The 139139-nt window shown below is 28.5% G+C and overlaps 5 protein-coding genes across 9 annotated transcripts; 4 read left to right on the top strand and 1 right to left on the bottom strand.

The window, feature by feature from the left end:
- Positions 1-14330: 14330 nt before the first annotated feature.
- On the bottom strand, positions 14331-39942 carry LOC113554853 (spectrin beta chain). Of its 4 annotated transcripts, XM_026958917.1 has the most exons (30): positions 39706-39942; positions 26845-27016; positions 26455-26606; positions 26219-26392; positions 25269-26135; positions 25044-25207; positions 24436-24979; positions 24174-24374; positions 23405-23524; positions 23080-23328; positions 22790-22981; positions 22541-22729; positions 22274-22438; positions 21976-22215; positions 21702-21914; positions 20644-21636; positions 20328-20528; positions 19816-20229; positions 19538-19732; positions 19057-19481; positions 18857-18995; positions 18698-18782; positions 18548-18639; positions 18369-18473; positions 18189-18298; positions 18052-18110; positions 16890-16979; positions 16549-16701; positions 16245-16338; positions 14331-15369 (listed from the first exon to the last, which is right to left on the bottom strand). In XM_026958917.1, the coding sequence occupies exons 2-30, from the start codon at positions 26981-26983 to the stop codon at positions 14997-14999; spliced, it is 7137 nt and encodes a 2378-aa protein (XP_026814718.1). In that variant the 5' UTR covers positions 26984-27016; positions 39706-39942; the 3' UTR covers positions 14331-14996. The 4 variants fall into 4 exon arrangements, with proteins under 4 accessions (XP_026814718.1, XP_026814720.1, XP_026814719.1 ...); XM_026958919.1 differs by lacking the exons at positions 16549-16701; positions 16890-16979 and adding an exon at positions 17222-17287; XM_026958918.1 differs by lacking the exon at positions 16890-16979.
- An 8766-nt stretch (positions 39943-48708) lies between these two features.
- On the top strand, positions 48709-53188 carry LOC113553615 (delta-like protein 1). The gene is made up of 9 exons (XM_026957022.1): positions 48709-48838; positions 50428-50605; positions 50689-50808; positions 50909-50969; positions 51534-51664; positions 51727-51787; positions 51870-52000; positions 52083-52222; positions 52831-53188. The coding sequence occupies exons 1-9, from the start codon at positions 48737-48739 to the stop codon at positions 53020-53022; spliced, it is 1116 nt and encodes a 371-aa protein (XP_026812823.1). The 5' UTR covers positions 48709-48736; the 3' UTR covers positions 53023-53188.
- A 635-nt stretch (positions 53189-53823) lies between these two features.
- LOC113550991 (xanthine dehydrogenase) lies at positions 53824-65582 on the top strand. Of its 2 annotated transcripts, XM_026952973.1 has the most exons (24): positions 53824-53959; positions 54749-54806; positions 56102-56198; positions 56320-56558; positions 56620-56831; positions 56900-57041; positions 57109-57276; positions 57349-57425; positions 57531-57624; positions 57706-57818; positions 57894-58186; positions 58262-58464; positions 58677-58900; positions 58996-59115; positions 59440-59664; positions 60818-60951; positions 61010-61184; positions 61292-61629; positions 62994-63306; positions 63918-64045; positions 64689-64803; positions 64873-65127; positions 65201-65368; positions 65445-65582. In XM_026952973.1, the coding sequence occupies exons 1-24, from the start codon at positions 53912-53914 to the stop codon at positions 65493-65495; spliced, it is 3990 nt and encodes a 1329-aa protein (XP_026808774.1). In that variant the 5' UTR covers positions 53824-53911; the 3' UTR covers positions 65496-65582. The 2 variants fall into 2 exon arrangements, with proteins under 2 accessions (XP_026808774.1, XP_026808775.1); XM_026952974.1 differs by lacking the exons at positions 53824-53959; positions 56102-56198 and having other exon boundaries at positions 54752-54806.
- Positions 65583-67191: 1609 nt separating this feature from the next.
- Positions 67192-74437, top strand: LOC113551983. The gene is made up of 10 exons (XM_026954612.1): positions 67192-67246; positions 70132-70226; positions 70293-70404; positions 70470-70597; positions 70664-70869; positions 71497-71653; positions 72085-72223; positions 72342-72588; positions 72658-72849; positions 74209-74437. Exons 1-10 carry the CDS (start codon positions 67192-67194, stop codon positions 74315-74317), a joined length of 1440 nt encoding a protein of 479 aa, XP_026810413.1. The 3' UTR covers positions 74318-74437.
- A 2798-nt stretch (positions 74438-77235) lies between these two features.
- Positions 77236-138667, top strand: LOC113552485 (probable serine/threonine-protein kinase DDB_G0272282). The gene is made up of 7 exons (XM_026955361.1): positions 77236-77546; positions 79929-80038; positions 86134-86264; positions 134565-135092; positions 135953-136046; positions 136266-136396; positions 136699-138667. Exons 1-7 carry the CDS (start codon positions 77236-77238, stop codon positions 137665-137667), a joined length of 2274 nt encoding a protein of 757 aa, XP_026811162.1. The 3' UTR covers positions 137668-138667.
- Positions 138668-139139: the final 472 nt, after the last annotated feature.

Here is a 139139-nt window from a genome sequence, read left to right as displayed (position 1 = left end):
TGGATTAAGTGAATGTAGTGGATTTAAAATGTAAAATTCTAAGGTTTTTATTTTATCGATATTGACGATATTAGTCCAAAAGAATATTTATTTAATTAAAATTTGAAAGTATAAGAATTGTTTTTTTTTTCAATTTTCAATCGGTAATCATTACAAAATATGACTGTAATAATACAAGTATGCAACTACGCTTTTATTATTATTTAGTAAATATTTACTTCAATTATTATTAGATAATATTTTCAATCTTATTATTAATAGTAAAATTTCTCAGTCAGAGGTATTTATTTATTTTATTTTAATATATTATATTAAGTTAAAAATGATAAAAGTACCGTTTTTAATGTTAATTTTTTTTAACTATTTTTGTGATTTCCAAAACAAAATATAGTTATATTGTTTGAAGTCATCCAGAATTTAATATAACTTGAAACAACCGGTATTCATTTTGTTTACATATCAAGATTTTTTAAAAGGTTTAGGCGTGCGTAAACTTAAATTCTTGGTTGAGTCTGGAATAATTAGTGCCATAATCCTTAGAGAGTGTTCCTATTTATTTTTTAAATACTTTTTCTTATTGTTAATTAAAAACTTTGCAGAATATAAGTATATAATAGTATAGTACATAGTCTATGCTCGTGTTCGCTCCGTGCAAATACCTACTTATGTTTTATATCATCTCATAACTAGAGTTGAGAATGTAATGTTTTAGAAAATATTTTATATTCTTATAGCTCAAAATAAAGTACTTCCATTATTTTTGTTTGTACGTGTTTTGAATCAAGTTTAAAAAAATGTCGTAGGACTGCACAATTTTAAGTTTCGAGAGGTGACGAGGTTGAATTTAAATCTGATAAAATTACCTATTTTTTTAAATTAATTGCCCGCGCAACTCGTACATCATTTCGATTTTTACGACGTATGGATCTGTTCAGCAAAAATTTAAAAATATTAATTAATAATTGTATTATATCTTATAAACCACAGGTACAATGCTCTAAAAATGAAAAATTACCTTAAAATTTAAAATAGTTAAAAAAAAATTAATTCGAATGTGATAAATAAACGAGATTTAAGGATATACAAAAATGTATATAAAAATAGAGTTGTTGATTTATAAAATTTGAGTGTTTGATTATCAAGTATTCAAGTTAAGCTGTTGCCATTCACTATGCACATATATTTAATCATGTTTAAAACTTGAGGTATAATTTGAAGAAATTTGTTAAAGTAATAATAGAAATAGAAGTATCAACGACTTATTTGCGTATTCGTTATCGTGGTCAGGGACAAGCTGGGATTAAAAGAAATTACACCGGGATTTAGGTTTCGAGTGGCCAAGGTTAATATTGTGCAGTATATTTACGACTTTTCGAGTAAACCTCAAGAATATCGTGGGTTCGTAAAGGGCATCTAATTTTATAAGTATGAAAAACATATATAGGTATAACTTTAGTCTCAAATACCTCGACCAAGATTTAGGTATTGTGCATAGGCGCATAGCTCAGTTATGCCAGTAGTATATAACTTAGTATAATTATATAACTATAGCAACTATTATATTATTATTATTGCTTAAAAGTTTTAACTTTTTTCATATTTTCACTGCCAGGCTCAGAGGTTAGTCGTAAGTACAGTGGTGCCGACCTATAGTTTAATTTATGGGGCAAAAAAGGTTGTTGTTAGACCCACCTACTAAAAAAATGTTTAGTTAGTTACGTTCGAATAGTACTATATTTATTTCTAACTATATACAAACAAGATACTGCATAACAAACTATTTTTGATTATCACCCACCCACCCATAAATATTTCTGGGAAATTTTCTCCAGTTCATACCCGTGTTCGGCGCTACTGTCAGTACATACCAAATTTGAATATTAACAAAACTGGATATTTTAACGAAAAATAACGATTTTAGGTATAGTTATCTATTTTGTTCTAAGTTATTACAAAAATATTATTTAAAGACACCAATTCGTGTATTATTATTTAACACTAACGGAGAAGTATTCAAAATATTATGTAGATTAGTTTTAAGCTGTTTATGCCATAAGCTTATTAACATCTGCAGTGGCGGCTCGTCAGGGGTCTTTGAGACGGCGACTCAAAAAAAAAGTAGTCAAGCAATAAAAATGTTTGAAGAAAATTGTAGTATAATTTAATATTTTTATCTATTTTGAAAATAATTATGATGGTTTTCGATATTAATATTGATTATTGATAATATTATAATATTTTGTATTATATTTTTACATTAATAATGAGAAGACGGGTGTCATTCAATAATAATACGCGCGAAAAATATCGATAACAACAACTAATTACTAATTTATGCGATGACAATGGCAGAAACTTCGAATGAGTCTAGTCTCAATGTACTGAACAACATCCATACAATCTACCCCGCCCTCATCCATGTCGGGCATACAAAATTTTTATAAGTACACAATTTAGTCTCTCGAACGGCAGACTCCCGAATAAATTTAAATGTCTGGCTAATAATAATATTACAATATATAATAATACAGTATATGATCTATGGATATGGATCTATCATATTAATCTATCATCTATGGCAGTCATCAATATTCGCTATTCGTCGGAGACGATTGACGGTTGTAATAATTTTAACGAAGAAAAAAAATAGACATACAAATCGTTAAACCGTACTTTAATATACATAATATTTTACACGCATATGCCGTTCTGTTCAGCTTATTTTTATGAAATGTCTCAATATCTTCAATCCGAAACGCGGTAAAGACGGACGAGAAAAGGTGTTCCTGGGTCGGCGATGTGGTTACTGAACGTATGGACATTAAATATGACACAACTAAGTTTCACAAGAAAAAATTGATGTTTACGTGAGTTTGATTTTCTGTACTTTTGGAGTTTTAATTAACTTTTTTAGACATAAAATAAATACGTACTTATTGCACCAGACAATTTTCTACCCACCGGGTGATACATACGTATGCATAAAATACGTGAAACCGAAAATTCATAATCGTCATATTACCAGACCCATTTTATAGAATAATAATTTATACTTATATTAATTGTATAAATTAATATAAGTTTTTTTTATCCCTAACAAATATAAAAAGTTTTCCGAAAAGACACATTAATATTTTATAATTGTCTGAATTTTGAATTTTGATGACATTATTAGATATTCATTTCATATTTCTGTGATAACTATTACTCCTCAACCGATTTTTGTTTTTTGTAGTAATTTAAAAAGAATTACTATAGTTATTTGATAATTTTAACAAATGTTAATGTTTGCATTTCTTATAAATATTATAATTTTCAAAATATTTTGACTATACACTTATAGGATAAAATAAACATAGCATAATACCATAAATAGGTGCATTTATTATATATATATATATTAATGTCGCAAAATATTTGAGCATATCAATTAGAACTTATCGATTAATTTTAAAATCAGTAAAAATAATATGAGTATGTATTATTCCTAAACTGGACGGTACCGAAACGGAAATTAAATGTGACTATATATGTGTATAACGAGTTAAATGTGAATAACTGCTTGTATTAAGAAATCAATTTTATTAATTTTGTAAGTCCATCTTTATTTTATGTTATAGATCATAATCTATTAACTATTTAGTATGTAATATCAGTTTAATGATTAAACTTTTTAATATTTTTAAAATTATTAATCATTTAGTTTAGCCAAACCGTAAAAAATTTTTAATAACCGATATAAAATTATAATTTAAAAAAAATTTAGGATAATATACAATTATTATGATTTTAAGTATGAAATTAATTAGATACCAAAAGTTTCGTATGCAAGACAGCTGGAAGTATAATAATAAATCCTATAAAATCACAAAGAGTTCTGTAAAAAAAACATTATTATTATATTTATCATCCATGTTAAACGACAATCGTTGTCATTAGTAAGAGACGTTTAACAATTCTAATAATTTTATTGAACAGTCGTCAAACAACAGCCTTCAGTACATGACAAGTTCTCTCATTTTCATAAAATATTTCAATAATTTCATTCCAAAGCGTAAAGAAGGCGAATGAAGAAATAAACCAGCTGTTTCTTCGGTGACGGTGCACGTTTGAACATTAATATTGCACAGCCTTATTTCGCCAAAAAGAGTCAAAGGATACTTGCGTAGGTTAATTTTCCTATAATTTTAGGGTAGTAAAAAATTTATACTTTAAATAAATATTTATTGACTTGTACATGCTGCCACTTCGATTACTTAGACCTATATTTTATTTTCAAATTAGTAATTTTATAAACGTTTAAAATCAAAATGTTCACAAATTTTGTCTAAATCTATACAATTTTCAAATTATTTTTTCATCAGATATTCATATAATAATGTCTTTTTATATATAAATTTAATATAGTAATTCTCATTAGTTTTTTTAAATATAACAAATAAAAAAGGTTTACTGGAAAGTCACATTCTTTTTTATGATTAAAGTTCAATATTTTATGACTTATTGAGTACTAATTTTTCATCCCAAAAAAAAAACTAATTCTTGTAAAACGATTTTTATATTGTGTTATAGACTATAATATACTATATAGTTTAAAAACAAATGATCTTATACACCGAGAACTTAAAGTTTTAAATAATTTTTTATGAGAGTATTTCATATTTATGTTATTATTTTAAAAATATTTCAAACTATATATTAAATAAATGTTTTTTATTTTTTTATTATTACAAATTTTTAAAATTTTTAAAATGTTCTATAAGAATTCTCATTAGTTTTTTAATTCAAAAACAAAAATAAAATGCTCATTGGAAACTTATATTATGATTGTTTGAAGTTCAGTATTATATAATTTATATATAAATTAATAAAATATGCGTCTACATCGATTACATCATCCGTGTAGCGGATTTTTCATAAAAATGAATATATTTTATTTTAAGTTTAAAAAGTAAATTGATTCTCCAAAGCATTGACTAGTGATTAGGTACTATTTGTTACAAGAAATCACAATAATCGAAATGTATGAATTTTTTTTTTCTATTATGATAGTTGTCATCAGACACAATATCTTTAGACAGAGGTAATTAGTAATTGCATCTAACGTAATAGGTATGTAAGATTAGGTTAAAACACTGCGCGTGATTAAAAACGAATTACTATAGTTATTTGATAATTTTAAAATTATTAATCATTTAGTTTAGCCAAACCGTATAAAACCGTTAATAACCGTTATGAAATTATAATTTAAAAAAAAATTCAGGATAATATACAATTATTATGATTTTACGTGTGAAATTAATTAGATACCAAAAGTTTCGTATGCAAGACAGCTGAAATATAATAATAAATCCTATAATATCACAAAGAGTTCTATAAAAAAAAAAAAACATTATTATAGTATTTATCATCCATGGCAAACGACAATCGTTGTCATTTGTAGGAGACGATTAACAATTCTAATAATTTTATTGAACAGTCGTCAAACAACAGCCTTAAGTACATGACGAGTACTCTCATTTTCATAAAATATTTCAATAATTCCATTCCGAAGCGTAAAGAAGACGAATGAAGAAATAAACTAGCTGTTTCTTCGGTGAAAGTGCACGTTTGAATATTAATATGGCACAGCTTGATTTCACCGAAAAGCGTCGAAGGATACTTACGTAGGTTAATATTGTCTTATCGTTTTGGGGTAGTAATAAATTTTATTTTTATACTTAAAATAAATATCATTATTAACTTGTACAAGCTGTTACCCCGATGACAGACCTATATTTTATTTCCGATCGTTTAATGCAGTTGGTCGGCAACCGGCTAGTTTTTCTATACGATCCGTTTTAAATTCTTAAACGATGAAATCTTCTTTTTAATATTTTATTATTTTAAAGTTCTAGATAATATTTTTTTTCATAGTAAATAATTTAAGAATATAAAATTTTAATTTTTGTCTGGTCCGCAAACTGTTTTTAATTTGTGAATATGGCATGAGAGTTCTAAAAGGTTAAAATAAAAATAAAGAACAAAATAAATCCGTCAATTATACCTTGGATCTTGGACGTAGAAATGAATGTATATTGATTTTAAAATGATTTAGTTTTTTTTTCTATCTGTTGTGAATTCTTGTAGCAAATATGAAATATTTAGTATTTTGGGTGGTTAATAGTAAAATAAAATAAAAAAGTTCAGATCTTGTCATAATATCGGAAAAACTGGAATTATTACTTATTATTACTCATTATACTTGTATAATTTCGACAAAATTAATTCATTTACTAAGTTTTAATTCAAAAATATTAATCATAGAATGTTGAAAATTTTACCAAATGTCTACATTATGATTTTCTATGCATTGTATAATTATTTTATATTTTATTTACGATTGTCTAGTCCAATGAAGTGGTTGGCAACCGGCGGGTTATTGTATATACGACCTGTTTTAAATTCTAAAACACTTAAATTTTTTATTTATTTATATTTTATTATTTTAAAGTTCTAGACAATATTTTTTTCCATAGTAAATAATTTAAGAATACAAAATTTTTATTTTTATCTGGTCCGCTAACTATTTTTAATTTGTGAATGTGGCCTGTGAGTTCAAAAAGGTTACCGACCATGCATCAATAATGAAATTGCCAAGAATAAAATAAAGTCGTTAAGTACACCTTAGATCCTGGACGTAGTGAAAAATGTATAATGATTTTAATTATGTAGTTTATTTTCTGTTTGTCATGAATTATTGTAGCAAATATGATCTATTTGGTACTTTGGGTAGTAAATAGTAAAATAAAACAAAAAATTTCAGATCTTACCATAATATCGGAAAAACAACAAAACTGAAATAATTACGCTATATCCTTGTATAATTTCAACCCGGAGCAAGATTGGCAGCATCAATAAGAAGCTCATCTTAATATCAACTGTCGAAAGGATTTGTTTGTATTATATTATAATTTTTAGAATCACAGTAAGTAAAGTATACTGTATATAATATTTATTAGTGAAGAAGAATTTGTCACAAAGTTGATGGAAAATGTGTGGACTGTATTTCAACACGGAGGACGATCGGCAGCATCAATAACATCTGAATAACAAGTGTCGCAAGGCTGTGTTTGTTTAATACTATAATTTTTTGAACAGTAGTACAGTATATTATGAATATTTACTTAAATTATATTTAACTTTTATGGGTTTTTTTTTAGATAATATACTGTACTACGGTTTTAGGTGTTCTTTTTATTTTAATAATACGTTGATAAATTACCAATTTTTTTTCTTATCACATAGCTAGTTCATCTTTGTGTATGTTTAAATTTATATATTTTATAGTTATTGTGTTGTTTAACTTTCTTATAAAAGAGAGCGAGGAATTTAAAAGGTGGCCACCGAACAGAAAGTTAAACTACAATATACTATAATCTTCTTAGTTCTTGTTTACATTTTTAACTGATAAATTATAAATATAAAATTTAAAATTAATTTAAATCCAAAAATAAAAGAACACCAACACAGATTTCTGAAATATTAAAATTGTTTTTCTATTGCATTTAATCTGCACATTAGTTTGTAGTTTTATAGGAATCAAACATTTAGCTGGATCATGGACTACTCACCGACGATGAATTTGTCATTGAGCTTATGGAAAATGTGTCGGCATTGGGCTTCATTTCAACACGGAGGACGCCTGGCAGCGGCAAAAAGAAATTCAACTGATAATCAACTGTCGAAAGGAATTGTTTGTATTATTTAATAATTTTTAGAATCATAGTAGGTACAGTATACTGTATATAAATATATAATATTTATATTTATTAGTGAAGAAGAATTTGTCACCAAGCTGATGGGAAATGTGTCGGCACTCTGCTTCGTTTCAACCCGGAGGAAGATTGGCAGCAAAGTTGATTGTTGTATTTCAACACGGAGGACGTTTGGCAGCAGCAAAAAGAAATTCAGCTGATAATCAACTGTCGAAAGGATTTGTTTGTATTATACTATTATATAATAATTTTTAGAATCGTAGTAGGTACAGTATACTGTATATTAATATTTAATATTTATTAGTGAAGAAGAATTTGTCACCAAGCTGATGGGAAATGTGTCGGCACTCTGCTTCGTTTCAACCCGGAGGAAGATTGGCAGCTCATCTCATCTCATCAAGTGTTGCCAGGACGTGTTTGTATTATAGTATAGGTTAAGTTAGGTTATTATATTATTATATTATAATAATTTTTATTTAGTTGTCCCCTTACGCGTCAGCGCTCATCTCTCATCCATTCATCCAACACATTGACTATCGCCGGCCGGCAACACACATATTATACACATTACCCGTTTTTGTAGCATGTACAATAGCGATAATCATATTTTTATTCCTAGGTTTCCTTATAGTATTATTGATATCTACATAGTTTAAGTTATTGTATATTTTTTTTTTTTATTATTTGAATGCATTCATATGATCAGTGGCGTATTTAGGAATTTTAGAATAAGGACAAGACATATATTGCCACCTCTACCCTAGAAAAAAAAACTAAAAAACTTCTACACCGCGCAATGGTGAAATTTTTAATACCATAGAACACCGTGTTATATAAATACTATAGTATTCTATAACTCTATGGCACACATTTGTTGTGACGGTACCCAAAGCCCCTACCTAAATACGCCCCTGCATGTGATGCGTTCTCACTTACGATGTGGATTAGGCCTACTGGGGACACCACAATAAAAAAAACGCGCCTCGTGTAATACCTCACAAAGTTATTAAACAATACGGACAATGTTATTGTGCGTCGTTTAATGATGATAAAGGTGGTGTGGAAAATTACAAATTTCTTATCTTAGTTACCTTGCATACATTTTTTTTTATTAAATACCAATTAAATAGTTATTTATATCAAGAAACGAGAAATATTAACGTTTTATAAAGTATTATAATAAAACAGCTTTGAAAAAAAAATATTCTTTGACTTGTTACAAAAAGACTCCAAGTAGTTATTATATTAGTTCTTATTAAAGACACTAACAAAACCGGGTCAAGTTTAATATTGCCAGAAAGCCAGAAATATTGTATGTATCTATTACTTTACTCAAAACATTGAATTTACACATATTTTTATTTTCTAATTATTGTGTATTTTATTAATGACTTTATTTTATTTCATGTAAATTTGAAACTTCATATTTTACAAATTTTCTGACGCATTGGTTATGTAGGTATTTGTGCTTATAATAAAATACAAATGGTTGCATGTGAATATGTGATTGTATACATTTGGATTTTATTAACTATAGGCTACAATTCTTCTAAAATCATTATGTTCTCAATATTTTACGCTAACCAGTTTTCAAAAAAAAAAGATTTTTTATTCTCTTAAAATTCAAAAACGAATAGCCGTAAAATTTAAAATGATTACTAAGTATTTACATTATCATTTTTTCTATAAATAGTATAATTTTCAAGTAATTGTAATTAATTTTGAGCTCTTTATAGACAATTATATTTGCGTGCTGTATTAGTGTTTTTTAATAGCAAAAATTGATGAATGGGTCAAAATCCTTGAAAATTGAATTAATTAATTAATTAATTTCTTAATAAATTGTTAATTTACGTATACAGTAGCGTAGCTAGAAATTTTAGTTGGGGGGAGGGGCAAAATTTCAAAATTGTTGATAATAATCATAGATCATATAACGTCGAATACACAACTATATAGTCATAAAGGTAGTAATTAGTAATTAATTTCAGTAAATGAAAATAATAAAATAATAAAATAATACAATTACAATATAATATAATATAATGATACAATATAGAACAATACTATATGCAACTTATTATACAACTTAAATATACAGTTTTTTTAAATTACCAAATTTTGTTTAAAAGTTAATTTTCAGGGGTGGTTGGAGGGGCGATTGCTCCCCCCCGTAACTACGCCACTGAACGTATATAATATACCGTCTCCGCTTAGAATAGTTTCCTGTTTAAATCGAATTATATCTTTAAAATTAGATTTAAATTCAAATTCCACACACCTATAAAAGTGACCTACTCGTATAAATATATAGGCGTATAGCAGAACATTACCACTTTATACCTTTTTATTATAATTATTTATTAGGACACCTGTTCTAGAGCTGAATAAAAAAAAAGTTTTAATTAAATTAATATTATTTTAAATAAAATACCTATACAAATATACCTACTTGTATTGCTATATACATATAAAATCTAGTTGTCAATGAAGCTGGCAGTTTATTTTCTGAACTCAGATGAGATTTAATTACTAATTAATCAATATATATATATATATATTATAAATAAATGTACTGTAGTTCAATTATGAGTTAGCTATCAGAGCATTCCACTTATTGTATTCTAACTTCTAACCTAACCTATGTTCAATGCAACAATTCATCAATTATATACAATATACGTACCTATACATTACATTAAATTATTGAGATAAAACCTACCTACATATGTATATACTATGTATAAAATTCAAAAGTATGTTTTAAAACAATAACATCGCCATTGTCGCACATGCGGTCCACGGAGGTGCCAGAGGGTGCTCAGCACCCTCAGCTTATTTTGAGCTAAAAATATTGTTGGAAGTGTAATTTTGCGTTTATAAAAATAAGTTTAATAAGTTTGTATTATTGTATTGGTATTTGGTAATGCACTAATACCATAGACGATGGACGGTACTTTATATGTATAATTTACATATTATATAATATGTACAATATTGGGTATTTGGGTTTGCGATGTTAGTATGTTACCTATTTATAATTGTAACACATTTGGATTTTGGAAACGAGACTTTAACATCATAAGCTATCGGCTTGTCAATATTTAATTTATAGGTAATTTTATTTTACAATTTGGTTTTTACGAATTAAATGTTAAGTACCTAAATAAATCCCACAACAATTTGGTCAATAAAAAAGGTCTTTTAATAGTGATGTACTGATGTCTTATGATGTTTTAGGAGCATAATATAAAAGTTTAATAGCATAGATGTCACAGTGGCGTCATTTCAGTTTTCAGTTTTCAATAGAGGGGGGAAAAGATTTTGACCAGCCCGAATGGGTAAAAAAAAACCGCTCACGCTTCGCTTACAACTAAATAATATCTACTTACATTTTTATTGAATTACCATTCCCACCTCACTTATTCATAATTATACTTAATAAGATTTTTTTTTTTACTCTAATTGTTACAAGGCTTTTTATTAACTAAGTAATAACATCATTTGCAAATATATGATATCAGGTATTTTATAAAAACAATTGTACAATCCTATACCAATTAAAACTCTATTAACTATTAAGTATAACAGTTATTATTAATTAATTAAGAAAAATATAGTTAATTTATTAAAGGATATATTTTTTTTTCAATCTAAAAGATAGGTAGATAAAATCGAATTTAAAAATTAATATTATCTTAAGTTAGGTATATTTATTTTTTATTTTTTATTGTTTGATAACAAGTTCAGGTTTTGTTTGTTTATTTAACATTTCAGTAATTGTTTTTGATTCTTGGACGACTTGCTGTAGTTTTATTTTTTTTTGCACCATGTTTTTAGCCGCATCACCCATTTCTTTTTTTTTAAGAAATGTTTTGTCCATATCAAAAGAATAATGAAAACACGAGTCACGAAAAAAAATTAATATATGTAGAATAAGCGGTTACTGAAACTGAACTAAATTAACGAAAAATAGTTTACTGTGAATTGTGAATTGTGATTTGTGATACACGACTGTCGCAAGTTAACTGAAGTCTGAGGACTGAGATCAAGGATAATTAATAAGAGTGTCAATCGATTGTTGTTTTTAGAATTTGTAAATTTGTAGAATTTATAGATTTTAAAAATAAAACTACGGGATTATGATATTAATTATTATTATTGTTGTGCGTACAACAATATTGTGTTCCTAAATCCTTTTTCTTCATAAAATACATACACACACGCACACATAAAACACACATGCGTCTAAATATAAATTTATTCCAACTATCAATTAATTAAAAATGTATCATTGTGACAATAATTTTTTAGTAGTTATAGACTGTAAAATATTTTCTGAAAATATTATAAAAATAATTATGTTTTTTCACTAATAAAATATAATAATGGTTAAATGGCAAGAACCGGACACCGGCCCCCATTAGGCTGCTTTTAAAATCAGACAGGGGCAAATGCCCACCTTGCCACCATCGAATGACGCCACTGTCGCGCCAGTTAGACGCGAAAGGTTTTATGTTGCGTCGACCATATGCGTACGCAGCGACCACCTGCTGACAATGGAATATATATATATAATCAAATTATGTGTACATATAGGTAATAGTCCATTTGCAGGATCGATAAAGCTATAAACTGCAAATACATTTATATAAATCTTTGTGTACGTTATTCTGGACGGTCTGCAACACACTTTTTTCTATATATGCGATGAAATCCATTAATCGCGACGGTCCAACGGTGGGAGGTAAAGTTGCTTACTTGCCCGTCGTTGCACGTTTAATTCCTATTGAGTGATGGACCATTAACCGTTTTTGATACTTATCAATGTAACAATTTACATACATTTTTTTCAATCCAAAATACACAATTCTTAGTTATATAAGATTGTAGATATATAACTGTCAACAGTGTCTTTTTGGTCGTTACAGTGGCGGATCCAGAGTTGAATTTGGGGGGGCTCCTTAAAAATTTACTTCTGAGCCATGCATACATAATACATTATAATGATATTTATGTTGTTCATTTTATCTGTTTTCATTCCATTAATGGCAATAAAATTCCTAATGGTTTCCAAAATAAATATTGTGTAATCAATTATAGTTATTAAATTATCATATAATTTAAAATATTTGTTGTAAGTAAAGAATTTCGAAGAGGTCTGGGGAGGGGAAGGGCCGAGACCCCTAGGCCTCCCTGGGTCGTTATTCGTTAATCTTAATCGTTGACTTTTCGTTCATCTCACATTATACAAATTGATAAGTAAAATTTATTTTTAAAACCCTTCGATGGTAAAAAAATAATACAATTTACTTTCATTTTATTGGCCATAAGTGACATCTATGAATACTAATTAAATTACTAATCCGTCAATTGTGTTGTCTCGTCTTATATCTAACTAGCATAAAGTAAAATATAGACGTTCACCAGCTCTCATTTTCTAAAAGACCATTTTTACAAAATTTTTTTTTCCCTATAGGCTATAATATTTAAGTACTTATGATATATTACAGTAAACAATTTTTTAAATAACTTGTTATAATCACGTATTCATGTACAATTAATATAAAAACTAACATTTAGTTGGTAGGTATCGCTAATGACGTATAGATAAGTGAGGGTTGTATGTTGTATCCATTAAATTCCGATAGGTAAGGGGTCTAGAATTCTCCCTATAAGGCCGTGAAAACGTCATTAATGGCAGATGGATGATGAGTATTATGTATATACAAGTTACAACATAATTACGAAAATGATTTATGAGTGGCAATTGCGTTCATCGGCACGAAGTCTGTGATGTGTATTGATGTCTGAAGACCGTCGTGAAGAATAAAAAAAAACACTGAATATTTTCGTTGAAGATAGTTTTATTATATCCACTAAACAAATCATTTTATTTTTTTTTAAGCAAAGTTAAATATATAATTTCTTTTAATTACATAAACATTGAGTAGTATCCATAGGTATAATATTTCTACCTAAATACACACGTCATATATATAAATCTATATATATATATATATATATATATAATATTGTAAACTCATCATTTATCTTTTCATTTCCATCTCATAAAAGTTAACAATTTTTTTTTCTCATAGCATAAAATAAAAATAAAAATAGCGTAGAGGAACCAAACGCCGGATATAGTAGAATAATATATATTATATAGATTTTTTTTTTTTTTTTAATATATATTATTTAAAAATAAATATAGCAAAATTGTATTAAAATGTACACTTTAAAGCCTTAGAGGTAACTAAAAATGGAGTGATTTCTATAAGAAAATTTCTTTTTCGGTAATTTTAATAAATAAAGTTATTTTAAAATTTATATTTATATATAAATAAATATAGGCATATATCAATATTTATATATATAAATTAATTAATAAAAATTCTTAAAAATTCTAAAATTGCTCTAAATATATTTTATTAATTAATATATTTAATCGACCAGGCATTACTGTTATTTTAAATTTATAACAAAAATAATACTTTAATATGAACAACATGTCAATTAAATATTATAGCTTAAAAGAGTTGTTTATAAATAAATTAGATATTAAACGGGTGTAAATAGGCGTTAAAAAAAAAAATAAATAAAAATACAGTAAATAAATAAAACATCTCTAGGATCTAAAATAAATAAATAAAAAAAAAACTAAACATTCATTATATATTGTTTTGGTTAATATTGGTATACACATAGAATAGATAGATATATATATATAAAATAATAATAAAACGTTGGAGTGGAGTGAAAAAAACAAAAACCTAACGTTGTTGGGAGCTACCTCTTCGAGTATACACACATATTCATATATATATACTTTTTATTTTCAAAGCGAGTATAAAGGAATAAAATATAATGTATATAGTATAATTCTTCTTATTATTATATAGCTGTCGTCGATGATGATAATACAATGTAAGGCAGTTAAAAAGGTAAACACACACGAACGGCGTTGAAACGAAATAAAAATAAAATAAAAATAAAATACAAGAGACGCGCGCACGGCGCGAGGAAAATACAATATTATTAATATTAAATAATATAATATACGACACGAGTCGGCGGAGGCAGCGTGTATGTGTGTGTGTGTGTGTTTGAAGTGAATGCGTGTTCGGGTCGTGAAATAAAAAATACGATCGCGCAAGCGACACCGATTTTGGATTTGTGTGTTGGGGGGGGGGGTGATGAGGGGGTCTCGCGATGGTACGTCTAGGACGGTCCACCTCACACCTTCTTCAGCGTGAAGAAACTGCGGCGCTTGGGCTCGTCGCGCTTGTCGCCTACCGCGGGCAGTGTTTGCGATCGGGACTGCGTGCCGGCCGCGTCCTGTTCGCACACGTTCTTCAGCGTGCTCACCCATTGGCGCATCTCGGCCTCGTTGCGGGCCTGGAACAGGAACTCGGCCCCACTGGCCAATTTGGCGCGCAACACGAATTTCTTTTTAGTGTAGTCGGTAGCCACGTCGGCTGTGCCGCCATGTAGGTCGATGGGCGCCTCGCCCTTGAAGTACGTCTCAGGCGACGTTTTGGCTGTCTTGGCGTCCTTGTAGAACGCCAAGTTAGTGCCCTGCACGCACACAAACACCTTGTCCCAAGATCTACGGAAAAACGTTGGGTTAATGTAATATTTTTACACGTCATTATAAAGTAAATACAGGAAGGGGCCTATATAATAGCAGTAAGCAATGAGCCAGTAACATACTAATATATTAAAGCAATAAAATAGTTAAAATATGATTCTCTTTGTTCGCTGTACTGTTGTAAATTAAATTATTATTGCCATGTCCACAACTTAATATTATTACAGTGGTGTTTTTTATTTTTAGGAGAATGGAAGGGGTAAATATTATATTTTCAAAGTCAATCGTGTGATACTAAAAATATTTATGCTTTTAATTGATCAATGATTCAAGTTGATGATGGTCGAAGGTAATGAACCCTGCTTCCCACACTTAATACATTCCTGGGAGAGGAGGGCTAAGTATTTCCAATTTAATTTTGCCGGGAAAGTAAATTTTTTTATTATTATTCTTATAATATACAATATACATATATTATTAAATTGTGTTAAAATAAATATTATGTTAGTATATTTATATATTTCAATATTTTATTAGTAAATAAGATAAAACTCGAAAAATATAACGAAAAAAACCATTAAGTCTAAGGTTTTGAATCACTAAGTTGAATTCGCTAACATGTACACCACGAACTATGGTGTTTATCTTTATACACTACACAAATTGTACACAGAATAATATACCAAAATACCTATACGTGAATTAGAAATTAAAATGATATAGTGATTAAGCCATTGTCATTTTTTTTCTTCAATTTTTATGAATGAATTAAAATATTTAAAATGTTATATAACGATAAAATGTATAGAAAAATTATTTATCATCTATATAGGTTAAAAAAGCAAAATTTTTCGCGTATAAATTTTTTTTTAAATAATGTGAGCATCTTTTACCTATTGGACGCTTTTTTCGTGGTAGATTCCCATTCGTGTTTCCTGTTGAGTATTCCTTCAAGAATTTCACCATCAGCTTCGGTGGCTGATTGATCTGTAACAACGATCAACAGAGCACTATTAAAACAAATGTAATGGATGAATACCATACACGGTATATTCCCGTGTATACATAAAACTTCTTCCTCCTATGCCATGCTAATCATTGTATATAATTGTATAGCTTATGACCATGCACAAGACTTACACACAAGCAAGTATACATACGATGGATACCTTCGCATCATGTTTAAGACTACAATACCTGAAGTCGGTTCAACGGTGGCCTCGTCGTCACTAGCTGACACAGCAGACAACGGGGTCTTTTGCGGTGATTTTTTCCACCGGAAACTGCGGAACGGTGATTTTGAGCGCGACCTGTCCTTGTTGCGATCTTTGACTAATTGGCTTCGCGAAGCTACGTTTTAAAATACACACACAAACAGAAATACTTTTACAAAACAAGCAAACTAAAAAATAATCGTCATCGAACATAGTATCATGTCAGAGCATGAGAAAGCACGTTCACATGCTAACGATTAAACTTCAAAAATGAAAAAAATATAATTAAATTAAAAGCAAGCTTGAGATAGCTGAAATACTTACTTGAGGGTAATGTAGATGCGGATCTAGCGACCCCCGCGGGCGCGGCGGGACTGGCAATGCTCTTCCTACTCGATGCAGAGCTCTCATGCACTACAAATGTTAATAACAAACACTTTCAATTCAACTTCATGCCGAAAAAAATAATAAGTTATTGCTATTACTACAATTTGAATTATATTAGCGAGTCATGCAATACCATAGCGCCGTTCTATATAATATACCCATAATATATTTCAACAAAGTTAAGTAAAATACATGCAAAATATTTTATAATAGAATAAAATAAATATGTTCTACAAATATTAGATTTTTTTAAAATTAAATTAACTGACCTGCGGTCGGTTTTTCGATGGGCGATGTCAGTGCGAGGTTAGTGGGTGGAGGTTTACGTATTGACGCTAATGTTAGATTTAGAGAATGCAAGCGTGCAAATAACAGAAAACAATATGTTCATATTATACATGTGTCAATATTGTTTTTTGAATTTTGAGTTCCCTACTTAATATTTTAATTTATTCAATAAAACAACTTAATTTTTTTCATACAGAATACAAATATTAACAATTTAATAACTTATATTGATAAAACATTGCTATACACATAATATTATATATTTATACATTTACACATGGAAAATTATGAAATCAAACAGATGCAAATATATTATATTGTGTATTAATAATTTGCAATAGCTTTAAAACCATTATTGTGTTTATTTACATCACATCATTGGTTTGATCCCATCTCTAATGCATTCAATTACTTGATACAATAAACAATAAATATATTACAATATCAACAACCCTCGAGTGCATGGTTAATTTGTTATTTTATTTATATATACTCATAATACTTTTTTTACAATATTATACATATTTCTCTTTTAATTAATTTTTATCCAACAACAGAATATATAAAATATGTATACTGTTTAATGGGGCACTTAGATTAAAATAAATTATAAACATTTTTATTGGATATTTATAAATTCAATAGTTAATAAATTATATTCTAAAAATAATAATTATTATTATTTAGAAAATAATATTTTTATATGACTAAGCACCACCACATACTTTAACCACATATTTTACACCCATTATTTTGCATGCATTATTATGATTATTGTAATTAAAAACTAAAATTACAAAAGCTAACTTACCAGGACGACCTTCTCCATCTTTAGCTAATTTTCCATCAGCTTCTGATGCTTCTTCCGCACTGTAAAATGCAAGCAAGATGTAGATTTTTAAACAAATATATTTCTAGTGAAAAGTGTATAAATAATTTTTAACATACGCAGCTTTTTCAGCTGCTTCAGCTTCTGCTTGAGCTGCTTGTTTAGCTAACTCTTCTTGACGTTTTCGTTCTTCCTCTTCTTTTCTACGTTGGATTTCTTTCAATTCAAACTAAATGAATCATAACATTTAAAATATTATTAAAATAATTATTTATTTTTTAATTATTATTTATTCTTACAGTCGTCAATCGTTCTAAAGCACAGAACCTCTCTTCTTGTGCTATGGCTGACTTTTCAAATGCTTCATGTTTTTTTATTAAATTTTCCACTTGATCAATAGTCATCTATTACAAAAATGCCCATGGAAAATAGTCTAGTATTATAGATTTTGTTGAAAAAGTTGGTTAAATTAACTTACACCTAATTCCAGACTCATAATGTATGGTTCTTGGGCTAATAACCATGCTTCGGCAACTGCAGCATCTCTGGCAAATTGATATACTTCCAAAACTATAAAATAAATATTTAATATAACAATAATATATATAATGATTTACCATAAACGAACTTAATTGAAGATTTTCCCATCGTTCTTCCCACCTATTCAATAATGAATTTCTCTGGGTATTTAATAACATCAATTTATCTTTTATCTAAAAAAAAATCAAACAGTTTATAAATAAATATTAATAATATATTTATTTATATAAATCAAATAATTATTTACTTCATTAGAAGCATAATGGTTTCTTGAAAGTAATTCTTTTCCTAAGGAAATGCATGCTGTGAAATTATCTTCTCTGGTGTCAATTTCTGCTTTTAAACTCTGGTGATTATTCATTAACAATTCTACTCCACTAACATCCCTAAAAATATTGATAAGAATTATAATGTCATAATAAATTCTAAAAGTCAATATAAAATTACCTTGGTTTTTCTGATGTGTTCATTTGTCTTACAACGTCGTCCATCCATAAGGTTAATGTTCTGACCATATTGAAGAATTTGTGTAAATCACCAGTATCGGCTAATTTTTGTTTGCGCAATTCACATTCCGATTGTAAAGCAGCCCAAGCATTTACAACTTCTGCTTCTCGTCCAGTAATTTCCTTAGCTTTATCACCAGCATATGATGTTTGTAATCGAGCAGAATCCTCGCTAATAGTTTGAACCTGAGTGCTGAGTGTATGTAAATCTTGTAAGAAACTTTGATGTTTACGTTGTAATGTGTGGACAGAACCAGCATCACGACCAAGATCTTCAGACATTTCATGACTTTTCTCTGCAATACGACTAACCATATCCTTGCAATCGTGGAAGAATTTATGTAATTCTCGTGAAGCAACTAACATCTAAAAATATAATATTTATTTAGTAACAAATAAAAAAAAATATGTTAGTTGTTTACTTGTGTTCTAGTTTCGATTAGTTCTAGTAAATCTTGCCATTGTTCATTTAAACTGTCCTTCCATTCAGCAATGGTGGCCGAGTCACTGTGACCAATGTTAATAAGTTGATCAGCAATACCATTAACTGTTGCTACACGTTCACTACCTGTTGCTTCAGTATCATGAGCGAATTCCTTAAATCTTTCCCATAACAACTATAAAAAGATTTGAATAATAACTTTAAAAATATGATACAAGTGTCATACGAAAGAAATTATGAGAAAAATAAATAACTTACAGTGACATGGTCATAATCTTGGCCAAGTTCATGTGAACCAGCAACAATTTCACGTTCAGCAATCCATTGTTCTAAATCATCAACTTCACGATGCAACATAAATAATTTCAAAGCTTCATCTAATTTAGCTCTACGTTCTCCAGCCAAATCCTTTAGCCCAGCATACAATTTATCTACTTGAGATTGTTTTACAGCTATTTGGTCACTTTCAGGATGCATTTCGCTTGTAAGTTGACGAGCAGTTTCACCTAATTGTCTGATTGTATCAGCATAATTATCAACAGCTAATTCTAAGGACTCATGTTTCTTTTTTAAGTTTTGTGCTGAAATCTGATCTTTTCCACGGTCTTCCACCATCATATATAATTCTTGTTCACCCATCCAACTTTCTGCTTCGCTGGCATCGAAGAAGTACTATAAATTAATTTAAAAATATTTTATATTTTAAATATTGTTTAGTTTGAAATGTTTTAAAAATTAATTTTAATATGATTAATAATTATACAACATACTTGTTGGGCCTTTTCAGATTGAAGTAACATTTTTCTACGATGTTCAACAGCTTGTTGAAGTTGTTGCCAGCGTTGAGTTAAGTCATGTATGAGGTCTGTGAATTGTGAAGCATCTTCATGTCCTTCGTCAATTAACTTTTGGCCATTGCCACAGACAAGATTAATGCGGTGTTCATGGTTATCAATTTCATTACCCAAAGACTAAAATATAAATATAAAATTAAAAATAATGATAAATAATTTTATTAATAATAAAAATATACTAATAGTATATCAAATTAGTACAAATATATAAATATTATATAATTTTTCTTACTTGATTTTTCTTTTGTAACATGTTGACATTGAACAAACTATTTCCATACTCAGTAGATGTAGCCATTGGTGTCTTTTCAGCAATCCACAATTTTTCATCTTCAACATCTCGTCTAAATTGGAATGCTTCTTTCTTTTTCTCCAGCTGTCTTTGCCTTACTTTCAATGGCTCCTTAAGTTGTTCAAATCTTTCTTCTACTTTAGTCTTCTTTGGAATAATTGTTTCAACTTTCTCAGGAACGGTTTTTTTTAAATATTCAGCTTGTGTTTCTAATTCAACAACTTGTTTAGCTTTTACAGCCATTTGAGTTTCTATCATCTGTTGTTTCTGCATAAGTATATTGACAGAAGCCAAATCAGTTCCAGTATCAGCAGCTTCAATCTGTTTTTCTAAGTCATCCATCCATGAATCAATATCTTCACAAGTTTGGTGTATAAGAACTTCTCTATTAGTATCAAACAAACGTTCACCCTTTTCTTTTGTAGTTTTTTCAAGATCATCAAATTGACCTAACATTTCAGATATCTTTGGTTGAATTATTTGAGCCAATTCAGGTTTCTCTTTCATTAATTCCTCTCCTGATTGCTGTACTCTATCTAATCTATCTTTATTGGATGCAATTTCTGCTTCAAATGCTTGATGACGAGTCCATTTACTATGTACTGTCTTAGCACTTCGATACGTTTCATCTTGAGCTGTAAATTTCTTTTCTTGGATCCATTGTTGTAATTCATCAGAATCTTGGAGAAATTGGTGAAGTTGTAATTGATCTTTAAGTTGATCCATAAGTTCTTGGGCTTTTTCACGATTTGCATCACGACGTTCATGTATGGAAGCTGCTTTCTTTTTAATTTTATCAGCTTCGAAATGGTCTTCATCAACAAGTTTATTAGCAAATTGAGTGACAGCATTAATTTTGTCTTCATTAGCTTCCATTGTGGTCATGAATGCTTCATTACGTTTAATTAAGTTTTCAGCATGTTCAAGATTTGACTAGAAAAAATTAAAAAAATTAAAAATATCTCTATTTTTTAAGAAGAGAGAATATTTTAACTTACTGGTACTTCATCTTTAGATAGAGCATGTTCTTGTTGAGAAAGTAATACTTCAGCTTGACGAGCGTCACGGTTAAACATTTGCAGATTGAGTGATTTGGAAAGAAGTTGTTGTCTATTCTCCCACATCTTGTGCAATTCTTGCCATCCATCACGCAAAGCCTTGAGCCTCTCTCGCAAGAACATATACTGAGGATCGTCTTGTGTTCCCGGTTCCTAAAAATGAAATTATACATTATATATAATAATAAATTTGATAATAAATAATTGTACTCACAGCTGTAACTTTTTCTCCATACTCCATCATTTGAGTATAATCAGCAGTATAATTATCAATTTCTTCACGGATTGCTTGATGTTGGGAAAGAAGCTTTTCAGCATCTGATAATGAAGAGGGAATATCTTCTGAAGCAACATCAGTTTGAGTTTTGGTCAACCAAACTTGGAAGTGGTCTAAATCACGTAGGAAACGATGAAGGTCACCAGCTTCTTCTAGTTTAGAATCTCGTTCTTTCAACTGAGAAATTATAAAAATTATATTATCTTTAGTTAAAATAAAAAGTTTATTTTCTTACCATTTGTGTTAATTCTTCCCAATCTTTTTGGATTGTTTCAATTCTTTCTCGGATTACAGCAGCTTCTTCAGGATGATCTTTCTCATTCATTTGTGCTTCAGACTCTAATGAGTCTAATTTGGCTTGAATGGCAGCCAAGTCTCTTTCCATACCAGATAAACGACGCTGTAATAAATGATGAAAGTAATTATATTATTTTTTAATTTAATAAAAACAATACATTTTTTAATTTTTTATACAGTAATAAAAAGAATAAACTAATTTTACCTGTAAAGTCATTATACCAGTAAGGTCCATTTCTAGACTGTCTGTAGATTGTAAAATTCTCTTTTTATCTTCAATCCATGAAATAGTTTCTCTACATTCAATATGGAAAGTTTGTACACCATGAGCAGAATTAAGTTGGTCACGTTTGGCTTCAGCTTTATCTCGTAAATCAGCCCATTCATGATTCAACTATAAACAAAAATATTTGAATTTATTTCTGGATGAAAATTGCACAATTTTATGACTTACATTGTTTTGTCTGTTTACGATTTCATCTGAGTTAGGATGTTCAACATGAAGTAATTGCCGTGCTAGTTGATTCACAACTGCAACTCGTGATGCGTTTGAATTCATTTCTTTATCAAAACCATCATAACGATGTTTCATTATTTCGACGTCTTCTATGTCCTTTCCAGGGCTCATGGTTTCCAACATGCGGTTCTTAAGTTTGAAAAAAAAAATTTTAGATATAACATTGTAAGTTTAAGTAAAAAGTTATAAGTGTAATAAATCATTTATTTTTTAGTTTTACTAATTACCTTTTCTCCAATCCATTGTTGTACAGCATCAGCTTCACTGAAAAGCTTGTACAAAGAAAGAGCATCCAAGAGTCTCTGGTGTCGAAGTTTGGCTAATTCGACCAATTCTTTATAGCGCTTGTCAATTGATGACATACGCTCATTTACTTCAGGTCCACTTGTTGGTGCACCTGGTTCAGCACTTAATTGATTGGCTTGAGATCGCAATGCTTCAACAGTTTGTGAATAGGATTTTAGTTCTTCACTAACCTATAAATAGTAAGAAAGAAAATGTATAAACATATACAAATTTAACAATAAAATATATAAAATTAATAACAAATACCTCTTTGTGTTTCTTTAACAATGATTGGACATTAGCTTCATCTCGGCCAACATCTTCTGAAGACACTAATCTTAGAGTATCTAACATCCAAATGTCAACGTCATCAGCATCAGCAAACCACTATTTTAAAATAATATACAATTTAATTGTTGATAAAAAAAAAAGGTTAAGATAACTCTCGAATAAACTCTTAATAATTTGAAATGTGAAAAATTCCAAAAACATTCATAACAATTAATTTAATATTAATGCTAACAATAGATTGTAATAAGTCAAAATTAAAGTTAGAAACTTTTTATAACTAGTTAAAATTAAAGGTAGAAAAAGTAGTCGAAAATGTTATTTACATGAAAGTATACTTTAATAGTTAATATGATATTAATAATTGTTCAAAATACTTAAATTTGTTAAATATGCATTTTTTGTATAAAATAACAAAGTAAGCAAACATTATGCAGTAAAACTTTTAATTTAATTTTAAAATATCATAAAATAAATTGTTTAAATTTAAATATTGAATTTTCAACAACCATCATAGAAAAACATAAAAATGCATTAAATCTTGTATCATAGACATAATTCATTGATTTGACTAGCTCATTTTATTTTAAAAGTAAATACATTTTTTTAGGTAAACATCATACCATTTTTTAGGTATTTTAATATAAAAACAAAGCTTATTGAATCAAAATATGCATTTACTAAATTATCCTATAAATAATATATAAAATATTTAAATAGCTACTGATAAGGAAAAAAATTAAATTACTTGGTGATAATCAACTGCATCTTCCAAACGTTTGCGCCTTTGTTTGGCTAAGCCGATTAAATGTTCCCACATGGAATGCGTACTGGATACTCGTTCCTGTATACGATCGGCACCAAAATGGTTGCTATTAATCAAATCTTCTCCAACCTTTACCACTTCAAGCAATTGACTTTCATGACTCTGTATTTCATTTTCTAGTGCCTATTAAATTATAAACAATAGTAAGTAATGATTGCTAAATATTTACAAGTATTTATATTACTTTATGTTTTGAAAGCAACAAATTAATAGTGGTCAAGTCATGACCAATATCTCCAGCAGAAACAATTTGTTCTTTTTCCTTAATCCAATTTTCTTCATCAGCCATATCCCAATAAAATTGCCATAATTTCCTGCTTTCTTCAAGACGAGCACGTCTTTCAACAGCCAATTTGACCAATTCACTATAAGCGTCCTCAAGTTCCTGAACTCTTTCAATAATAACAGCTGGATCACAGGGTCTATAACCTTCTGTATTTTCTTCATCCAAGAAACGTTGTGAGTGTTGCACAACGCTTTTCACTCTTTCTCCTAAAACATTAATGTCAGCTTCTACGAGACTGTGCTTTTGAAGAAGATCTTCAACTCCCATCAAGTGTTTGCCATAATCATCAGACAAAAGTCTCATTTTCAATTCTTCCATAGAATCCAATATATATAGCATTTCTTGGAAGTTTTGTTGTAATTGTAATGACAACTCTAGACGATGACGACGAGCTTTTAAGAGTTCAAGAAGATAGTTCCATAGACGAAGAACATTGTCTTTTCTGAAATAAAAAAAGTTATACTGAAAGCAATTATTTAAAAATTATATTTAAAATTAAAATTTACCTTGCATTTATACGGACAATATCATGATAGTCCTCTGTTTCTAATTCTTGTGCCACTGTTACAACTGCTTCTACTCGTTCTTCATATGCAAATATATCTGTTTCGATAGCTTCGTGCTTTTTTGCAGCTGCTTCTACAGCCGCCAAATCCAAACCAAAATTATCCTGTAAGCATTATATAACCAATTTATTTTTAAGTAAAATGTTGATTTAGTTAAAAACTAACCTGAGAAACTAGCCGTTGATTTTCACTTAACCATGTCTCTCGCATGCTTGCTTTTCTATTAAATCTTTGAGCTAGCTGTTCAAGTTTTTCTTGTCTTATAATTTCTTCTCTTAAAGCCAACTCTCTTTCATGTTCTGCTTTTTCTAATTGTTCCCAAGCCTTATTAATATCTGAAATCATTTTTCCTTCTTTGGGAGTGTATGGTTTTTGATTATTAGCTCTCATTTTAGATTGCAACGTGAAAAGCAACACTTCCAAATTTCCTTTTTCGACAAATTTTGGGGGTTTTTCAACAGTTCTATAGTTGTTAAATTGTTGTAATTGCTGTTGAACACCATTCAAAGAATTCAAGAATTTTCTCTCAGCTAATGACTCTTTTGTTTGCTTGATCCATTGTAATAAGTCACTAGTTAAACGTTCATATTCTTGGGCTGTACGTTCATTTTCCATAGCTATACCAACGACACGACCAATTCTCTTTCCTTGAACTGTTTCTTGTTTCATTTTACTGAAGTAATGATAGTATGTAACCACATATGTGATAATTGATTTTTCATCCGGTTGTTCAACAAATACATCTTCAGCATCCAATAATTTTACAATTCCTAATTTGTCTTCAGCCGTATTGAACGCGTTATTCAAATTGTACATGGCATTAGTTTTGCTTAGTTTTTCAAATTGTACAAGATCAGGGCGGTGTTTGTGAATGATTGCATTAAATGCAAGACCATCTCGCCAGGAAGTTGTGAAATTGCGAACATTGACATTGTGGTAGCCAGCTGTTTTCATTTGGCACCACAAAAGTAGAGCATCCTTTGCAGATTTTGTTTCTTTATTGTCAGTTTCTTCAATGGTAATGTCTTGAATCTAATATTAAATTTAAATATGACATATAATAAATATATTTTCTATTATTATATTAGATAGTGGAAATTAAAAATAGTACATACTTGGAATCTAAGAATAATTGTCCATATAAGACCCAACGAAAGCCTTGGATTTCCATCAACAATATCATGAGAACCCATGTTTTCCAAATGTACTCTTTGGTCTTTTAAAAATTGCAAAGCTTTATCTACATTTTCTAAACAATGTATTCTCATTTTTCCCTTGGTAGGTTTTGGCTGTATACAAATAATCATGTTAAAAATCGTATAACAAATATTTATTTTAATATAGTTGTTACCAATCTTTCTCCAGAAAGAACTTCTAATAGTTTTATAAGCATTTTTCCGTCTCTGAGGTCTATGTATAAATCTCCAATTCGAGAGTGTACTCGAACCAAGTGCGAATTTACCCATTTTTGAAACGTCTTTTTCTGTACACTTTCTCTTTCGTCTGAAAAGCACAGTTAATCGCGTATATAAATACAGAAACCCTATCAGGTAAGGATAAAATGAATAATAATCTAAATTTGAGAGATGACTGCGCATACACCGAAGGACTATTCTCTACATTCTAGTCTCTACAGACTACAATCATATTCAATAAAGCATCGTTCGATAAAAAGATATAACTGTTCCTTTCGTTTTTATTTTTTTACTGTTTTTGGGTTAATAAAAAAAGCAGAACTTACCAGCCAAAGCTTTAATTCTGGATCTTTCAAATAATCTGGAAGAAGAGTTTCCACCGTCATATTCATAATCTTCAACAATACCGGTTCCGTCTTGTTGTATGGCCGGGTCCCACCGGACCACCGAGATATCTGTCGTCATGACAGCCAGATACCTCTATATAGTTTGTTATATCTGTAACATGAAAAATGTAAATCGTAATCCACTTACATAGTTAAAGCAAACTTCTAAATAATACATAATATTATGTTTGTATTTCGTAATTATTAACGTATTTCGAATGTTTTTGAAAAAAGTTGAAATTATTTTTTAACATCGTTTCATATCATTTTCCAAGTTCTTACTTTTTACTTTTCTTAAAACAATATATTATTTTTGATTTCATATTCAAAGGCAAAACATTTTTCGGAGTGTTTCGATGTACAAATATAGAATTTTAAATGGATAGTTAATTATAACTTTAAATACTCATTAGTAACAACTAATTATATATTTAATTATAATTATTTAAAAAAATAATTACTTGAATAGTACTTAATAGGTAAAACTCATATTATGATATAATAATGATTTAAAGATAATTTATCAGATTATATCATATAGAAATACAGAAAATTATACAGTGGAAAATAATAGTATTTTCTATAATCTAGAAGTTAAATCAATCACGTATTATTGTTACCGGATATCCTATACAATTATGGCCTGCACATACGTTTATAACTGCATGTCTACGTACATGAGCATAAGCACGCATGCAAAATTCTAGAACATGAACTGAATTTCACGCGTGCATTAAATTCAAACATATTATATACTTTAACCTAACTAACTATCATCATACATAATAATATGACGTGGGATACGCATGTATATTATATTTATGCAGTTAAAATAATATAAAAATGAACGTTTTGCCTTATTATTTTTAATCACCTCTGTTAACCTCTTCAAAACACACGGTTCAATTTAATTTTAATATTTACGTGCAATTGAAAGCATAGATCTTTAGACTTCAGACATCACACAAAGACAGAGGAGTTGCTAGTATTAAAAATTAAACAGTCATTTGAAGTAGCCAATAGGATCATTATACTTTTTGTTTTTGACATTACAATTTTGTCTTCCTATTAATGTGTTATTACGTTTGCTTGCCCCGTCCGTATAATATACGAAATCCGACTAAAATCGACTTAACGAACAATACCACGTGAGTGTACATAAAATATCGTATATAAGAATTGGTCGAAAAAAATTCGTGGTAGGAGTAGTACATAACATGAGAGCAGTTACAAGGCAATGCACGAACAAAAATAGAATTCAGTAACCGCTTTTCAAAGCTGTTGAGAATATTTTTAAAATTGAAACATTCGTTTCACACGGGATACGTACGCTACTAAACGGATGCGTATAGGAGACGTTATGTAATGCGAAGGAAGGGGCAAAAGGGTTTATTTTTTACAAATAAATTTAAATAAATAATATATTGAAGTAACACTATATACTTCATTAAACTTAATTTTGAAAGTACTGTTAATATATATTTTTTATCTAATAAAAAAACATGATATAATATCATATTATAATGATACAATTTAATATAATATTTTGGTAATTAAATACAAAGTACAATGAAAAAATACATGTCTATTTATTTTCACCGTGTGACTAAAAGTCATTAAGAGTAAAAAAAAACTCAGAATGTTGTATAATATAGTTCATGCATTTCCAAAATAAATATTGAAAAAAATGGTCCTAGAAAAAATGCAACGTAGGCGTTTTATCCACCAGCTGCGGTTAAATTGAAATAGATTAATTTTAAAACAGTCATACTAACACAATGGGGCCTGTGCCCTTCCAGTATACAATTTACACATTATATTATGAACATGGCTAGTTTTAAATCGGTACAGTTTGCGTGCTACTAGTCATCAGTCACTGGCATAGCAGCGCATTTGGCCTGTAAAGTTGTTAATGATAATAATAATAATAATAAAATTGTCGTATTTTATTTTGCTCTCTCTCAAAATGGACGTCATTGGGAAAATAATATACAACAAGAACAGTGAAAAATTTCCTTTGGTGGTATCAGCTACAGCCATAATACTTATACAGAGCAATTGGCCCAGATTTTTTTTATAATAACATAATTTTCTTTTCCTTCTTCTCGTTCATTCGTCATCGTTCGGATTGAATCCAATAAAAAACACGTTCGTATTTCACAATGTACTAATTTCACACATAGATATAATAAGCGAAGATAAAATAGCTACTTGATCTTTGTAGTAAAAAACTATACCGCAAGCAGTTAGAAGTGTTCAGCCAAGAAGAAAATTATATTACTGTATATTATAATATATTTTAGGCAAATAAATATGGGTAATCTAAATTATAACTCAATAATTATACACTATTAAAATATGATATAAAAAATAGTTAGGAGTCTTTATTTCATCATGCAACAAAAGATTCGTTGCCCGCACAATGTACATGCACGTAAATCCATTTTGCATAGATATTTAGAACGATACAAATATAATGATTATATAATATACGTCATTATTTAGAAACTATAGTTGTGTGTAAATTGATTGAGCTAGTTGTAAAATATTGTGTACTTGGTACATCTGGCGTTTTGTTTATCGTTAATTATGCACTCTCGTAGTCCCGTTGATGTTTTAGAACTTATATTATAACCATCATTAAACCACGTTGTCATTACGATTATCATTATAGTACTATTACGGTCAGAATATATACAATTTTATAATATGTTCAATAACAATGTACGATTTGACATTGGTAAATATAATATATATACATATTATATAATATATAGTATACCTGTATAAAAAATGAAATTGTGTAAACCGTAGTTTAATCGGAAACGCACGAAGTCCAACTACGGTGAATAAGTTAATTATATCGAAACCATAGTAAATGGATATAAAATATAAATAACACAATAATAATGATACGCAAACAAAAGTTAAAAAATAAAATATAAAATATGTTTCTAATATAAATCGTTTACCAACACTTTTGTAACGGAGTTATGATAATATTGAACTAGCTATTTCTTATATAAGATGCACATCACACGGTTGTACTGCATTGTATAATATTGGCGCTTACTCATCAAGAGAGAATAATAATTCGGCACTTCGGCAGTATACGTATGTGTTCAGTAATGGGTCAGATACCGTGCGTAAATTTACAATTTATTTATCCAGGGCAAGACCCGATGGTTGCCTGTCAAGGAAAACGCCGTTCTTCATTTGGGTGCCACACCCAACGAACGCGCAGCCGTAAAACAATCCATTTAATGCATAAAATATATATTAGATTGTTGGTGTTTATATACATAACTATATAAGTATAGGTATATAACGACGAACTCCACCTTCTAAGAAAATACTTTAAGTTTTTAAACAAAAAACCAATATCAAAAATAGAAACTGAAAGTTTAATCAGAATGCATTACAGACATAATGTCTATATTCTTATCACATTGTCAAATATTAGACACCCATAAAATACGATAATGCGAGAGCTGCAAAAAAAACACAGTTATATTATGATTTTATTACACAGACAAAGTAAAGGGAAAAATTCGGTCTTCGGGTTAATTGCCGCATGTTGTAATAAATTCCAGAGCGAGTAATAAAAATAATAATGAAAACAAAACAATTCGTGTTTCAGAATGCGTTGATAATGTTACGATTATTAAAAAAAAAACCAAATTTCCTAATTCCAAATAATCTTGAGATATAATATTTTTGTAATAAGTATGATGTGTATAAACATATGCCTACTCACTACAGTCTACAGAAAGTGAAATAATTGTAATTTGTGATAAACACACTAGGCTTTGTTATAAATTTTCTTCTACATTGTTCTGCTAAAAAAAAAAGTTTTCGTTGGTGAAAAATCGGTTGTAATAGACACAATATACACCATATGATATTGAATAAGAGCCCTCGTTCCTCTCTAAACAAACAAAATTACGTGCGTCTAATTACTGTGCTGTCGTCATCACCGTTGCTGTCGTGATCCTTTTACCGCCCGACCATCGCGAACCATGCGTACACAGCGTCCGTAACGGTACCCGTCAGCAGAACAATGTGTCGCGCGTAAAATAAAGCAACGCAACGCGAACACAGGTCGTTCAACTAAAACACACTGTATGTATGAACACGTTCTTACCACAGTGACCAGCAGAAGTGACCCTCCTCTCACTCTTTCACTAAAACATGCGTTATATACACGCGGTAGTTGTCATCGGATATTGTTAAAATAATATTATCGTTATAACTTATAACAGGAGTACCTAATGATGATAATAATAATTATAAATTATATTATTGTTTATCTGCCAACACTATTTTCTATAGCGCAAACCATAATAATATATACACAATATACCAAATCGGCCTCCAAGTTCAACCACCGTGACATATTTTTCGTTTTTTATTTTTTTCGTTTCATTTTTTAACGTCAACGACGCGGACCGAACAAAAGCAGCGGTTTTTCGTTTCCGTTTTGGAAACCACTGGCCTCGGAGAGACGGCGGCGTTACTTATCGATTTTATACACGCTCAGAATTCCGTGCAAGCGGTTAATGGCGGCCCAACTCTGTGGCGGTACGTATACATTATACATAATATACGGTGGCGGTAACGGTTTGTATATAATATCCTAAAAATGAGCACCAACGTTTCTAATGTGCGGAGGCACGGAGTTTATTACAATAATAATATTTCCCTGTTCACACGAAAAATCCGACAACGTTGGTCCCCAACGAATAAAAAAAACTTAGAGCGCCTTTATACGGGGGAGGAATGCACCGAGAATAACATTAGGTTCTACTTCTACCATGTTTGGCAAAGCGACAACTCCGGTCAACTCAGTTATAAGACCTACTACCGGACTACACGTCTACATTTATCACAGAGACTATAATTTTAACTAATTTTTGCCAAACATTTCAACGATTTTTCCTATTTTTAAGAAGGGCATATATATATATATATATATATACTGATGCATTGGTACGAAATGTAATAACTAATAATAAATAATTTAAAAAATTATATTATACATAATACGTAGTAAACACATTACATTAAAAATTAATTTCATCGCTTAAAATTGTATGGTATCGCATTAGGTTTAATACTAGTTACTAGAATTAGTAAAATAATTATCGCTAAAGGAATATATTATTCGTTGAACGGCTTCGTATTGAGAAGACAAGAACCTGGTAAAGAAGTAAAATCAAAACCGGTTGCGCCGAGTTATAACTGAAGACTTCTATACAAAAAGCAGTTCGGCGAAATCCATCGTAAACGGTAATGTATCAATGGATAAAATGTTTAATTGACAAATTGTACTTACATTTTTATTTAAATAAGATAATTAAATTATCAACTCAGCTGATTATGTATGTTTAAAATATTACTGTTGGAGCGGTATCTACAAAATATTGAAACTTGTAAAGGTCAAAGAAACAAAAAGTGATATTATAATTATTATTATTGATCTAACATATGGCATGATCCATTAAAAAAAATAATAAAAAAAATTTCGTTTTAATTTTATCATTATTATTATTATTATAGTTAGTACTACTAACTCGGTAGTCATTAATAAAACACACCTATCGGCTATCATATTTATGTTATGTTAAATTTCCTAATATAAATAATTTATAATGAACTATTGATTTCTCGAACCCAGTTAAAGTGTTAATTTTGTAACTGTTACAAACTGTTTGATATGTTATTTATATAGTATAGTAATATAATCATTATAAACAAATCTAGCTATATTCTTATGAGTTATAACTTAACATACGTCAATTATCTACAATCTATAGGAACAGTGCTCAATTTGGGGGAAGGACGGAGTATCCCAACTAATTTTTCAGAAATTTTAGCATACCCCTACTTTTATTTTTAAGGAGAACGCAGGGGATACTGCATCGTCTGCATTATTCTTATTTTTTATCAAAATGCACGTGATAACATCATAATAATTTTTCTTACCATAGATTTAATAATTATTAAGATATTTATTATTATTATTTAACTAATTATCTTAAATCATCACTACAAATTGTGCCACAAAATATTTGTTCTACATTATATTAGTTCTACTTACTATTGCATCCTAGAATATACGTCTTATGATAAATTGTTTTTTATTTAGTTAGTTTAGAGTTTGTTATAATATTAGTTATAACAAAAATATACAATATTATATTTACAGTAATTTTTTTTTAGTTTGATTATTTAGAAATATTTTTCATATGATTTAAAGAGGGGTATAGGGGGTGTGGGGGCGTAGCCTCCATGGCTTAGTAACATTTAACAAGTGATAGGAACGCTCTTTTTTAAAAAGTTAACAGAGTCCCCCTACTTTAATTTTGCGAAGTCGAGTACTGTAAAGGAATATTTTAGGTATATCTATGTTTCAGACGTACATTTTTATACTTTTCAAAATTAGAAAAAAATATGACATATTTACATGAAAGCGGATACATCATATTTTTTTTAAGTGTATAGTTATGACGTAATCAATAAAACTAATTTGCATCTAAGCAGACTACCTATATACATCAGAACGCCGAACAAGATGAAATACTTTTTAGGACTTTCAGATCAAAAACTATCACAAAAGAATAATTTAAATAACATTTATTATTGATTTATGTCGAATAACTAATAAGTATAATAGTAAAATTAAAAACTATCTCGATGATATAACAACTATAAGCGACAACAGGCACTCAATTTGAACTCTTGGCAATTTAACCGGTTAACGGAAATATTAATGTATTTATAATTATCCTACTATTATTAATTTATTATATATAAATTACACAATTGTATTGTAAAAAAATATTAATAAACTATTTAAGTAAGTAGGTACAAACTTTATTAACAAAATACGTGTACATAACATTTAAAATTATTATACAGGTATATAATAAAAACCATTTTTGGAACGATAAAATATACTAAATAAAAATATATTATAAATATTTTAGTTTTGGTGTTTTAATTGAATTATTTATGAAAGAAATATAAATAATGAGGAAGTATTATCTGTTTTGACCTCTTATGTAAATGAAATAAAGATAAAAATTCCGAAATTTTCCGAAATTGTAATCGTTAAAGGTTAACTTTGTTACAATTTGTAAAGTGTAAACATACATATAACAATGATATAATGTATGCTTAAAAATTATTGGATAAAATATGTACCTATATAAAAATAGATAAGTAAAAGTCAATAAATCATAATATAAAAACGCAAATCTAATATTTTTACTTTTTTTTTTGATAAAACAATAATAAATAACAATAATAATTTGAAATATGGAGTATATTATATATTTTCTGAAGCGTTTTTACTTTATTAATTTATTCCTTGTAAGGTAATTATTTTATTAGTAATTAAATGTTGAACTTAGAGCTAATAAATAGTAATTGTTAAACTATGAACTTTTCATAATGATTTAACTAATTGTAATTGTTTATTAGATTTATTTATAAACTGAATTATACATAAGTAACCGATATATTTAAATATATCAAATGCAATAGAGTAAATTATATTCCAGAAATAATAATTGAGAACACAAAAAGTGCGCTGAAATTAGCTTTAGTACTATACTCTGCGGATAAAATAATAATAAATAAAGAGTAAATCTTAGGTTAAAAAAACATAATTATAAATTCGAACATAAGATTATAAGATTATTATAACTACTGAGGGAATTTAATAAAATAACTACCTAGGTAGGTATATTTTGTTCATAATTTACGGCAAATAATAAGGTAATATAGATAGATAGTATAATGTAGTATGATTGTGTATTGAGTGTTTCGACGAACCTATATTATACATTAATACTTAAATAATACATACACGACAATAAACAGTACTTTAGATATTCTAGGGGATACTATAATAAATTATAAATATATAATAATATAATATCTATTCTAATGATTGAATTTTAATCGATCGAGTTTAAAAACGTATTAATTATAATTACGAGTTTAATTTGGTTTTTATTCTAAATAGTAAATATCTTATACAAAAAATAATTTTTATAAGCTACCTATTATTTGTAAATACATGTTGTAATTAGCACTGAATATTTATATTAAATAATTAGATAATAATTTAATTTTTAATTTATAATAAAAGTACATCCACTGATTATTTTGACTCAAATCGAATATTTTTTAACTTAATTAACAGTTTTCATTTTCCAACAATTCTAGCACATTTAGTATGTAGGTAAGGTAAGCTACACTACACCTACATCAAAAATAAAACTGAAGAATAAGCCGATTATTGTAATGTCTAAACATTTATTCTAACAAAGATTTATTATCTTAAGCTTATTGCCTAAGCTTATCGGAATTGTTGGTGATATTCAGAAATAAAATTAGTCAAGATGATCGTTTTAAAATACTAGAATCATTGGTTAGACAAATTAGATAAATATTATATTATAACGTTTTTTATTAGTATTTAGTATATTTAGTTATTGATACATTTATTTCCTTAACTTATAAATATAAGTATAAACGTAAGTAGGTACTAATAATTATAGTAATAATTATTAAAGAATCTAGCAATATTATGTATCATATAATAACATTAATTAATTAGACATCTACTCAATTTAATTAAAATAACATAATTTAAAATGTTCTAAGGTTTTTAATTACTTAGGTATATTTTATTGAGTATTTAATTTTCAACAAAATTAAGTAAGTAATAATCATGTGTTAGTTTATATAAATAATAATGAAAAATTAGGCAACAGACAGAATTCGATCTTTCAGTCAGAATCAGCTGGTCGAATAGGGTTAATTCACACAGACGCTTTAAGCTACAATGACGCGACAACTGCTGTAGTGGTTCGAGATACTGCAGACCTTCACCCTTAGCGTTATACCGTAGTCGCATTGATTGATATCGGGTGGTTTTATAGCCCAAGTGGCGCCTGTTACGATTATGATGAGGCATTGTTGTGTACGTTAAACAAAATATATTATACACTTGGTATTTTAAAAAAAAATAAGTACTTTAATAAAATTTGTTTTCAATGTTAAACGTAATTTGGTAAACGTTTGTCGTAAAAATAGTAAAATACGAAAAATATTTTGTTTATTGATTAAAACTTGTATTTTTAAAATCGAGTGATACTTAGTAAAAATGTTTAGTTGACAGTAGGTATCAACAAAATAATTGATTACAATTTGTATATCAAAATATGGTAACAAAATATAGATACATTGATTAAAGGTAACAATTTAAATCATTGAAGTACAATTTAACATTTATTAAATTTAATAATAATAATAAAAAAAATAAAATTAAAATTATCAATTGATCACTATTTAGAATGGTATTTCACGTAATAAAATATAAATATGTAATGATAATGAGTTCGAAGATTAACACAAAATAAAATCTTCATTTTAGTTTAAAATTTAAAAACGTCTTAGTTAACTTATTTACTAATATAAGTAATAATTAATAACTAATAAGGGAATTAAACCATTAGACAAACACTTATATTTATTAACTACTAGTATTTTTGTATTTCAATATCTAGAACACGTTCAAATCAAAACTAATTAGAGATTGTTCTTAATTATTTTAAATATTTTAAATTTTAATACCTATCGATAAACAAATAAGATAACAGTGTTTGGTGAAATATAAATTTAAATTAGCAATGTTGATTTGCATAATAAAACAAATAGATGGCTTATGTATTTTTAAATTTGAATAGTGTATAATATGTATTTGTGTCGTTGAATTATGAGATGATAGTGATGGCTACAACTAGTCGCCAGAGATTCATAAAATATTAAATGCATAGAAAAGTCGAGTGGGCTTAACACATTAATGGCGACATATACTCGAGACATGTACATTTCGTTATCGTTTATTTACAAAAAAGAATTAATTAATGATATTACTTTAAGTATAAATATTTGAAAGGCTATACCTGTCTGTTCTTTTTTTATTTTGTCTGTTTTATGACTATAACTACTGATATAAATTTTTCATTTTTTATATTAAAATTTCAGAAAATTCCCAAAACTTTGGCGTATAGCCAGAATGTGGTTTGTCAACACCACTATACCGTATAAATATGTCAAATGTAATTAAACTCAGAAAAATGTCAAAGCTTAATATACTATGTTGTTTTTAAATTCAATTAATAATAAATTATTATTGTTAAGTAAGGCACGTTCTAAAATCAATGGTATAAAATTACTGTATGGGGAACAGTAAATACCATATAAATATTTGAATACGTAGGTTTATGTTTTTGGCGTACTGTAATAGTATCAAGGAAGTATTCAGTTGGCGGAGGCGGAATCTCGTCAAGACTACATTAACCGATGACCCACCAGTAAGTATGATGTCATGATCTCGAATAATAATTTCCCAAATGGTTATAACAATTTTTTTAACGTGAATAAAATACAACTAAGCAGATTTAATATGTTAAAACTTATTATTTTACATTTTTTTCCTAGGTGTTTATACTTATTGCTGCAGTTTGAATCGAAGAGTATTTTTACTAATCGTAATTAATAAAATTAAGTTTTTTTTATGTATATTTATTAATTTAATTGTGTCAATACACCAAGTATTTTTACAATGTTAAAATAAAGTTGAATCCATGTTACGTAGACTAAGACACACCCAATTTTAAAGTTAATTTATTTCGTATTTTTTTAAAAACATATAGTAGGTAAATTACAGTAGATTATTATATTCTGAAAATAATGTTATTTTGAAAATCTAAAGTACCTATCTATCTGTTTGTTTGATTTTATGTACCTACTTACATTACAATAAGTATTGAAAGACACTGTTAACTTCTTTTTAATTTTTATATTTCTTTTTAAACACGTTTGAACAATAGTTTATATAGCTCCATTGTTTGTTAGCCAAAACAAATTCAATAAGTAACATACCTATATACTCCTTTATTATATTTACTAAATACTTTATCCATTATTATTACAATAGGATAAATTCGGGTTTACATAACTGATAAATTTCTGACTGATTACTAATTATTTATTATATATAAGTTGTTTTAACGTAGTCTTTATATTAATATCGAAAATATTAAATATTTAATACCTTCAAGACTTTATAAAATATCAACAATTTTGATTAATATATTACTATTTATTTTTGTTTTCTTACATTTAAAAAAAAAAATGTTTAGTCGATTACAAATTTATGAATATTGCTTTTTTTTAATGTTACCAAGGTATAAATATAAATCAAAAATAATTACACAATAATTGATTGCAAATAATTTGGCATTACTTATTTTTTGTAATTTGGCAAAAAGTAGTGATTTCCGCTTATATAATACGTACTTACGTCTTTCATTTAAACATTTGGGTATATTTATTAGGTATTTATACTATCATTAATTCGAAAAATATTTGGTATGTTATTATACCTAGTAGAAATTAATTATCTGTTAGGTTTAGGTACCTACATATTTTTGAGTTGAAATCATTTGAATGTAAACACTGTAAAGCATTTACGATTAAATATTTAATGATTAACTGATAGCGAATAAAATGAATGGGTTTTTAAAGATTTTATGAATGAGAACAATTTATAATTAAATGAAATATTCTTTATCTATTTAGTTTTCACATTCATTAGCATTTATTTACATAATATTTTTTAATTGTACATGATAACCATACATTTAGAAAAAGCTCATAATGAAAATAAAACCTACTGACGTTTAACCTTGCAAAACTTGAAAGCGTACAATTAACAGTAATCGGTAACACATACAATTTCAAGCGGAAACGCCTGTTTTATTACCTACTTAATAAATGTTAAACAAACGGAATTCATTCATGGACGGAATGCACGAGCACAGACATCGGAGAACACTGTGGGACGATTTAAATTGAACACGGAGAACCGGCCCGAAGACGATTGACGCCCATTGAAGGGGGCGACTTTCGCGAAACCATCAAACGCGTATTGTGTAACACAATCCTAAAATAGTATCGGTACACGAGTCTAGTTCGATCTATTATCGTAAGGTAGTGTGGGTCCTAATACAAATTATAATTTACGAGTGAAAAGTTTCCACTGAACAATATATTCGTATTTCAGTTGCCCTTGTATTCCCCGAAAAGACGTAATCTTTATCATAATATTGTCTTCGGTTTCGCGATAACAATGAACGACTTTAAGTCGGAATGACAGAGGCTTAATGTGTACAGTGAACACTAACGTCACAAACACTTTCAACATAGGTACAAAAATTCATAGTTTCGAAAATTGTACTCGAAACAATAAAAGTAAGCAAAAGTTATTTTAAATATAAAAAAATAGAGATAAAATAAAAACAACCGACCCATGGTAGCATGGATCTACCCTCTTCTCCAAGCTTTAGCAAACGGAAATGTTGCCATTCCCCCATCGAAGTCATCCCTTGCATGACGGGCGGAAACGAGTTTTAATGTGCAAATTCGACTGTGTCGAATCAGTGCGACTACGAGTGGTAAATACTACATAAACTACTGTTTTGCTTTCGTCGGACTGACGAACTGATTATATTATTAAACGTTAAAATTAAATAGTACATCGTTATGTTGGTCAAGGCTAACGACGAGGCGGCGAGTTCACAAATAATTATAACCGCCGTTTTGTCAAGAGCGTATGCACGAATATTTCACATCAAATAACACTTGGTGACTTGGCGTTAACGACCGGCATAAAACGGTTGCGATGAAAACTTAGATGCATAACAATAAACGATTGCTTACCTGGTGCCGAACCGCGGACGATCAAATGTTATTCCGTGTTTGGGGCGGTGTATAAAAGTATACTTCTAGAGATCGCACAAACAGTATCCTATAGTCGAATAATAATATTACAATATCCGGGCGTTGCCGTTCGCCTGTTTTATTATTATCAGAGCATCATCACTGGTGTAAAAAAAAAATAAAAACAACACAACACAGCACACACAAAAACCTTTACGTAGCGTCCGCAGCCGGCCGACAAACTCAACTAATGGAGGGCGTCGGGCAGCCGCGGCGGGGCTTACGCGCAGACTCGCGATTGTCGTCACGAACCGTCGACGCGTCAGTGTCGCCAACCCGACACCCGGGTCATGCCCGATAAGACCGTGTCACCTCGTCAAAAAAAGGAAATGTATATTATAGCTTTATAGCACTTAACTAATTCATTTGTATCACGTTATATAATCTAATATTAATATTTCATTATTAGTTATAATTATTCATTTTAACTGTCACTTTAAATCTACAACAATATACCTTGTACATATTTGTAAAATTGTTTTCATTGCACGCAATCAATCATACAAAAGCACAGTCCGATAAACGCGACGCCAGAACTTTACACCTAAGAGGGTTAATTTGGAGCTATAACAATTTTTAACAACAAAACTATCGCAACACGTCTTAACAGACATAAATCCACGAGTAATGAAAAAACACTAGTATTGTATAATAAATATGTATAATGTATTATTATTCACTAAAAAATAAATACGATTAAATAGTAATAAATAAAAAATAATAATCGGCTGTTGTGGACGTTGTGGTAGTGTAGTCAGGTAGTTGGCCCAATATCGGGGGTACACTCGTGGGCTCTGGCCCCTGGGCCTCGTGTTCAAAATAAAAAATAAAAATTTATTTTTATGTATATATAATGACATAAAATAAATATTCAACAAACATAAGATAGTAATAAGCGTATACGTATGCATAAAGTACTATAAAATTGGTTTAAAAAATTATAATTTTTCATAGATAGCATTTTAACCAATTTATGTTTTATAAAGAATAACGAAAAATTCATTAGAAATAAAGTAGTAATATACTTAGTTTATGGTCAAACAAACACAAGACTATAGGAGGTAAGGAGTGTAGTAATACTTTGAAAAAAACCTATAGAGCTTTTTATTTGTTTCATAAACTACATCAATTTTTTTTTTTTGAGTATCAGGTATGGTATTTTATACTATTGTTCATATCGGTTGCTATATGATTTATGTTGTGTAATTTATAGACAGTTTACACTATATTCTCTGTTTTTACCAAGAGATGAGCATTTCTTCGTTAATGTTGAATAAATTAATATGAACGATATTAAAAAAAAAATAAATAGGTATTTTTAAGACACTTATATTGTAGGTAATTACACATTTTTATTATAGGTTTCATAATTATTTTCGCTCTAGGCCTTGCAATCCTAAGGCTGGTCTTGAGTGTGGTCAAGTAATGAGTAGAAATTCCAAAATCGTGTTAAAGAATGAATATTATTGTATTTAATATTCATACACAATTCAAAGATAAAAACGTAATAATATAACATATAATTTATAATTGTATAGTTTTTCAAAAGGTTACTCAATCAGAGATTCTATTGTTCTATTATTTACATTATTACGTTTTATAAATAATTCAAATAATTTTAAGATACTTTTATATTTCTATTTTATAATTTTCATTTATATGCATTAATATGGCAATGCAGGTAAATTATTGTTGGTCCTAAGCTCTAAGCATTCAAGGATTTAAGGTGAGACGGCCGGATCGACCCTTGCATGCCATCACTACACCACAATTATTAATAAATTATCGATTATAGCTATAAGAAGAGGGGGAAATGTTCACAATTCTAAATCTAATTCTAAAAATCTAAAAAATGAATCGGAGTGGAATTTATAATCATGTTTATAAGATTGTTTAACAATATTATAGCTATTCTTTAAAACGAAAAATAATTAACGATTATAAAGTCTTTATTAAAAACATCCAATCTATAATATAGTAGGAATATTAAAATAAATATGCGAATGGCCTTGAATCAAAATGTCAAGTCTTAATACCTAACCAAAGCTATTATGAAAATAAAAAAAATAATAATTATTAAATAGTTTGCTGTTAAGCAGTTAAGCTATTAAACTATCTATAAAAATACTTTTTATGATTGTTGACATTTTTAGCGTATATATAATATGTATGATGTATTATTTTTTTAATATGTAGCTTGATCTATTTCAGTGTTTTTCAAAGGACAAAAAAACAATTTTGAAAGTTTATGGTTATAAGATTTCTATTTCCTATAAAAAGTAATGTAACAGACAAATATATACATATGTATAATAGTAAATCAATATATTATTTTTTAATTCGTTCAAAACTTAAAAGTAAACCTTACGTTTTTGTTTCTGAACGGAATAATAAATGTAGGTAATAGTTCTTCAAAATTTTGTGAATAGAGTTAGAGATTTCTATCATTTGAATATTTATTTTAGATAACTAAATTAGCCCTAAAGCAGAGTAAAAAAAAAAACAGATTTAGAATATAAAGAATTTAATATTTATTTTAAAGAGTTTGCTTATTAGAGTACATTTACACGTCATGTATTTTTATATTGATTTTTTTTTTAAATATTCTAAAAAAATGCGATTTAAAAATAAAATTCCAACATTGTGTACTTTCTATACGACATACAGCTCTACGATTCTTGGCATCAATTACAATCTATATATATATATATTTTTTTTTTTTAATTATTGAATAATTTGGATATGGAAGTGAAATAATTAAACAAAAAGAGGAGAATAAAAGCATTAATATATTAGAAATTAATAAAAAAAATATTTTATTCAAAAATTTAATACAATTTGGTTTTTTATGCATATTATCTAAGTATATTCATGTATTTTTTGAGCTTATAAATTTTCAGACACCAAGCTTAATGATGTGTGTTTTTTTATAGTGTAAACAATAAAAATGTTTCAATGTTCATTATTGAGGATGGTATTTCTACTAGAAAAATTATATCTAATTTGAACATTAAATAAATTACAAATTCTTTTTACTTTTAAAAATAATTGGAAAAAAACTAAAAAAAAAAAAATGTGGAAAAACTGGAATATTTACGCATTATGCAACATCAATCATTTTTATTTTTAGTTGTAATTCAAAAATGATTAATCGTAGAGACTGGAAATATTTTCCCTACTTTTGTGATATTTATAAACATTAGATATTTTACAATATGTTAACCTTTAAGTATTTTAGGCTATAGCTAAAACACTTCAAAATGTAATTCAAAGTTCATCATATGTTTTGCTTACAGTGGTTCAAACATATCAATAATATAATATGTAAGTATTCGTTATTTTTTTTTTTTATACATATTCGAATTCCGTTGTATATAAAAATAATAAAAACATTAATATACGAAATATCAAACAGTTTCAAGTCATTACAATCAAAATTAAAAATATAAATATTTATTATACAGACTTGAAATTATTAGCTATTTTGTTTATTATTATTATTTTTTATAAATCATTGAAGCTATTTATACCTTAAACTTTATAGTATAGGTTTTTAGTTTTTTCACCGTTATTTTGTATCGACTTATAATCATAATTCATATGCAATGTTTTTGACAAAAATAAGATCTAAATTATTAATTAGTAATACCTATCATAAATAAAATATAACATATCATTATTCATTATAGAAATTATCGAAATTGATATAATGTCATCCTCGTTCATAATTGTTTTTCGCATGGATTGTTATTGCTTATTTCTATGCATTGAATTTAAATTTAACACATCCATTAGAGTATTAGACTATATAACATTAATCATTATTACAATTTACAGTAATACTTATAATGATAAGAATGATGAGATATCTACTTCACTAAACCTATACAGGTACTATTCAATAGACTACAGTAATATCCCCTTTTTTTTTAAATAGGTTTTAAGGGAAAATTATCTTACAAAATATTGATTAATAAACCAATTAAAGTTTTGTTTTATATTATGTAAAAATAGATTTTTTAAATGTATTTTAAATCTATAAATTTCAAAAATAATGATTAATTATGATATAATATGCTATATTGAATTATGTATCTATTTTTACTTCATAACCGTTTTAATTTTTTGTTTATTACAATGTTAGTTTATAAAATATAACCAAATAATTTAAAATAATAATATGTATTAAATCTCACGGTCATGAGATGTCATTATGACTTATGATTACTACATATTTAACTTCATATAGTTACGGTTTATATGTCTTCCAAAGTTCCAACTCCTTTTAATCATGACAATATACTCATACGTTTGAGTTATGTACATACGTTAATATTTATTTATTTAATTCGTGTAGAAAAAGTAATTAAGTAATTTCTAAAGATGATACTAACCCTTTACATTGAATTATTAAGTGTGATTTAGGGTTTACATGATCTGGTATTATCTATGATTTTACCATTTATATTTACTTATTAAAGACTTGACTCTTTATAAGAAATAAGGGGCAAATGTAAACCCTTAAAAAGTGAAATGGTAAATTCTCATATTGTAAATTCCTTTAAATAATTTTGTTACCGCTCATGTTAATTCCCCTAAAAGCACTCGGTGAAAAAAAATTAGAACCATTTTACGTAACTCAGAGGATCTTTTTAATTTATTATTATAATTTAAAGCAATTATTAAACTATTTGATTTATGTATAAATAATCTTTAATGTATCTATTCTATAAATATAAAAATATTTGGATGGCTATGGTTACAATTTACGTTAAAATAAGCATGGAATAATTCACAAGCATTTTTGGATTTTGTTAATTCGGAAGAAAATTCTATCCAGACTTTAGATGAGAAAATTGCTCGTTGATAAATATAAGTGTTTTTTAAATAATTATACAATTTAGTCAGGTGATCAATATTTGGTTTAGTGTTGTACAATTCAATACTAAAACAGTTTTCAAATTCATGATCAAGTAACGACAATGGTATGTGATTGATTGAGAAGGGAAAATAGTCAGATCCAGTTATCTTTATTACTACTTATTATTAGTATTAAGAGGCAAATTAAAATATTTGTTCGAATAACAGTGGTGTGGTATAATAAACAACAAAAGGTTTAAATATACGATTAGATTAGATAGAAATAATATTAAATTACTTTCAATTGCTATTTGATAAAAGAAAATTATATTATTATATAAGGATAAAAAAAAATTAATAAAAAATATATTATTTTATTGAATATAATTATATTATTATTATATTATTTTTTTTTTTTATCTTAAATTATTAAAGTAAAATAAGTATAAACACTTACGTCCTACGCTAAATAATAAAAGTAGATTAACTTTTTTGAACTGAGTTAAATTAATATTTTTTCCCATAAGTATTTATTTTTAAGTTATTAAGTTAAATTTATGTTTTGTTAACTGTTAACGTCCAACTTATCGCTACTTAGATACGGTATCAAAATGTTTTTAGAGTAATTTACAAAATGTTGATGGAATTTAAATTTGCCCAAATTATGGTTATGCCCGTATACATTTAAATTTTCTTTTAGAGATTTAAGATAATATTATTTAATAATAACATTATTATTCTGAATGTCTAAATCGTTATATAAGTTTTAGTATAGGTTTATGGTGTATGTGTATTTAAAATATATAATTATTACCTATAACAATATAATTTTTGAAAGTTAAAGGTCAGTAGAATTAACTGATAGTTTTTTATTTGACAATGTATTCTTTTTTATTATGATTTCTTATACATTATAATTATTCAATGATATATATACTCTATAGAGATAATTAAATAATTTTGATTTAATAAATGTGTTTATTCAACGTTGCCAAATTATACTTATTTAATTATTTTAGATTGATTGTAGAGTTATGCATTATGAAGTATTCTTAAATCATGATAAATTTTAAATTAATAATTCTACAACGTTCTATATTGTTCAGAAGATGATTTTAATATGTTATAATAAAACAAATACATACAACATACATCTAAATAGGTAAAAAATAGAAACCAACTAACTATTTTAACGCCTAAGTAAATTTTAACTAGATAACTTATACTACACCAAATGCTGTTATATTACCTCTTTGGTAAATATTATATTGTACGTCATATTGAGCTTGTCACATTTCATATAAATATTATACTATTATACTACTTCAGTAATCCTGAATCCCAATTCGGCCAACTCTGTTATAATATTGTGATTCGTTTTACGTAAGTATTGCGTGCGTTTAAGTTATTATTATTTGTTATTGTGTAAATATAGCACAAAGCCACAAACGCCGTTTATAAAATGTATATAGAAAAAATGTGTAATGTACAATTATGTGTATTGTGTATATATTACCGACCAGCGCATATTAGTGCACAAATTAAAGGAGTAAACTTAATACTAAACTACACTATTACGGTCACATAGAAATTTAAGTCAATGGCCTCGAGGAGTGGGTCGTTATTCACCGGCCGGCTCGTCTAGTGTTGCCAATATTGGTTATTTTTACTTACAATTTATTATTATGGAGATAAACCAATTATATTTATTTAAAATATTATGTTTTAAGCTAAAAAAATATCTATAGAATATAAAATATTTTGTTTATATTCTCGAATTCATTTAAGAAATAAAACTTCCTAATTCCTATGAATAAATATTTTCAATTATTAGTTTTATTGACTTATTGCAATCTAAACTTTAACAATAAGGACAAGCTTATACATTATATTAGATTTGTCCTAAAATTTAAGAAAATCTGTAATCTTAATATCATATTATCATTAATAGTATTAATAAATGATTTTATATACTTTTTAAATGCATTTATATTTATTATTAAAATGAGTAAATAAGGTAAATAATATATGTGAACATATTGTATAGACTATAGAATATAGATTATTCATTTATATTTTATCTTTCAAAATATTTTTTACACCTATTTCAGATTGTTTATTTCAAGATATACTATCTCGTTTGTAAAAGCTTGATCAGGTATTCAGGTCCTAAGAATGTAGTAAGATATAGTAAGATCAATTGGTAAAATCCCGAAATTCCAGGTTTTACTAATAAACCAAGCATTTCAAAGAATGACATTTAATATAATAATTCACATCCATAATCCTTGGATTAATTTTTTTTATTGATTTACTGTTGTATAAAATACTATCTAATAAAGGTATTTTATTAAAATAATTTGTTTTTGAAATTCAATAATCACAATCGTAACAATTATTTATTTTTTAAATGTGTTGTATAAATATAATATAGAAATGATTAGTATTTCTAGTTTTAGGTTTCTCTTGTTGTCTACTATAGGCTACTAGGTGTGATCGTGTGGAATATCTAAAATTACATCGGAGTTGTTCAACGCTTATTAATTACAACTTTCGATTCTATGGGACATTGTTTTTATACATTGCAGTCAATTGTTAATATGGAAATACTACTATTGATTTTATACAATTCGAAAATAAAGTACTAAAATAAATACTTGTATATTTCATTCATAGGATTAACCAGCCATTTTATTCAAAGGTGCAAATATTTCTGGAAATCTTAACTCCCCCCTACGCAATGAAAAAGTGATTATTACGTATAATATAATATACTGAACTATGATTGTTATTGCATTTAGTAGCATTAGCCACAAAATAAAATTATTAAAATACTACAAATTATCAGGTTACCTGTACAATATATTATAAACAATGGCCAATGACTTGCTCCTTTCAGAATCTAAAAGCATCATATTTAAAGAATTTTATTTTTGTTTAGAAGATGCCACCGCATACCCTGCACATCACCTGGCTGCGCCTATGATTTTATTGAAAGCCTGAAAAATTCCACCTATAAAACTCTGTAGCATTGTTCAGACACTAAAACTATATACTATAAATCTAAGTCTAAAATAAATACACATATAATAAAAATATAAGGTAATTTAATTTATACTATGAATTACAATCTAATTTAAATATGCTCAACTTTGGAATACTGATAATTTTAAAGGAATCAAATAATATATGATTTTTATTTTTAATACTTATTTACTATCTACAAATATTATAAGAACATTTGTGAGAAATAGTAATAATTTTAATAAAGAATTGAATATTTAAGTGGGGAAACTGTTCATTAATAGCACATCAGTTTGATTTTGAATTTACCTTATATTATAAGTACCTATATAACAAGGGTGGCCAAATTGTGGCTCTCTTTATCGACGTATGTGGCTAGTGGTCTTATTTACAAAAACCAAAATTTTAATTTTTTTTACATACATTTATAAAAAAAAAAATTGTTTTTATTATTATTATTTTATAATTTTATGTTTCGTAATTTGATATGTTTATCAGATGTTAACTATCTTTATTATTTTTGTGGTATAAAGGTTCAGATTAGATAATTTGGCTCTTGATATAATTGCATTAATATATGTGGATCGCGTACATAGTCATGTTGGCCACCCCTACTATATAATATATTAATATATATTCTAATTAATAGTTTTATATATATATATATATATTTATAAATAAGACCACAATTTTTATTTTTATTAAAAAAAAAGATTTTAATATATATTTAATTAATATTTGTGCGAATAAATTATAGTATAATAATATGTTGTATTTTGTTGTAATATTAGAAATCTACACACAATTTATAATATTCTATAATACATAAGATTCATAACACGTTCTACATAAGATATTTACAGGTTTTAATTTATTAACTATTTTGGTAATAATAAATAATTTTTTTTTTAATTATTGAAGTATTTTTTGTCTCCCCGCTATTGTGGCAATATCAGAGAGCACCTAAGAATCTAACGCTCACGTTTTTATGCTAATTACAAAAAGAAATGGGAAGTGGTTGCTTCGGATGTTCGGATGAGTCAGTTTAGTTCTGGTGAAAGCATTGATACGACGTCGTTTGGTCAACATGACCGATAGACGTACCCTAGCCGTACTTTTTACTTTGTGTACTTTTGGAGTTCCAAGGATTTTAGCCGCATCCAAAAATATCCCAAAATGGAAAAAACAGGTAAAAAATATTATTATTACTTAAAAGTATTATAAAAATGCTAACCTTTTTATAATTTCAATAAATTATTAAATCAAATTGTATTGTTTTGTGTTTTTTACTCCAAATTAAAAATGTAAATCGTGGACTAGTGAGTACTGAGTAGTGTTATTGTTTTTTTTTTTTTAAGAGTTCGTTTGCTTGTTTGTTTAATTATATTAGTATTAACAAAGTGATAATTTCAATATTTTTGTAAAATTAAATTTAACGAAAAACAATTACGTTTTAAATGAAACAATAAGGGTTCACACTGACTTTCTAATTATGATTATCATCGGTCACGTTGACTATATACTTATATAGTTAAGTCCGTGATCAGATCTGTTAGCCTAGTGACCCACTATATAAACAAGGATGTGTTAACCGAAGTGTCGATTTGTGTATCATACAAGTTATACTCGTACATATGTATGTTCTAAAACGCTCAGGTTTTGTGCAACGGTAAACTGATAGCCTACATACTATAGCTATACAAATGTATTATAAATGTGCAGATTTAATAGTAAAACATTTATTTCATTAATTATAACCATTACGACAAAATGTTTATACGATAAAATTTCTGTATATTACTTGTATTATAATGGGTCGTGGATGTCGTTTATATTCTATATATTATTTAAAAAAACTAAAAAAATCCTATAAATATTTTTGTCTCAATTACTGATAAGTTATAACTTATAAGTTATAAGAAATAATAACTGAATAGCTTATATTGTGTTTGGTAGAAACTTGATAGACAACTCTTTTTAAACATTAATTGATAATTGAAACCAGTAGTGTGTGGAAAATTAATAATATTTAACAGTACACTTATTTATTAGATGTGTATATACTTATGATTGCAGGGCACCTATGAGTGATTATATTACAGTTATATCTACTTTGCATAGGAATCATTTATTTACCGTCGATTTAAAATGTTTTTGAACTGTTTTTTGAAACAGTTTGGCCTTAATAAAATATTTATAAAATAAAGAATTTTATTTGCAGTTCCTTAAAAATATTATTCAATATATTTTTTTAAATATTTAATTGATTACGAAAATACAAAATTGAAAATATTGTTAAATATATATCTTTTATTATAGGTACTCAATTTATATTGACTACCTACCTATAAGACTATAACAATCATTTAAAGTGACTAATGAGCTCTATCATTGTATTCAGAGAGGAATTAAACAATTCATTCATATTGTATTTTCCTATTATTACCTGATCTATGTCATTTATTACGAACGATATTAAATAATAAATAATTATAATACAGTGTAGGATGAGATAACTCATAATTATTGATATAGTCTGTACTCGGTAGCGATATATTTTATAATAATAATTAATAATGAATAAGAAAGTTTAATTGAAATAAAATATATGTGTATTTAATTAGTTATTAATAGGCATATTCATTTTTAGCATTTGATACTTTAACAACTTTGATGAATATAACTATAACTATACGTCCGTTCGGAATAATGAGTTTCGATATATTTCATCAGAGTTGTATTATTATAAATGACATGTACCTAACTTTCCCAATTTAGGCTTGCGAGGCACCAGCAACACAAAATGAATCGAGTCATTACGTTTGCGACGACAATGGCGATATGAAATGTCTACCCGGGTGGATAGGTGACCTTTGCGATGTGCCAATTTGCAAGAAAGGTTGTGACCCAATTCAAGGTTACTGCAAACGGCCATCAGAATGCCGTTGCAAGTTAGGTGAGTAATACCTGATAACTGAAATCTAGGTGTTACATTGGAATAGTGTATAATGATCAATCGCATTAATATTATTATTTTAGGTTTTTACGGTGAAATGTGCAACAAGTGTATAGCACTGCCCGGCTGCCAACACGGTTACTGCAACAATAGTTTCGAATGCAAGTGCTTAGAAGGCTGGGACGGCATATTCTGTTCAGAACGTAATGATGATTTTTTATTGAAAGTTAAGAAGCGTGTGGATGGTGCATTAAAATTATCTAAATAATTTACATGTTTTATTTATGCGTAACGTACTAATAGCGGTATGCCACGAAGACTGTCATCCGAGTAAGGGGTATTGTGACTGGCCGGGAGAATGCAGGTAAGCTTAATAAATTGACTTTGCATAATTATTTTCACCTATTTATGTTATAGCTAAACCGTTAATTAAAATTTTGAGAAATTATAACTTATTTATCTAAGTTATATTACTTAATTATATATATATGTATATTAATATTTTAATTTTAAATATATTTTTTATGTAAAAATCGACAAAAATTAAAAAAAAAATGTTTAATGAAAAATTATTTTCTGTAACTGAAATATATTAATAAATAAAAAAAAAAAAATATATGATACACCAGCAGGTGCTTTTTATGGTAATTAATATTTAATTAATATGTTAATTTATAAAAATTATTCAAATTGTAAAATTATAAACGTTTTCAAGTTATATCTATAACCATAACTATTTTAAATCATAATAATATGAAGTTATATATTAGAAATAATATGTAACTTGCAAGTTTATATTGTTCAAATTGTTATGTATAAAATGTTCGAAAATTCTATTATAAAGGTTAGTTTTTAATTTATTTAAATAAGCACAAGATGCATTTGTATATGTTTTTCTTGTATAATCGTGTCTATTGAAATAATGTAGGTGTCGTTTAGGCTGGACTGGTGATCTTTGCAAAGAATGTCAACCATTACCAGGATGTATGCATGGGACATGCTCTAAACCATTAGAATGTAAATGTGAAAAGGGATGGCAAGGAATTTTGTGTCAGATACGTAAGTAAAATGTGTTTAATATATAAACAGTTTTTTTCTAAATTAAATATATTATTTTACAGCTGTGTGCTCTGAAGGTTGTCATCGAGATCGAGGATATTGTCGTAAACCAAATGAATGCAGGTATGTATTTAATGAACATTATTAATTACCAGTGCTGGTGTATACACTAAAAAATAAAACATTTATTCATTAATGATTATAGGTGCAAAGTAGGCTGGTGGGGTAAGAACTGTACTCAATGTTTCGCATACCCAGGCTGTGTTCATGGTACGTGTAACCGTCCGTGGGAATGTAATTGTAAGCCCGGCTGGGGTGGAATGCTCTGCGATCAAGGTACTTGTGTTAAACACAAATAAAAGCTAAATTAACTTCATTATCAGGATTATTAAGAGTAATTGTTATTTATGTTTTTTAGAACTGAAATATTGTGAAACTAACAATGTGACATGCCAAAATGGAGCTACATGTGTAAGTCTTCCAGAAGAAGATGGAAATTATAGATGTCTTTGTGCTGATGGATACATTGGACGAAATTGTGAAGTAGATAAAAAAAAGGTAACTTTTTTAGTAAACTTTTATAATTTAGGTATAAAGTAACATTAAATAGACATATATTAATAGATGTATCATGTATGTAAACATGGGTAACTAATTTAGGAGGGGGAGAACAAAACACAAAAAATCTCAAAATGGAAACTAAGTAAAGTTTCAATGCTATTTCAACATAAAAATGTAAATATGCTATTATGCTAGGTATTAATAATTGATATTTGTATTGTTGTTTATTTAATTTAATGTATTTAATAAATAGGTACACTAATAAAAATAGTTAATCAATTAATATACATAATTTATTATTCGTTATTATCAATAAAGAAGAATTGCAAATTTTTTCGTTTCATTTCAAACTTAATAAATTGGATATGTGAATAATATTTACATCCTTGAAGATAATAAAACTATGTTTGTGAAAGAACTTCTTTTTACGATAACTAATCATTAAATTATAAAAGTTGATGTTTTTTTCAAAGAGGAAATTACAAGATAATTTCTTTTTAATGTACTGAAAAATTTAATTTAATCCTATGTAATTAAAAATGTTATACGTTTTAAATTATTTCATCATGTTAAACCTTATAATATATTCTTTTATACTTTTATAGGTTGAGATTGTCGGATTAGTACCTCCTAAGCCTAGCTTAATGCTTCTTAAATCAACAACAACTACACCTTCGACGGTGTCTGAAGACTTATTATTAGAGGGCGATGATGAATATGAAGAAGAAACTACAAAACCTAATTCTTCCATAGTTTCGTTGGTGAATGAAAATGAATCCCTTAATGAAACAATTTAATATTGTCAAGACATTTATTAAAGCATTATGTCAAATAATAATTTATTCATCTTAAAATTAGTTTTATAATTGTTTTTATTTATTTATTTAATTATTTATTTATTTATTACATTGATTTTGTACTGATATAACTAGTTTAAACAATATAATATTTTATAGCATATAACGTGTCTTATTAATTTTGAAAAACAGTTTCTAATGGTTTTATAAGATTTGTGTTCAAATCACTGTCTTAGGTGGAAACACGCGTATGACGTGTTAATATTTTTTCAAATAATGTCACATTTTAATTTCACAAGTAAATAGAAATTGTAGTTTTATTATTATTGAATTATATCTATAATAACTAAAACATAAAATAATAAAATAAATCACAATAGGTAAAAAAAAACATATATCTATATTCTATACTTAGTAAATCGTATCCCAGACTTTCTAAAACGTTTGGTAACAGTTAATTCTGTATTTCGATGCATCGTTGACATACTGTTAACCTTACTAAATATAAAAAAAACCCTTTTACTACTTTTGATATGCACAAAAACAAGTTCTTAAAAATATGTTGTACGCACACAGGATATATTCCATTGACGTATAATGTTAAAACAATGCAGGTTTGAAATCGATATTGTGAAATATATCTTTTAGTTTAAAAAAATACCCATAAAAAATTATGGTTTCTGAAGCCTTATTAGTTATTAAATATATATTTTTTAAACCATTATAAATTATAGCTCTCAGTAAGATGATGTGTGTTTATGAAATTATCGTACAAGTGAATTATTATTAATTAAGATTATTTTTAAATATTACAACAATTTTTTGAATTTAGTTTATCCAATTTAAGAAATTGTACATTAGTATAGAATTTTTATACAAAAGCTGCATAATGGAAAATATTAATTCCACCTTAATATTTTTTGTCAACGGTAAAAAGGTAAGAAAAACAATTATGTTTTTAATCGTAGAAAAATGGTAATTAATGTGAAAATAATAAAATCAAATAAATATGAATTTGGAATTTCCAGCTACTAAAGAATACATTTACTGCTAGTATAATCACAAAATATTTAATCCTATTAATTATCATATTATTTAGGATTAACATCCTATCGTCTATCACTATTTATAAATAAATAAAAATTATATTTGATACTTAAGTAATTTTATACTTGTATTTATATTATTTGTGTTTATCAGACGGATTTATTCAAAATTTTTCATTTGTCTAAAACGCATAAAATACCTATATTATTTATATTTTTTGTAATTATATACTATATAAAAATATTCTTACTTTTAAAATAAAATTTGACTATATTTTATGTTGTGACACCATTATGGATGTTGTTTTTATTGAAAATGAATTCATTAAATGGTCTGCTAGTATTTAATATAATATGCAGCATTACAGCTAGTAGCTAGTGCAGTATATTGTGGGTTCTTTATTGGTAGTCATGTATTGGATTTATACTTTTAACTGTTATGTAGAAGTAGAATGCTCATATTATATATTGTGATTTCCATAGTTTGTTTGGGAGTCTTGTATATTGTTTTTTAGTATATAAATATGAAACCCTGTAATTATTATATTTTTTTTTTTACAAATGGTTAATTAATTTTTACCACATTAGTCACTCGTATTAGTCCATCTCTTTGTTAAATACATCTACATTAGCTAAACTATACTTTGTAAAATAAAAACTTATTAAACTTTATTAAACAGGTTGTCGAAGACAAAGCTGACCCACATTGGACTTTACTTTATTATCTAAGAAATAAATGTATCCTTTTTATTGGCAAATGGTATCGAGTGTGTCACTAATATATGGTTGTGTTAAATTTGTATTCAATGATACATCATTATTATACAAAAATTGACTCTGAGGGGAACGGTATATGAGCTTATATTACTAAGTATGTTTTATAATATTTTTTTATTTTTGTTGATACTTAAGGCTATTGAAGTAATTTATTATTTTATTAGTATTTAATTATTTTAATACAATTGACGTTGAATTCTATCACTGGATGGCCTCCCTCGTCATGTATAACATTGTTGTGTATTCTTTTAATTTTCTTTTTTTTTCGTTTATTATTAATAAAATGTTTCAACACAATGAGTGCTATAACAAGTACAATTTAATTTTCTAAATTACATATTATGCATTAAATAAAAAAATATATATTATAATTTATAATAATATATATTTACCACGATTTATCAACCTATATAACTAAAAAACACAATATCTTAAATGAATAAAAATCATTGTGTGTAATAAATTTCATAATTATATTAAAACATACGTAAAAGTTTTAAATTACCATAAAAAATATTTTTAAATTATAAAAAAATAATTAAAATCGTCTTTTATCGTTAAAATAAGAAATTTTGTCCAAATTTGAACTAGTCTATAAAAAATAATTGTGTTTATATATTTTCAGTATGAAATACTTATGACTTTATATAAATTATCTTTTATTATATTTTCTAAACATAGATATAAAAAGAAAAACTTTAACGAATTTTTAACTACTAAATAATTTGTAACTTTTTGTGACTGACAAAATTTGTCAACATTTTAACTCTAAATATATATAAAAAAATTGTACCTATTCACTTTTTATATTTTTAAACAGATAATTTTATGAATCTTGTATTAAATATTCAAGAATTTTGACACTGCGAATAATTTTTTATCTACATTTATGGAAAAAAACAAAATAAAAAGTTTAAAATAACACAAAAAGAGTTAACATTTTTTTTTTAAAAATGTTGAACGAAATTGATGGTTTAAACATTTCGTAAACATTTTAAGTATCTATTTTTATTTTTTTTTTTTTTGAAATACAATAGAATATCAAAAACTGTGTGAGAGAAATAATTATTTTACGGGTGAATATCAAAATCGAAGCATTTTATTGAAAATTGATTGTAACTCATAAAAAAAAAACACGTTATTGAAAAAATTAATATATTCATCACTTCGTTCAGAGTCTAAAAGGAAACGCGACACCATTATGCATACATCAATAAATTATGCTAATTAAAAATTCCTTAAATTTATCACTACAGTAAATTTATGTGGAACTAAATTGGGATGTGCTGAAGGAGGATGTGGAGCTTGTACTGTAATGGTATCAAAATATGATCACATTAAGAAGTCTCCATTGTATCCTTTGATCTACTAAAGTCTAAAATATGAACATGCATTTTAAATAAATATGTATAATGTGTACACTTATTATATATCATTCATAAAGATAAAAGCTCTTTAATTAACTAAACTTTAGACATATGTCTGTCAATGCCTGTTTGTGCCCTGTAGTCAGCTTACATGGATGTGCTATAATAACTGTTGAAGGCATTGGTAACACAAAAACAAGATTGCATCCTATTCAAGAACGAATAGCGAAAAATCATGGATCACAATGCGGTTTTTGTACACCTGGTATTGTAATGTCTGTATATGCCATGCTCAGATCATTAGAAAAAACACCTGATGAAAATGACCTAGAAATTGCTTTGCAAGGTAGATTTAATCATTTTTTAAATTTAAACGTTCAGACTACTTGTTAACTATTATATTTCAGGCAACTTGTGTAGATGTACAGGTTATAGACCTATTTTAGAGGGGTTGATGACATTAACTAATTGTGATAAAATTTCTAATGGATGTACCATGGGAAAAAAATGTTGCATGAAGACTAAGAAAATTGAAAATGGCGATGAAGATATATGCAATTCATCTGAATTCTTACCGTATGATCCTTCTCAAGAACCAATTTTTCCACCTGAACTTATGGTGAGAAATAAAAAAAATATATTTAATTATTTACTATATAAGTATTTACATTTAGTATATTTGCGTAGCTTACAAATGAGTTCGATAAAGAATATTTGATATTTAGAGGTAAAAAGACTACGTGGTATAGACCAACATCACTTTTGGAACTATTGGAACTTAAATATAAATATCCCAATGCTCGTATAGTTGTCGGGAATACCGAAATTGGTAAAGTAAAAAATATGAAATGCATTTAACTGTAAAATTAATATTTTAATATCATTTAAATAAATAGGAGTTGAAATAAAATTCAAAAATTGTCAATATCCTGTAATGATACAGCCAAATAAGGTGTCTGAGTTAAATATCATTAAAAAATGTGTTAAAGGATTAATTGTTGGTGCTGCGGTAACTATTAACCAATTAGAAAATGAATTAAAGAAACTTATTGATATTATACCAGGTAAGATTTTTAAACCATTTAGAGAACATTATTAATATGACAGACTTTAATCAAATAATTATCAATTATTAGATCATAAAAATAAAATAATAAAATCTATATTAGAGATGATACCTTGGTTTGCAAGTAAACAAATTCGTAATGTTGCAGTAAGTTCACCCATCAGTTTTAAAATTATTATTTGTAATTAAGTATGACAGTATGGACTATGGATATTAAATTATAATTTTATATTTCTTTTATCATTTTTCTAGTGCATAGCCGGAAATATTATAACGGGAAGTCCTATATCGGATTTAAATCCAATATTTTTAGCGGCTCGTTGTCAGTTAAAAGTACAGAGTAAACGTAATAATTTATTTTATAATTGCAAATGTAGAAATTCTATAAATAAATGTATTAATCTCACAATTTATATTTTATTCCTAGAAAATGGAATAAAATTTTTGAAGATGGACCATACGTTTTTTACGGGTTATCGACAAAATGCTTTAAATCCAGATGAGGTTGTAATAGATTTGTTTATTCCATTTACACAGAAAGTAAGCGTTTGGTGTAATTGTTTAATTCGATAAAGTGCTAAATTTAATCATTAAAAATTAAAAAAATTGTTTTAGAATATATTTTTTAAATCGATTAAACAATCAAGAAGAAAAGAAGATGACATAGCCTTGGTAAATGCTGCATTTTATGTAGAAATATCAAATAATATAGTAAAAGATGCAGAGCTAGTTTTTGGTGGAATGTCAGCTACTGCAGTTATTGCTCAAAGAACTAAATCATTAATAATCAACAGAGAATGGTCTGAGTCTTTGTTAGATGATGTATATTTAGAGTTACTTAAAGACTTACCTTTGGCATCAAATGCCCCCGGAGGAATGGTGACTTATCGTAAAAGTCTTGTTCTAAGGTGATTATAATGATTAAATTATTACAATAATTTTTTGTTATAATGTACGTCTAAATGAAATGTTATATTTTTTAGCCTATTTTTTAAATTTTACCTTTACGTGTGCAATCAATTAAATTTGACAATAATAGATGCACACAATTTAATTAATGGCAACAATGTTATTACACACAATTCTAAATACGCTCAATACTATAATATAACTTCAAATTCTTCAAGCCCAAATGATGCTGTTGGTAAACCATTAGTTCACAAATCAGCTATACAGCAAACTACAGGTATCACGTTGTTTATAAATAAGTATATAACTAGTTAATAACATTCATTATTAGTACCCCTATTTTTTTTACCAATAAAATTATATTTACTACTTTTATACAATATAATATTAGTACCAGAAATCAAATGATAAAAAACTTTTTTTTTATGAAAAAAATTTAATATTTTTAAGTTGTTTACATATACAATTATATAATATGTATTATCATAGGCGAAGCAGTATATTGCGACGATATACCTCGTCGTTCCGATGAACTTTATTTAGCTGTTAAAACATCTATATATGCCCATGCTAAAATTATAAGTGTAGACTATACCGAGGCTTTATCACAACCTGGCGTGGTGACCATAGTCGATGAAAAAGATCTACCAGGAAGCCGCAATATGGTCGGTGTAATGCCGATTAAAGATGACTATGTATTTGCTAGAGAAAAGGTATTATAATGTATTGTTTTTTGTTATATACTTGTTCAAAATTTAAAGTATTACAATTCAAAATTCGAACATCAAAAATTAAAACTATTTTTCAGGTGGTCAATTTTGGGCAAATAATTTGCGGATTAGTCGCTGTAGATTCAATCACTGCACAGGATGCAGTTAAATTAATTTATGTTCAGTATGAAGAATTAAAACCGATAATAACCATTGAGGTATGTAGAGTAATATAAAGCATAATATGCTTATGGATAATTTGAACAATTAAAAAATTTAATGTGTGTAATAAACTAATAAATATAATTATGATTGTTTACTTGTATCATATGTATGAAAAGCCATTGCAATTGTATTGCATTTGCATTGTATTATAAGCGAACAAGTTAATACATACTTATCCAGTATAGATACAAACTTATAGACTTTTTGAAAGAATATAATAAGTAATAATTTACACACAAAATAATATGTCTGATGTTCAACAGAATGAATGAATTTAAATTGTTTACAATATTTTTGGTTACTGTAAATGTTTATAGGAAGCTATTGAAAATGAATCGTATTATGATGGCCGGTGTGCCTATTTTGAAAAAGGGTGCATAGATCAAGGATTTAAAGAATCAAACCATAGTCTAAACGGTACCTTAAGAACTGGCGGGCAAGATCATTTTTATTTAGAAACTCAGTGTTGTATAGCAATACCAATGAATGAAAATAATGAGATGGAAATAATAAGTTCAACACAATCGCTAAATGAATTGCAGGTATAAATTATACAAACATTATACATCATAATATTATTTATGTTTTTCTATTTTAAAATTGCACTCAATTCAAAACAAAAATAATATGTTTAAATTTTAAAATAAATTCAAAATGCTTTCTATTTTAAATAATAATTTAATATTTATAAAAATAATAGCTAAAAGTATAATTAATAATATGTTCTAAAAATATAATAAAGAAAAAATCATGTATAGGTTCTATTATTGAATATTTTTAATAAACAACAACTTAATTTAATTACCTAATATCTATATCCTGAAATTTAAAACTTACAATAATAAAAATAGATTAAACTATAATGTTAATTACGTATTTTTGGTACATTAATTATATATTTATAAATTTAATAAAAAAAAAAATTAATTAATTAAAATGTATAATAGGTGGTATAAGAATCTATGTTTGTATTATCTATTTATTTATCAATAATACTTATTTTAAGCTCATACAATGGTAAAAAAACCAAAAAATGCAAACACGCACCACCGATTTAATATTATCGCTCGATAAGAAAATACTCCGATAAAAGTTGTTAAGTTGTATGCAATTAAATCATCTAATTGGATGGTAAGATATAAAGATAAATTTGAGTATTGTCTAATTTAAAACCGGATTACTTGATGTTAAGTTCAAAATGAAAATAATTTATAATACGTAGTACTATGTAGTACTTATATTTCAACGAAGTCGATTTTTTTAGTCATAATACAAGAATTTAAATTAATTAAGTCAATAATGTCCTAAAAATTTTTAAAAAATGCATTAAAAACATCAAAAAATACCCTAAAAAGTACAAAATCCGTTGAAATGCAATATATATCCTAAAAAATTTTGTGGTTAGAATACGGAGTATTTGAAACACATTTGTAGCTTGAAAAGCATCGTGTAAGACTGTAAAACATTCAACAAAAAAAAAAAGATACAAATGCATTGAAATTCGAGCCCTAGTAATAAGTTGTAAAAACTAGACTTAGGTAATCAATAAATCTCTTTCCAAATTCTTTATATATACACTAATGTCATATGCTAAAAAATCTCTTATTTTTTTGTTTAGTTAAAATTCAATACATAATATTTAGATAAAAATTTAAATTAATGTAAATACTTTTTATAAACATCTTGTTTGATCAGGAAAGTATATCACATTGCTTAGACATACCGGTAAATCGTATAGTTTGCAAAACAAAACGTATTGGTGGTGGCTTTGGTGGTAAAGAAACTAAAGCATTTATTATAGCGGCGCCATGTGCAGTAGCTGCTGTAAAGTAAGACTGCAGGGATGGAAGGGTTGATATTAGAAAATATATTTTATTTTTTTTCTAGAACTGGAAAATCAGTTAGATGTATGCTGGATCGACACGAAGACATGTTGATCACTGGTGGAAGAAATCCATTTTTATGCCACTATCGAGTAGGATTTAATGAATATGGACAAATTCAGGCTTTGGACATTTCTGTGTATAATAATAGTGGAAGTTCTAGAGATCTGTCAGCGGGAGTGAGTATACTTACATATTTCTTAAGTAATTTGTATTGAGTATATAGGTACATATTATTATTATTTATTAAATCCTAGTATTGTACATTTATGTTTATATTTTACAGACAATTGAAAGATGCGTTACTCATTTAAGGAATACGTATTATGTCCCTCATGTTAGAATATCGGGATATATTTGTGCTACAAATTTACCATCAAATACGGCTTTTAGAGGGTTTGGTGCACCCCAAGGAATGTTTTTCGCGGAATCAATTATTGATCACATATCTAGAGAACTAAACATCGATTCAAATGCAGTGAGAGCAAAGAATTTCTTCGTAAACGGACAGATAACTTATTATAATCAATTGATATCTAATTTTACCGCTAAAAATTGTTGGGACGAGGTATTGGAAAGATCAAAGTATACCTTGAAGTCTAACGAAATCGAAAAGTTCAATAGGTATATCTTATACGTAGTTACGCATATTATGACTGTTACGTCTATTATAATAATATATAGTATATGTTTATTAATTGGAAAGTTAGTAAAAACAATTGTCAATCTTGGTAAAAGGGAGGCCATTAGTCATACACGAGTATATTACTTTAACAACCTGCATTTAAATATTAGTGCTACATCATGAACTTTACTAACTTTCTAATTAATTGAAAAACTGTACAATCTGGACTCTAGACGTATACACATAGAACAGCTGTATAAAAACCTTGCATGAATTTGTGTAGTTAAGATTAGAAATTAATATTGTATCCCTACGAACCTCCACCACTGACACATGTAATGCGGACGAAACCTCATGTCGACATAATAGGTATATAAAGTGATTCTTTTATCAAACAACACTCATTATTTCAAAATCTATTTACGTTTTTTAAAATATTTGTCTTACATAATTTTTATAATAATTAATAATTGTCAAAATAAAACAACATTTTTTAAATATATTTTTTTAATTTTTTGAATAATATAAATGTTTTATTTTATATTCTAGAGCAAAATATTTTTAATATTTTTTGAAGTATATCGATACATAAAAATCGAAATTCAGATGATTTATTTATGAGTTATAATTATTTTAAGTTTTTTTTTAGTGGTACGATTCTGTAATTCGGCTATTCTGTAAAATATTGGTCTACTACTCCAGCCAATCAAACTTTAAATACTTATAACTCATAAACTACTCACTCGATTTTTATACATCAAAATACTCTGAAAAATATTCTGCTTTATGAAATTAAAAATATATGTTGTCATTTAGAAAAATAAAAAACTTTTAAAAAAAATACAACAATAAAAAATATTAAAAATAATAGTTTTAAAAAAAATTTTGATTGGAATTGGAAATCACGTAAAAAAATATTTTAAAAACATTAATTAATTTGAAATAATGTATTTTGTACTTAATATTTTATTATATAGATGATTTTCGATACTTACATTTCAAACTTATGCACTATTGAGTCATATAACCACATGACCTTATACGAGGTCTATGCATACCTATAACTGAAATGTGTTTATGTCGATCGTATCCAAGCTCAAGTCAGAGTTGAAATTCGCAGGGATTGTTTTTTAAAATGTTGATAACACCATTATTATAAATTAAAATAATACCTATTATTATACGTAATGTAATAATTAGAGCTTAGAAATAATAAATCGAAATTATCTGTATTGCTGATGGTAGTTGCTTTAATTATTTTTGCATTTGTTTTTTGTAAATTGTCGTCTTCATAGTTTTTCCATTTTATATTTTTACAATTCGTTCACTAATCACAAACCATACATAAACAATATGGTTTTAGAATGAACCGTTGGAAGAAACGTGGCATTGCAGGCGTACCCACGATGTACGGTATCGGGTTCTCAGATGGCTCGAAGTTTTTGAACCAAGCTGGTGCACTGTTGCTCGTCTACATTGACGGATCCGTACTGCTGGCGCACGGCGGCGTCGAAATGGGCCAAGGACTACACACGAAAATGATCCAAGTGGCTAGTAGGGCCTTGGACATACCCACCGAGTCGATACATATCAAAGAGACCAGTACAGACAAAGTAGCAAACGCGTCTCCGACCGCTGCTAGTTTAGGCTCTGACCTCAACGGGATGGCCGTTATCGTAAGTATACGTACACGTAAGTCAGTTACGAAGCCGAGACTTTTCTTTGGGGGAAATTTTGTAATTTGGAAGAGATTTAATAACTAAGATCTCTCGTAAGTTTGGTATGTGGCAGATACCATGGGTAAAATATAACATTTTAGATGCGATTCATTCACCACCAAATTCAGTTTTAAATTGTATTCTAATAATATAGTAATATAACGTGCTAATTAGAGGAGGGCTACAGGCACTAAAGCCCTATTATGGTCTTATCCATCCCTGCTGGCTTCGCCGTTGACCGTTGTCGCAAATATTTGTACAGCTTATTTTTTCGTTTACATCGTGACAAGATTGATAGATAGGTAACATCACAGCTAATGCAGTATGCTAATTTCCTTCACACCATTACACCCACATATAACATGTATATAATAATAGTTAAATAATAAAAATATGAAAAACAAATAGAAGTAAAGAACTACGATACATAGGAGAAGTGAAAAATATTATTATTCAATCAAAAAACTGTAATGATGAATATTATATCTATTTTGTCATGGTTTACATGTTATAACTTATACATCATAAATTTATTGTGTTCTATTATCGCTGTGACAATCGTGTTGCAGAACGCTTGTGAGATCATTAAAGCCAGATTAGAACCAATCAAGAAGAGGAATCCCGGAGGCTCATGGGCTGAATTGGTAAAGACTGCGTATTTTGAAAAAGTTAACTTGTGTGCTTCTGGATTTTACGCGTAAGTTTAATGACGCCTTTACTGTTATTTTTGAGTAAGACACATAACATCGGTTTTTCTTAAACTATATGTAGTCATTAATAAAAGTATGATTCAATAGACAAAATATATTTGTTCAACATAACATAGATTTGTAACTTTGCAAGTTATTTTCTCGGTATACCACAGTAATATCGCCATTATATATTTAAATGTATGTGTTGTATTATAGGTATTAATATAAAATTATGTTAGTTGGACCTTAGAATAAAAAATACAAAAATAGTATTGTTATAAGTTTAATGAATATTATTATACACTTCTTACATACATATCGAGTTTAAATGAAGGTCATACTCAGAAGTTAATGAAAATCAGTACCTACAAACTTTTAATATCTAAAAAAATTCGTATTATATTATATAAAAATATTGAAAATATATATATGTACAATGCAAATTGATATGTATGTATATACTGTACAATTGCTTACTATATAAGATACAGCAACAAAAAAAAACTTGGATTTTTAATACTCATTAATCGCGTATTAATTATTTTTTTTTACATAACCTTTTGATTTTTGATAATTAACTTAAAGGAATAATACTAATAAAAGTGATGTTTGGTAACCATGAAAATTAATTACTTATGTTGTTCGTAGAAATCACATTATAGGAACAACAACAGATCAAGGCACAGACAACTATGTTTTGTATTATACTAGTGGGGCAGCTGTTTCGGTGGTCGAAGTGGACTGTTTAACTGGTGACCATGAAGTATACAGGGTTCATGTTTTCTACATTAAACAAGTTATTATTTTCGTTTTTTCTTTCTCTCTTAATTAGGTTTTAAGCACAGACATAGTAATGGACGTGGGACAGAGTCTGAATCCAGCAATTGATGTGGGACAAATTGAAGGAGCATTTATGCAAGGTTATGGATTATTTACATTAGAAGAACTTGTTTATAGTCCAAAAGGAATGTTATATACGAGAGGACCTGGTACATATAAAATACCTGGTTTTTCGGATATACCGAAACAGTTTACAGTTTCATTACTGAAAGGTTCAGAAAATCCAAGAGCTGTTTATTCATCAAAAGTAAAAATAATTTTTTAACGTTCCGTTACAGGATATCTTCGTACTGTATAGTATAATAATATGTATTATTTAGGCTATTGGAGAACCACCGTTGTTTTTATCAGCTTCGATATTTTTCGCAATTAAAAATGCCATATATTCGGCTAGAGAAGATGCTGGTGTCACAGGATATTTTAGATTGGATGCTCCAGCAACTGTGGAAAAAATTCGGATGTCTTGCAAAGACAATATTACCGAAAAGGTACATTTATCCTTAAAAAGTCTAAATTACTAGTGTAGAAATCGAATATATTTTAAACATGTTTTCTTTACTGCAGCTTGAAAAATATGAAACCAAGGTAGCTGATTCATGGAATATTATCGTTTAAGAAAATGATAAAAATAAATCAAACATAAATAATTTTTTTAATGTTTAGGTAGTTAGTCAAATTATTAAAACAAAAAATAAGGCTTATATAATTTAAATACTAATACATTTTTTAATTATTGACATATTAAATTAATCAAACTGTATTAATAATAAGTTGGTTAAAATAGTTACGATATATTATTATAGTTAACGTATTATTAGAATTTTAATATTACAGAGATAAATAATATTTTAAATTTAAAGTTATTATAATTAATTTTTAACTGGCCAAATGTTAAGGAATTTTTACATAAATTTGATGTATGAATATAATAATGCATAATAAATAAAATATTTAAATAAATACTTGATAATACTTATAATAATTAATAAGCTCTAAATATTGTACATTTTAGACGTACCAAAATTAAAATAACATTAATAATCAATAGATTATGTTGTGTGTTGAAGTATTTAGACTGTCTACATGTCTATAATCGTAATATTTAGTTATACGTATGTTATTAACATTAGTCAGACTAAAAAAGAGAACAAATAGTTAAGTTAACGATGGTAGGTATTTTGTTTTTAAGTCTTTCTCATTATAAGGAATCTATTTATCGAAATAGCAATCTTAATGCTTTTTCATTAAATTCTGGTAGTTAATTGACCACATAACGACATATCTTAACATTCTATTGTCAAGTTTTTTCAGTTGATTCGAAAAAAAATTTAAAAGAAAGTAATAAATCTTGAACTTCTGGTTTCGAAAATCAATGATGAATATATCTAACTGATAGTTTGTTTTAGAGAAAGTGCGAACAAAATGTCACGTGTCTTTTTTCATAATATAATTACTTAACCAAACTTTATTTAACTTTTTTCCTAATTTGTAATAGCAGTTCGAATAATTTATCTTATATATATTATGTATTATTGCTTAGCATTGTTTTTGCATTTGAAAGTGTAAATTAAATAGTTATAAAAACAATATTTATACACAGTGCACAGATTAATATACGTATAACTAAACTATATCTATATTCTTAAAATTATACTAACAACTATAAAATGTATTATCAACGTATTTTTCTAGCCCTCTATTCAAATGGTATATTATAAGGTATGTTTCAAATCGATTTTCACGTATTTAGATTTTATTTTTTTTAAACGAAGTTACATAATACATACCTACCTAATTACAACTATTTCATCACTTGCGTACCTACATATTATAACCATATGAAATATATCTATTAATGTCGAATAAAGAAATAAATAAGTCTCTTATTATACGTTATTCAATGGAATAAAGAATAAACCATTACGAATTATTTGTCTGTCTACGTTGATCCGTCTTGTCCTTGACTTTGTATGCAACAAATACGACCACGCTATAATATATCGTATTATATTATATTATATACACACATAATACGAACGATTTTGTTGACGATCTTAATAAATATAATAATAATTATAGTAATAGTAAAAATTATAATGATGAATCAAAAATTGTCTTGGAACTGGTTATGGTGTGAGAAAGTGGTCAACCTTAGATTATGACCGTACACAGTGCACCTGTACAACACAGTTCAGCAACAGTACGCAAGCAAGTTGGTTACTGGTAGAATAAAGAATATTGCTTTCGAAAAAATGACGTAAATATTTGTGTTTTTTTTTGTGATCTCGTAAACCAAGACTACGACGTAGGAATGGATTCTGCACTTAAAGCGATCGCAGTGATTGCGTTTTACGTTTTTCCAATCGGTAAGTGTATGCTTTGTTAAATTATCTAAAAAATAATATGATTAGCCGTAATTTAACCTGAATACAAGTCATTTAAAAAACTACAAATATTTACTAAACACATACTCGTGTGTGTCTCGTATGCATATACTTTATGCATTACATAGAGTTTATTAACATTTTTACGTAACAAGACATAATAAGATTATATATATTGCATAGCATAACTTAAGTTCTATAAAGAATATTTTAATTAAGCTTATAAACTTTAAGCTTATACCTATATAAACTATAGGTATACTGCAGGATAAAATAATGTTGTTGAACGATTTAGAATACAATTTTTTTTATCTATATAGATTTTTATTGATGTATTACACATATCATGTATACTTGCTGTCTGTAATTTGATTATTTTTGATCAAATACTAAATACGCATGTCGATCATAATATTTCATTCAAACTACGAGCTTAATATCATAATAATAGCTATATAAGCACATATTATGTAAATACTATAGGTATAATGTCATGGCCATTAACGAAAGTCTGCATTTTTCAGTTAAATAACAAACTAATGTATACTTAAAGTGTAGCTCATTAAATTATATTTATGTTGCACACACCAAACGATTTCAAAATATATTGTTTTATATAAATTGATAATAAAAATGAATCAATCAAAAATAAAATGGTATACCTTTATTCTTGTCTTAACTGAAAAGATATTATAACTATTTTGAAATTTTTTATTGTAATATGATTCTAAAACTCAATAGAAATTTAAAAAATATGACATGTGTATTTTATTCGACTACAAAATATCATTAGTTTTTGAAATGTTTGGATTAATTAAAATTGTTTATGAAGACAAGTATTACCGGCATCAAACTAATAACTTGTTTAGTTTGGATTAAAAAATAATTAAATTATCTTGATAGGCAATGTAAGTTGTATATGAAAATATAAAAAAAACAAAGTAAAATTGACAATTGTTATTTAAATTATAATTTATTTAATATTTTTGGAACCTTGTGAATAAAATGGTAGACATATTAAAACAATACAGACATATATTTACAATGCAGAGACCGGATGTAGAGTTCTCGATTCACATATCGGTGCCAAATACTGAAATACTAGTGTATTAATATTATAATATACTATCAACTGTCGTATTCGTAACACAACGTTCGATTAAATTTAAAAAACGATGCTTATTGATATTTTTCACGGTTGTCGATAGTTTGAAAAATTACTGTCAAAATCATAAAATGTATCAACTAGACTCAATTTGTAAATTTTTGTTACCATAGAGCTAAATTTAACTTTTGGAGCAATTTTATGTTTGAAAAAATGTAAAAATAATAAAAAATATCATTATAAGTCCATTAATATTACTCTCTTTATAAAGTTATGCAAATTATTCGACATTTAAGAAATAAATATTTGTTCGACCTGAATCAACAAGTCACTTGCTTGAAATTAGTAGTTACTATCATTTATTTTATATTAGGAGAAATTGGTAATAAATCGTAACAAGCTCACGGTGGGTAAAAGTGAAATCAGTGAAACCGATTTCAAATAACAATTAGTGACAATTTATAAATGCTGGAAAATATAAAACATGATCATCAAATCAATATTTTAGTCTTTTCATACATACGTATGAGCATGGATTTTATTTAAAAAAAAACATCGATTTATTCGTTTTTGAAACTGAAAATTTCAGACATTATTGTATTGAGATTAATACTCGGCCTTACTGTGAAAGCGTAACATTTCAATTCATCTTTTCAAATGTCGATTATTTGTATACCACATGATCTACTATCACTTCCCACAATACCTTCTCACACATCGTTATGTAATTATTATTCTAGAAGCATAATAAAAAAAAAATGTATGTGGAGTTTTTAATAATATTATAATATGTGCTAAGGTCGCTAAAGAACGTTGAACTTTACTAGACATTCTCAGGACATGGTATACCAAACTAATTTAGGTTAGCCCTACTATTCCAGCGGTTAATTGTAATTCGATCGTTTAAATGTTTAATCATATAGAAATATAGAATATAATTCGAGCACATATCTATAAATAACCGTACCTATAGATTAATAAGTAATCCAAATGTTTGCGTAATTTTAATTTCAATATTTTATTAGATGTAGTATTTCTGAATAATAATGATTCGTTTTTAACAAATTTACAATCGAAGTTAAAAACATAAAACTATAAACTTAGCATTAAATTATGGGGAGTTTTTTTTAAGAAATGTATATTTCTATAATGATTATATATAAAACGATTTAATTTATGACTCACGATTGTTTTATGTCTCCTGAATACATGGAAATTAATGCGGCCACTACCCAACTACTAACCTAACTTGAAAATAACCAGTACCTATATTTATTGGTTTTGTTGCTTCGAATTGAATGTAATAGAAGTATAATATTTAAATTAATTTCTAGAATAGGTGTTCAATTATATTTTTACATAATACTCATGCAAATTGTTTACCTTTATCGGTTTTTTTTTTATCATAACAGGTTTATTTTGACTATTTTTGATACGTTTTATTTTTACATTAATAAATCTAAAACTATTTATTATGTCGAACTTATTAATCTCCATATTTTTTATTCTGATACAAAAAATATTGTGGAAGAAAATAACCTTGGAACTTATTACAAAACTATAAAATATTTAATACATTTTTAAAATAATAATAAATTCCATAATGTTGTATAATTTGTATTATTTAAATAGGTACAAAATATATGACGATAAAACCTTGATATTTAATAAATATTTTATGCTCTTATGTGTTATGATAATTATATAATATAATGAATTCAATAGTACTTAATATATATATATGTTTTTAAATTTATTTTAGCATTGTGTGAAACTACTGGAGAAACTTTTGTCTGCCCTGAAGTCGGTGGAAATGGGAACTATGCTGATCCAGCCACATGTCGTCGTTTTTATCAGGTATTTTCAACATTTGATTGTATAAATGTCTATATATATATATTTTAAACATAATCACATTTTTAGTGTGTAGATAATTTTCCGTACCTAAATCGTTGTCCTGCGGGCTTATACTTCGACGATGTGAACAAATTATGTACATTTAAAAATGAAGCCCGGTGTGGACCTCTTCCTACAAGTAAGGTTTTATTCATATTAGTATACAATTAAATACTAATAATATAATATCATGATTTGATTTAGCTGAAGCTCCAAGTACAGAGAATCCTATTGATTTAGCTCAAAAATGTGATACAAGTCAGTGTACATTACCTTATTGTTTTTGCTCCAGAGACGGAACCATCATACCTGGTGGTTTAGATCCAAAAGAGGTATGTTTTTTTTACCATAATAAAATAATATTTTGACTTTGTTTATATTCTCAAAAATATTTTTAGACACCCCAAATGATTCTATTGACATTTGACGGAGCATTGAATCAAAATAATTATGATCACTATCAAAAAGTATTTTCCCACAATAAGAAAAATCCTAACGGATGTCTCATTAAAGGTACATTCTTTATATCACACGAATACTGTGATTATAATATGGTACAAGAATTCGCACACAAAGGCCATGAGATTGGTGTTGAAACTGTGTCGTAAGTATATATAAATATATAATATAAACTAAACATCAATAATTATATTTAGTTTATAACACTGAACAATTAAATTGATGATGTTTATAATACATTGATACGTATTAATAATGATTAGAGTACCCGAATACAGATTTGGATGGCATTTGTTTTTTTCTTACTGGTTCAAAACGAAGCTTTATTAGCTATAAATGTGAAACAGAATAAATTTACAACATTTTGGATTTTGAATTTTGTGTTTTTATTTTTAATGCTTTTTTACTGTTTAAATCAATATTAATAGATATTAATTATTTTTTAAAACATAATAACAGAGTAAATTTCTTTTTAAATACAGTTTAAATCGAGAAGTCTTACGATTATGAATTTCCTTAATTATATTAAATTAAGATTTAAGACTCTCTAAAAATAAAGATTATAATATTAATAATATTATTTTACAATAATTTTATAATTATTAAAACAACAATTAATTTAAAATTAATATTAAAAAAAAAATCCACTTTATAGCTTGTTTTATTTGAAATTCATATTTTACTGTTTTTGTAATTTAAAATCAATATTCTAATAACAAATATTATTGATATCTAAAAAAAAGTTAATTTAAATTAAATTATGTATTCGTAGATTACAAAAAGGATTACATGATAAAGGATATGAAGAATGGGTCGCTGAAATGATTGGAATGAGAGAAATCTTAGTCAACTTTGCAAATTTAACGAAAAGCGATATAGTTGGCATGAGAGCACCATTCCTAAAGCCTGGTAGAAACACACAATACGAGGTTTTTAACATTTTATATTATATATATTTATGTAGGTGATTATAAAATAAATTGAAGATAAAATATATTATTTTATATTATTTCTTATAACTTCATATATCTTTCCTTTTTTTTATACGTATTCGATCATTGAAATATTTCAATAAATTTGAGAATTCTTTATTCTACATAAATTGTGTTATCACATATGAAATTGTATATACTTTCATATAATATACAATTTTTATTTTATTTGTATTAATCAATGTGTAACTGATTTTCTTAGATTTGTAATCAACTTTTTTTTTTTGAAAATTTATTTTCCTTTCCCTTTAATATAATTTATTAATAGTTTTAACTTAATATATAAATTTAAAAAATAACAAAACTGGAAAATGTTTAAATCTTTTCAAGTATAGACAATAATGTAATATATATTAATTTAATTCTAGGTAATCGAAGACTACGGGTTCGTATATGATAGTTCTATCGGTATACCTCCATCTAGGGTACCAATATGGCCATACTCTTTAGATTATAAGATTCCACATGAATGCAAGTCTGGAACTTGCCCGACTAAATCATTTAAAGGTTAATTTCTAGAAAAAAAAATACTAAAAAAGTATAATCAATTTCAGTGTGATCATTTTTATTCTTTTTTTAAGTAATTTAAATTGTAATGTCACATTTTTTTAAATAATTATTACAGGTACGTGGGAAGTTCCTTTGAACGCTCATTACGTGGCGACTTACGAAGGCGGCCACTGTCCGTATTTAGATCAATGCGTATTGCATAGTCATGATGCTACTGAAGTGTTTGAATGGCTCCGTGAAGATTTCGAACGGTATTATTCGCAAAACCGAGCGCCTTACATGATGCCTTTCCACACTAACTGGTTCCAAATTAAAGAACTTGAAGATGGACTGCATAAGTTCATTGACTGGGCAAATAAACAGTAATTAATATTTATATAATTGTAAGGTTGATAAAAACTTAACTAATTAAAACTAAATGTTCAACTTAGGCCAGACGTATGGTTTGTCACAACTACACAAGCATTAACGTGGATGACTGATCCAAAGACCACTAAAGATTTGTCTGGATTTGAACCATGGATGTGTGATAAACCCGAACAATTACCTTCGCCACCTTGTAATTTACCGAACAAATGTCCATTATCATTTAAGCATCCAGAAACCAATGTATCCGGAACGAGGTAATTTATTATAATCTATATATTATATTATGTTACGGACTAAATAGAAAACTACAATTTTTATAAAATGTTCGAGCAATGTATTTAAGTATTGAATACTTATATAAGCACTAAGCAGGTAATGTATATTTATATATAATCGCACAAACCGAGCATCTTAAACAATGATAAAAGTCTAGTGAGCAATATAAATATGAAGTTATATTCAAGTTTAATTCGTAATATGTATAGTTTTTATACCTAAATACTAAGTAGTTGAATAACCAGATCGAATATAATGGATACAATTTTTTTGAAAATTTAGAAATTTCAAAGTAATAAAAATAAATAATATCATAAACATCAATGCATCCCAAACGGCTCCCGTCCATTGTTTGCTTATTCCAAAACGGCTGCCGTCAAAAAAGGTTTTACGAACAGCTAAATTTCTAAACAATTCCCATCGAAAAAAAATTTACAAACAGGTAAATTCCCAAACTGCTAACGATAATACCAGTATACTAATTTGAGCTTTTCTAAGTCTCTGGTATAAGTAAACGAATTTTATGAAAAAAAAAACAGAATCTCATTAAGCAAATAAACAACGAGTTTTTATTAAACAAAATAACACGCATTGAGTTTATAAAAAAATTGTGCCAAAAAACTTTACCAATAATTTAAATTTTAAATTTTTTTAATATTTTTATATATAAATACACTTTAAAATTTTTCTAACTTATTCTTAATTTAATTCACAGTAACGCAATACTATATTAATATAATATGTTTTTTTATATAATTTTTTTACATTTTTTTATAATTTACTTAGTGTTTACCATTACATTTTTAATCACACCTCTTTTGAGACAGTCCTAAGTCTGTATGAAGTGGGAAAGAATTTGAGTTGTAAAAAACCGGAGCCGTTTGGGTAATTATTTGTTCGTAAAACCTTTTTAGACGGGAGCCGTTTAGGAATTAACCTTTTTTTAAAATGGGCGCCGAATGGGCTACGTCCCATAAATATATGGCAGTTAACGTTGAGTGCATTCGCAATTTGTATTACTTTGGTATTTGATGGTGAGTCAAAAACAGGGGATCACTATCACCTATTAAGTATTGACTATTGTCTGTGTGCATTAATTGCATTATCTATAAATTATAATAAGTGATATACTAAAATAAAAAATTTTAATATAAATTTGCAGTTTTAATGGTTTTTAAATATTTGCCAAACTTAATCACATAATTTATTTATACAAAATCTATTAAATAATGTATAAATTAATATATTTTTTGAATTTAAGTAGATGTATCAAAATACAATAGCTTTATAGTATTTTAGAAGAAAAAAATAATTAATAAATATTATGACGATTTCAGGTATTTGTCCACGTGTAAAGAATGTCCAAGGAAATATCCATGGCTCGGTGATTCAAAAGGAACTGGTGTTGCTGGAGCCGATGTGTACTCTCCAGACAACAGAAAATAGTTTAATAATTATTTTTTACTTTATAAACCAAAAATATTTATTATTTTCTTTTTTCATTTTTTCAATTAATTTAATGTTTAATGTTTAATTCAGTTTAAATTATTTGATAAATACCTATTTAATGTTTCACAAATTATTTTAATAAATATTAAAAATTTCCAACATTTTATTAATGATACAATACAGTTTTTTTAATAGTAATGAGAATTCAACAAATAAATAATACAAATCATAGAATAATATGATTATATAGTCTATATTGTCCTAAGATAATATGTAGTTATTATTTTCAATAAAGTTTCAAACCAAACGTTTTTCATATAATTTAATTTGTTTTTATTTAATCCTATACATATTTGAATATTTATAATATTGAAATATTCCATTGGTGTTTATATATTTATTATAAATGATACACACTGATATCTAACTAATTATATACATACAATAGTTTACACGGATGTAGTTACCTAGGTCAAATTAAATTACCTAATACTAAAAACTAAGTGTATACAATTAACTTCTTACTTACGATTTAATTTTTGTTTAAAAATAATTATTTATCTGCGTATTTAATTATTTAAATCTTGAGTCTTAAAACATTAATAGATTATCGTAATTATATTGTTAAATGTTAATATGTACCTACTATTGGTAGATACTATTGACGTATTATTTGATCAATTGGTAACTAAATTTATTTGGTTAAAATGTATAATGACTGTTAATAGAATAGATATTTAAAATTAAAATGTGTAAACTTTACTTTATAATTTCGAGTTAAAACATTTTTTACTTTTGATTATTAAGTATAATATTGGGTAGTTGACCTTAAAATTTGTTCAAATAATAAAACTGCTACATTTTTTTACGAATACTCCAACGCAACACTTCAATACAATTCTAACCAGCTATTAAGTTATTTAGTTTCACTCGCCTACCTAAACAAAACAGACACCTCAAACAGAACTGGTTCCGTGACCTAACACACAAAAATTTAAATAATATAAAATTGTACTAGGCGATCTCAACTGTGTGACTTCCTCTCGTGTATATTCATATCTCTTATTAAATAGTTAGTTGTTTCAATTTATCGAACGTTATTCGAATGGATTAACGTTTTCCCAAAATAAAAATTTTTATTTTTAAAACCTAATCTTTGCACACGTGGAGCATTGGTTAAATATTAAATAACATCATCGGTTATCGTATTTATTTCACGAAAAGACATCTACACTATATTATGAGTATTTCTTGGACCGTGATCGTGACCGTAATTTATACCATATAGATATTATGAATGATATCATGTTTAATCGCTGTTGCGCGGTGTGTCGGAAAATGAATTAATATTTTGCGCTAGACGCAGAATAACTATAATACCGACACATAGATGGCGCATGCAGTTATGCAAAATGAAATAAACAATAATGTAATTAATATTTTGAGTTCTGATCGATGTTATTTTCAGTGATGCCTCGGATTCTTACTCATTGCTCAGTACTCAACTAGTCATCTACACTCTAACCCGATCTACCCAATCTCTTGCACAGTACGCTCTTGGTACTAAATATCAATTATTATTTTAATAACAATATTTTACATATGTACATTTTTATCAGGTGGCTGATTATGTCCGAGGTACGAGTAAATAATAAATTAGTTATATTGCGCTATAATTATGTTAGTTACATAATTGAAGTTTGTTAATAATCAAATGCAACAGTCGAGGGGATAGCATACTGAAATGTACATACCTCTATGATGTATAAGCAAGTTGTGGATTTGTTGTAAATAAATTTGGCTAGCCGCTGTTGAGATTAAAATTTTCAAGTATGACTTAGGGACACTTATTATAGATATATACTATTGTCCTACCTAATATATAGGTATTCCTATACTTATAGGATATAGGTAATTCACACCTATCCTAACGTAATCTTAATGTATTATAATATTATTACTTTGTCATAGACAGATAATATTTTTGAAAATTGATCTATTCCGCTTATTATTGTAATTTAGAATTAATTGTTTAAATGTAATATTTTTGCAAAATTATAGTGAGTCATTTTTAATAATAGATATAATTTATAACGTTCTTATGTTAAAAGTACTGTTTACATACATATAATGCATTTGTATAATCATATAAATATATAATGACATAATAATTATAAGTCATAACCAACACTTGAAAATAAAATATGGAAAAAGTATATTTATTAAGACGTACTTAGGTATGAAATATAATTTATAAGATAATCTACCTGCGTCAAAATTATTATAATTTGCACCACTGAAGTTTGTTAAAATTTTATTTTTCGTATAAGTTATTATATTAATTGGACATAGATATTCTAATAATATATTTATTTTTAATAATTATTATTATAGTTTATGTAAGTAACCTACATATTTGTACACACAAGTTAATCAATATCATATCCCTCAATAAAACCATATACATGCATAATAAATAGTAAAATGTTTTAATCTAAATTTATCTATTAGCACAATTTTTAATACAATGTTTTTCATCCTCACGAACAACGTTGAATATATTTTTCTTCCATGATGCTCATCGGCCATGTACTCTTTGTCTCTATGTGCACCCAATTTTCCGTCATTTGGAAAATCGTTAAGAGATGTTTTTTTATCGTAACTATCTATTATGTTGAATAAAACGTTATTATTTATTATTAATCTTCTAACGATAAATCAATTATTGGAATTTATATCCGGATGGATAAAATATAAATATATTCGATAAACTTTAAAACAGGTAAATACAATTTTTAATTACATACACCTAGTTTAATTTTAAATCACTTTTTAAACTAAAATACAAAAATGTTTTGATTTGTTCAAAACATATTAATAGTTAATTCAAAATTTGATGTTAGTGATAATACACAATGTATTTCATCAATAACGAAGATATTCCTGAGAAAAAATCAAAATTTTTACCAAAATCGGAAATCGTGTCAAAACCAGAAATCGAGCCAAAACTTGACATTGCATTACAACCAGAATTATCTAAGTCTATTAATGATAATACAATACATCAATCGAAATCAATAACCAATGAGAATAAAGTTGAGAAACGAGTGTATGGTCGAGCCAGGGCAAATTTGAGCTTCAGCTCATTTTATATATTCTGTGAAGATTTTCGCAAACAGCTTAATTACTTATATCCTCATAAAAGTGAAACTTATCATAAAACTATGTAAGTATTTACACCAAAAATAGTTCTTAATATTAAACATTTAAACATATTATATATTTTATATTACTCTATTGATTGAAGCGATAGTATTAAAGTAAAAGTTATACCTATCTATGTGGATTATTTTCAGTTACTTATTAATTTATTATTGATTTATTTATTTTTTATTAATAATCTAATAGTAGGTATTATTATTTTAAAACAGTATCGTACATTTTACACTTCATGATAACAGTTTTTAATAAATATATGAGACTTACGCATATAGTACCTATGTAAATTAGATAAGTACAATAAGTAGCCAATATTCAAAACAGTTTTAATACATTACAATATGTTTAGACTTTTTTAAAACAATAGTTTATTCTCATATAATTCTATAATAATAATATACCTATCATAAACTAAAAGTATTGTATTAATATAGTATATATATAATACATTTTATAGTACCAGTTAATAGTTATTAAAAATAAAAAGACCGTCACCTACATTATTATTTATTAATTGAAAATATTTTCTTATAACAATATAGATAATATAAATTATTTAAAATAAAAATTCCATTCAATCCTTACATATTTTTTTTTTTATTATTGATAATGTAAAACGTTATCATGACACAATAATTACAATGTTTTTTTCTTAATATTATACTTGATATCCTTTCGGTTTACTATAGAATATTTCGCGTCAATGAATGACCAGACATTTTTTTCATGTATATTTAACCACACGTTACCATTTTCCTTTTCAAAATCTTAGAAACACGTCTTATCGTAAAACTGATGTTATAAAAGTTGTTATTTAAAGGAAACTTTGATACAAGTTTAATAAAAACACTATCCAAAATCCAAATAAACTGTAACATATTGAAAGAAAAAATAAAACTTGGACGATTTGTGCAGATAGCGTAGCTGAACAACAAGTGCCTAGTATAAAATGATAATAAATAAACATAATGGCCGATTAATAATGCACCACTATAATAAACGTGTTGATATTATAGATGACATTTAGAGGAGTGTAGAGGTCAAAAACTATGTAGAAACAATCCAACCCTTAAGTAATAAAATTGATGAATTATTATTATTTACTAAAATAATTTTCATAAACTATAAAGTAGGTAGATTTGAAAGATTAAATGTAGTTGAAAACTATTTTTATCGTCTTTTAACTTATATTATATGTGTATAACTAAATAAATGTATACAAATAACATTATTCTGGTTATCCTGCAGAATTTATAAGAGTATCCATAATTTCTACAAATGTATTACAAACCAGTAGCTAGTTACAGTATTGTCATAATAAGTTATAAAAAGTATAAAAATCTAATCTAATAACATTGCTATTCATATAAGAATACTAAAAAATAAAAAATTGTAAATGTTAACATGCATAAATACACTAAGAAAATACTTAATCATCAGTTTTCTGACTAACCCAAACGAATACCTAATTATATCATAAGAAGTTAAATGATCAAGAAATTGGTATGCAAAATTAAAAATAATTGTTCACTAATTAATTTAATTTTCGTCAAAACATGAGTACCTAGTCAAATGTTCGATTATCTAATAATCAGTTAAGTTAGTTAACAATTTGACACATTAAGTTACTGAAAACAGTTTTTCCAATAATTGATTTAAACAATACTTACGTACTTAGTTTATAATAATATTTTATTAGATTTCCGTAATAGTGAATAGTGATTACTGATTAGTGACTTACCATGTCATAAATAATATTAAATATAAATATAATCATTCTACGATATGTTGGTATTGATTTGTAAATTATAACACATAACTTTTTAGTCAATAACTTATTACCTAGCTTAATAATAATACTTCTGATGTAATATTTTCAATTATATGATTTTGTAAAAAATTACCTAGTTTAAGTATAACAAAGGTACAAATGTATAGTATTAACAATAAAAAGAGAAATAACTTCTAATTTATAATGATAAAAATATAACATAAAATATTTTTACAAATAAAGATTGACACACCATCTTTACTCAGAATAGTTTTTCATACACTTACAATGATTTGTCAATTCAAATTTAACATGTAGATATTATGCCCATTACAATTACAGTGAATTACTCAATAATAACGGTCAATAAAATTAACTCAAAATTTACTATATAGCTTAGCTAGTTCCTAATTTTTTTTTATATGAAATTGTTATACTTTTACAATACTATAATAGAAAATAATAATAACTTTTTGTAAAGTTTTTAAAGTAATTTTTCGATGAATTTCATTAAAATTTTTAAAACTTATTTCAATCCATTATGATTATGATTATTATTATTATTATTATTATTATTATTATTATTAATAGTTTCTTTTACTATTTTAAACTTGTTAGACTCAACTATATGTGGAAACATTTAAACATCAGAGACAAACATAAATATTATGAAACTGCAACTAAAGCTCGCACGATGTACAATCTACCAGAACTTCCATGTCGTGCAGGTAATAATTTTAATTGTTAAGAGTTAAGAGTTAACCTATTGGCTATTATTGATTAATTTGTTAAATTAGATAATATTATAACTTATTTAAATATCATAAATAGTTTATAATATAATATAACTTAATAATAAAAGAAAGCAACATTAAATAATATTATTAAATAGTTATTATAATTAAATTTATAATTATGATAAGAATACCACAATACCCCTTTCTTTTCAAACATAAATTATATAATAAAGAACTACAGCTTGCCCGGATTCTTTAAGATTTTTTTAAATACAATTCAATATTACATACTAAATTTAAGAATATTAATATTATAGGTAATTGGATAAATTAGAAATGTCAACTAAGTTAACCATAATAGTATGTTATTTTATCTAGTTACGTAGTTCTTATACCAATTTTTTAGAGAGTTCCGTCTCGGTATAATATAAAACATAATATATAATTTGTATTGTAGATGAAAAATAAAAGATTATGAGAAAAGGGAAGAAAAAACCTTCATTTTTTTTTAATAACACTCATAGTTCTACAAAATTATCGTATATTTTTATTTTTATGACCAATAACGGGTATTAATTTGATAGTGGTGATTGGCGAGTACTACTGAGTACCACACTTTATTTGATGCACGTAACATATAATTATGCTTATTAGTTATTTTCAAATATTAAGGGCTTCATTTAAATGTATACAAATAATTATAACGATGTTGCGCTTACGAACTTAAGAATGGCTCACAAAGACGAGCAATTTGTCCAACGTCCAACCAATTCTCATACTGCAGGGTTTGCAGAAACCATCGCGCAACACGCCCTTTCCTAATTACGCTTGTTACAACTTTAGGTGGGAACTTCATGAACACGTCCGTCAGCCAATTCCAATAATTATATACATATTCAGTTTAATATAAAATACGATGTAATAATATATTTAAATATCTTTTAATGAAACACATTATAAGGTGTATGTATGGTTTGAGCAGATTTTTTAACAAAATCAAATACTATTACTTTTTTCTTACTAGTCTTGTCATGATAAGAGTTTGAAAACTGACGAGACAACTTGACCGAAATACGTTTTTGTAAGTTTACATGTTCATTGATTTTTTTCGCTACATCACATTGTATACGCGTGTAAGGTCAAACTAGGTATTTGCTTGGTAAAGATGTATATAATACACTCACGTATGAAAATGTGCATTGCGTATAAATGTGAAAATTTATTTTTCAAATGAAAACGTTATTATAATCATAATATAGAGATAGATTATATTGTATATTTATAATATATTGCTTAGAGTTGTTATATAACTATAAAACGATATAGCATCTATGTAATAATATGGAAAAATATTTCAAATTCAAAGGTAGCAAAAAAAAAATAATTAAGTACCTAACTAAAATTTTAAAATGGAAGGTTATGTTTTTATATTTAAATAATTTGAATCTTATAATATATAACACTACAACTAACTAATAACTAATAAATTTTTTCCATTCAGATAATTTATAGATAGTTTTTATCAATGTTTCAATATGTAATTATTTACATTCAACACCTTTTTTTCTTGTTATTTAAAGATCAATACGTCATAATCATTATTATTTATAAATTATACTTACATACCTATAATCTATATTACAATTTATTATGTATACTCGTATAATATATTTTATATTGATATTAAATTGATAAAAATAACTAAGTGAATATTCATAATATTACTATTATCAGGTATACTGATAAACTGATATTCCAATCATAATTATTATTATTTCTAACGTAGCCACATTGCCACATTGTTCTTTAAATACCTTTTTTCCAATTTGAGAACTGTAGCTATGTTGTGTATTTAGTTTATTTCTGCTATACGTTGCTCATTTGAATAAAATATTCTTAGTATATCAGGTACTAGCCAACTAGCCACTATATGGAGTCAAATATTATACGTTTAGAATCACTTGCAGATTTAGCTTGACTTAAGACCGCGTGACATGGAAAAATATACGTCATATAATATAAAATATAGGTTATATAATTTCGTCTTACCCGCCCTAATACTGCCTATGTTTGCATTGTGTTTATTCACTCGTACATATATAATTTTACTATATAATAATAAATCATTAATTATAATTATTACCTACACCTACCTAATACAATATTCGCCGTTCGTGAAACACCCTGCACTTATATTATGCCAAAGGGTAATGTACTAATGCGTATACAATAATAATACGATACATATTATGTATTATATATTATATAAGGAAAGAGTTTGTCGCGTTCACGTTTACCCCGTCACTACTAACCCACACCGTTCTTCTGGTATAACCTATTACACCGAGCATGGTTTTATTCTCCCTCCGCCCTGGGGGCATATCAGCCACGAAACCCTCGGAATACTACATAGGCGACCAACGCCTACCGCTCCCACCTCGACCAAAAATCCATACAGTACATTATACAGCAAACACAGAGGCGCAAGGGCTATAAGGGTGCTCACCATTTAGCACCAGGAATTCTACCACCACAAATCCTATAGTAGTACTTTTATCATGATATTGTCTTGAACATTTTGTTTAACATTAAAAAATATATATACTTATGTATTATATTATCTACAGGATAACATATATAACAATATATAACAATCTTTTCGAAAATTTTCTTTTTGAAAAATGTTAGATACTACCTATACTGGCTATACTTACATGCAACTCTAATATTTCATATTGCATTTATTTTTTCATTCTCGTGTTTGTCGGACGTTGGTTGATCCATTTATCAACTCTTGATTTTTAAATCACAACCTAGATACGTTTTTAATTTCATAACCTGAAGTAGGATATTTTTCTAAAAGATAAAAATATAGATAAAAATACAGATAAGTATAATTAGGTATTATAACAACATTGAAATAACAATTGTTAATTAATAAGCATTTATTTTAGAGTTTAGATGGACGAATTGTTCCTATGCGCACACACTCCCAAAAAGTCACACACACCTGAACACGCTCACCGGGTGAGTGGCAGTGGTAGCGGTGGTGGTGGTGGTGGTGGTGGTGCGACGTGTCGACGGCGCCTCGGCGCCGTGCGGTCGAAAACCGATGGATTGGCCGCGGCGGTGGTATTGATTCCACTGGCGGTGCGCGCAAACACCGCCACTGTCGCCTGAACCGCGCGCGCCTGTGTCGGCCGCCGGCGTCGGCGTCTGTGACGGCGGCTACCCATGCGTCAGCCAGCCGCGCGCGCTCCAAACAACCCCCAACCAATATACACGGCTTCCCCACAGCCAAACACATCCACCCGCACCGGCCTCTGCCACACGTACATACCCATTATTATTATTACGTTCACACGCCGCCACCGGTGTGACGGCGGTGCGGGCGCAAACGCACACCGAGAAAAGACTCCTGGCGACACCACCGCATATGCGTGTGGGGTGTATAGAGCGACAGCCTAACCGTAAACGTTTCTCGCTCCTTTTCCCGTTTGTTCACCACCTCCACGTCCTGCCGGTGGGCCTGCTGTACCGCTCCGCCGAATCTGACTCACGCAGTCGCGCTCAGTGGATATACGTCTACCGGTGGTGGGCGCGCGCGCGCGCGTGTATTCCCCACCTGCGCGCGCACCGCAATATATACGTGACAACCGGCAACCAGCAACCAGCACGTGCGCGCGAAAGCTCAATACGCTTCGCTAACGCTCCAAGACGACACGCATACATACAATTATGCTTACACGTACGCGTACTGTAACACACCACACACCCACGCCTACCCACATCTATCGTATTCGCGTGCATGTAGAATAATCTACGTACTTATGCATGCTGTTGTTTAAAGTGATTTGAATTTTTCCTGTCGATTACGACCACCGTACTGCTACTTGGACGCGTTTTTTCGACATAATTATTTTATAATATCATAACATTATGATATACCAATGAAGAATTATCGTTAATATTGTTTTTGATTTGACCACAATTCACGGTGAAAGTCCAGCAATAACACCGGAACATTTGTTTGGTTCTTCAAACGGCGAATTGGTAATATTACGATTTACTATTTATAGGTACATCAAAGGTACACTGACGATACGATATTCCAAAAATCGTTGTCAAAACGCCATTTTATTCACTAAGTTAAATAAACACTTTATATCGTAATATAACCCATCCAGTTCATCTTAGCACTCGGCAACCGTTAAAATTTAAAAAAAAACTGGTCCAAAAACCATATTATATATTTTTTTAAATGATCTCATGAATGATGATAGAAAATAGAATTACAATATTATTTCAATATAGTATAGTTATTTGACTACAGTTTTTTTTTTAAATCTTAACCATTTTCTAGTACCAAAATGTACTCGATGGGTTATAATTGTACGTAATATGTGGTAAGATAAACTACAAGAACCTTAAAAACATCTAATATATTATAATATAAAATTATTAAACTGTCAACAATGAAACAAAAAATAATCAATATCCTTTTAAATTAATTGTTTATTCGTCTAATGCCCAGATTATAACAATGATAACATATTATATAACATTTTACTAAATTTAATTTAATATTATGGACATTTCAGTGTAATTCGATTTTTAAGTACATACCTAAATATAGTAAAAAATAATATTTAAGAAAATTTCAGTTCTAATTTCTTATAGTTCTAAAGACTTTAATCAATTTCAAAATGCATATAAAAAATTTACATTGTATAATTATATTTTTATAAAATATTGGGTCATTGGGTCTTAATTGTTGGATTTATGAAAATTAAGATTTATTTTGTAATTTCTCAGTCAAGTTAAAAGAACAAACACGCTGTGTTGTTTCCGTCTTACAAATAGACAACATGGAAAATGTACGTTCATAAATTCTAATTTTATGTTGTTATAACTTTAATATTCATGTGAATTGACTTATCATCAAACCTAAAGGTATGAACTTTATCTATGTTTTCCTTTTTATTGTTGATTTTTTACAATATAATTGATTGTTTGGGTTTTACGAACATTTTTATATTTTATTTTATATATACTCATATAACTGACTCAAAAATTAAAGTATCGTAAAATAAGATAATATAAATAATATTCTTACCTTTAAGCTTGATAATAAGTTTATTCTATTATTCTAATATCCAAGCTTACTACACAAAATTATAATTGCTGTACGTAAATTTTGATATGTAGTAATGGGCAGCAATACGCGTTAGAAGACAAAAACTACATAATATGCGGATACGAAATTTTAAAATTTAAAAAAAAGAGAGATTTATTTGAAAAATAATTATAAATAATTTTTCAACTATAATATAATGTGCTAAATAACTAGGTGGGTACTACTATGTTTACTGTAAACGCCATGGTTGATGATTATTTATATAAATTAAATTAATTAAAATATACATTGCGTTTAATTAAATTCAAAAAATAATCAATATTCAAAATATGCAATGTAGTATAATATTTATATTTATTTTATGTTTATGTAGGTACATTATTTTGTGTTAATGTGTTAATAGTAATATAATATTTACTATTAATTCGCCAATGCATTTAAAAGTGTAGTGTTCAAAAATACTTAAATATTCATTGTTGTATCACTTAAGTAAGGATCAAAATTTATTTTATAAAACGGACTTTTATTACTTGTACTCTTTACAAATTACTAATGATTTCATATTAATTAAAGAAAGTATGTGTAATTTTGAATTACTAGAATTAATTTAAGAGATATTTAATTATTATTGTTTCACTGATAAAATAAAAATAATCCAAATGTTAATAATATAAAAAAGTTTATTTAATTAAATTATATTTATTTTTTATATTATATTTATATACTCTATAAAGAATAATTTAAAATACAATACATAAATTACAATAGTATCTATTACGAAGGTACAATAAAAATTAATTATACCTAAGATAAAATTTGAAACTTATAAAACACGTATGAGTTAAAATCATAGACATTATTAAATTCAAAATAATTTCAATAATTTACTGTTTAAGTATTCATTATTTTTTTAATTAAATTAATAAATTTGTTTAATTTTCAGAAAATGATCAAGAAAAATTAACAAATACATTTACAAATAGCACAGAACCTAATACCTCCAGTGGTTCAAGAGTAGTCGGGAAACTAGTTAAAGTCAAGTTTTCAAAATCATGCGCCACACCAATAATAACACCTCTGGTAAGTAATAATTTTTCGCTTAAATGATATAATTGATGTATAAAATAATATGTTCAACTATAGTTTTAAATTATACTAGCAAATATGAAAAAAAATATATGAACATTGGAAATATTTATTAAAGGTTTCTCAGATTATATGTTACAATATATACATATTAAGTATTAACCATTTAAATAATTTGATCCCTAACGAGTAACGGTTACCAAACAGTAATTTAATTATGTAACTGGAAATTACTAATAACATTTTATAGTCAACTATGCGGTCATGCGGAGGTTGTTGTACGCATATACCTAATTTTAAAAAAGTATTTTAAATTGTAATAACATTTGTTACATGATTTAGCGATACACTTTTAGATAGTGATATTATTATAAACATTATTCGTATAATACCTTATAGTTAAATCTACATATCAAATTCTTACTGTTTTTTTCATAATTTATAATCGAGAAAATTTGCATACTATCAACTTTGTCATTGAGAATTCTGAACCCGAGTAAAAAGTATTTTTGCTTTTTTAATTTTAAAACGAGTTAAAAGTACTTAGGTATAATAATAATTATTTTTTAAAAATCCATAATGTAACGGTTTAAAATAAATTAATGAAAAAACTGCTCGAATTCTGATTATATTCTCCTTTACAAATTCGATAATAAGCAAATTTTTTCTAATATCAATCTAGAACGCAGATCTGCCATATTATGTATGTGTAAGGCAACATGTGAGGGTTTGATTCCCCTCGTGACTTTTTTTTTACAAATCTATCAATGTGTTTGTCAGTAGTCTCAATAACCATCTTTATAAAATAGTAATAGTATAATATCATTATTTGTGATAGTAAATTAATAATCATTTAATAATTAGTAATATTGTGATAGCAACTACTATCGCTCAAATTACCACATTACCATAAAATAACATAAAAATGATGTATAAATACTATAAAAAAACTATATGTGATATTTAATATCTACGAAACTACAACCAAGGCATAGGCGTGCGCACGGGTGTTGCAGGGTATGCTTTAGTAACACCTGCGAGATGCAAATAGCAAATATAGTTACAGTTTTCACATACATTTTTTTTTCTTACTAACCAATAGTTATTGTTAGTATTGACAGTATTATTAGTAATTGCAATTTACAAAATATAAATCAAATTTATTTATAAATTATTTTAAAATATTTTACAATAAGTTTGTGTTTATTTATTTAGAAAAAAAATATTAACTCATGAATAGGTAGTATATTTTGTATCTAATATCTATACCTATTCAATAGTGTTTTATAATATACTCATAATATCCAGTATAATATTTTATTAATTACATTTTCATAAACTACATTTTTTATTTATCTTTACTAAATTACATAGAAATCAATTATTTATTGATTGAATATAGAAGAATCAAGCAGAACATTCATAACATTATGATCCATTTTTGTATTGATCATATAAATTTTTAAGACTGAAGAAAAAGTCCTATTATTACAGTGTAAATGCTCTTTTCTTAAAGCTTAAACATATATAAATGAATAATTTTCAGCAACACCTACCAATAAGTCTCGCGCACGCCTATGAACCAAGGTGTACCATTTTTGATTCTGTATACAGTGAGCACTGGTCTACCGAACATGCTTGTAGATAAATATTATCTAGTAAATAACATGTATATCACAAGCAACTCAAAATTAAAATATCAATATTTAAAATGTCTATCATAATGGTTATTTTGCTCTTAAAATTGAATTATACAGTGCATACAATGTAAAAGGTTTATAAGTTTTTTCCACAAAACACTTGCACACCTCATTTAATTTCAATAGAATGTCAACTTAATAAGGTACGTAGTTTTATATTATTTATTCTTTATATTTGCAATCTTTATTAAAAGAAATCTATAAGATTTATAGTATAAATTATATTTTGTAAAGTTAAATCATAAATTAATAATTGTAAGGTTATTATTTAAGTATAAAATTAAAAGTAAAGAAATATTTTTTAATTACAATTATTCTAAAGTAGTTTATTTATTAACTAAACATAAATAACGTACAATTAAAAATTATTAGTCTTAATAATTGGGTTTTTATTAAGATGTCGTTTTTCTAAATTTTTTGGATAACTTTTAAAAGATGGGTTGCTTTATGATCACACTCAAGTTATCTTCCTAGATTTTTTGGTGGTTCGGATTACCTCCAATAAACATAGTAAATCGACAATTTGAATATTATTTTACAATGATTTCGTATTCGAAAAAAGCTCGTTATTCATAAAGTACCTACATAATTTATCTAAATTCTAAATTATTGAAACAACAGTCATTTTATATTAGATATTAGCTAAATTGTTTTGAAAACCTAATTTAAATACATTAAAAATGTTTTCCCTTTTTTACTATGTATAATAATATTAATTTTATATTTTTATAACAAGCAAACGTAAAAAAATCCCCAATTTAAATGGTTATTATGTAATTATTTAATCTTCAACAGTAATCAGTAAACAATAATATACGAAAATAAAATCAATATAATAATTGATACTTATAATGATTTTTAATATGGATATGGGTTTAGAAGGCAATTTGTGGAGTACATCTAATTAGTATAATTGAATAATAGGCGCTTTGTATTAAAATAATTTAACCTATATAGATTTGGGGAGTAATAATTCTGGTGCACCGAACTTTTCATTGGTATGGGAAGTACATTCAAATCAACAGGTAGTAGTAGCAGCAGTAGTAGTCAACCGCACGCGTACAATTCTGATTATTCTCTCTCCCTGACTGTATCTGTATATGTTTCGACAAAGAAGGGGAATAGCTAACCCATTGCTAAAGTAAACAACAGGTATTTCTCAAGCCATTTGTACTATAATATAATTTATGAATGTTTATAAATGCGAAAAGTTTGTATTTAATTTTAGATAATATGATAATTGAATAAATGATAATAATACCTTTATGATACTGATACAATTTAACAGAAATAAAATAATTTATTAATTAATTTCTCGTCTATTAGTATTTGTATCATTTTAGTTAACATATATTCTTAAAAATAAATTGTTTTAATATATATGATATTGATATATTACAATGTATAGAAAATAGAAGTTTTTAAATTTTAAAATATTAAAATTAAAATTAATTAATTGTGTTAATCTTATTTGTAATGTTCTAGATAAGCGGTTCCCAACGTTTTTAGTTGTGCGGACTACCAATTTTATAAAAAAATCTTTGAGGTCCATTAATAGCACACCTATGTATACATACACATTACACACATATACATATATATTATGGTCTCATGCTACCCGCGGCCCATAAGTTGGGAACCGCTGCTTTAGATAGCTAATACTTAATTATTTAAAATTATTTTATTATTCATAGCCAAAAAAAATAATTACCTTTTGAAAATTAGTATTTGATGAAGACACTATAAAAATAGTAAATACTGTTTAAATATATTATATAGATTTGTTTAATTATTGATAATTGTGAACGATAAAAAAAAACCTAACGACTAATAGAAATTTCAATTAAATATACATTTTTAAAACATTTATAGCATTGTGATTTGCTATAATTAAAAAAATAATGTACGCAAAGTTAATATTTCATTCTTAGGTATGCCTATATTATTAATTATATAATAATATTGTACTTAAATTATTTATAAATAATTAATTTTTTATACATATTAAAAGTTAAATACTTAAAACTAAAAACTATAAGTCAAATTATTTGTTTTCAAACTTTTGATTTCGCTACTCATGATATTGTCATTAATACGTTTATTAAACACAGGAGATAAATTCGATAATACAGACTGTAAGAAAATTTGTTAGTACATGTTTTGTAAAATACATATCTTTATAAAAGTATAAAGTCTATTCATAATGATTTTTTTTAAACATCCGTAGATATTCTAATACATTTTTTAGATTTAAATTGTATTTATTTAATATTATGATTTTTCTTGCTTTTTATCAGTTTGATTACGTTTTTGAAAGATATAAGTGAATCCCGATTCCTGGACTAAGCGGAAATAAAAAAGGAGGAAACTCGATAAAAACTCTTATAAATATTATACAATTTCCGTAGAAAAAACTGCAGCAATTCATTAATACATAATTTCTTTTTATAACTATTATATTAGTAGGTATTTAATTTTTTTATTTCTCAATTCTTGTTTAATATTTTTTTTGTTCATACTTTTTTGATTTTCTATTATTAGATCAAAATTAGAAAAAATAAATAAATTTATAATCATTTATTTAGCTAATATAATATATTTCAATAAATAATTAAAATTATGAACTATTAATTCAATAAATATGTTAGTATAATCAGGGCTAGCGCGAGGGTAAGGTGACTCAGGTGGTCGCCTAGGGCGCCATTTTCAAGGGGGCGCCGAATTGTTTTTACAATTTTGTACACTTTTGTCAGTAATATTTTTTTTTTAAATACAAAATACCTAAAACTTTGTACTGAAATATTGATAATTATTATGATTATTTCGTTTAGCCATATATTAAAATAATTTAAGTATAAGCGTACTAACGTAGAATGTTTATTGTATACGTTGCTCTATAAATATAATATAATATTATACAAACATTATATTATGTCGTCATAACATGTTTTTTTTTTTTTAATTAGACGATATAACAAATTATATACAAGTTAAGCATAATATATCATTTATTTGCATTTCTGACGACAAAGCTATCACAGCCGTCAGTGCAGATCCCTATCTAGCTTCCTTCTACGTCTAAAATCATCTCTACCTTCCCAAAACCTGGTATAGAAAATGGGGAGTTAAAATGGACGAGAATAAGTCCATCCATTGCTTCACCTTCACTCTCCGTCAAGGAATATGTTAGCCACTTTCTCTCAATAGTCAACCTTTATCTATAGCTTAATGTGTACATTACCTGGCTACCTCATATTAAAAACAAAGTTCAATCTCTAAATAATCGCCTACGCCTCCTCCGTCCCTTGCTAACCTCCAAAAATATAAAACTACCAAATAAATTATTAATTTACAAACTATTGCTTAGAGCTTAAACCCATCTGGACATACGGCATCAGCAAAAAATTTCAAATACCCAATCGTATCCAAAAAGTCCAATCTAAAATTCTTCGTACCATTTTAAAAGCTCCATGTTATGTCTCAAATAAATCCCTCCACTCCAATCTAAAAATATCTACGGTCATGGAATTAGCCAAACTATATTACAAACGCTTCAATAATCGATTATGTCGTCAACCCAATCCACTTATTTCTCAACTCGCTTCCATATCCATATCCCCAAAAGAGATTAAAAAAACAATTGTGTCGTGATCTGTTCACATGAGTATAAATTCACTAGCTGTTATATAAATATATGTAAAAAAAAAATTTAATTTTAATTGCATAAGTTAGGTATAATAAACTATCTTTTGACGAAGTACCTCCACTGGGAAGTCTCTTCACTCTGTGTTTTCCTGTGTTTACTTAAAATTAAATTATCAATTAAGCTTATTGTTCAACTTTTGTAACAGATTACCTAATAAAGAAATTATGTTAAAAAAAAAATGTTATCTTTAACATAATTTATTTTGTTTACTCATTAGTTATTATTATACATATTTATATGTTTATATAAAAATTCTATAATGAGTCATTAATAAAATAAATCACTGTTTCAAATTATAGTGGTTATTTCAGAATTTTTTGTAGAATAAAATGAAATACAATTATTTATAAATAGCCAACCACAATCAGAATGTTTTCAAAATACATAGGAGTAGATTTTCAAAATTATTATTTAATGTAACGTAATTTTAATAATTGATTGTATTTTCTTTTATCTTAATGAAAACTAAGCGGTACATAATGTTAAAAGACGTTTTCGATTAAAATTGATTCATCCCGAAACTGACACTTCTGATATTATGATTTATGAAATGTGGAATAAAGTAAGTTAAGTACTCATATAAGTATTTCCTTACTCGTTGATTTGTTACCAATAAATAAAACAAGTTTTACATTATTTAAAATGTTACATGATTTTATGTTTAGTTCGTGTTATTTAAAAATAATTATTATACACATGCGCTAATTTTATTTTCCTGCAACACGGCTTTGTACAATTAAAATAAACGTTTTTATTGCTATTTTAATCTTAACTACCTATAACTGACTATACATTTTTCGTACATATTATATATTGTACCTACTAATTACTATACATACGTAAAATATAAATCATTAGTAATTTATACATAAGATATACATAATACATATGCTACATAATTTACACAAACATATATTTTATATCGCTTAAATATTATACATATTTTATTTAGTGATCTTTTTAATTTTGAATCATTAAATGTAATTATGTGAATATTTATTATTTCACTATATTAAAAAACTAAAAAATCAATATTTTTGATGAATCCTTATAAAATATTATATTGAAATCATACCAACACGAAGCTGTACAATAAATTCTAATAAAAATTATGATTTTGTTGTATTATATATAATATGATATATATCATATTATCTTTGTTAGTATGAAAAAAAGTTTTTTCATTATGTTAACTCGATAATTTTCTAATGTATTACCTACTTTAACTAACACGATTTAGTTATGTATACATGTGTTAACAAGTAAAATTTAATAAATATAATAACTCATGAGTTATGCACAATAATAAATAATATACAAATTCAATCAAATAATTGGTACCTGTACTTTGTTTCTTCATATTAATAAAATTACTAATAACTAGACTAAATAAGAACATATTCCGTTATTCCGTTTCAAAGTTAATTTAAATCTGCCGTATTAATAAATAATAATAGATAATAAATTATCAATAAAAATATCTTTAAAAATTTAGGTTACTCCAGTGGCGTCTTTTGTAAGGCAGGGTGGGCATTCCCCATTCCCCTCTTTGCAAGAAGTGGGCCTCTGTCGAGCCGGCCGGACCGGGTATGTGCTAGTTTTGATCCCCAATCCATGATTCATGACATTCATGTCATTCCTAAATAAAATTTAATCATGATTCGTAGCTCGTGCTAATGTATAAATAATTATAGGGTATCTGTATGACTGTATCCTTATTAGTTTATTAGTTATAGGTGTAGAGAAGGAAACAGCTTCACTATCACTAATAGATTTAAATCAAGCTATTTGGAGCTTTGAAAAGTAGAAGATACCCTGTTATTGTCTAGCATCTAAGCAACTCTTAAAAAACATAAATTAATAATAAATACTTAATAATTCATTGTATGTTTTGTTTTATTTTTTATAAATACCCTTATACTAATACTTGGCGCAAATAGAACAAAAATTGGGATAAAATTGGGATAAAATTCCCCTCGAAATAAGTCATCATAATATAGTAGCTAATAGCATTGAGTACAATATATGATACTATAATGGTAATAGGTAACACCTACTAAACAGCAGAGTGACTACCCCATTAAAATTTTTTTATCCATATTTATGTATTTTGAGAAAATATTTTCCTAGTATTACTACTAATAGTATAGCGTTATCCTGCTTTAGCGGCCTAAATAAGTAACATTCTAGAAGACAATACGATTAGTAATAACTAATAAGAGACAAGTATACCAGAAATTCAAAACATTAGCGCTATCTAGGAGTGTTTTTAAATTAAATAAAAATAGCGTTTTAGGTATATTAAGAAATTTATAAAAATTCGTTTCAATAACGCAACAAGTTTATTCAAAAAACGTCTAACGTATTTAGATTCTGTAACAAAATTTGTTGTTTTTATCGATGATAGCTGCTTATTGCTCAACCAGTTACAATAATAAAATGATCAAATTTTTTGGTACTTCGCCCATATAAATATATAATATCTAAAATGCTGTAATATAAATTACAACTGAAACGAAAAAAACACTCTATAATTAAAAAAAGTGTAGTTGTACAACCGTTCACCATCGATGCAAAATATATGCCGACCATCAGTGATAGAATGAGTGAGTGGATGAGAAAGAATAGGGGACTCTTATATTGACTAAACATACACTGAAGTGAGCAAGAGAAGAGCCCGGGGTATGCTGAACGGAAGAATCCTTACAGGTGCTTGTTATGTAGCCCCTGTGTATGTACCGTATGTCTATATATATAGTTTATACATTAAAAACACACACACACACACACACACATATATATTATATATACTCTAGAGTGGTGGTGGGGATTTTGAAGAGGGGAAGGGATGATATTGTGGAAGTCGGTGTAGTAGGTGAGGTTTACTGACCCACGGCACCGTATTGATCACCGCCCCCTCAGTGTGGCTACCAACCCTTCGGGGTGGTGGTGATCTCCCTTATCATCGACACGAGTGGTCGCACGTCAACGTATTGATCCCCCACTCCTTAAGTTCCTCTGTATGTACTTGCTTATATATATATATATATATATATATATATATATCAAAGCCTTACAATTTTATGTACTGTTGTGAGGTTCTGTACAGAGTTTTTCGACTTCGATAAAAAATGTGATTCTTATTTGACACCAACCATTCTCTTATATTATATGTCCAAATTTTATAATACATATTCCCACAAATATAATATAGGTACATATCAATATAATTCGTGTTTGTGTAAGTGTCTTATGACAGTAATAATAAGCTATTTTACGTAGGGTTTTATAGAGAATGAACTAAAAAAAATTACTAGGAATGATGTATTAATAAAAACGCGTATTTTCAGAAAAAAATATTGTGTTAGGGGAGAGGACGGGAGGTTATAAATAAATTAACTTAACATTTCTATCGTCAATAAACAAACTCTGTTAATTTATCGTTTTGTTTCCACAAAATTATTTGATAATAATCTTTATAAAAATTATGAATTTCTTTATGGATAATGAATAATATAAGAAAACATTTTTTTAAATATTTCGGTTAGTGGAGGTATGAATACCTGACCACTCTGTTTATAAATGTCTGAATAGATATTTAATTATTAATAAAATATATTAAAATGTCTTATAAATATATTACATGTATTAATATGTATTGTATATTATATGTTGTATAAATATAATATATGACTAGTTTATAATTCTGGAAAAAATTTGGAATGAAATAATTATTATCATTACTTACTGGATACCATGGGACATGGACATACACTGTCATATAATGATTCCCGAAATTCAATATATAAAAAAAAAACTATAATAAATAATAATGTAAAATTAATTTAATTTCAACAAAGAATACATAAATTGATATACAAATATTCATAAAGTCTAAATCAAGATGTATATTATACATGTTTATAGTAGGTAGTACGTATAAGAACTAAGAAGTACTTATTCAAATATGAATAATTGTAATCAATGTATTATGCATTTATAACTTTATAAAATTAATATGGAAGTTAATTTAAAGACATAATACATCGAACTTTTTATAGAATTATATTATTTATATTATTCTTAAACGTTTTTAAATAGTCTTTACAATTCAACATCTATCAAATTTATAATAAAAATAATTTATAAATATATTTCTATATATTATTGGAATTTGGACTGAATTGTTAAATTTTTAATAGGTTTAAATAAGTATTGAAAGCTTTTTAGTACTTACTTCTCATAATGTGATTTTGATGGTAAGTAAGTTGATATTTGAGTATTTTGCGCGCAAAAGTGTTGAATTTAAATTCAAGTAATTCTACACATTTTTAGTGCAATTTTTATATATACCTTACTAATTTTTAAAACAAATATTTTCGGATTATTATATAGATAACTACTACTTGAAGATATAATAACAACAAATACCTTATCTATTTCTATATTTGTAAAAATAACACTGGTTGGACTGGAATTCTCAAAATATAAATATATTTTTTTCAGCTTAATAAAATTAAAATGTTGAATTTTTATGGAATAATTAAAGAATACGTTCAATGGTTATTTTATTTAAAATTTAAAGGAAATACATTTTTAAGTAAATTGTTGATATTTGTATTGTACTATTGTAACACTAATAGTTGATACATTTAATTTTACAGTGTATTATAATTTAAAATATTATATGTGTTTGTCCTAGGTAGCTTTAACTTAAAATGTTTATGTTTATAAGTTAATATGCATTAAGTATAATTATATATAAAATATAGATATATTATTATTACGTCTTTATATTAATGCAATAATAGGTACTTTTAAAACTTTCTATCAATGACTGTTTTAAAAGTTGTCTTGCTTTTATATGTAAAATTATATAATCTGAATTAATCTGGAGTGGCAAGAGTGATTTTTCTAGTAAATTGATAGATTACAAATGTAATATTATGATCGTAGTGCTTTTCTGAATGTTATGGAATTCATTTATTAAAAAACTGGGTATTCTGCAAATTACTTATGTATAATATTTGACAATTATTATTATCATTATTTTTGTTTAGTTTTTCTCACTCCCGGCATTGCGACAACACATGAAACTGTGAAAGCGACAACCATGGTCGGCCCAAATGGCACACCCACTTGTGTTCTTCTCTTGCATCTCCACAACACACGCGTTCAACTCGCTCGCCTTATATTATGTATATTTCTAATAAAAAAGAAAAGAGAGAAAAAAACTAAAACATAATAAGTCTATTGTCGTAGCTGACTTTCGAACGCACATAGTACGTACCGGAGGGGATTTCTGAAAAAAAAAATTAAACACATCCTTGCCTCTATATTATGTATATATTCGTATACAGCTGACTCGTTACTGTGGAAAGTACAGGCTATTGTTCATCATCTATGTGTAAACTAAATATTTGAAAAATTTGGAGAATTTTTAGAACACTATTACAATATTTTTCACATGTCTGGCTCAAAATCATTATAAATCTTCTTTTATTTGCGTTTATGATTCCTTATTAGTTAAATATTATATTTTACTTACATGAATTTTATCCAAATTTTATAAAACTCAAAACCAAGAAATATTATATAACTATATAAATTTAGGAACTCGCAATCAACTAGATAAAAATAAAACTGAATCTTTATGATATATTGTATATATATAGGGTAAATATTATATAAGAGTATAATATAGTATATATTATATTATATCTATACAGATAACTTTTATATCATCTAGTCTAGATTAAGACTTAGAGGGGCCGATAATTGGATGTAGGCCCCCGTCAATAGAAAATAATATATTCGACATTCCTATATATTCTTATCCCTAATTGAACATTGTAATATAATATTGGTATATCGTATTGGTGTACACTGTATACATAACTTTATAATTAATCACTGTTAAAAATATTACTAGTTATATTACTATTAATTAATTTATATATTTACGAATATTATGTAAATTTAATCAATGATATTATTATTATTTTTAAATAAAATTGTACATGTTTTTTTTTTATCATCTCTGCACTACTGAAGTGTATTTTTATTTCAAACAATACCTATATTGATATTATATTATATATAATGTATGCTTTTAGAGTCCATGATGATTTTTTGCCATTTTCGATGTAATTTATTATGACTAAATGGCAAAAATATCAATGATAAAAATATTCTATACTAAAAGTATAGCAATAAATTAATATTATTTTTGCCGTTATCGTGAGAAAAATGTAAATATTCGAAAACAGACAATAGTAATTTAAAAACTTAGATTTAATATCTTACAATAATTGCATTTTTGGTCTTTAACATAGGCGGGTCCCGATTCTACTCTTAATTCGGATCTTGAAATCACTAATCATTATGAAATACATAAACCTTTAAATCTATTAATATAAGTCATACGTTAGTTTTTTTTACTTCAATGATGATTTATTATGATTAATACTACTTAAAAAATAGAAAATAGCACTGTGATTATGAGAATATTTTAAGAATTAAATTTGGTTAGATTTAAAGTGTAAAACCGCTAGATGCTAGAGCAATTTACTTTTTTCGTTAATATAAAAAAATTGTAAAACTATTATAAGTTAGCAAGTTTTTAGGATAATGTATTAGAATAGTTTTTTGAAAAAGAATAGAAAGATACTTATCTTACCCCTCTATAAAATTTATATTTTAGTATCAGTATATACGATTAATTAAATCTACTATCAGTTAATAATAATAAATTATATAAAAATATTTGAATATTTAATCATCGTTACGATATTTTGTAAAACAAATTGTTTTCCATCACATATTATGTTAGTATTTGGTAAAAATATTTCATAGGGCACACCATTTAAAAATAAAAACGCTCATAGAACGTAGTGGTACCTACATATTGTTAACTATTAATCTAAACATTTACATATTAGAGTTTACATTAAGAGTAAATTATTTAAATATATAATATAGATAAATAGTTTAATCATCTAATCGTCACCGCTATGAAAATGTAGTAAAATAACGACTGTTGCTAAAGAAGTGAGGTAGACTGGTCAGAATGTTAAAAAAAATTTAATGGTTGTAAAATGTACACCTAACCTAACCGAGAACTGCTGCAGCCTGCAGGTAACGGTTACTGTTCAGTAAGTACGATATGGGCTCGTTTCTATTGTTCTGTAACTAAACTCATAACTCTCATTCGTCAGCTGATTGTCGCAGAAGTCAATATTAAAAATTATCGCCTTCAACACATTTAGGTAAACATAGTTACCGTAATAATATTAGTGTTACACAGTTATGAGTACAATAAGATTTGATATACATGTAACGATATTATCTTAGTTGAGCTGCAGGTCATGCTAAACATGTACACTTTATGCACCTGAGTTCAGACGATAACGATTAATGGACCAAACAGAGTGAAATAAATTATCTATCTGATATACCGTGCACGTGTAATATAAGCGATAATTTTTATTGTGCCACGTTTGGTTGAAGAACTTAAAACTTTAATATTGAAGTAGGGATATTCAGACACTAGGCAAACCACAAGAGAGATATACAAATGAATATTGACAGTGGTCAAAATAGCAACTAATAATTAATAGTTATGATAGTAATTTGGAAAAATTTTGTTTAAATAATTCCATTAGCTCTTATACACATAACCAACCTATTTATCTTTCGTTTTGATATAAAAAAAAAAACAAATAACAAATCTAATGTGCATATTATATTGACAAACAACGAGAGTTAAAATTGTTAAATAGTAATGTGTAAAAATGTGATACGAGCGTACGACTACTCTTTTTAATTTTGATTGGCATTAGTTAACTGAATTGTTATCATTTTTTACAGTTAATACTATAATTATGATATAGCGAAATATGTGCGTTCAACGCACTTGGATACGAATTTATCATTATAAAACTATGTTGACGAAAACATTGTGGCGCCATTAATTTCCCGGATCACCGACATAATATAAACATACCAATATGGAAATATTGTAGATATACCCATATACATGAGTATATTATTTTGTTTCTTACCCAATACACGAATATTTACGAATTTAAATTATTATTATTATTATTATTATAATTTGTACAAGCTGTGTTTATTTATTATTACACCGCGGTGTGTTGACTGGTACAAATAAATATAAACAAACATAGTTTACATATTTTTGAGTTTGTTCGTAAGTAAGTTGACCTTGGGTTTGATTAACGTTCATGCGTCACCTATTTAACAATTTTAAAACATTATATAAGTTGGTAGTAATGCTATACATAAAATATATAGACAGAAGAAAAAATGTCAAAAGGGTATACGAATAATCTGATCGACTCTACAATATATTATTAGGACGATATAATGTGTAATGGGAACCATCACACTAAACTGTGTGTGCACTTATATAATAATTGGCCATCTCATAAACAATTATAAGTAACACAGTGTGTTCAGTAATAATAATATATGTGACACGTAACCGAGTATTGACACGATCAATCGCTGTTAAGTAAATATTAAAAAAATAAACAGCCCGCGCGTGTTCCATGTGTATGGAATATTGGCATACATAATATCGTAATTAACGTATGGATTACAATTTTACAAATAAATAATATGATTAATTATTATTTGATGAATTATTTTAAATAAAATTATTGAAATCGTACGAAAACGAACGTTGTTAAATCGTTATTATTACGATGATAAGATAAACGGTGTTTTTCATAGAGCGATAAATACATTTAATACTTATCCAGGGCCATAGATAATAAAATAATGATTTGGCTATTCAACCTAATCGGGAGGGGGAATTTTTGGTCGGCGAAATGGGAGATGGTATTTATGCCAATTTTATTAGTTATAATTTGCGCCACATCTAAAAATTGATTTTGGTAATTTGCGCCACGATAGAAAACGAAATGGAATATGTAATATGCGCCACACTTTTAACTTCAATTGTTGGAATTTACCAACTGATAAATTTACTGATATCGCATCGGCTATATACGAATATACGATATACCAAAGTTATTTATGCAATTGTTTTCTTTGCGTGGTTTACGTATTGATCATTATATACCACTTTTATTTGCATTACTTCCAAACAAAAATACTTCATCTTACGTCAATTTATTTTAAAATATCATAACACTGTATAATGCACGTGAACTCTGTTACAAACCTAAACATTTTTCTGATTTTGAAGAAGCAATTTATGTAGCACTAAAACAAATGTGGGAAGATATTGAAATATTTGGTTGTAGATTTTATCTCGCTCAATCGTGATATAAAAAAATTCAAGAATTATAGGTCTATCCAATGTAAATCAAAATAATAAAACAGAAGATAACAAGTGGTTAAATCTCATGTTTGGGTTGCCATTCCTACCTTCAAATGAGGTTAGTGACTGCTTTATTGAAAATTTTATGTCATCATATCCTAATGACACAAGATTTCAAAAATAAACGAATTATTTAATTGACACATAAACTCAGGGGCGCAATTTCAATGAAAAAACTGGGGGTGCTGAAGCTCTTCTATCATTTTTTCATGATGTTATCTTAAGTTTATGGATACCTAATACTATTAAAAATTTAAACTAACATAAAACAATTTGGGGGTGCTGATTTCAAAATTGAGGGTGCTAAACACACCCAAGCCCCTTCCAAATTTCGCTTAAATTTCCGACAATAATATGTGCTGCAAATATCACGTTACTAGTTCTCACTATAAATGCTTGTGAATCATAAAATGTACGATGCAATCGTAAGTTAATAATTAATAGTTCTATCCATAGACCTTATATAAAAGTATATAACTTACTTATACCGTATACAAGGTCTATGATTCTATCACCCACATCCTACTATTTACCACTTTTTGGACGTACCGAAAAGATTTCAAACAGAAACATTAATTATAATATAGTTATTAATTAATAGTATACATCTCAAAAAACGGAATTCTACTTCAAATAAAAATTGGTTAAAAATTTTCAAAAAATATATGAAGACTATAGACAAAAGAAAATTTATAAAAAAAGCTTAGTTTCGTCTTTAAGATGCAAGTATAAAAGAAAGGCGAGCAAGCTAAGTATTATAAGTATTATATTATTATTGGTATTAAAGGTATTTCAAAAATGTATTTAATAAATTTGATTGATCAATGATTAAAAATAAAATATGCAATCTGTAAAAAAAAATATTGTTTAGTTATTTTAAAGTAGCACAAAATATAATTTTTGAAGGTACAATATCGCGTAGATTAAATAATGCCCTGCTTTTATTTAGTTTTTTGTGGCGCAAATTACATATGTTTTTTGAGCGGGTTGGACCAAATTACATACGCCCGTGAAAATATACCTTATGTTAAACAGAGAAACTTCCCAAGAATATAAATAATAATAGCATAATACTATTTATTATAATATTCTTTCTCTTTTCCACGAAAAAGACTACAGCCCCATCTACTATAGTTAATATGCCTATCCGGAACTTCATTATCAATGTCCAAGGCAGGTAAAAACCGCTAAGATCGTAAACACGTCATAGTGTTCCCATCGAAGACCTTAATCGATTATATAATAAAAACGCTGCGCTGTCCAGGAATAAAAATATTGCGTCCCGCGAATAGTTGCCAAAGTATAAGATTACGCCGTGTTTTTCTAGAGGCAGAAATTGTGCAATTTTTTTACAACGCGCACTGCGACGCTCGGGGGAATGAAATGGAACGTTTCTTCAGCGTTCGCCTGCAACGGTGATCGTCTTGCAGACATACTGGGAATATTTTTATGCACTCGAAAACGAGCCCGATTCCCAATATATAAACAGGTGCAATGGAAGTTATAATAGGTCTGTCTACGGCACCCGTGGCCGAGAGGCGATTCCCCGTTGTAGCATTTCTATAAATACGCCGATGTAACCTTTATTTCATTCGGTCGCTGAAAAGACGTTGAGCTCGTCATTCGACCTTTCCGGCGGGCAGTCTTGAATTAAATTTAAAAAAAAAATGACCGTACAGAAAAAAATTTGATCTTTGGCAACTGTTGTCACGCCGATTACCGTCGGGATACGTCCGAGGAGGAGCGTAGAGTACTAGAGTGCGAAAATAAACAAAATAAAAAAAAAAAACTATTGACCGAAGTCGTCGGCCATGTTAACGTCCATATCCGACGGCAATATTATGTACCGCGGCTGTTATCACGTGAGCACGTGTGCTATTTCGGGCAAATACTGATAACGTGCACCCGCGTGAAAAATATCATGATAACGCGAGCGACGAAATTCGTCGGCGGTAGCAGCGGGCGGACGGGCGCGTGTCTAGCGCGGCGGTCTGCGCGCGCGCTCCCTGCACGAATGGGTATGGGGTGGGGTGGGTGGCGCGGGCGTGGCACTTAACGCGCGTAATAGCCTTGGGGCTCGTCTCCGCCGCCGCCGCCGTCGTCGTCGTCGTCGTCGTCGTCGTCACCACCACCTCCGACGCTGCGCCGCCGCACCGTGCGCGCCGCACACACATTGTGTCTATCGTGGTGTCGTGCCGTACCGCCGCCGTCGCCGCCGACGTCACTCCACACTCGTCGTCGTCGCTGTCGTTGCCACCGGTGCTCTTCTCCGCGATCGTTTGCCGCGAAAATTCGCTCGTATTCATATTATACACCAATGCGAAGTGGTTTTTCCACTAAGTGCGTCTTTAATTTATTTTATTTTTGTTTGTTATTCTCCTCGCGGTGGTTTTGAAAAATTCGCCCCATCCAGTGAAATTTCAGTTTTGAATATTTTTTTCGCGCCCAGGAAAATTGGTTATTGTATTAATATCCGACTGTGTCCGGCACCGTAAGCAGTAAGTACATACATTTACTACTACGCTCTTTTAGTCTTTTATATTTTTGTGATTATATACCACACGATTTGAGATTTTCTAGTGAGTGAGCAGTCGTAACTCGTAAGTTTTTGGGTTTACTATGTTTTTTTTTTTTAATACTATCGTATTTTAACGAGGTGAACCGAAAAATATTACGGTATTATCAGGTTTAACAATATATTGCGTATTGGCGATAGGTTTATAATGTTAAAGTACGGGTAAGTAATTTCTAAAACAAACTTAATTTGCAATTTATTGTACGTTATTCCTTGACGTTATTATTGTTACATTGCATAAGTATTCCATGGTAATAGAAGTTAAAGAAAATTTTATACAATTATTGTTTAAAAATAAAAATGTATTACTTTCTTTTTTGAAAGAAATTGTTTATTGATTCATTACGAAATATCATATTTAATTATATGTTTTTAAAGTTTTAAATTTGTTTATATAATACTTGATAATGTTGGGTACAATTTTGAATAGTATTTTTATCATAATCTATTTTCTATACAGTTATTCCATAAAATAAGATCCACATTCATAAAAATATAATATCTAATTATGACAAGAAATAACCAATTGATTATTAATACAATTTCTTAAGTTTTAAATATTTGTATGTACCTAGTACCTACCTATTGATTTGTAACTACTATTTGTTGTATATATTATATAATAAAATCCAAATAGTTAAGTTCCGAAATTTTGTAAACTAAATTTTCCATTTTTAAAAAGTATTATATACTTTCGCTTCAACCGCTGGAATAAATATAAGTTCAAATTATTTTTGGTTTTTTTTCTATAATGCAAAATGTTTAATAGGTATTCTATTAACGAATAACGAAAATCATTATTATTGTGTATTAATCAATAACTATTTCATAAGTATATTAATTTATAAAGATAACCGAATTACAATTTCCGTTGAAATATTGTAAAGGTGTATATAACTATTTATCACCTGAGACGAGTTTAAAATTGAGACATTTCCTGGGAAAACCATTTAGAAACTATTTAAAACAATTAGTGACGACTGATGATTGAACATAAACCCCAAAGGTTTTACTCAGTTTAAATATGGTTGAAAACTTTTTGAGAAAACAAATAACCGTAACTCAATGAGGGTGAACTCAATAATTATTGTGAATGTATCCTGACTACAACGGACGGGCCTCGAAACAAGTTTCAATTACGCTCTTTGACTGCGAACTGTCCAAGAACTTCCTAGAAATTACCTTATTTTCATTTAGTATACCATACAAAACACTTAAAAGTTAAAACTCCTTCAGAAACTCTCCAAAAAAACTACGGACGAATATAACATATAATGGGCACATTAAACTACATTAAACTATTATCGGTTAGGTACATTTATTTTAGCAATTGAATTATTTTCAATTTATCATAATATTCTGTTTGTATTGGTAAATACGAAATATTTACGGCACATGTGACTATTTTAGATTCACACGTGTTGTATGACAAGACGACACGTAACGTACGTGAAGCTAACGAATACGAACGTTTTACCTTAGTATTGTTATTGTATTGTCAACAAGTGGTTTCTGCGTTACTGTATTAGACCGGCATTTATCTACCAGTACGATTTTCACTCAGAATTGCACATTAGAATATTTTATATTAGTCTCAAGAAAGTAACATAAAAACGAAAGAGATAAAATTACGCATAATAATATACTTATCCGTAACTAGATAGGTATACAAACCTAGTACACTTTGACAAGTTCTAATGAACATAAAAAATAATATTAATTATTTAATTATTTTAAAATACTGATTGATTTATTTAAATGTATACGTACTTATAAAATATTTGAGTTAAGTTAATTTGTTTAAATATATACATTTTAATGAAACAATTAATTATTATAATAATAAGCAAAATAAACAATTTATTAGTAGTGAATAAATAAAGATCTTACAAGACACATCTAACTGATATGTTAATTAATTATTGTAAAATTTACTTTTCAAATTATTAAAACTACAAAATATTAAGATAATTGATACATCGATAACTTTGTTTATTGTTCGACAACCTAAATGTTAGTTTTCGTATTCACGGATTTATTGGGGGTTTGGATTCTATAGCAATATCGCTATAAAATGTGTTAAAATTAACCTAATTAGTAATTATTATATTGAAATATACGTATTTAATAATCTAATATAAAAATACTATCTTTTAATAAGTTTTTATTTTAATTAATAAATTAATGAACTTAATATTAAACATATTAAATTTTAGATTTAGATTTTTACAAATAATATTTCTAATTGATTTTAAAAATAATATGTATGTAATTATCTAAAATCAAATACCTATCGCCGAACTTATTATTATCAGTTCGCTTATTTTCTCATGTAACTTTCTCATGATTTATAATAAACGTTAAATAAATCTGTTTTCACAAACAAATTTTTAAAAATTTGCAAATACTAGAAAAATAGTTCTTAAAATCTAAAATACTTGTTACTGTTTATTATGAAAAAATATGAAAAATGTCCTATATTAGCAATGGTTTATGTATGAAACAAATGTATGTAGTACTATGCTATTTGTATCTACAAGACTGTATTCCTCATTAATAAGAAATGCCATATCTCATGACTTTAACTTTAAATATGTCATTTTAGTTTTCACGGTTGCACCTTATCCTTCCTCAAGTTTCGTCTTATATCTTTTTAATTTTTTTCTTCTTCTACAGGTGAGGTTCACACAATTACACTAAGCGTAATTATTATTTATTATTACTATGATTGAGTAAAAAATATTTTCTAGAAACGATTCGACTCATTAAAATAATAAAAATCTGCGATCAATGAGCAGCAGTGTTGACTGTACAGCGTATTTTTTTCCCAATGTTTTTCTTTTATCAAAGTAATAGTTTCTTTTTTATGTTTTAGCCTGGTATAAATGATTTATTATTCAAATATACTATTATAGTCGTATAATATAGTTACTATATTACAGCTATACTATAATATAGTGTACACTTTTTAACAATAATTACACATAATAATAATCCGTTGATACGAAAAATAGGATATATTATACTTGTCACGATACAGCGAATGATGATTTCTATCGAATTATTTTTATTATTTATATTTTCTCACGTACAGTTGACGGGTGTTTATTACACTATTAATTAACACGATATTTGACCGTTGATATATCCACCACACCTTTTAATTAGAAAATATGTCATTCTATTTTTATCGCAAAAGAAATTTTAATCGGTCGACGTGTTTTATTGATGATAGTATTATATTATTAATCGGAATCTTAAAGTAGCCTTGGTCGATGTTCGCCGCACGGAGTGTAGCTCATCTGATGGGATTGTATTACATCACCTTTTTCGTTTTAAGTAGTAATTTTTTGAACGGCGGTTTAACTGTTTAATAATATGAAAATATATTTTGGCACCATTAAAAAACAGTCGACTTTTAATAGTTTTAACAAAAAAAATATACAATAATATCCCTACCATATATACATATATATATATATTATACTAGTATAATATAGGTATTGTCAGAATAATAACTTTTAGATACGTATCAATTCTGAATTCGGGTGTATATTTTGAAATTTACGGGGTTAATATAATTCGATTTCGAATTGCTTTCCTATCCAATGACACATATTTCATTCAATAATTGTTATGATATTTATAAATTGAGTATGTCACTAACAAATCAATATTCAAATCGGATATAACAATACAATATAATGGCACTATATGACGTGTAACCGTGGTAACATCGAAAATATATAATTATATATTATAATTGATAAATATTTGACAACAGAGTGTAAAAGAGTAATCTTCTGTGATTGAGATTTTATTAATATTAATTATAATCACGCGGTTTTTCACGTTATCGTCAATATTGGTAATAATAATTTTGTATATTCTTTGAATTTGATTAATTTATATGTAAATATGTAGCGTGGATGACGCGTTAATTTTTTTGTTTTTTAAACAAATAACCGCAAGAATTTTATTGCGTTGTAATGTTATTATATTATTATTATTATATTTTTTTTTGTTTCGTTTGTCAGTTATAGACTTCCACAACTCCACGTCTATTTCAAACGGTTGTTAGGTAGATACATCATAGTATTTATTTTGTTTTATCGTAACGAAGCCAAAGGTTATCATTTTGCCGTCTCCCTGACACAGACGTTTGTACATATTGGTGTAGTGATGATGCTTGCAACCGACGAACACATACTAAATCAGAGTGCTTAAACGTGTACTGAGGTATTTTGTGATATTATATTATTATGTCTGCCATAGTATAACCATATTTATTACGAGCCGTTCTATAGAATGTTCTATATAGTTAGATTTAAGATAAAATGTAACATTGATTACACACCCTCAGACATACCATATTGGCGGTTACTGCAGTATTTTGTTTTTATTTGTATTATTATCATCATCAACCATCATCATCATCGTCATCGTCATAGTATAGTGATAGCAATAACAATGTTAAACACCAGTAATCGATATTATAATAATGTACAATTATATTTTACCGCATAGTAGACGTGTTTCACGGATTGACGACACGGATTTCGTAACATAATTTTGTCCCATATTGAATTCAAATCAAGTACAATAGTATGTATTAAGTTTATTTTTTGTTACGATTTTACGAATATAGTATTTGTTTGGAGATACAACTAAATACGATGAAAGTTTTGGTTCACAAAACCAAATTATATTATGTATTATGTGATCACTCATAGTCACAATATCGAAAACGGTATTGATAACGTACCAATAATAATATTCATGGGTTTTCTTGGTTTCATGAGTCGTTACAAAAGATGTATTCAAATAATTTGTTCCTAGACTATAAAAGCAATTTAAATTTTTCTTCTAATTTTTATAATTTATATTATGCATTAACATATACTCGTAAATAATAAATAATGGTAAATATTATTAGATAACCTGAATGGCTGAACCATATTAAATGAATTATTAACGTTTCTGTATGCTGCAAAATCATCGGGTTACCAATGAATTCAGAGATTATATCCTAATTATTTTTATTTTTACTAATTGAATTCCAAATTATTTTAGGCATTTCCTACATTATTTATTGTCCGATAATTTTGTATGCTTATGTTATATGTTTATCACAGTGTGGCAATATCGACTGCACGAACATAATATATAACGGTGAGATTTAGTTTATTTCGATGTTAGACGATATTTCAACATATGTACATTTGAAAAAATGCATCGAAATATAATTACCTACGTCAAATGTACATCTAGTCTATAAATGTCGTATACTCATGCATCCATATATTTTGCGTTGAACTCACCGCGCTAATTAGACGGGTGACCGAATTATCACTTCTGTGATATAAATGATACAATACGATGCAGTATACATACTTACCGAAAAATATTTGGGACCCAACTAGTGAAATACCTAAAATAATCCTGAATCTAATTTTGGATGACAGTTTTTAAGTATGAGAGACAATTTGGATACAGTCATAACATGCTAGCTTTAACTTATTCGAATAATTTTTTGAAAACGTTAGACGTTAATGCTTAACGAGTGAGTATATTATTCCGCTATTATACAAGAATATATTATGTAAAACGAATTTATTTTTATGTACCTCATATATAATGTTATTATGACTGACAAATCTCGAATATATCACGATGGCATATTGATGGATATTGTAATGGACACTGACATTTATTTTCCAATACAGTTATTTTTTTATACTGATATTGAACGTAATTTTAATAATTTTACCCCTGGAGCGCCCTGGAGCTATATTTCGAGGTTTGTTATATTCACTTGTTACAACAAATTTGTAGAATACATATATTATAAACCTTCATTATCATCAATTAACTGTATTTACATTTTAAATATATGTAATAGGTAAAAATACGTACAATTATAAGCTGTAATACGTGGTACAGGATTTAATTATAGTGCTTAAAAATATAAAGATACCTATACTTCAGTTAATGCCAAGTGAAATACGAAATTTGAATATTTAACTGTTTACAACTTTGGATTAATTCTAAGTTAAGATTATTAGTGTTACTGCTTATAATAATTATTAATAAATAATTAATTAGGTTAATAACTAATAAATAATATAACAGGGATTTTTTTTTATTATGTATGTTTTCCTCATTAATACGTTATGGTGCACAACGCACATTGATCGTACACGTTTATTACGTATACATATGTATAATACAAACAAATCGCATTTAAAATTCCTACCGACGTATACACTATAATAATATGTAATAATATATTATGAAGATACAATCATTTTACTTTCAAATTCGATATAAATACCTGACATATTATGATTGTTGTCGAACGTTTATTTTAAAGACAATCTGGTTGAAATATCGTTTTGTATACACAACAATAATAATTATTCTTCCTTATAGTACATAATATTTATTTGAAACGTTCAAAATCATGTATGGACTCGAAAATATAACCGAATAAAGACAATAATAATACAATAATATAAATAAAACAGGCGGGTAAATAATTTGTATTTTGGGGGAGGGGGTGGGAGAGAGGTTAAGGTTGTATATATTTACAGGCTTATATATGATAAAAACGTAATTGGCAAATATCACTTTTATTCTATAAAAACATATACTTGAACTTGATAATTTTCCTAAAATTTCGAAGAGGAGGTGAACTTTTAATAAAAACCCTCCGTGTACACTCCTGAAAATAAAATATTATCGTGCTCGTAAATATTTTTGGACGATTTGTGGACCCCGATCACGATTAAAACGACGACGTCTGCACGTTGCTTAATATAATATTTACGTAACTATCGTGTAAGATGGGTGCAGTAGTAGTTAAAAAAAAAAATTAATAGTATTCGACATTTCAAATCACGACGATTTTCCCCTAACCCCCGCACGATGGGTATGTTATTACCTCAAATAAATGATTGTTGTTATAATTGAAATAATAATATTATTTTTAAAATAAACATGTCAGTTAGGTCAGGATGAGCGTCGTGTAAAGTAGAAAAAAAACATACCGGTAAGCACCCTTCGCTCACCGTGCCGTGATGGCGCCCTAAAATCGGTGTCAGATTCGCGGTCTCCTTTCTCCAAAAGTTTTCGCTCCGCGGCTCAGTCGCGTCTCGCTCGGAACTCAGTACAAATAATAAAAAGAAGAAAAATACTTCCTAATAACAATATAATAAATAACTGTCGTCACCGAGACACCGCTGCCACCGCCGTCGTCACCGACACCGACACCGACACCACCGCCGCTGCTGCCGACGACGACGACGACGTTGATTTCAATATTGCACGTTGCCACGTTTCATGCGTGTGTGTGCACTACATTATACGCGTAGCAGTGTGCGCGCGCTCGTCTGCACACAGACCGCGTACGTAAACGGCGGCGGCGGCGTCGTCGTCGTCCAACGGTTTTATGATTTTTTTTCGTTTTCGTTTATATTTATCATTTCGTTTTCTGTAACATTTACATTTCACCGCCTCTCTTGGGTTTCCTGCCTGACCTCATCGAGGCCCATTACTATTTGGCGTCGATGGTGACAACGATTACTTACCATTTGATATTTATTATTATTTTTATTTCCACGCAGATATCGGTCTTTTTCCTTTTTTTTTTTTTTATTAAATTTTCGACGAAACGTTATATCAATGTGCATTGTAGTGGTGGTAGCAGCAACGGTGGCGGCGGCAACAACAATAATGCATGCGACCGAGTACTAAAACAACAACAACAACAATAACAGCTACGACGACGCAGGTGTAATGTAAGAAAGTGCGACAACGCTGACTTCGACCAAACCGTCCTAACCTCCCAATCGCGCGCGCACGACGATAGAGGGATTTACAGGTCACACCTGAAAGATTTGACGATAATTATTGCTCGTTTAGTTTTGTTTATGCTATCATCAAATCTACCCTCCAGGTATACACCCCGTAAAGTCGACGACTCGACACTATCGATTATAAAATATAGATGTTCAAACTACTCTGTATCATAATATCGAATATACGCGCGTTTATCACCACCCCATCAAATGATTTTGAATCCAATGCACGTGCCGCGCATATTTCCATCCGTAGTAAGAGGCCAACAATTGTATCATAATATTATTATCACGATTCGTGTTCCGCCCCAGTGTCAATGACGCGACCTCGTTGGTATCACCCCTCCGGCCACCGGTGAATATCGAATGAAGTTTTATAGGTGGTTGGTCGGCGGTCGCGGTGGATCGTCGCGACAATTCGACGACTTGCACGCGGACGCACCGCCGGCGCCGGGCGGAGAATTTTACCGTACGCGCGCGACTCTGCCGACTGTAGCAGTGGTGAAACACAGGGGAACCGAAACAATGGGACATTTTTCGGTAGTATATATTTAGTGAAATTATTATTATTGTCAGTCGGATAACACCGGAAATCAAACTTATTGGACCCGTGCGCGTGCGCGAGTGTGTGTGAGTATGCGTAAGTAAGTGTGTATACGTCTACCTCCCATATGTATATATACACGAATGCAGTGTTAGTATACAATGGTCGCGACGCGCATTTACGCACTGTTGCCAAGTCTAAGTATCATTATATAAATTATCTCGGGCGCGACTCATTTCCTATCTCGATGATTTTAAAATGTGTTGTACATACGAATATATCAGAACATAATAATATTGCGTATGCGTACACACAAATATTTATTATAATATATATATTTTAACATGTGGCGTGGTGGTAGACACAAATTAATATTAACATCCTTTATGATTTTCATATCGTTACCGTATAAAATGTCACTAGTTAATTTCGTCAGAGGCGTATCGACGGGTAGGGGGTGGTTTAGAGGTTTAATCCTCCATAAGTAAACCATGTGTAATGACTTCTTTTATGAAATATTACATTTACATAATATGGGATAAAAATTTTATATATTATATTAAATGGTATCCCTCCCCATAAACGAATTCTGCATACATCTGTGAATTTCATATTATACATATTCTCGTAGTACCTATGTGTAGAAGAGCGATTTATATCTGTAACGATATACATGAATATAGGTGTACATAGTATGTAACCTATACATGTTTTTCCAGTAATAAGAATTTATAATACGCACTTGCACTGAATACTGCGTTTTAACTATTTATCATAGTAACACATTTCAAAATTACGTAATTTCAAGATAATTATCCATACATTATACAGCCAAAATGACTCGGCTCCAATTGTCTGCGAGTTGTATACAGTTGGTGTTTGTGTAAATGAACTTTTTATTTGAAGCAATTATAACAGTTGGTTTCTAAGTACATTTTTTAAGCGTAATCACAACATAACATTTACGTATAGGCAATGTCACTATAGTGCACCGTGCACCCTTCTATACTGTTATTACATAGGTAAATGACTCAAATGTTTATTGATAGAATCATTAATGCACCAATAAAAATGTCCGATAACATTAATATATATATGTATAGATCTCTAAATGTTAAACGCTTTGCAGAGTTATATTAATGACTCCTATCGAAATTTCTCGAATATTGATTGGTTGTCGACACTGCTTAAAAATGAATCATAATTTCCATCGAGAATTTTCATCCAATTATTTATATATTCTAGTAGAACATTATACTTTTGTGAGAAATTAATGGCTTATACGTCAGATGTTATAATGTTATACTTTCATGGACTCATAGTAAAATGTTTGGTGTGATAACAGAAATAAATCTGTTATTTCTTGTCGTATTTCTAGTCGTATTATTTTTACAATATTTTTCTTATAGTGGTTTTCTTATTTAAAAACACATTGATCATGTTGTTAAATCCAAAAAAACTGTGATGTTTATAGTTTCATCGTAACTGTAAGTTTATAAATAGAAACATACGCAAATCTAATTGTGCAATAAATAACAATACTATATTATTATTGCGTATTGCGTCTTGCGCCCAAAGGCTTACCGCACAATATTACATTTTTCGAATGCACGAAATATTTACGAGTTTACTTTGTATTGCCATACGAAAAAAAAGAGTTGATTGGGTACACTGCTGTAGAGGCGGTCTTTAAATTTGAACCCGAATAAATTGAAACATTAAAAAAAACTGGGCGGATTTCAGTTTTAGATATCCAAAAAGGACAATATATATACATATTCGTTAAAAATGTATGCTTGCTTACGACATTTCTTCGTTGGGTTTTTGTGACTTTCGTTTCTTTTCGGAGAAAAACGGTCAGTTCGATCCCTGTACCGTAATAATGTGGATACGTCGCGTGTGTGAATCTCGCACGCCGTCGAATGGAAAACTGTATAAATTGCATCATGAAAATTCAACTAAGGGCAGTATCGGCGACGGCTGACGGGTATACACGTATATGTTTATATACACGACTGCTCTTACTGGTTGCGCATCTTCCGGAATTAATTCCAAGCCGAATAACAAAAAATAGAAAAATATGAAGAGATACTTTTGACGACGTCCTTAGGATTTATCCGTGTGACAACAGCAGAGCTTTTATCCCATTCCAAAATACATAAAGCCACGGTGCCACTGAAGCCGCCCCCACGTTGTTTCATAAATCCTATTAGCGTTGTTTTTTCTCTCTCTCTCTTTCTTTAACTCCGGTCTCGTCGCCTGTACTTTAACAATAATAATAATAATAATAATACAATACAGCCGACGACTGGCTTCTCGTGCACACATTATATATAAGCGTTCTGCCGTTGCCGCCACTGTTCCTATCCCGGTCGTATCGAACACGCGAAATCCCGCTGCGTATATCATTATATATACTTATATATATATATTTGCGACTACTACACATATTATATACTTGCGTGTGTATATGTACTATGTATGTATATATATATATAGTTGTAGTTAGGTATATAGACACACATACACGCACACAATATTATACTTCGGCTCGGTGACCGCGCGCCTCCTGGGCACATTATTGATTTCGGACGACCCTTTTTTCCGTACCTATATACATAGTAAACATGATGGCCTATAGTACTTTTCGTACGTATAAGCAATAATAATATTAGTGTAATATATAAGTCCTCCGGGCGATTTCTCGCAAATGTGACGGATTGCGCAACACGCACGCCACTGCTGCTGCTGTTTTTGCCACTGACGTATATACACGTATAATAATTGAGCGTGTGTGCGCGCATATAATGATATCGCGTGTCCCCTCGTCCTGCCCGTTCTGTCGCGCGCTGCGTGTCCCGATGACGAAAACGACCGTACGATGCGCTACGAGACTGCACATAGGCGCGTGTAACATATCACGGCCACCGTCGATCGGGCCACGTCGTCGTCGTCGTCGTCGTTGTTGTCGGCGAGCACATATCATCGTAATAATATAATACCTATTATAACCGTGCTTCCATTTTTCTTCTCTATCATTATATGATATTCGTAATGGTTGTTACGTGTCGCCGGTGTCATTTGTCGCCCCTTTTTCGGCGGGGCAAAAGACGTTTTCGACACGCGGAATGCTTCCGAAAAAAAAAACCGTTTCGGATCGTTTATCGAAAACAACTCCTGTAGTTTTGACACTAGCCGGGTCGTTTTCATCACGCGACGCACGCATACGTGTCGTCAGGGGCGTATCGCGTATATAGTGATAAAGGTTGTGTTATTTTTTTTTTTTTTTGGAGAATGGACGTTGAGACGTTCGTAAACTTCGGCCTGAGCTGTGTTTTGTAAATAGTAAATATAATTGTGTTTTCGAGTAAATTTTTTGATAAGCAAAACTTGACGGTTTTTAGGAAAGAATTCCGAAAGTTTTGGCGAAGAGGGCTGGAATCTCATTGCTCCTAATCATATAATAAATACGTTCGGACATCGCGGCGTATATCGCACTCGTGTGTCATAACTCATAAGCACACGACGTAATATTATCACCGTCGATAAAATACGATTATCATAGTTACTACAACAGTATTAATAATAATAAATAATAATATGAATTATGACGGTAACATGCGCAAAGTATTGTTACGCGAACGCGCACCCGCCGGTTAGGTTACAGGCATGGGTGATAGGCGGTATACCGCGATGTGCACAGTATATACCTATATATGATATTATGTATATATAATATTATAATATTGTGTTATGTAGACGTCTGCTGATGTTAACGCGTCGCGTACGTTGTACGGTATCACTCCGAGTACAGTGTACTACACTACTACTACACATACGTACGTAAACATATTATGTACATGCACACAACGCGTTATATTATACGTATACCCTACAACGAAGTGTTATTGTTATATCTCTCTCTCTACCTCCGTCCATGTACGAATTTACGATATATTATATCTCTTCATACCACCACCACCACCACCACCACCACTACTACTACTACTACTACTACTACTACTACTACTACTACTACTACTATTAATAATAATAATTCGACTACTACTATGATAATAATATATTGTATTATAGACGTGTAGTACTCGTGTGGTGTCGTTTCCACTAGCGCGACGGACGCCGGGCGCGTGCGCGCTACCACGAATAATTGATTTTTACCACCTGTGGAACGCATAACACGCGCGCGCACACGTACACCGAACGGCGCTGCTGATTCGGACTGTTCTATATATTCTAACAATAATATACACAAACACACACATACTGCGACGACGAGGACGATGTATAATATTATTATTATAACAACATGCCCGCGTACGACGAATAATACTTGTGTTTTAAAAACAAAAAAAAATTCGGTTTGTTGAAGAGGGGACGGTTTTTGTTTTGTTTTTTTTTTCGTGTGTGCGCCGCCGATTCGATTTCAAGTCGTTGTCACGACGAAGAGAGTTCTTGCGCGTATAGTCTCACAATATTATTTGTATACACTAAGACTTGACGTAATAATATATCATACTTGGTACCTATTATAGGAGTATACGGGCATTCTAAAATGATTCATCCTTTCAGAAGGCTATAAATCTTGAACCCGTAGTTGGTGTCGAATGAACTACCTGTCTATCTATCATGTGAAGAAGGGATTCTCAAGGTTTTTCAACTGCCGGTAAGGTTGCGTTGAGAAACACCTTATCCGAGTGAAGGGTTTCGATTAGTTCTTGCTGAAATTCCGACTGATCAGCTTTAGAACTCTTCAAGACTTTAACCACCCTGTTCTTGGAATCTTCCGATCTGCAATTTTTTATTTTTAGTGTTTTATAAGAGGCAATGGTTACATTATTCAACATCCAACAGGTTTATGAGCAATTTGAATATTACTTAGATGTCTGCTGTGCAACTGTGCAAGTAAAACGTCCCCTCCCATCATTGACTCAGTCATATTGGTCATTTGTTTTTTACAAATTTTAAAACTAACTTAATGTTATTGCTAATATATATAACTCAACCTAACTTGTAAATACTCGAATTTTACAATAAGTGACTGGTACCCAGGGTTGAGTGTAATGTATCCTTTAGATTGTATGATGGTACATACTTTTATTTTCATCCCGTCATCTCAGATTTATGCGTTTACTATAGTATTGTTGTATATAATATGTATCATTGAAAAGTAATAAATTATAAGTATTACAACTATAAAGTTTTTTTCGGTATACTCTGGAAAAGTTAGTGTATATAAATTTCAAATGTCATCAAAACAATATTGTCCTATTACACGTGCCTAAATTACAGTACTGTTTACCTTGTACGTAGGTAATTACATCATATTATTCTGCTTGATAAACACGAAGGTCTATTCTCTCGAAGTTGCACGTCAAACTTGCACGATTAAGAAAATTATTTCCATTAGATGGTGGTATACTGCCATGTAACTTGTACATATTATAATATATTGTTGGTATTACACTTAGATTTAAAATTGCTCTCATCGTATACACGATGTATATGCCACTAAAAACAGCTACTTGGTTAAAATTACTTTATAGTTTATAGTAACAATTTTATAAACTTAAATATACCTACTTAACGGCTAAACATGTTTATGCTTGTATAATATATATAAATATATAATAATTAAAAGGTATCTATATTAAATATTGTTATTTTATTTAAACTATGAATTCGATCAATTATGAGGGATAGATAAATGATAATTTCAATAAAAGATTTCGAATTATTGAGTTTTTTTTTAGTTGCGAATTTAGTATTAAATTAGAAATACACGTTGTATAGTCTATCGCGCCAAGTTAAGTTACTTTTTAAAATGTTTTTATTAAAAACGCATTTGTATCAATATATTTTATCGACAATGCGTGTCAAAAATCATAATTTAAATGTAAAATAAATTAAAATTAGTCTTATTATGTTGTGTGTGCATGTCGTTATATATAGGTACACAAGTCATATATGTTCGATGGTCAATGAATAATTATACATTTATATTATACACATTTACCTGTCATGGAATACCAAGTTCACGTAGCGGTTAACGACTTGTATTTCTGTATTCGTAATTCTCAGTTGAGTATCCAAAAAATATAAGCTTGCGTACCTAACCGTTGTACTCATGTCTCATACATATTAATATTTTTCTTGCCGAACTAATATCGAAGTTTATGATGATATTATTATTAAATGGTATTTAAACATAAAAATTATCATTATTTTATCACTTAAAAAAAATATTAACCATTTAACTATATGTTTTTTTTTAAATTATCTTTTAACATATTACAAGATACAGCTGTACAAGTAAACAAATAGTGATTATCGATTTAACATTTTAATATACATATATATATATAAACTGGTCAAATTAAAGATAATTGAAGTTTAGACACATTAAATAATTATATTACTATTTAAATGATAATTAGAGTAATAAATAATAATTAAAATAATGTATCTTCGAAAAACTAAATGTTTTCATCATGTGACGTGTACTTAATTTATTAAAAATAATTTTTTTTAAGAGTTTATAACATTGCTTAATATTTGCTTTGGAATAACTAAAATATTTAATAATATTATTTAAACTCTAAAGTATGAACTAATTTTATTAATTATTAGGCTTGTAAATTTATTGAGTGTATATTTCATATTATATTGTCAATTTCTCCGTGAAAAAGCGAGCGTTAAGAACACGTCATATCCGCATGTGTTGTCTCTGTCTTACGAACGTTAGACATGGCAAATTTGCATTCAGCAAATTCAATTTTATGCTGTTAGCTTTAATATTAGAGTTAATTTACCTATTATCAAACTTAAAGGTAATAATATTTATCTAGGGCATCTCATAGGCTTTTATTGATATCATATTTTTTAAGTGAGTTATAGTTGTGTAAAATATTAAGACTTTAAAATGCTCGTAACTCGCTTAAAAATTAAAATATAAACAGAAGCCTATGAGTTGCTCTAGATAATATTATTACTTTTAAGTTTGATAATAGGTAAATTGACTAATACTTAAGCTAATAGCATAAAATTGAATCTGCTGCACGCAAATTTGGTATGTCTTACGTAAGACAGAGACAGAACATACGGGTATGACGTCCTCTTTATAGTAAGATTCTGCTAAGGGTTGCCTTTTAATAATTATTCTCTGTATTTTGGAGTTTTTAAGTATACTTTAATATCATAGCTTCAAATAGATTAGATTATTTATACAACTTACAGAATATCCTATGGTGATTTCCCCCTCTTTTTTTCTGTTAATTATTAAACACACTAAGCTTATTATTTTTATCTTAGTACAGATTTGAACGATAAGTTTTTGAGTTCTTAAACTGTATGTACTAAATATAGTAGTTCTTAATAATGGCTTTGGATAAAATATAAACTAAATACAATATTTAGTTTAATACTTAATATAGTCGGTCAATCTTAATCAATGATAATGAATGAATTAATTTTAATAAATAAATATTAACCACTATCATTTTTATAACATAACCTCCAATATACATATACATATCACCTAAATCTATTATATTATAGTCTATGCCGATTTTTATCTTCAGTATTTACATAATGTTTAATAAATCAAAAATTACTCGTTCAAAAATCGATTTATATGCATCAAAATGTTAAAAATAAATTATTTGTTAAACAATTAATTTTTAACTAGTATAAAATGGATGGTTTTCATTAAAATAAATTTACTTTGATCACAGGACTTTGAATGGTATAAAAAACCCAAGTATTTGAAAATATGATTTCAATTAGGTATACATAAAAATTTAAAAAAATCAGAATTGAAGGTGAGGACGCTTGATGAATCACTTTGTGTTAACAAGACTAATCAAGTTAAAATCTAAACTGACATTAAAAATATAAAACGTTGTCTTACTTTGTTAAACTTAATTAGTGTTGAATTATCAGATAAATTAGTTCAAAGGTTTTTCATATTTAATAATACAATTTACACAATAAAACTTTAATAGAAAAAAGACATTTAAAATTGTTGAAGTCGTTAAGTCTAATAAATCCATTAAAATAATAATGTTCGTGTTTAGATTAGAAAACAATTTCGTTATGATTTTTTCGACAAATCGAATAGAACACGACACCATTAAAATATCACGATAATTAATGAATTCAATGGTAAAATAACAATTTTCTTGTCGTAACATCGTTACAATAACGCTAAAGTCGACTGTAATAGTAATTATTATTAAGTGGGGTACCATGCTGTAGTGAAGAACTACAATATACAATTCTGTTCATAAAATGTTTAGATATACCTAATTGTTGATTTAATTACAAAACGAAACGATAATGACGATTAATTGTTGGTTATAAATACCGTGTATACTGTATGTAGCTTATTTACAAATATTTATTTTTTAAGAAAATAATGGACTCCAAGCCCCCAACTCCCAAAAATTATTTCGGGTGTTGGCCCATGTGTAGGTAATATATTAATATTTATAATATCGTTTAAAATAACATTTATGTTATAATATATCGCTGTTCAAAATGTAGAAAATTTTAGCGGCAGTAGATTATGTATATTGTAATATAAATATAAAATATATAATATAATTTTTGTCGGGGAAAAATAGATTTTGTGTGATGTATGTGTGGCGTCGAGTGTCTATATTCTTTGGATAATATAATGTATACTCTAAAGTCATAGTGTAAACCTATATATTTTATTACGACATTATTACTCGAGCGCCACCGAGTAGTGCTTTTTCGAGGTTTAAAATATGTTCTCGTGAGAGTCATTTTTGCGGAGACTGTTCGACAAAAACTGTTCACACACATAATCAATCCCCTACCACGCTCGTCGACCGTCCATCATCGTCCTCGTCGTCGTCGTCGTCGTATATCCTAGGCTTCCTTCACCCTATATACGCACACCACCACCTATATATTTGTTTTATATATGTATAGGTATATAATATATAACCTACCTATAATAACATTATTATTATAACCTCCGTGGGCACATACCAGCTCGGAAATTGAATTTAGGCGACGTCAACCCCGACGAGGAGGACGGTTTTTCGATTACGCGCGCCTGTCGTCTGTCGGTCGCCGCCGAGCGTCCGTATCGATTCGGCGGCGGTAGCGTAGGCGTTTCTGCTGAGCGAATTATAGGGTTAAGAAACTTCTCGCGCGTCTGGTTCGTTAGCCGCCGCCGCCGCCGGTTCGTTTACCGCGGCAACGCGTGTGTGCGACGTCGAAACGTGGTTTGTGTTTACTGTACATGTACTATACCTGTTATAATATAACAGTGGTCGGTCGATTAAGATTTAGTTTTACAATAACATATTTATTATATCTGTTTGTCTAGTTTTAAGTTAATGGATATTATTAGAAGTGAAAAAAATCGCACTTAATAAAAGTATGTACAAAATGTGATGTTAGTCTCAACCAATTTTCTCGGATCTTCCGTTACTGTTATACCTACCGTATTTCATATCACATCTTCATTTGTATATACATGATATATGTCATTATTAACAATATTTTTACACCATCTTTTATAGTATATATAGACGTATCGTCCGATGGTTATACAAATTTAAGAATAATAGAAACGCGATGCAGATATGTTCACAAATTATTGGTACATATTATCAAGTTCGAATTTCAAATTAAATTGTTTTTTTATCGTGTCAAGTAACTCTTAATTTTCTTTGGTTCACTGTCACCTTCGTCGCGTTTCACATATGATTTTGATATTATGGTGTATATAGATATACTGTTACGACTGTTCAGGACGTTAGATATCTTAGAATATTTCATATACGATCTATAGTTATCAACCTATGTGATCGCCATAAAATCGTGGAAAGACTGGGACGTCAGTTTTGGAAATCGACTAAATTCGTGTGATGACTATATTCCAGGATTATTTCGGGTTGTATTGTATATATGGATTACGCTGTTTACGGGCTTTTGTAGGTCCATAGTCCATATATTTATATAAAGCTCTCTTCCGTTTTTTGATGGTAGTGGGGGACCTGCTGTCGGGGAGGAGGAACCCCCGTGGATAAAAATTGATGTTTTCCGAGGCTCGTGTGTGGTGTAGGTGGCGGTGGTGGTGGAATGGTGGTCGTTATTGTGGTGGTAGTGGTAGTGGTGGCGGCGGCGGCGGTCGTCGTCCGACGCGGAAAATCCATAAAAACCGAGAAAAAAAGGAAACGGGCAACTCCCTCGGGCAAAACGGGAATACGTGTAGTTCGGGAGTGGTGTTCGGCGGGCGGACGAGTGGATAGAGTTGTATAATAATATAAGCGCGGGAAAAAGGCGGCGGTGGTGCGTTACATTATCATATTATACACGTCGTGTATAAGCACGCGGCGTACAGAGCGCCATCTGAACAATCCAATATATTATTATTATTACTATTACTATTATTATTATTATATGTGGTGAGCCACGTGTTGAGTCACGTGTAGCCGGCCGCCGTCGGTGCACCACACGAGAGGAGTTCATAAGCATATCGCGCTCGTGTGTGTGCGTCGTCTCCGCGTGATGACGTGCGTGACGGACACACGGTTTCCGCGAGATGAAAATGGAAAAACAGCGTTTCTGCTGTGATAAATGACAACATTACGTCGTGTACCTACTACCTATAGTGTAAAGTGTGTGTACACGGTCGCGAGTAATAATAACATAATATCGTGATCGCGCGACGACCGCGTTCCATTATTGTTATATTACTTATTATCATATTATACGGTTAAAATTAAAACATCGCTGGTTTTTGTTGCGGCAAAAGTATTTTTTTTATTATAAGTAATAAAATTATTAATAATTAGAATGAAGTATTAATAGTATTAAATTGTCTACATATTATTTTGTTTTCATTTCGTATAGATAGTTGCATTTTTTTCGCGTCGTTTGCAAATACTCACCTGCTGCAGCTATATATCTATTTCTCGAAACATTGTTACAATAATAATTAATAAGTACTAAAATTCATTTTAGGCCATGTATTTATATGTGCATTTAACGAGAACGTTAAACATACAGAATTTTTTGCTATAAAAGTATAATATAATCATAAGCGTTTTGCAGATGTTCTATGTTCAATCGGCTTATCTTTTAAAACTGATTTTTCATTTTTAAAAGGGTTTTGAATATTCTTTTCACATTCTCGTCGACAGTCCTGTAATATTGCATATGTATTCTTTTTGTATGTACTATATACATAAATATATATTGAATATTATTATATTCATACTATTATATTAATATTTAATGTTGGTATATATTATATTCTATTGAATCGATAAACTATTATAACAGTTTACGCGTGTGAATCGCTCTATACTATAAGTAAATCTTTATACTAGTGTATCTATACCAGTATATCACTCGAATGCGCACAATATTATTATATTATATAATATATTTATGTACATTTTTTATACGTTTAACTATTTCATATTCTGAGAGGGACGAGTACAGTATTGTCGTGTAGTAATAATAATTATAATCGGGTGTGCTCGGACACATTTGTGATTATTAAGGATGATAATCGTTGGAAACAAAAAGATTTTCGCAACCGATCCTTACGTTCAACGAGGTCGATTATGTTGCGAAGAGAATTTCAACTCTGTTTTTGGTACATTTCATAGATGGCAGTCGTGGATTTATGATTTTTTCATTGAAAGGAAGATTATATTTTTATATGTACATAATATGTATAATGTAACATCTCGATAAGAGCTCCATTTTTTTAACCCATTATAGGGGGAGGAGATAAAACCCCTAGATCCACCACTTTTAGGTAGTAACCCCGATCCTGCGTCGCTCACTACAGCTACTCACGATAATATTTTACTGTTTTATCGTTATAATATTTCATTATGCATGCATCGCCCTCCCCTTTCCAATGGACCTTTTGGTTGCGAATACTTACGAACTTCATTTTATTTGTCTATATCAATGATTTAATACCAATATTATAATATATAGTCTATTACTCTAGTCTATTGTATGTACCGCGATTATTACGCATTTGTTTAGTATAGTATTATGTATATTGATGATAACGTAAAAACTCTTTCGATTGGATTCCTCTTCCGTCCGTAGTAAGTATATATACATATTATATTATTATGGTTGTGCAATCAAACTGCGTCCGAGTTGAAAAGGGCATTGATTTTTTTTCGTTCTCTTCTCTTTATCAGGCCGTTACTCAGCAGCTCAGCATAATAATTAATATATTATTATGTTTATCGCTAGTCGACGCGTTTTTAAAATTTATTTTAATGTGGTTTTTAGCATTCAAACGGACGGTGTTTCGTTCACAGCATGTGTATTGTCAATTGTGTGTACATTTATACATGCAGATAATATACAATATAAAGTACCTACGCGTTTATTTAAAAAAAATTGTCAATTCGTATATTATTATCGTACATCGTAATAATTTGTAATTTGATAAATAATTTATTTTAAGTTCTACACTTATGAAATTAATATAATATTTATAACGTGATTTTTATTATTTCATAATTGACGAAACTTGTTTAATTTATTTAATATAGAAACTGAATGATTTAAGTTGACAATTATATATTTTTTAAGTTTAATTTTCATAATAATGATGTATTATGTATTTATATATTTTTATAGAATATGCAATTCAATTTTTCTCAACGTTCAGAAGTAGTTGTTAAGATTGTTTAAGCACCCTATATTTTTTGTTCAATAAATGAAAGGTTAGTTTATGTATTTCCCTTTATTGTATGAATTTATTAGCTTATTTTCTAGGTTATGTAAGAAAAATGTTTTTTAATTTAACAAGCCTTTTTTCGGTTTTATGTATTTATATTATTAAGTTATAAATAAATTTTGCTTATTTTTTTTCTACTTAAGCTACCTAGTAAAAAAAGATGAATGAATACAAACCTGAAAAACTATTTTTTTCTTTTAACAGATTCCACTAGTAAATTAATAGGCTTAACGAAACTTTTGAAATATTTTAGAATCTTAAGTAATGTTAAGCTTCCTCACACTATGTGCATTAATGTATACATAGATTTTCTATGATTCTATGTATATTGTATATAATAAAATGCCAATATTTCAAATTGCCTGATGCTTTAACAGCCTAATAAAATCGATTTGATAATTACTATTAACTAATTACAAAAATCAACCTTCAGATATCATCATAATATGTATATACCTTATAGTATATAATAAATAATATTAAATTATTATTGTATATTTATTCTGGTATTCTGAGATTAAATTTAATTCATAGTCACAATCAACCGGAGTTTCATTGTAGTGTAATATATAAGTTATAACATGGATCACTAAATAGCGGCCCACGAACACATTTTAACTGGCCCGTAGACAAATAATAAATAACACATATTACGATAACATTATATGTGTTATTTTTGTAAATTATTATTTTTGATAAATATTATTGGTTTTTAAATAATGTAAATATGTACTTATAATTTTGATGACCCGTGAAAAATATTAACTGGGGACCCCTGAGTTATAACATGTAATATTAGATTTTATTATATAAATTGATTAAATAACAACGTGGATTGTAAATTAGTTCGATTAATTCTTCAGAATTATAAGACAGAAGCATTTGATTGGCAATCTACCAATTTTACTAAATGTAGTTACAAAAATATTTAACGTACAGAAACGCTAATACTCAAGTAAATATTTGATACTTTGCAATTAGAAATATACCGTATTATTTTATCTTTATACACTACTTATCAGTATCGTCATTCATTGCGATGCGACTAAACAGAAATGTAAAATCGTTTTCTTTCTTTGCAATTTTTACCCTTGTGATTTGATCCTTATACTCTCAGCATGCGCTGTAACATCTTATAGTGTAAGGATTGACGTTATGTGACAATGTGTATTTGTATATAAATGAGTAAGGTGTGTGTAAGATTATATAATATATTGTAAAATTGACCCCGATCTCTTGTGGAGCGTGACGCGATATGATACCAAGAAAGAAACGTCGGCAATAAAAGGTTTGAGCATCAATAGAGGGAGAACTCGTCATTTAGTGCAGTAACGAAATTATTGTCAACTTCACGTCACTAGGTATAATGTTATAAGTATATGTTGCTGTATGTGCCCTCCAAAATGTTTTTTTATTGATTCTTTACAATCTGAACATATTGTGTTATTATAATTTATTATGTATATAATATATATTATTATGTTTTCCTTCAAATATATTGTTCTGAAATCCGATAGGCCACGTGCTCAATATACTATACGATTATGTTCTAAAGAAAATAACAACAATAGTAATAAGGAAAGAGTTGAGAGTAAAGATTGTGAAACGTATAACCATATCGCGACATTCCCACATAAAAACGTACATTTTACGACCTTAAAATAGGGACGTTCTCATTCGAGGTAAATAAAAAACTATCGTTTTCTCTTTTTTTCTTGAATCATTATACAAATAATGTATACTGTACAATATTATATGTCATATAAACATATAGTATACGTAGTTGCGTATGGAAAGTGTACTGACCCTTCGGAACCAAAAGAGGAACTATGATATGCAATTTTGAACAAATACTGCAACATTTTCGTAGTGCAATAAACGTAACATTTCAATCAATTTCTAATTTATACCCCATTCCGCCTATTGAATACTTATTCAAAATACCCCACTGGCAATCGATTACAATATTTTCGAAATAATAAGTTTCTGCGTGCTGGCGTTACATGTATACTATGTCTTGTGTTCGGACGCGACCGTAGTAACACCCGAAGAACATTGAAATTGTTGCACTAATCCTCACAATTTAACTTTGATCATATACGTATTGTATCATTTTTATAGCTTGTATCGAATAATATTTTGTAAATTTCATTTATATATTTTTTTACGATGATATTTAAATAATTGGCCGACACCGATAATAACCGTCGCACCCTGGCTGGGGGCAACCGTGTGAATCGATGAGCTATATATTTCCGGTCGCCATAATAGCCTTCACCGCCCCTATATTATCTAAAATATATTGCATATCGGTTATATGGCATAGTACCCAACTTACTGCACTGGTGCACTTCGATCTATGCGCGTTTCCGTTTTCCCGCCTTGTGCAGTGCGCGACTGCACTTTATTATAACGAGCATATTATAGACTATAGGTGTATGCAAATCAACGAATTTGGAAGATAAATAAAAAAGTAAAAGGTCGTAGACATTATTTATACACTTTGTTGTTTACGTGGCGTGCGGTCGGAGTCGTATAATATATTAGATAGAGGAGGGACAGTGCAGCGGTTAGATTTATTAACGGTAAAACGATCGGTGGACGCCCTCCACACCCTATGACTATGATGATAGCTTGCTGCTTTCGTATTTATAAATATATACATAATCATAACGAAATAATTTAATAACTTAACGTCGTTAAGTAGGTATACACGAAAGCTTTGAACATTTTTAAAAGGATATAATTTCAGACAGCTATATGCATTATTAACATATAATACGCCTACTTAAAGCTCTAGATTGGATTTAATAATTAAAGGCATCTATTATGCCATTATGTCGCCATAAAATACGTGTTGTATAAATAATTAATCTTCTTACTCGCCGAAGTATGGATGTTATTGTCGCCAAACGTGTGATTAACGATTTTTCTCCTATATGACATGCGATGTGTTTTCTTCTACGCCGTTGATCTATTATTTGGCGTGTGCATTTTTTCGCGGAAAAAGCTTTGCTCTCTTTTTGACATAGTTAGATATACTATAATAATATAGTGGCGATTTTTTATTCACGACGAAAAACATGCAATTCCGAATTTGCACACACGTCGCATATAATATAACATTGTCTATATATAATATGTAGGTATATATGACGATGGCGTAGATAGACATCGTTTTGCGTAAAATAATAATAATAATAACAACAACAATAATCGTTACTGCGACGTGTGGTGTTTGACAAATATGGTAGCGATTTTTTTCTTTTTTTTTAGCGTGCGCACACGCCGCGGTGTTAAATTCGCGGCGGCGGAAGAGACGAAACGGGCAAGGAAAAAAATAACAATAAATATATAATATGTGTGTAATATATATATATATATATATAAATGTTTATATAGAGTCTCTTATTCTCGACGTCGTTAATAATTCTCGGCCTGTCGGCGCATATTATTACTATATTATATATGCTCGTATACATTGCATATGTGTTGCGTATAATATATATATATTAGTTATTGTGAGTACTGACTACGCATGTGTATATAGGCAGATATAATATATATATACGGTATATTATCCAGCGTATAAGGCGTACATATAGTAGTTATGAAAAGTACCTACGTGATGCTTTTTTAATTTTAAATTGGAAGACTTCGACGACAATGATGTAACACTATGGGGCGGCTGCGGAAACGTCATTCTATGTCAGTGAGCGTTCCGTGTGGAGAGGGGACAGGGGGCTGACGAACTGATGCGGCTGCTGCTGCTGCTATAGGAGTTTGCATCGCACGAAATATAATATATTGTAGTATAATGTACCTCCGCCGAACGTTACAATGTACTCGGGCATAAATCATTATCTTTAAGCAGAGTTTACGCATTTGCAATTTTTTAAAAACCAAACTTAACTTGCTTTCATACAATATTAAAATATATATATATATATCATATTGATAAAAACAATTTGCAGTGTCCGACATATGATGCCGGATGGCTTGCAATTGTATATAATACGTTTATAATATTATTCTAGAACTTACAAATGTATGATGTAGGCGGTTCAGATTCATATAATTTTGATATTGTATGCCCGAAATAACGCATGCTAGAAAAAGTAAGCAAAATATTGTAAACTCGGCTTTATTCTTGACGTCCACATTTCATTGTGGCTAAAATCACCGGAGCCAAATGTATAATATACATTGTATATACAAATATCTATTAGAAATATCGTTTATTGCTACTCGGTGGCGGTGTCTGTAGTGTATTTTTATTCAGTTTTAACTGACCGGTTAAATAAATGTACATTTTTCCTGAACACCTATCGGTTGTGTGTTACTACCTATATATTGTATACGAATGTATAATATGATATCGTGTGTACACCGGAAATACATTTACGCGAGGCCAAAGCGCACCCGTGTTATGTGTAAATTTATAATAATATATTGGCAGTGTGTATTATTTGTTTTTGCAGCTGTCTGCAAATTTTCTTTCATGGATTATGACGATCCGCTGTCGTCGCAAATTGTATTTAGACTGTTTTCGATATACCTAATCGTGTTTTGGCTGTAGGGAAAAGATAATTTTACGATAATATTTTGTGTATATTATAATATAGACTATAGAGCATAATATTCTGAAATGACATTTGAACGTCACTTAATGTGAAATTTTTCGAATGTTTTGGAATAATCGTTTTCAAGAATATGTATACGCCATCGTCTGATCGATTACAGTAAATGTGAATTTAATTTTGATTTAAAGGGTCTAGACAAATGACAAAAAAACAGCGCTAATAAAAAAATGATTAAAACATCGTTATTTATTTTTGGTGTAAGTGTTTATTTAATGTAATAAATTATTTATATAAAAATAGATGAAATCGAAATAAGACGTAATTTCGAGTTTATTCCATGTCGCCGATTCATCAACAAACTTTAATAAGTATTAAGTATATAATATATATAATATACTACTTGTATAAATAACATTTTATATACACGGTCAATGAAAAAATAAATCTATTTAAGTATGAGTACGTATAAATTATGTTTACATAAACGTTAAGTTTAATATAAGGGTATGATGTATATTTTAAATTTAAAATAATATACCCAGGTGAAGTAAGTATTCCGTGAACTACCGACAGTATTTTTGATGATCCCGAAAATATTAGTTTTGAAAATAGTTGAATTAGATATAGGTACAGAAATCGATTGAGAGTTTCACTTTACTCATCTTGTCGTATGGCATAGTACTTAATTATAATAATTATTTGTCATAAAAATAACTCAATAACTGAATATTTTCTTTATAAAATAGTAGAATAATATAGCTAAATGCTATGCCTAAATTTACATTTTTATTACCACTAGAAAATATCAATATAAATGTAAGTTTTTTTTTTTAATTTTTAAATAATAAAGTAATAAATTTAAGTTTGTCAAAAAAAGGTTGTACGTAAATATTCTAGTTTTCTCTGATTATTATTGATATATGTTTTACTTTGAACACTACAGTATCAAAAAGAATACGTTATTTTTTTACCAGAAACTATCCTCAAAGTGAAAGATTGAAACATTTTACCGCTCCATAAAACATTGATAAAAATAATTTAAGTTAGAAGGTCTAAACTTGTAGTTAAATTGCCTTAGCTTATTTAATCAACAAATTATAATAAACAAAATTAAAAAATACACTTATCAATAAAAAAATATATACTCGAACTCAATATACTCTTTATGATTTAAGGAATTTATCATTGCAAACTTGGGTTTATTGATGTGAATATTATTAAACTATAGTAATATTATTGTTAATAATTTGCAGGGGAGGGACTTTTATCTCGAATATACTTTCGGCTATATTTTTACTAGGCAAACGCCTTATTACTATGTATTTATGAATTGTATAGTTACCTATATTACAGCCAAAAATTATTAGTATAAATATATTCTTATAAATCCGTCTGAGTATACTCCGGTAAATATATTTCTGGAATACTGTTTCAAGAAATGGCGTAATGCACACTTAAAAAATATACAAAACCAAATGCCCCCCTCCCCCCAGTATACCACCAAGTCGTAACAGTGCAGTTTGAGGGATTTGCTCTTGAATTTTTGAAACCCGATCATTTTTTTTATCTATTCCATCACTTAAAATAATGAATTTATTTTTCTTCTAAACGTATATCACACTCTTACCGTACAGTATATATCCGTATATATTATATTGCGGTGTAATGGATTTTCCCTTTTTCTTTCCCCGCTTTTCCCTTTTTTCTGTCACTCCTTTCTCTTTCTCTCTCTCTCTCTCTCTCTCTTTCTCTCTCTCTCCCTTTCGTGTGCACACTTCTGTTCTCTCTGTGGGTTGGCCGGATTGATTTTTACAAGTGGCGGGACTTTTCACACGCACGCCAAAAGATCCGTTAGTCTCGACATTTTACTCAAAAACCTATCTTGCCGAAAATATAATATATTTATATAGTGAATTATATAATTATCCAGATTAATTGTTTGGTTATCTATTTGCTCGATTATTAATAAATGTGCATAATATATTTATTTTTATTTTTTAACTCAAATTTCTAATTTTTTTTTTTCATTCGTTTTTTATATTATGGTTTGTGAAATAATTGTAGTATTAAATTTAATATTATTTATGTTTATATCTATCAAATTAATGAACTTATAAGTACCAAGATATAAACATTATAATCACTTTCAGAATACCTATCAGATATATTTTGTTTAATTAATGTCTAATTTTTATCGCTTTATAAAACCTACAAATGTAATTTGTTGTTAAAACTATTTATTCTGTTAAATTATTTCTCTATTCAATTAGTTCAATACAACTACTTAAATACTAATATAAGTGACTTTAATTGTATTTTGATAATATATATTTATTGGTATTTTTATATACATATATATTGAACAAAATATGATGAAATATTTTAACCAATTTCAATCAGTTACTTACCTTTTTTTTTTAATGGGCTATACTTTTCGAGAAATAAGTTGTATAATATTTTACAAGCAAATTAAATTAAACAAATCACATAGTTGAGCTATTTTTTTTATAAAAAAACCCTATTTTTTTAAATTTGATACGTTCGCAAGATTCGACTGGATATTGTTTGTATGTTATAATATAATAAAAACATAAAATTCGAAATTTAGAACTTAATAAATATAATAATATTATATTATTTTTTGTACACGTAAATAAGTAGTTTGTCCAAGTTTGTCTATTATTGTCCTATTAAATATTATTGCAATTATATCAATAAAATGTTTATATTATATAGTTATAATAATAATAATAATAACTAAGAAATAATTAAAATCAACTTAAATTAAAATTAAAGATTTTTTTTGGTTACGTGTTTTCTTTGTTTAGTACATTTTGTATTTTAGCTTGTATGAAATGTCGATTTTATAATGATTTGAGTAATTATTATTATCAGATTATTTTCAGAATTTTCTATGATAACCAAATAATTTGTTATAAGAATTAGATCATTTCAAAAAGATAAAAGAATTACCATAATGAGTTGTAGTATATTATATAGTATATATATACTGTTTTATATTTTTACTTAATCTGTATACTTATAATTAATATTGATGGATACATATATATGAATGCTATAAGTTCTAAACATAATTAAAGTAATTAACTGCAGTTTGTGTAATATAGCCTTAAAAAAGTATGAAAAAAAAATTATATTAAAATTATAAATATAATAGCATATTTTTGTTAAACGCTTAATTTATAGTCACTTTTAAAATAATCTTTTTGGATGTAACCTGAGATTTAAATTATTAAATTATTAAATTAGGATCAAAGTAGATTTAAACGTCGCTGACCCGACTGTTAGGTAAAAACACTGGTTAATCACACGTCTAATTGTATAATATTATCCCTCGGCAACTACTTAATCAAGTTGGGTGAAAATTTGTGAAACGAACAGCTGTACTTATAATATTTTAATGGAATGCCAAGACGAGAATCTCATAAATGTATAATGTGAAGTTATATTTTTGAATGGAAAATAAATCGAAAAGATTATAAGAAAAAATGTATATTGGAGCAGTAATCCCGAAAGATTCATTAATAAATAATGGTTCGAAAGTTTTAAAAGTATATAAGTCTGGTAAATGTATATATATATTTATGAAACACGCGATGATTTTTCTGGATTTAAATCGGCTGCACAGATATTTGTAGTTAAAACATTTTAATTTTAGACAATATGTATATATTATCCACTGCAGACTAAAATATGAAGGGGGAAATGAAACGTGATCGACGGGATTAAAGTATATACACCGCGGAACGTCATCTGTCAAAAAAGATTCGCAATATATTATGTTAAATGTATCGTATTAAACGTATTGCTTATGTACAATGAAAAAAAAAGTTTAAAGATATATTATGTTATTATTGGGTGAATTGCGCGTTCCTAAAGTTTTGCATGCCACGAGTGCCGCCATATTTTCTCTTTATGTAGTTAGAGCGATCATAGTGCCAAATTAATTGTGTTAAATACATATATATTTCGCGTTTTATCTAACTATCGCCGTATTATATTATAATAGAAGTCTGTTCAAAAGTACCAGGACAAGTGTTACTTACAAGTGGTGTACCTCAAAGAAGGTTTTTTTGAGGTATAATTACCTTGAGTCTAAAATGGGTTGGTTGGGATTAAATGTTAAAAATGCAAAAATATATAGTTCAACAATTAAATAATAAAACAATTTCGTTTTTTTGATGTAAAAATAATTATTTATAGGACATACATTATTATATTTTAGGTAAGAGTTTCTTAATCATTATCTTGCCTTAAGTTTAAAAAATACTATTCTGAACGATACTTAACGTTACTATAGCTAATTTAAATATACCTATGATATAACCTTAAACTAAAATATTTATGAATTGGTCGATCAAGTATCCCATAAGTACATTTATTTACGATTTAGCCGTAAACAATAGAAAAAAAATATATGCCTGAGAACCAAGATTCTGCACGTGCCGCATACCGGATTCGTGCATTTTACAGGCTGGTAAAATAAAATATATCGTGTTCCTGTGCTCTCATAATGTTCACCCTGATGCAATCCTGCAGATCGCCGAGTGATATTTTACTTTTTTCTGAAATTAATTTCTGTGATAAAAACGAATTCAACAACAGAATATCAAGCTTTACGTATAAAAATAAAACCTTATAACAGTTTCAAGAAAATTGAAAACACGAAAAGATCGTTAATAATACCATTGCATTAGGTCTGCAGGAAGAGATATCTTTAAATAATATATTACAACATAATTTTTGTATTTATTAAAAATAAAAAGTTGGTACTTTTTGAACATACCTCGTATGTTGTATATTATTCAGCAGGTATAATTAAATTAGGAAATCACCAAAGTATATTATATATTCATTTATTAGACTGTTTTTGCGATATTACAATGTTCATTAGAACAGAGATACAGTAGCTAGAAATTAAATAGTACGCAACACAATATTATTAAGAATTAACAAAACTTAAGGGAAAATAAAATAAATTCATTATTATAATACGTATACATAATATATATGAGCTATAGAAGGGGAGTGAGTGGTCGTCGTTTTAAGATCGTATTAATATATAATATTATTGAATAACATTATAGTTAAACAACTCATGTGGCTTGAATTAAAGTTTAAACTTATTTCTCATCTGATCTCGTTGCGCGTGTTTCAGAAGTTACAAGACGTCGTCGTTGATCAGTTAGAAGAAAAATTGGTGCGCGGTCGGCGCCAAGACGAAGTTGACGGTTTCGGTAAAAGAAGGCTACGACAAGATTACGGTGAGATATCGGAACACCAAGATCACAGTGCGGAACACGTGTCCACGCCACCTCTTGGTCACCGTGACGGTCAAGCTGCAGGCATCGACGAACCGCGGGGGCGGTTGATCGTCGCCGGTCCGGCTCCCGTCTATCCGGCGATCCGCGTATCGTCGAGTCGCACCACATCCACCATCACCACCAGTCGCCTGCAGCAGAATCCTCAGCTGCACCAGCGCCCGAAGGTCGACGAGGTATCGACGACGTCGTCTTCTGCCCGACCGGAGGAAATCATGTTGCAACAGTACCAGCAGCAACCCGACTACACGCCCTACGGCGGTATCGGGTACGGCGCGCAGCCCAACGCCGGTTACTTCAACTATGCCGCCACCGAATCCTCTTGGTACGGTTCACCGTCGTCGGGAACCGATCATGCGCAAATGGTGAGTAGTGATCAACAATTCTTAAACGTAGGTACAACTATAATAACATATATATATACTATAAGTACTATACCTAAAGGTTACCTAAGTATACCTTAAGGTTTACGTATGTCTCAAGAGTACCTACGTGTGCAGTTGTCGGTCTCCGTCTTATTAACGCGCACATCGTACCAAAATGTATAGATACGTTAAGCAGTTCAAATTTTTGTGTCGTAGCTTAAACATTAGAATGAATAGGTCTTATATTATTAAACAAAAATATATTACTGTGTTCTATCGTTGGTTTATTACGATATTTTAATTATCATTATATATGAATATGGGACATATTATTGATAAATACGCATAAATTGCTTAAAAATTAAAATAACGTAAAAATCAAAGAAAGAACGCAGATATTGTTCATGGGTCGTCAATTCACTCTAATTTTACTGCCAACGGCTGACGCAAAATTTAAACAGCTATGGTTGCAGTACGCAAATTTATTTTGTCGTCCTTACGAAGGTCGGAGACGATACGGTATATTGCAATGTTCATCGAAAGTGTAGTAAGTTAAGTTAAATAAATTCGATCTGTGATCCTCGATCTTGTATCGTTGAACCTTTCTTCGCTGTCATAATCTTATAACTATCGTGTCAAGCACAATAATAATAATTATAATAATAATATGATATGCATATACGTTTTAATATCGCACCTGTGCGTTATAACATATGATATTATAATACGCCCCAGTGCCCGGCGATAACAATAATATACCTATATATAATGTCATGTTATCGCGCAGCGTTCGCTGTAAAATGCGAGAAACGCGTTGAATTATTCGTCGTATGTTTATAGTTTATAAATTTGTATTTCAGCATGCCGGTTTATCACATAACGCGTGCAACACACATATCGGCGACAGTACAGGAAACTTCCTGAACCATGGTTATCATCAGGCTACGTCGACAGGTTAATTTCGTTCTAAATAATATTACTATTACATTTATCTATTTCTCACGCAAACTCGCGCACACAATGGTGTTTGCACACCGTGCGATGATGTTGCCTATATTGATACTTGCAGTATAATAATACATTATACAGTATCAATGTAGTTTCCATTTATATGTGTCGTGCAAATGACGTTATCTGTGTAATTTATGCGAGTACGTCATTTAATCGTTGCAGGGGCGTCGACGTCTTCGGCGGAATCGTTCGCCGCCAACAACCATCCGGTGTCCCAGGCCGACATGACAGATCCCATGGCAGACTTCTTGGGCGGCCACCAAAACATGACCGAAAACGACAAGATCATCAAGGTAAGTCCGATGAAAACTAATATACGCGAATAATAATCTGTACCTACTTCCATTTCCAACACGCACATCGTGGTTTGCAACCTACTTTGTATCTAACGATATATTATATTATATCTTAAACTCGCCGTCTGCACTCGTGCTATACGGTCGTCCGTCTGTCCTTTCATCGTCCGTGTTTTCCCGCGTTTGCTTCCGTCGTTATATAAGACTTTACATATATATACGTTTGTGTGCATTTCGCAGTGTGTTTGTACAACTAGAAAACCGTTTTTGTTTTGTTTTTTTCCATGCCGATTTCACAGGAGGAGTCCATTGACTGGCTCTCGACCATCATAAACGACGAAGTCGTCGACCACGGTAACCGGCCGGACGTTTGTGACGGGGGCGGTGGTGGTGGTGTGGCGGGCGGCGCAGGTGGCAACGGCGGGAAACTCGTCGGCGACTTGCCGTGCGAGAGCAGGGAATCCAACGGTCGGTTACCGAACTTTCATCAAGCTTTCGGGTCCACCGAGATAGGCAGGTTCTCGCAGCACGAGTACTACGAACCGCCGAAAGACTCGAACATCGGCGAATGTCAGTCGGCCGGCCGGTCGGGCGCCGCGCAACAAACCGGCGCCGGGACGTCGCAGCGACCCGACGAACAGCACGCGGTGGCGGCGGCGGTGGCGTCGTCGTCGTTTGAACCGCCGCGGCAACAGAACAGGCGTGGACGAGCGCAGCGCGGCGGCGGCCAAAACCGGCGCAACAGCAAACAGACCAGAACGGCGGCCGCCGCCGCTGCTGCGGCTGCTGCCGTGGCCGCCCAACAGTACGCGGGCTACGACGTGACCGGTGCCGCGGTGGGCAGGCACCAAGTACCTCCGTACCACCACCAGGACCCGTACAACCGGAACCATCATCATCACGCCCAACAGCAGCGGTACCACCAAGAATACCATCACCAAAACCAGCAGACGCCGTACCAGAACCACCAACAGGAGTATTACAGGCCGTACGACCGGATGCACTACCAGCAACAACAACCGCCGCCGCTGCCACAGAACCAGTACTACAGCGGTAGTAACGGTAACAACAACGGTGGCGGAAGCAGTAGCAACAGCAACAGCAGCAACAACAACAACGGTAACCGGGAACAGTCGTACGCGGGTGGTTACAACAACCGGTTTCACTCGTGCTGTTCTACTGAGCACATAGCCAGGCCCAGTCATCACCAAAACTACGGCGGTTCCGGCCAGTACTACGGTGATTACAACACTTACAACCAATGGTGATGCGATGAGTAGTAAGTACTCGTCGTCCACACCGTTGCTGCCGCCGTGTCATAAAATATCGTTTTTAACGTCGTTCTAAAAAAAAAATAAAAAATAATTATAATTATAAAAAAAAAGGTATGTTCCGTTAGTGCGCACCAACAACGGCGGGTGTGCCTTTCAAACAGTCCCTCCTCCCCCACACCCTCCGACCACTTTCCCGACAGATACAAAAAAAATAATGTTTATCAAATCAATATTTTTAACTCACTATATATCTGTGATACGATGACGATGGTAATACATGGTATAACGGTTATTCGATGTGTATTATTATCATCACTAACGTTATGTGCAACAACAAAATTTGTGGCTTAAAATGCGAGCGTAAAATGCCGTTTTTTATTTCTCGGACACGCAACGAGAGTCAATTATAACATATATAACGTCGAAAACGAAATTCCCGAATTGTACATTATTCGTCTTCTCGTGTCGCGTTTTACAACAACAACACCGGGCGTGTAAAAACGATAACCGTTTAACTTTATATAATAACTACTATTTAAAACAATTAATGATATTATTTCGAACAAAAACCACCACCGGCGCGCGACTGCAGACTGCAGCGTCGTCGTGTGTTGTGCGCTGCGCGGACACCGAAGAATAAGTCATCGGAATCGCCCGAGGTCTATATAATATTGTTAATGTGAAATAATTACGACGTGGTGCCAGACAGGAGACTTTCCGTTTTTTTCGCGTCAGAATTCAGCCGTCGATCTCGAATTCTCCGGCGTGGTGTCGTCCGTGTACGTTATGATACAATGATTATATAATATATAGTGTTGTAACAGTACCTAAATAATACGGGCGTTTTTCTGCCGCGATTTTCTTCTATCTTCTACAAACCGCGACGGCGGACGTCTCGTCTCGTTTCGATGTTTTATAATCGTATAATTTACATTATATAGTGTTTAAGTCGTTGTGCCTTATTAATTAACGGTTAATGTTGTAAAATGCACCATTATATTATTATTATTATTATTATTATTATTATTATATTATGAATAAATTATATATTACTGTATAAAATTATATCGATAGCATATTTTTTTTTCATACATATATATATATTATTATATTATAAAAAACATAAATTGCGAGCTAAGCCGCGTTTAAAAAAGTCCGACGCCCGTAGTTTTATTTACATTTTGTTTTTATTTATATCATTTATTATTATTATTATTATTATTATTATATTGTTTAGTTTTGTTTTTCGATTCCGTTTGTATATTATAATATAATAATGTATCGTATCTGTGTTGCTGGTAAAGAGGGAGCAATGATACAAGTTTTTTAAGCTGTGCGCTATATTATTTCGTTTTAGACGATAAAGCAGAGCCTGCAGCAGTGTTTTAATCCTACTAATATTAGTTGTCCGATTTGTTTGTATCATTACTACTATTATTATTATTATTATTATTATTATTATTATT

This window comes from Rhopalosiphum maidis, chromosome 2 (assembly GCF_003676215.2).
Source record: "Rhopalosiphum maidis isolate BTI-1 chromosome 2, ASM367621v3, whole genome shotgun sequence".
Taxonomy (NCBI): domain Eukaryota; kingdom Metazoa; phylum Arthropoda; class Insecta; order Hemiptera; family Aphididae; genus Rhopalosiphum; species Rhopalosiphum maidis.
Note: the sequence above shows the minus strand (reverse complement) of the source record. Positions and strands in the feature narration are given on the sequence as shown.

What these genes read in the sequence shown, in the direction of transcription:
- LOC113554853 (XM_026958917.1), bottom strand. Translation starts at nt 26,983, where the DNA reads ATGACGACAGATATCTCGGTGGTCCGGTGGGACCCGGCCATACAACAA. An exon ending in ATGCAGTTGATTATCACCAA is followed by an intron (nt 23,525 to 24,173) that starts GTAATTTAATTT and finishes ATTTTAAAATAG; the next exon opens with TGGTTTGCTGATGCTGATGA. An exon ending in CGCATCTACATTACCCTCAA is followed by an intron (nt 16,702 to 16,889) that starts GTAAGTATTTCA and finishes TTTAAAACGTAG; the next exon opens with CTTCGCGAAGCCAATTAGTC.
- LOC113553615 (XM_026957022.1), top strand. Translation starts at nt 48,737, where the DNA reads ATGACCGATAGACGTACCCTAGCCGTACTTTTTACTTTGTGTACTTTT. An exon ending in CGTAAACCAAATGAATGCAG is followed by an intron (nt 51,788 to 51,869) that starts GTATGTATTTAA and finishes TAATGATTATAG; the next exon opens with GTGCAAAGTAGGCTGGTGGG. An exon ending in TGGAATGCTCTGCGATCAAG is followed by an intron (nt 52,001 to 52,082) that starts GTACTTGTGTTA and finishes TATGTTTTTTAG; the next exon opens with AACTGAAATATTGTGAAACT.
- LOC113550991 (XM_026952973.1), top strand. Translation starts at nt 53,912, where the DNA reads ATGGAAAATATTAATTCCACCTTAATATTTTTTGTCAACGGTAAAAAG. An exon ending in TTTTTCCACCTGAACTTATG is followed by an intron (nt 56,832 to 56,899) that starts GTGAGAAATAAA and finishes ATATTTGCGTAG; the next exon opens with CTTACAAATGAGTTCGATAA. An exon ending in TGTCGGGAATACCGAAATTG is followed by an intron (nt 57,042 to 57,108) that starts GTAAAGTAAAAA and finishes TTAAATAAATAG; the next exon opens with GAGTTGAAATAAAATTCAAA.
- LOC113551983 (XM_026954612.1), top strand. Translation starts at nt 67,192, where the DNA reads ATGGATTCTGCACTTAAAGCGATCGCAGTGATTGCGTTTTACGTTTTT. An exon ending in CATGTCGTCGTTTTTATCAG is followed by an intron (nt 70,227 to 70,292) that starts GTATTTTCAACA and finishes TCACATTTTTAG; the next exon opens with TGTGTAGATAATTTTCCGTA. An exon ending in GTAGAAACACACAATACGAG is followed by an intron (nt 71,654 to 72,084) that starts GTTTTTAACATT and finishes ATTTAATTCTAG; the next exon opens with GTAATCGAAGACTACGGGTT.
- LOC113552485 (XM_026955361.1), top strand. Translation starts at nt 77,236, where the DNA reads ATGTATTTCATCAATAACGAAGATATTCCTGAGAAAAAATCAAAATTT. An exon ending in GAAACTTATCATAAAACTAT is followed by an intron (nt 77,547 to 79,928) that starts GTAAGTATTTAC and finishes TAAACTTGTTAG; the next exon opens with ACTCAACTATATGTGGAAAC. An exon ending in GAACCGATCATGCGCAAATG is followed by an intron (nt 135,093 to 135,952) that starts GTGAGTAGTGAT and finishes TTTGTATTTCAG; the next exon opens with CATGCCGGTTTATCACATAA.